Source organism: Bubalus kerabau, chromosome 1 (assembly GCF_029407905.1).
Source record: "Bubalus kerabau isolate K-KA32 ecotype Philippines breed swamp buffalo chromosome 1, PCC_UOA_SB_1v2, whole genome shotgun sequence".
Taxonomy (NCBI): domain Eukaryota; kingdom Metazoa; phylum Chordata; class Mammalia; order Artiodactyla; family Bovidae; genus Bubalus; species Bubalus kerabau.
This window is the reverse complement of record NC_073624.1, coordinates 63,284,416-63,405,634: the sequence shown is the minus strand read 5'-3', so window position 1 is coordinate 63,405,634 and position 121,219 is coordinate 63,284,416. Positions and strand designations below refer to the sequence as shown.

The 121,219-nt window shown below is 36.2% G+C and overlaps 3 protein-coding genes and 8 pseudogenes across 3 annotated transcripts; 3 read left to right on the top strand and 8 right to left on the bottom strand.

Moving 5' to 3' along the window:
- Nucleotides 1-17,803: 17,803 nt before the first annotated feature.
- On the top strand, nucleotides 17,804-18,772 carry LOC129641553 (olfactory receptor 6C3-like; annotated as a pseudogene).
- A 3,279-nt stretch (nucleotides 18,773-22,051) lies between these two features.
- Nucleotides 22,052-23,000, bottom strand: LOC129641552 (olfactory receptor 6C1-like; annotated as a pseudogene).
- A 6,441-nt stretch (nucleotides 23,001-29,441) lies between these two features.
- On the bottom strand, nucleotides 29,442-29,574 carry LOC129642425 (uncharacterized; annotated as a pseudogene).
- A 4,403-nt stretch (nucleotides 29,575-33,977) lies between these two features.
- Nucleotides 33,978-34,912, bottom strand: LOC129641551 (olfactory receptor 6C3-like; annotated as a pseudogene).
- Nucleotides 34,913-41,657: 6,745 nt separating this feature from the next.
- LOC129641550 (olfactory receptor 6C1-like) lies at nucleotides 41,658-42,428 on the bottom strand. The gene has a single exon (XM_055566234.1). It carries the CDS (start codon nucleotides 42,426-42,428, stop codon nucleotides 41,658-41,660), a length of 771 nt encoding a protein of 256 aa, XP_055422209.1.
- A 9,998-nt stretch (nucleotides 42,429-52,426) lies between these two features.
- Nucleotides 52,427-54,722, bottom strand: LOC129646090 (olfactory receptor 6C3-like; annotated as a pseudogene).
- An 11,931-nt stretch (nucleotides 54,723-66,653) lies between these two features.
- On the bottom strand, nucleotides 66,654-67,598 carry LOC129641549 (olfactory receptor 6C1-like; annotated as a pseudogene).
- A 9,841-nt stretch (nucleotides 67,599-77,439) lies between these two features.
- LOC129641548 (olfactory receptor 6C3-like) lies at nucleotides 77,440-78,288 on the bottom strand. The gene has a single exon (XM_055566233.1). The coding sequence runs from the start codon at nucleotides 78,286-78,288 to the stop codon at nucleotides 77,440-77,442; it is 849 nt and encodes a 282-aa protein (XP_055422208.1).
- Nucleotides 78,289-99,735: 21,447 nt separating this feature from the next.
- On the top strand, nucleotides 99,736-100,941 carry LOC129641547 (olfactory receptor 6C3-like; annotated as a pseudogene).
- Nucleotides 100,942-109,470: 8,529 nt separating this feature from the next.
- Nucleotides 109,471-115,773, bottom strand: LOC129646029 (olfactory receptor 6C1-like; annotated as a pseudogene).
- A 2,235-nt stretch (nucleotides 115,774-118,008) lies between these two features.
- Nucleotides 118,009-118,959, top strand: LOC129641546 (olfactory receptor 6C3-like). The gene has a single exon (XM_055566231.1). It carries the CDS (start codon nucleotides 118,009-118,011, stop codon nucleotides 118,957-118,959), a length of 951 nt encoding a protein of 316 aa, XP_055422206.1.
- The last annotated feature ends 2,260 nt before the right edge of the window (nucleotides 118,960-121,219 follow it).

Here is a 121,219-nt window from a genome sequence, read left to right as displayed (position 1 = left end):
TTAGTTTGTCACTGTTTCCACTGTTTCCCCATGTATTTGCCATGAAGTGATGGAACCGGATGCCATGATCTTTGTTTTTTAAATGCTGAGTTTCAAGCCAGCTTTTTCACTCTCTTCTTTCACTTTCAACAGGAGGCTCTTTAGTTCCTCTTCACTTTCTGCCCAAAGGATTGTGTCATCTGCTTATCTAAGTTATTGATATTTCTCTCAGCAATCTTGATTCCAGCTTGTCCTTCATCCAACCTGGAATTTCGAATGATATATGCTACATAGAAGTTAAATGAGCAGGGTGACAATATACAGCCTTAATGTACTCCTTTCCCAATTTGGTACCAGTTCATTGTTCCATGTCCGGTTCTAACTGCTGCTTCTGGAACTGCATACAGATTTCTCAGGATGTAGGTAAGGTGATCTGGTGTTTCCTTCTCTTTAAGAATTTTCAACAGTTTGTTGTGATCTACACAGTCAAAGGCTTTGACATAGTCAATAAAGCAGAAGTAGATGTTTTTCTGGAACTTTCTTAAATTTTCCATGGTCCAACGGATGTTGGCAATTTGATCTCTTGTTCCTCGACTTTTTCTAAATCCAGTTCTAACATCTGGAAATTCTCGGTTAACGTACTGTTGAAGCCTCACTCGGAGAATTTTTTTTTTTTTAATTTTATTATTATTATTATTTTTACTTTACAATATTGTATTGGTTTTGCCATACATCAACATGCATCCACCAAGGGTGTACACGTGTTCCCCATCCTGAACCCCCCTCCCACTACCCTTCCCATACCATCCCTCTGGGTCATCCCTGTGCACCAGCCCCAAGCTTCCTGTATCCTGCATCGAACCTGAACTGGTGATTCATTTCTTATATGATATTATACATGTTTTAATGCCATTCTGCCAAATCACCCCCCCGCCCTTCCTCTCCCACAGAGCCCAAAGGACTGTTCTATACACCTGTGTCTCTTTTGCTGTCTCGCATACAGGGTTGTTGTTAATTTGACCATTACTTTGCTAGAGTGTGAGATAAGTGCAATTGTGCGGTAGTTTGAACATTCTTCATGGTGGAGGGTTCTGACAAAGCATGGTCCACTGGAGAAGGGAATGGAAATCACCTCAGTACTCTTGTCTTGAGAATCGCAGGAACACTATGAAAATGCAAAAAGATATGACACTGAAAGATGAACTGCCCTGGTTGGTAGGTGCCCAATATGCTACTGGACAAGAGTGGAGAAATAACTACAGAAAGAATGAGGAAATGGAAGCAAAGTGAAAACAATGCCCAGTTTAGATGCGACTCGTGATGTAACTAAAGTCTGATGCTGTAAAGAACAATATTGCAAAGGAACCTGGAATGTTAGGTCCATGAATTAAGGTAAATCAGTTCAGTTCAGTTCAGTTCAGTTCAGTCGCTCAGTCATGTCCGACTCTTTGCGACCCTATGAAAAGGTAAATCAAAAGTGGTCAAATAGAAGATGGCAAGAGTGAACATCAACATTTTAGAATCAGGGGACTAAAATGGACTGGAATGGGTAAATTTAACTCAGAGGACTTTTATATCTACTACTGTGGGTAAGAAGTAGAAGAAATGGAGTAGCCCTCATAGTCAACAAAAGAGTCTGAAATGCAGTACTTGGGTGCAATCTCAAAAGCGACAGAATGAACTCTGTTTCCAAGGCAAACCATTCAATATCACAGTAATCCAAGTCTATGCCCCGACCAGTAATGCTGAAGAAGCTGAAGTTGAACGGCTCTATAAAGCCTACAAGACCTTCTAGAACTAACACCCAAAAAAGATGCCATTTTCATCACTGGGGACTGGAACACAAAAGTAGGAAGTCAAGAAATACCTGGAATAATAGGCAAATTTGGAATACAGAATGACGTAGGGTAAAGACTAATATAGTTTTGCCAAGAGAACACACTGGTCATAGCAAACAGCCTCTTCCAACAACACAAGAGAAGACTCTACACATGGACATCTCCAGATGGTCAATACTGAAATCAGGTTGATTATATTCTTTGCAGCTGAAGATGGGGAAGGGCTATGGAGTCAGCAAAAACAAGACTGGGAGCTGACTATGGCTCAAATCATGAGCTCCTTACTGCCAAATTTAGATTTAAATGAAGAAAGTAAGGGAAATCACTAGACCATTCAGGTATGACCTAAATCAAATCCTTTATGATTAGGCAGTGGGAGTGACAAATAGATTTAAGGGAATAGATCTGATAGAGTGCCTGAAGAACTATGGATGGAGGTTTGTGACATTCTACAGGAGGCAGTGACCAAGACCATCCTCAAGGAAAAGAAACGCAAAAAGACAAAATGGCTGTCTGAAGAGGTCTTAAAAATAGCTGAGAAAAGTAGAGAAGTGAAAGGCAAAGGAGAAAAGGAAAGATATATCCATTTGAATGTAGAGTTCCCAAGAATAGCAAGCAGAGGTAAGAAAGACTTCCTCAGTGAACAATGCTAGGAAATTGAGCAAAACAATAGAATGGGAAAGACTAGATATCTCTTCAAGAAAGTTAGAGACGCCAAGGGAACATTTCATGCAAAGATGGGAACAATAAAGTGCAGAAATGGTATGGACCTAATAGAAGCAGAAGATATTAAGAAGAGCTGTCAAGAATACACAAAAGAACTATATTAAAAAGATCTTAATGACCTAGATAACCCTGACGGTGTGATCATTCACCTAGAGCCAGACATCTTGAGTCTGAAGTCAGGTTAGCCTTAGGAAGCATCACTATGAACAAAACTAGTGGAGGTGATGGAAATCCAGTTGAATTCTTTCAATTCCAAAAAGATGATGCTGTTAAAATGCTGCACTCAATATGTCAGTTTTCATTCCCATCCCAAAGAAAGGCAATGCCAAAGAATGTTCAAACTACTGCAAAACTGTACTCATATTTGGTAAGATGCAGGAAATAAAAGTATGAGCACTGAAAAATACTTGCAGGGAGACTATGTGAAAATCAATAGACTTTGAAACCCTGGTTTTTATTTGATTGCTCATTGTTACACCTCTAATTTATAAAACAAGACTTTTATTTTTTCATTTCCTTGAGAAGAGAATAGTCTTCCTGGCCATGTCCATGAAGGCTCACTTGACTTTCAAATTCCTTAGGGTATATATAAAGGGGCTGAGCATGGGGATTACTGAGGTGTTTAGCACAGCCACTCCCTTGCCAAAGACTCCCTGTCCTTTGCTGATGGATTCATGTACATGAAAATGTAGCTGCCATAAGAGATGGAGATGACAATTTGTGGGAATAACACGTGGAAAAGGCCCTTGTTCTCTGAGTAGTGGAAGAGATCCTCAAAGTTGTTCTGATGATATATGGATAGGACAGAATTATTAATACCAAAGTGAACATTAGGTTAAACACAGCAGTGGGAAAGCCCATCATCTCTAGCAATTTGGTGTCTGAACAAGAAATGTGTGAAAGGGGAAATAATCACAAGTAAAATGATCAATAGCATAATCAAGTTGTCTGAACAGCATGAGTGATGAGAAAATGATTAAGGATGAAGTCAACCAAGAAGCCAAGACAAGTAGTGTGCAGAGTCTACTATTCATGATGCTCATGTAATGCAGCTATTTGCAGATGGCAATGTAATGGTCAGAAGACTTGGCAGCCAGTAGGCAAAACTCAATGACTCGTAAGAGAATGGAAAACAAACAAACAAACAAAAAAACAAAAACGAGTCATACAATCAGTAAAATAAAAGGTTTTCTCTCCTGTAGTAATGGTGATAAGGGATTCGGGTACAGTGACAGTTGTGGATGACACCTCTAATAAGGAGAAATTTCTGAGGAAGAAATACATGCGGGTCTGTAGGTGAACATACATCAGGGTTAGGGTGATTAATGGTCAGGTTTCCAGTGATACTGAGCATGTAGGTGGTGAGTAGAAAGACACAGCTCACAACGTGAAGTTGTGGGTCATCTGACAGTCCCAGAAGGATAAACTCTCTTATTTCTATGTAGTTTCTTCTTTTCATCTTCTTTTGAGTATCCTTCAGGGTAAAACACAAAGAGACTAAAAGAAAAGCAAACTATTCACACATAGCACTGGAATTTATTTCTGGAAGGGCTATGCCATACTAATTTAACTTTGGAGATCTTTGAAACAACTTATCTTTAAAGATTTTTTTTTGACATATGCCAGTGTGTGTTTTTCATAGAATATTTCTTTTATTCTTTTTTCATTTTTTCTTAATTTTATTTTTATTATTATTTTACTCTACAATATTGTATTGGTTTTGTCATACATCAACATGCATCCACCATGGGTGTACACGTATTCCCCATCCTGAACCCACCTCCCACCTCCCTCCCCATACCATCCCTCTGGGTCATCCCAGTGCACCAGGCCCAAGCTTCCTGTATCCTGCATCGAACCTAGACTGGCCATATGACCCAGCAATCCCACTGCTGGGCATACACACCGATGAAACTAGAATTGAAAGAGACACGTGTACCCCAATGTTCATCACAGCACTCTTTATAATATTCAGGACATGGAAGCAACCTAGATGTCCATCAGCAGATGAATGGATAAGAAAGCTGTGGTACATATACACAATGGAGTATTACTCAGCCATTAAAAAGAATATATTTGAATCAGTTCTAATGAGGTGGATGAAACTGGAGCCTATTATACAGAGTGAAGTAAGCCAGAAAGAAAAACACCAATACAGTATACTAACGTATATATATGGTATTTAGAAAGATGATAATGACAACCTTGTATGCGAGACAGCAAAAGAGACACAGAATATTTCTTTTAAAATAACCATTTCACTGATTGAAATGAGGTTAAAAATATGCTTAAAATTTTTATTCAAATCACATACTTTAAATGCAAAGAGCAGGAATTTTAACCTAGGCTTTTCTATGTATATGAAATACTGGAATAGAAAAGCTATCTATTGATCTTTTAAATCCTTTCCTAAAATATTTCTTTCCCAATGGGAAACTCCTCATCTTTTCTTCAAATTCAGTTAGATTGCATTATTTCCTAATCTTTTACCTGATTTCTTATATTATTATTTTGCTAGTTAATTTAGAAAATCCAAATATGTCAGGGAAAAGGTCACTCAAATGGGTCCGTCTCCCAAATGAAAGTCACTGGACCTAAACCTTCAACAATATGAAAGACTTCTAAGTTCTCACTCTGACTCACACCCACCTTCCTAACTTCTGACTCCTTATCTGAATCACACCTAATGGATTCACTATTGTGACCATCTCGAGTATTGGAGCCAGGGTTTATGAACTCTGAAATCTAATGCCTGATGATTTGATGTGACAAAGATGTAATAATAATAGAACTAAAGTGCACAATATGCAAAATGAGCTTGAACCATCCTGTAACTAGCCTCCACCCAGGTCCTTGGAAAAGTTGTCATCTGCTAAACTGATCCCTGGTACAAAAAGTTGGGGAACTTGTGTACAGACTCCAGAGTACAGAGGAGGCAGAGTGGATTTTTCATAGACTTCATCTGTGTCATTGGCTAAGGAAACTAAGTTGTATGAATATCTAAAATCAAACAAACATTATCTTTCAGAGAATATTTTTTTCTTCAAAATCTCTGCCATCTAAATATTATTATTCTCTCTCTATGTGTGTGTATATTCTTTTCTTTTCTTTTTTTAAAATTAAATTTATTTATTTTAATTAGAGGCTAATTACTTTACAATATTGTACTGGTTTTGCCATGCATCCACCATGGCTGTACACGTGTTCCCAATCCTGAACCCCCCTCACACCTCCCTCCTCATACCATCCCTCTGGGTCATCCCAGTGCACCAGCCCCAAGCTTCCTGTATCCTGTATTGAACCAGGACTGGCGATTCGTTTCTTATATGATATTATACATGTTTCAATGCATTCTCCCAAATCATCCCCCCCCCCAACAGAGTCCAAAAGACTGTTCTATACATCTGTGTCTCTTTTGCTGTCTCCCATACAGGATTATCGTTACCATCTTTCTAAATTCCATATATATGCGTTAGTATACTATATTGGTGTTTTTCTTTCTGGCTTACTTCACTCTGTATAATCGGCTCCAGTTTCATGTATATTCTGCTTTCTATCCTATGTTGTATTTTTATATTTTCCTTTTTTCTACATTGATATTCACTTAGTAAAATCTCTATTTTTTCAGTATATTGGTATAATTCTTAAATAGCAATGAAAGACTTTTACTTTGTCTTGCTGTTTAACAGTAACAAAAATAACAATGCATTTATTTTAAAAGGTCAATAAATTGACCCAGTTATTTTCAAGATCACTCATTCTGTGAATTCTCTTTGAATGGTAAAATTTACATTTCGATATCAGGAGAGAACTTTCTGCAATAAAATATTTAATTTCAAGATATAGGTTTATTGATTTGTTGTATGTGCATGCTTAGTTGTTCAGTTCTGTCCAGCTCTTTGTAAACCTATGGACTATATCCCATCAGGCTCCTCTATTCATGAGATTCTCCAGGCAAGAATACTGGAGTGAGTAGCCATTCCCTTCTCCAGGGGATCTTCCTGACCAAGGGATCTAACTGGGTCTCCTCCATTGCCAGAAGATTCTTTACCATTTGAGCCACCAGGGAAGCCTTTTTTTTTTTTTTTTTTTTTTTTAGTATGTAATGCATCATAATATTGTGAAAATTCTCAATGTTTTTTTTTTTTTTTTCTTCTACAAGCCTGAGCCTTTTCATTCACTTTACTGTATAAGAAAACTATAGCTACTCTCGATTTAGAGAAAATTCCAACTGAGATGAATGGTGGCCAATTCTACTGGGAAATCATGTGATGTTTAGGAGAAAATGAGTATATCCTTTTGCTAATCCTCAAAGATCAGAGGAAAACAATATCTTGAAACTGACAAAAACAGCAGGCTTTACGTTGTCTGTAGACAAATTCATGACAAATCAATATTTGATAAATATTCATTAATGCAAGTGTAAAAGTCATTGTTCTCAATTAACAACAATCTTCTCTAATTAACTGCTGTACATAACTCTGATCCTTAAACCATTTTGGAATGTGAAGTGTCAACCATTCTTGGGATGTTTTTGATAAAGCAATGAAGAATATACCCAAGTCTTTAAGACCTCATTTCAGACTTAACCTTCCTTAGGACTTATCCACACTTTTCCTGCTATTCCCATGAAATTTAGAATAACAAGCTTCATATTCCTTTCTCTCCCTTAAGATTTCTAATGTCTTATATATCTCATGTTGAATCAGGCTTGTGGTTCATCTAGGGTGAAAATTAACCTATCCAATAAACTACTGCTTGCCAGAGGAAGCGGGGGGTTGGGGGTGGTGTGTGATTGGTACTTGCATATATACATTGTTGATCATTATTCTTTCTTGTTCATCTCAGTCGCATCCAACTCTTTGTGTTCCTTTGGACTGTAGCCTGCTAAACTCTGTCCATGAGATTTTTCAGGCAAGAAATACCAGATTGGGTTGCCTTTTTCCTCCTCCAGGCAATCTTCCTGACCCATGGATTGAATCTGTGTCTCCTGCACTGCAGGCAGATTCTTTATCTACTGGGCCATTGGGGAAGCCATACACTATTGTTGAGTAATTATTATAAATTACTAACAAATCTAATTATTTTCACATAGTATCTCTAGAGTTGTTTTTCATTTCTCATACTTGTATTGCTAGCTCTTGCCAAGGATATTAGATACATTTTTTTCCACATTCCCATCCTTCTCTCATACACTTCCCTTCCTTCAGGCTAGTCCTTCCACTCTATAACTATGAACTGACCTCATAATTCTTCTTTGAAATGTTTTGTAATTCCACGTTTTTGGACAATATTTCTTAAAAAATTAAAGACAGAAGAGGCAGAGCAAGATCACTCAAGAGAGACCTGTGTTTTATGATTTCACCAGAAAACACTCTTTCTAGAATTTCAGGAAATATTAAATCATGCAAAGCACTATTTTTAATTTACTCTACAATGGCCATATGCATAATCTTTTCATCTCATTAGACTATTACATATACCCTCCTCTGCATATTGTGGCCTATCTAGTAGTTACGTGAAAACAATACAACTAAGAACATAATGTAATTATATTTTCTGAGAACTCAAAAACTTTTCTCTCTACTCAGCTTAAATCTTCTGTGCCATATAATTTATCAATATGAATATATACATTTAGCAAGACTGTGAAATAACCTCCTTTTTGGAAATATTTAACTAACATATATGCTGTAACAATTCTTAAAGAAAGGTTGAAGAATGAATATTACCAGATACCATATATGACTACATTTTTTTGTGGCCAGTTGTATATTTAAATAAATGATTGATGTTATGCTGATCTTTTCAATAATCAATAGCTAAGAGTTTCAGTAACTTTCTCATATTTGTGGCTATTTTGAGGTAATATCTTACAGATACAATTCATTCAATAATCTGCTTAAATGACAAACCTAATTAGTAGGGATAATGAAGCTCACATTGGCAAAGTTAACTGAAGCTAAAGAAAAATTGTGAGTCCACTGTATTTTAAGCACTAGAAAATTGCATTATTTTGGAAAATGTATTGATTAAAATGTATAAAACGTTCATACAAGATTATGCTATTCTGACACTGAAATTTTATTTTTTTATGTTTTCCCTGAAGTCAAAACTTGGAATAATAATGAGGGATACTCAACCTCATCCTACATTTTTAAAACATTTATCCAGAAAGAGTGTAATTGTAATTCATGGAGCCAAATTTGTCCTGATATTCATGTACTATTATCAATTGAGAGACAGAAGTCCAAAATTTACTGAAAAACAAATAAAACAACTTATTAAAAAATACTGAGGCGATTTTGACTTTGTAGGAAAGTTGTGGAATTACTATTTCCTCCCCTCATGCTGAAACATTTATGATTTCCTAGCTTAATTGGAAATATTTGAATATACTGAAGTTTAAACTTGATTGATGATTGTGAGTTCTTGATACCATAAATTGTAGTCTGGGAATTTAAAAAAGTGTAAATGAATTACAAAAGAGGAGCTTATGCTGATATTATCAGATAGTGGAGCTCTCCACATAACTCTTACAAACTCCTTAGTGGTTAATATAAATGTTTGCAATCTGCATGTAAACATTGATTATCAATATCAGAGGTAAACACAAGTTTTCTGTAAAAGGGCAATATATCAATAATTTAGAATTTGCAGACCATAGTGTCCCTGTTGAAACTATTCAACTCTCCATCTTTGTAATACGAATGCTGCTATAAGCATTGTGTGAATGGAAGGGCTCAGGCATGTCCAATAAAACTTTTTGTTTTTTCTTTGTAATGCTATGTTACATTATCCTTTTTTTTTTTTTTTTTACTTTACAATATTTTATTGGTTTTGACATACATTGACATGGATCCACCATAGGTGTACACGTGTTCCCCATCCTAAACCCCTCTCCCACCTTCCTCCCCACACCATCCCTCTGGGTCACCCCAGTGCACCAGCCCCGAGCACCCTGTATCATGCAATGAATCTGGACTGGCGATTTGTTTCACATATGATAATATACATGTTTCAATGCCATTCTCCCAAATCATCCCACCCTCTCCCTCTCCCTCAGAGTCCAAAAGACTGTTCTATACATTTGTGTTTCTTTTGCTGTCTCGTATACAGGGTTATCATTACCATCTTTCTAAATTCTATATATATGAGTTAGTATACTGTATTGGTGTTTTTCTTTCTGGCTTACTTCACTCTGTATAATAGGCTCCAGTTTCATTCACCTCATTAGAACTGATTCAAATGCATTCTTTTTAATGGCTGAGTAATATTCCATTGTGTATATGTACCACAGCTTTCTTTAACAAAAATAGGAACTGGGCCAAATTTGGTCCATAAACCTTAGTTCACTCACCCCTGCTTTAGACTTTTGCCATAAACATTAACCCATATGCTATTTTCTTTATTTAATATGGGCTAACTTGATTGAAATGTGAAAATTCAATAATAGATGTAAGTTTTCATTTTAACTCCAGCTCTTTTATTATGAAGGTAAATTAGCATAATCTTATAAATTATTTCCAGAGGAAAAAATGAGACAAGCATTTCTAACTCAGTTTTGGAGATTTTTATTCTTGATATCAAAATATAATGTAAGAAATTAAATATCATCAACAATTTGAACCCTAAATTAAAAGATAAAGTACTAAAAGTATCAAAACTAGCATTTCATGTTACATATGATTTTATCCCAAAGGTAATTTATCTGTAGAAAGCTTATTTGTGGAATCTGTTACATTAAAGGATTAAAGATGAAAATCAAAGTTGAAAAAAGAAAATCACATATCCTTGAATAAAATGCAATGACCAGTCATGATTCTTAACAGTCTCTTAGTAAAATACAACAGAATATTTTTTTCTTGGTAGCATAAATAACCTGATGAGATCATCACAACTAGATATGCTATATGTTCCTTGTTTAACTCAATTTGAACAAGTTAAGGCAAAATGATATTTTGGGACAACTGGGTACCTCTGAGTATTGCAAGATGATAACTAATACCAAAGACCTTTGGTTAATTTTACTAGCTTGAAAATTCCATCATTGTTAAGCAAAAATCAAACATGTATTTTAGGAATTCATACTGAAAATATACAGGGATGAAAAAGTACTCTATTTCAGTTCTGGTTTATTATATATTAATAAAATTCTTTAAAGTTTTAAAAAGAGAGTTAATGCAAATATTTTAAAAGCAAATATTTAAAATATATTTAAAAATATATAAATATTTAAAATATATTTAAAAAATAAATATTTAAAATAAATATTTATTGAGTCTGCTTGATCTGTAGGTGAAACTTATTTCTCCAGTTCTCTGTCTTAGTGTATATTTGATAATATGCATAAGTTAAGAATGATAGCTAACAATTTTAATGTTTTAAACAGTAACCAAGTCTTGATAAAATCGGTTATAAAATGAGAACTATCACCATAACTCCTTTCATTTAGTACTCTGTTGGAAGGTCTATCCATGGAACTATCATAAGAAAACTAAATATATATAAAAGTATTGGAAAGGAAGAAACAAATGTGTCATTCATTGCAAATAACACAATTTTCCTCCTAGGGCCTTAGTGTCTTACACTAAATATTTCTTTTAGTGGAAAGTCTCCTTTCCCAGATATTTGCATGGTTAGCACCCTCCACTCCTTTAGGTCTCTGTTCAAATGTCACCTCAATGACAAACATCCACCCCAATGACATTTTTTAATATTACAGTATCTCCCTACTTCCAAGATTTTTCAGTTTTCTCTTCTTTTACAAACTACTCATTAACATATGATATATCATATATATAGTTTACTAGTCAATTATGTTCAGGTTTATTGTCTGTATTCTCTTACATCCCTCACCCCATGAAAGCAGGGACCTTTATCTACTTTGTAGATGAACTGATGCACTCCTAGCAGTGGTGTGCTGGAGCTTGCCTGGACCACATCCTGGGAGCCAATGGTTGCAAGTCTGTTCTCACCTCTGAGTTCAGTAAGGGTACACTGATAGCTTGAAATCTGCCATGGTGAGAGACTTTACCTTTACTTGTGTATCCAACTAGTGATTCTTTTCATATTTTCTTTCTCAAATTCTTTACCAATAATACATGTTGCAATCAGTTGTTAAGGTTCTGTTGACTAACAGGGATTGACTCTGCACATAAATTATTTAAATATGTTTATTTATTCTACATTTATTGCATATCCACTGCATGGCTGACAGACGTTCTAAATGAGAAGGACTATAGATTTCTGGTAAATGTTTAAAAACTGCCTCTCTGGAGTTGTACAAATACGAATCTATTTGTAGAGACTCATTGTTTCTATGATCCAAACTCAAAATTCAAGGGATATAAGCACACTAACTCTCTTAAGGGTAAATCCAGAATTTCTGGGAGAAAATAGTATACTCCTTAAACATAATCATACAAGTGAAGTGAGTGAAGTGAAGTTGCTTAGTCGTGTCCAACTCTTTGGGACCCCATGGACTGTAGCCTACCAGGCTCCTCCCTCCATGGGATTCTCCAAGCAAGAATACTGGAGTGGGTTGGCATTTCCTTCTCCAGAGGATCTTCCCGACCCAGGGATCGAACCCCGGTCTCCTGCATTCCAGGCAAATGCTTTAACCTCTGAGCCACCAGGGAAGCCCCAATCATACAAGAGTCAAATCTAAATTAAATTTTCATGCACTCATATCCCATGCTGTTTCTGAAGTTGCCTCATGTATCTCAGTCATTTTGCCTTTTTACATTTTTGTATCCATATTTACAAAACTGACTCACATCTATCTTTTAATGATGCCTCATTGGCACTCTCTTTGCTTAGATTCCCCTGGGCTAACATGAGACAGATAAAATAAATCCAGTTCCATGTGTATGACATACAAAGAGAAGAACATTCCTATTTTCTGTTTTTCAAAGTAGAATTTGTAGAATATGTTAGGCTCTGAAGCCTAAGGAAAATGTTACTTAAATTGTATAGATAGATTATCATAGAATTATAAAATATTCATTTAAAATCTTTGCATTAGTACAAAGAAAATGCCTTAGTAAGTAGTGCTTCATATTATATGAAAAGGAGCAAGTGTACGAAGTACTTTATGAGTCTGCCCAGGTGTAATTAAGTTTTTACACAGAGCTTGGGAAACAGACAAAGAGCAACTATGCATTGCATTATAATGAAAATATTCCTCAAATTTTGCAGCAGCAGGAATGAAGGCTATTGTGGGTCAAATATTACCAGTCTAACCATAATGAGAACTATAAACCTTGAGAGCCATGACAAAGTTAAAACACCATACTTGATTTGAGAGTACAAAAGAAACCAAATAAGTTGCCAACTCAATTCACCACCTCTGAATTTATATAAATATGGAAGTAATCAGACTTTAAAATTTGAGACTAAATCATCAAGAAGAACCAGGGAGTAAGTATCTTTGTTATTTTCCAGTATAATAATATGATTCCTTCTCATTAAAATGTTTTAAAATAGTATTTGTTTATGGGTTTGTGAATTCAAAACCTTTCTGATATTAAAATGTGATTATTTACTAACAAGAAGACTATTCATAGAGTCCTAAAGAACCAGCACAGCAATAAGTCTAGGGTTTTTCATAAACTTTTCTTAAGTTAAATGGTTTTCTGCTACAGAAATGAAATGACATTCTCTATGTAAAGGAATCGGAGAAGGTAATGGCACCCCACTCCAGTACTCTTGCTTGGACAATCCCATGGACAGAGGAGCCTGTTAGGCTGCAATCCAAGGGGTCGCTAAGAGTCGGACACGACTGAGCACTTCACTTTTACTTTTCACTTTCATGCATTGGAGAAGGAAATGGCAACCCACTCCACTGTTCTTGCCTGGAGAATCCCAGGGATGGGGGAGCCTGGTGGGCTGCCGTCTATGGGGTCGCACAGAGTCAGACACGACTGAAGTGACTTAGCATAGCATAGCATGTAAAGGAATATCTGCTTCCCAGTAAAAGTTTTGACCATCTACTTGGTCACTTTCTAAAGCAATATTGTAAAAGAAAAGAAAACTGATGTGCTCATTGCATGAACTAAACTATTTTTAGACAATATTTATTTTAGTAGCAGAAGTTACACTCTCTTGTCCTTCCAGCCTTTTATCAGAAATAGAAAACAATGATGTGGGAAAGGGTTGCATCAACTAAACCCATAAGAAAGCAGAGAACACCAAAAAAATATTCCCATGGAAAACACATATTCTAAAGTGAGATATTTACTAGGTGCATGAGTCACTTAAACTTGTGAAAGTTTCCTAAACAAAGTGGGCCTCAGTTTTTCAAAATATAAATGTGGAAGAGGGCTAAATAGCCTCTGTAAGATTATAAACTCTGTATTTAGATTATCTACAAAGCATACTGGTTTTTATAATACTGAGGAAAGGAGAAGAATAAATTAAATATTATCATATTATCACCAAAGAAGCTAAATATTTTAAAGAATAATTTGAAATCTTAATAAAGAAAACAGAAGAAATATCCCAGTTTAAATGTTAACACATAAATTTTATTTCATCCATGGCCTGTGAGAGTGTATTTTTGAAGATGAGAGCTCAATATTTAACTTCAGATAATATTCATTACTTGAATGAAAGGTTGAAAGGAAACTGGAGAAGTTACTGTATGGGAAGAGAGGTTTTCTTTTTTTTTTTTTAATTTTATTTTATTTTTAAACTTTACATAACTGTATTAGTTTTGCCAAATATCAAAATGAATCCACCACAGGTATACATGTGTTCCCCATCCTGAACCCTCCTCCCTCCTCCCTCCACATTCCATCCTTCTGGGTCGTCCCAGTGCACCAGCCCCAAGCATCCAGTATCGTACATCGAACCTGGACTGGCAACTCGTTTCATACATGATATTTTACATGTTTCAATGCCATTCTCCCAAATCTTCCCACCCTCTCCCTCTCTCACAGAGTCCATAAGACTGTTCTATACATCAGTGTCTCTTTTGCTGTCTCGTACACAGGGTTATTGTTACCATCTTTCTAAATTCCATATATATGCATTAGTATACTGTATTGATGTTTTTCTTTCTGGCTTACTTCACTCTGTATAATAGGCTCCAGTTTCATCCACTTCATTAGAACTGATTCAAATGTATTCTTTTTAATGGCTGAGTAATACTCCATTGTGTATATGTACCACAGCTTTCTGATCCATTCATCTGCTGATGGACATCTAGGTTGCTTCCATGTCCTGGCTATTATAAACAGTGCTGCGATGAACATTGGGGTACACGTGTCTCTTTCAATTCTGGTTTCCTCAGTGTGTATGCCCATCAGAGGGATTGCTGGATCATAAGGCAGGTCTATTTCCAGTTTTTTAAGGAATCTCCACACTGTTCTCCATAGTGGCTGTACTAGTTTGCATTCCCACCAACAGTGTAAGAGCGTTCCCTTTTCTCCACACCCTCTCCAGCATTTATTACTTGTAGACTTTTGGATCACAGCCATTCTGACTGGTGTGAAATGGTACCTCATACTGGTTTTGATTTGCATTTCTCGGATAATGAGTGATGTTGAGCATCTTTTCATGTGTTTGTTAGCCATCTGTATGTCTTCTTTGGAGAAATGTCTATTTAGTTCTTTGGCCCATTTTTTGATTGGGTCATTTATTTTTCTGGAGTTGAGCTGTAGGAGTTGCTTGTATATTCTCAAGATTAGTTGTTTGTCAGTTGCTTCATTTGCTATTATCTTCTCCCATTCTGAAGGCTGTCTTTTCACCTTGCTAATAGTTTCCTTTGATGTGCAGAACCTTTTAAGGTTAATTAGGTCCCATTTGTTTATTTTTGCTTTTATTTCCAGTATTCTGGGAGGTGGGTCATAGAGGATCCTGCTGTGATATATGTCGGAGAGTGTTTTGCCTATGTTCTCCTCTAGGAGTTTTATAGTTTCTGGTCTTACGTTTAGATCTTTAATCCATTTTGAGTTTATTTTTGTGTATGGTGTTAGAAAGTGTTCTAGTTTCATTCTTTTACAAGTGGTTGACCAGATTTCCCAGCACCATGTGTTAAAGAGATTGTCTTTAATCCATTGTATATTCTTGCCTCCTTTGTCAAAGATAAGGTGTTCATATGTGCGTGGATTTATCTCTGGGCTTTCTATTTTGTTCCATTGATCTATATTTCTGTCTTTGTGCCAGTACCATACTGTCTTGATGACTGTGGCTTTGTAGGACAGCCTGAAGTCAGGCAGGTTGATTCCTCCAGTTCCATTCTTCTTTCTCAAGATCGCTTTGGCTATTTGAGGTTTTTTGTATTTCCATACAAATTGTGAAATTATTTGTTCTAGCTCTGTGAAGAATGCTGTTGGTAGCTTGATAGGGATTGCATTGAATCTATAGATTGCTTTGGGTAGTATACTCATTTTCACTATATTGATTCTTCCAATCCATGAACAAGGTATATTTCTCCATCTATTAGTGTCCTCTTTGATTTCTTTCACCAGTGTTTTATAGTTTTCTATATATAGGTCTTTAGTTTCTTTAGGTAGATATATTCCTAAGTATTTTATTCTTTCCGTTGCAATGGTGAATGGAATTGTTTCCTTGATTTCTCTTTCTGTTTTCTCATTAGTAGTGTATAGGAATGCAAGGGATTTCTGTGTGTTGATTTTATATCCTGCAACTTTACTATAGTCATTGATTAGTTCTAGTAATTTTCTGGTGGAGTCTTTAGGGTTTTCTATGTAGAGGATCATGTCATCTGCAAACAGTGAGAGCTTTACTTCTTCTTTTCCAATTTGGATTCCTTTTATTTCTTTTTCTGCTCTGATTGCTGTGGCCAAAACTTCCAAAACTATGTTGAATAGTAGTGGTGAGAGTGGGCACCCTTGTCTTGTTCCTGACTTTAGAGGAAATGCTTTCAATTTTTCACCATTGAGGATAATGTTTGCTGTGGGTTTGTCATATATAGCTTTTATTATGTTGAGGTATGTTCCTTCTATTCCTGCTTTCTGGAGAGTTTCTATCATAAATGGATGTTGAATTTTGTCAAAGGCTTTCTCTGCATCTATTGAGATAATCATATGGTTTTTGTTTTTCAATTTGTTAATGTGATGTATTACATTGATTGATTTGCGGATATTGAAGAATCCTTGCATCCCTGGGATAAAGCCCACTTGGTCATGGTGTATGATCTTTTTAATGTGTTGTTGGATTCTGATTGCTAGAATTTTGTTAAGGATTTTTGCATCTATGTTCATCAGTGATATTGGCCTGAAGTTTTCTTTTTTTTTTTTTTGTGGGATCTTTGTCAGGTTTTGGTATTAGGGTGATGGTGGCCTCATAGAATGAGTTTGGAAGTTTACCATCCTCTGCAATTTTCTGGAAGAGTTTGAGCAGGATAGGTGTTAGCTCTTCTCTAAATTTTTGGTAGAATTCAGCTGTGAAGCTCTGGACCTGGGCTTTTGTTTGCTGGAAGATTTTTTATTACAGTTTCAATCTCCGTGCTTGTGATGGGTCTGTTAAGATTTTCTATTTCTTCCTGGTCCAGTTTTGGAAAGTTGTACTTTTCTAAGAATTTGTCCATTTCTTCCTTGTTGTCCATTTTATTGGCATATAATTGTTGATAGTAGTCTCTTATGATCCTTTGTATTTCTGTGTTGTCTGTTGTGATCTCTCCATTTTCATTTCTAATTTTATAGATTTGATTTTTCTCCCATTGTTTCTTGATGAGTCTGGCTAATGAAAACACAACAACCCAAAACCTGTGGGACATGGTAAAAGCAGTCCTAAGGGGAAAGTTCATAGCAATACAGGCACACCTCAAGAAACAAGAAAAAAGTCAAATAAATAACCTAACTCTACACCTAAAGCAACTAGAAAAGGAAGAAATGAAGAACCCCAGGGTTAGTAGAAGGAAAGAAATCTTAAAAATTAGAGCAGAAATAAATGCAAAAGAAACAAAAGAGACAATAGCAAAAATCAACAAAACCAAAAGCTGGTTCTTTGAAAGGAAGAGAGGTTTTCAATGTCAAACACTACTTCATGATGGAAGCTTTAAAACTTTTGTATTCTATCCGCAAATATCTTTTAACGTTTTTTATGTCCTATAGGGAGAGCATATTGGAGAAGGAAATGTCAACCCACTCAAATACGCTTGCTTGGAAAATTTGATTGGACAGAGGAGCCTGGTAGGCTATAGTTCACAGGTTGCAAAGAGTCAGACATGACTGAGCAACTTCAGGGAAAGCATACATTTTCTGTTCTAATGAGGGAGAAAATAATCAGAAATGAAAAACCACACAAGACCCACAGAATTCATTCTTCTAGGGCTATCAGATAACCCAGAGCTTCCGATTGTGATTTTTCTCTTTTTAATCATCACATATATATTAAGTGTCACTGGAAATTTGACCATCATCATTCTCACCTTGGTGGACTCCCATCTACAGACACCTATGTATTTTTTCCTCAGGAACTTCTCTATATTAGAAATCTCCTTTACAACTGTCTGTATTCCTAGATTTCTGGGCACAATTATCACCAGGGACAAAGCAATTTCATACAACAATTGTACAACTCAGCTGTTTTTCTTCATTTTCTTGGGTATCACTGAATTTTATCTTCTAACTGCCATGTCCTATGATCGCTATGTAGCTATCTGCAAACCCCTGCATTACACAACCATCATGAACAACAGAGTCTGTGTATTGCTTGTCTTTTGTGCTTGGCTGGCAGGGTTCTTAAACATCTTCCCACCTGTTATTCTTTTTCTCCAGTTAGATTACTGTGGTTCTAATATCATTGATCACTTTGCTTGTGACTATTTCCCCCTATTGAAACTATCCTGCTCAGACACATGGCTCCTTGAAGTGATTGGTTTTTACTCTGCAATAGAGATTCTGCTTTTTACTTTGGCATTAATAATTCTATCCTACATGTTCATCATCAAGACAATTCTGAGACTGCTTTCTGCCAGTCAAGAAAAAAGGCTTTTTCTACATGCTCCTCTCACATGATTGTCATTTCCATCTCTTATGGAAGCTGTATATTTGTGTATATCAACCCTTCAGCAAAAAAAAAAAAAAAAAAAAAAAAAAAAAAAAAAAAAATCCTTGATAAAAGGAGTAGCAATTCTGGATACTTCTGTTGCTCCTATGATGAATCTGTTTATATGTACACTAAGGAACCAGCAAGTGAAGCAAGCCTTTAAGGATACCATCCAAAAGTTTATCTTTTTCTCCAATAAATGCAACTAACTGTAGCATTAAAAAATAAAGTTCTGGTCAATTATTTCTTCATTCATATTCTCTCAAAACTCTTTCACTACAGTTATAGAATTCCTTTTTATTTATTCCTGTTCTGAACTTCACCACACGTTGAACCAAATAAATTGAATAAAGCTGAATATTGCTTCAGAATTTTCTGTAAATTGTTTTTTATTCATTTGTATTTGATGAAGTGTAAAATGTTACAACATAAGCCATTTTTTTTTGAGAAAAAGAATCTCACGAATAATGTGGATTTCTGAAAATTTCAGTCTTCAGTTCAGTTCAGTAACTCAGTCGTGTCCGACTCTTTGCGATCCCATGAACTGCAGCATGCCAGGTTTCCCTGTCCATCACCAACTCCCGGAGTTCACTCAAACTCATGTCCATCGAGTTGGTGATGCCATCCAGCCATCTCATCCTCTGTCGTCCCCTTCTCCTCCCACCTTCCTTCTTTCCCAGCATCAGGGTTTCTTCAAATGAGTCAGTTCTTCACATTAGGTGGCCAAAGTATTGGAGTTTCAGCTTCAACATCAGTCCTTCCAATGAAGATTCAGGAATGATTTCCTTTAGGATGGACTATTTGGATCACTTTGCTGTCCAAGGAACTCTCAAGAGTCTTCTCCAACACAACATTTCAAAAGCATCAGTTCTTAAGCACTCAGCTTTCTTTATAGTCCAACTTTCACATCCATACATGACTACTGGAAAAATCATAACTTTGACTAGATGGACCTATTAGTCATACTACCTTATTTTGAATAAGAAATAATATATGGGCCAATGTTTAGTAAAATTCTAAGACAGGAGGTTGGTGGACAATCCATTGCTCACTGGGAAATTTGATCCACCACCTATTTTTGTTAAAAGTTTTATTGAACCATCCGGAGCCCTTTCATTTACATGTTGTTCATAGCTGCATCAAAAATAAAGACAGGAAGAACTGAGTAATTGAATCAGGGACACTATGCCTACAAACCCTAAATTATTAATGTATTACCCTTTTACAGAAAAAGTCTGTGTTGATCCCTGCTATTGATAATCAAAATGATTATACTGATAGCAAACATTTAAACTAAACACTAAAGAGTTTGTATAGAATGATGTAGAGTGCTGCATTATCTGAAAATATCAGCGTAGGCTCCTTCATAAATTTTGTAAAATTTTTACAGATTTTTTAATTCCCAGAACTAACCTATCTACTATTTATGGTATATTTTTATTGAGTGAATAAGAACTCACAACCCTCAATCAAGTCTAAACTTCAGTATTTTCACATGCTTCCAATCAAGCTTAGAAATTATAAATGTTTCAGCATGAGGGAAGGAGAAAGTAAGGGTATGACTTCCCTACAAAGTGGAAATCTCAGTATTATTTTTGTAAGTTGTTTTTCTTGTGTTTCATCGAATGATAGATCTAAGACTCTCAATTGAGTATGGTATGTGACTATCAGGAAAAACTGGCCTCTGAGTTATGGTTACAGTCTTTGCATAATAATGGTTTAAAATTGAGGGATGTGTTCCATATCCTGAACACATGTATACCTGTGGCGGATTCATGTTGATATATGGCAAAACCAATACAATATTGTAAAGTTAAAAAATAAAATAAAATAAAAGAACAAAAAAAAAATGAGGGATGAGTTTGAGTACCTTTCATCATTATATAAATTTTTGACTTCAGGTAAAACAGAAACGAAAAAAGTGTTCAGGGCCAGAATTGCATGATTTTGTATGATTATTCATATATATTCTAATCAGTACATTCTCCAATATGATAATGCTTAAATAAGCATTTTTAACAAAACCCTCAAGTTTATATATGGTAAAACTTTGCTCTTGTTGCCTTCTTTACTCCTATTGATTAGGCATATCACTTAAAGAGGCAATTAAATGAATCGTGTGTACAAACTATTATCTCAGAATAGTCACAAATATGAGAAAGTTATAACACCCCTTAGCTACTGATTATCAAAAGATCAGCTTAACATCAAGCTTTTATTTAAATATACAACTGACCACAGGAAATGCGGTCATCTTTGGTATCCAGTAATATTTATTTTGCCAGCTACAAATTGGCACTTGCCATGAGTGCTTGCCATCTGCCTCTACAATGGTTAAATCATGTGCTGTGCAGCTGCTGATGTTCAACACCGCCTGAAGGAGTTCAGTGTGGAGAGCAGGAGTGAGGCACTTTGTGCTCTGGGAAAACTGGCAGGACAGGCCTTCAGATAGTTAAACAGTCTCAGGAGCTGATTTTATGAGCCCAATTTTGTGTCTCCTCATATCAACAAAAACACTAAAATTCTTCACGGTGACGATTGTTTCTCATAACTAGCAGACTTTTCATGAGACGAGCAGAAACTTTCTACAAAAAGAAATGTGCTTGAATACATGTACTCCCTTTTTACCAAATCACATATATACTGTCCTTCCCCTATACCTCTTTAGATCTGTTTCTCACAGATATCTGAGGTCTGTCTCCCAGATTGCAATCCTCATATTGCCCCAATAAAATTTAACTTGCAACTCTCACGTTGTGTATTGTTTTTAATTGATAATTTCTCCAGGCATTTAAAAAGAATTGTTATGATACATATGTTAATTTTAGAGTTCCCCAAAAAGTGGAGGCTATTTCATAGTTTTCCCTAATAGCTTTCATAGTTTCCTTCATTATAATAGTCTTTGAGTTGATAAATTATACAGCACAGAAAATGTTAAACTCAGTAATGAGAAAAGTTATTTGATTTCTCAAGAAAGTGTAATTACATCATTCTTTTAAGTTGTACTGTTTTTCACATAGTTACTAAATTGGCCACAATATGAAAAGGAGAGTATATGCAATGTTCTAATGAGACTGTCAGATTATGTTTATTGTCCTTGTGTGGTAATAAAAAATAAGGTTAAACATGATACAATATTTACTCAATTATTGAAAAGAGTAATTCTGGTAAAATCACAAAATGCTATTTTCTCTTGCATTTTGAAATTTCACCAGAAGAAAAGTGCATGAGAGAAGGTTTGCAATCTGAATGGAAAAAAATGTGTACGTATATATATGTACACATATGAAGAGTTCAAATTTAAATGGCAAAAATAAAATACACATATGCAAATATCCTTAGTAAACTGCTGACAACAAAAATATAAATGATGAAAATGAATCTAGGGAGGCTGTGTGGATATTAATAAGTTTTGAAAAACCTGGATTTTAATTTAATTGCTCTTCACTCATATGCATCTAATTTATGAAACAGGGACTTTTATATTTTCATTTCCATGAGAAAAACATAGTCTTCTTTGCCATGTCCATGAAGGCTCTCTTGACTTGCTGATTCCTAAGAGTGTAGATAAAGGGGTTCAGCATGGGTGCTACTGAGATATTTAGCACAGCTATTCCCTTGCTCAAAGAGACCCTGTCTTTTGCAGATGGATTCACATACATGAAAATGCAGCTGCCATAAGAGATGGAGATGACAATCATGTGGGACGAACACGTGGAAAAGTTCTTTTTCCTCTGAGTGGTAGAAGGGATCCTCAAAATTGTTCTGATGACATATGTGTAGGACAGAATTATTAATGCTAAAGTGAACAACACAATAAACACAGCACAGGAAAACCCCAGTATCCATAGGAATTTGGTGTCTGAACAAGAAAGGTATAATAAAGGGAAATAATCACAAGTAAAATGGTTGATAACATTGGACTTACAGTAATCAAGCTGTATGCAGAACATGAGTAATGGGAATATAATTAATAATGAAGTCAGCCAAGAGGCCAAGACAAGCAGTGTGCAGACTCTGTGATTCATGATGGTCAAGTAATGCAGGGGTTTGCAGATGGCAATGTAGCGGTCATAGGACATGGCAACCAGAAGGTAAATCTCAGTGACTCCCAAGAAAATGAAAAAAAAAACAAAAAAAAAACTGAGTCATACAATCATTAAAAGAGATGGTTTTATCTCCTGTAATAATGGTGGCCAGGAACTTGGGAATAGTGACAGTTGTGAATGAAACTTCCAATATGGAGAAAATCCTGAGGAAGAAATATATGGGGGTCTGTAGGTGGATATCCAGCAGGGTCAGGGTGATAATGGTCAAGTTCCCAGTGATGCTGAGCATGTAGGTGATGAGCAGAAAGACAAAGATCACAACCTGAAGTTGTGGGTCGTCCGACAGTCTCAGGAGGATAAATTCTCTTATTTCTGTGTTGTTTCTCATTTTACTTCTTCTTTTAAGTAACCTTCAGGAGAAAACACAAAGGGAAGACACAGAAAAGGGGATTATCCATGTATAACAATGGGATTTGTCTCTGAAAGTAAACTTACTATGCCATGCTAACATAATTCAGGAGATTTTAAAAAACAAGTTAAAAAGAATAGGTAACTTACTTTAAAGTAAGTTTTTACCATATGCCAGTATGTGTGTTTCACATAGAATATTTCTTTATCAAATCCCTGTTTTACAGGTTGCAATCAGAGTAGAAATAATTTTTAAAAATCTTATCCAAATCACATACCTGAATTGAAAAAGGAGGGATTATCACCTAGATCTTTCTAAAACCTAGGAAATACAGAAAAATAAATGCTACCTGTTGACTTGTAAAATGCCCCATCCCCCACTCTTAGAGGATTCCCTCCTGTTGGGAAAGACTTCTTCTTTTTTCAAGCCCCATAAAATCACCCTATCCTAGTTTGTGTCAGCTGGTTCCTTGTATTGTTATTCTCTACTGTAATATAGAAAACCTAAATGTGTCAGGAAAAAGTCAACCAGTGAATATGTCTCCAAAATAAAAGTCATTGGAATGAAATCTTTAATAACATGACAGATTTCTAAGTTTTCACTCAGACTCATATTACCTTCCCAACCTCATACTCCTTTTCTGAGGCCCCAGATATCTGAGGAATGCAGATAATGGATTTGCTTCAGCAGTCTTTTCAGATATTAGACAGTCAAGAGAGGAGGCAGAGTGGACGTTTGGTAGATTGCATCTGTGTTATGAGTTAAGGAAACCAAAATGTGTTGTTCAGTCTCCAAATCGTGTCCGACTTGTTGTGACCCTGTGGATTGCAGCACGGCAGACTTCTCTGTCCCTCACTATCTCCCAGATTTGCTCAAGTTCATGTCTATTGCATCGGTGATGTCATCCATGCCATCATGCCATGGTGATGCCATTCCTCTGACGTCCTCTTCTTCTGTCCTCAATCTTTCCCAGCATCATAGTCTTTTCCAATGAGTCAGCTGTTGGCATCAACTGGCCAAATTATTGAAGCTTTCAGTAGATAGCAGAAACGGAGCTTCTCTGCTACATCAGTTAGCTCAGTTCAGTTCAGTTGCTCAGGCCAGTCCGACTCTTTGCGACCCCATGAATCGCAGCAGGCCAGGCCTCCCTGTCCATCACCAACTCCTGGAGTTCACACAAAATCATGTCCATCAAGTCGGTGATGCCATCCAGCCATCTCATCCTTTGTTGTCCCCTTCTCCTCCTGCCCCCTATCCCTCCCAGCATCAGAAAACCACAGCCTTGACTAGATGGAACTAGTGTCAATCAACTTTGTTGATTCCAATGCAGCTCTGCTACATACGAAATCCCAAACCAGAATTAGGTCATCTACGAATGGTTTGGCACCAGGTTCCCTACAAATGGGGGCGCCGTGATGGGTGAAGGAGTGACTACCTTTCTGGCTGCACCCAGTCCCAGGATGAAAGGCTCTCTGCACCTGACCCTGGTCCCAAAGAACAAGGTGGCGCTCCCTTAGGGACCCCAGGGAGTCCTGCCAGGAAGGATGTTGAGGGACCAGCTATCCAAGGCCAATCAAGGCTCCTGTGATGCTAACATATCATTCTGCATGGGCAGGACTCTCACTTAGAGGTATTCAGTCATAATCCCACAGATGGTTGCTTTGCTCCATTGGCTCTTCAGCTAAGCTCTCAACCAAAGTATATGAATATCTGAAAACAAACATTACCTTCCAGAGAATATTTTTTCTTCAAAATTTATGCCATCTAAATGTTACTAGTATTTTCTGTCCATTTCTGTTTCTCAGAAGTGTCCAACACTTTGCAGCCTCATTGACTGTAGCCCACCAGGCTCCTCTGCCCACAGAATTTTCCAGGCAAGAATACTGGAGTGCGGGTGCCATCTTCTACTTCAGGGGATCTTCTCCATCCAAGTATTGAACCCAAGTCTCTTGCAAATCTTGCATTGGCAAACAGATTATTTACCAACTGTGCCACCTGGGAAGCATCTACATTAATCTTCTCTTAATAGAATCTCTATTTTGTCAGTATATTAGTATAAACATGAAATAGCAATGAAAACCTTTATTTTTTCATTCAAATTAACAGTAATAATAATGAATTTATGTTAAAAGGAAGCTGAGTTCCCTCAATAAATTCAGGCAACCCAGAATTTGATACATATTTACAAATATAAAAGTCATTGTTCTCAGTTAACAAAACTCATCTGTAATTAACAACTGTGTCTAAGAGTCATACATGACTGAGCGACTGAACTGAACTGAACTGATGACTCTGATGTGTAAACCACTTCTGGAATGTGAGGTGTTAACTATTCCTGGGATGGTTTTGGTAAAGTAATGAAGAATATATCCAAATTTGTAAGACATCATTTCCGAGTTTTGTTTTTTTTTTTTTTTCCTTACAACTCATTCAAGCTTTTTTTCCCTTAGTCCCATGGAACTTAGGATAACAAGTTACATATTCCTTTCTGTCCCTTCCTTTGTAATGAATTCTAGTGTCTTGGATAAGGGCTTCCCAGGTGGCACTGGTGTTAAAGTACACGCCTGCCAATTCAGGAGACATAAGAGATGTGGGTTCCATCTTTAGGTTGGGAAGATGCCCTGGAGGAGGGCATGGCAATCCACTCCAGTATTCAGCCTGGAGAATCCCCATGTACAAAGGAGCCTGGCAGGCTACAGTCCATAGGGTCTCAAAGAGTCAGACACGACTGAAGTGACTTAGCAACAGTGTCTTGGATCTCATTGTCGAAACAGGCATGTGGCTCATTGAAAGTGAAAATTAACCTATATGATAAACAAATGCTGTCCATTGTGTTAAATAAGATAACTGGAAGTGATTTTCAGGACACACATGCTATTCCATAGTAAAGTGTAAGCATGGCTTCTTTGAGAAAAGATCACTAGCATTGCCCAAATTCACCAATTTAAAAAAGTGACAATATTTAAATGTCTATTAAAGATTACATTCCTTATTTTATATAAATTGTGAGACACGAGTGGGAAGCTCTCTAAATTCCACAATATAATTGGAAACAAATTAGCTTCTCACATTCTCTATGTGTACTGAATTTTCTCTTCATAACTTTAAGACTCCTAAGGAAATCATAAGTAATTCTATGAATACATATATCCTCAAGGCAGTTTGCACCCTTTGCATATGACATAGTATTCCACTTCTTTATCTTTTCCTTTCGCTTGAGGATCTTTTTCCTGGTGTTAGGTTTATAAGCTAGAATAACTTGTCACAGAAGGAAACAGAATATTTATTAAATTTGATATATTGGGTAATTTTTTATAGAATGATTCATTCCACTCCTGATTGTGTTTGCTGACATCTAATACCATGGAAAAACATCATCGTAACTGTAAGGGGAAAAAATAAAAACAACTCATAAGAGTCAATTTAGATTATTTTCAGATTATTACTTTATGACTGCCTTTGCTAGTCCTACAATTAGTTCAGAGTCCTGTTTCTCTCAGTCCTCTAATTAAAAAAAAAAAAAAAAAGTCCTTGATTCTTTCTTAATGGAAAAGGGAAATCAAATCAAAGCACCAATAAGTATGAATAGGAATAATGAGGGGAAAACTGTGAAGACCTAAGTCACTCTCAAAATCTGTATAATTTCCTAGAAATGTTGCTTCTCCCCTAATTGTCTCAGTTTTAACTATTATCTATGTCTGAAGATAATTTTTAACTTAAAAGGAAATAAATTCTTATAAAAATATGGCATCAGGACTTAACTTTAGTTAAAAACGTGTGAGACTATTAGGGATTTGTATTCCAAGAGAAATTATTAAAAATACAACTCTCTGAGTTAAAGGTTTCTTTTCCACTATGAACATGACTATAATATTTCAAGGAATTATTATGAGGGCTAATTTAATTAAAAGAAAAGTGAAATTATATAAAAATTTTAAAGCATGCATTCCCAGAGTAAATACTATTTTTATTATTATTCCTAAAAGTAAAATCAATTATTACCTTTGAGGAAGATGATCCCAATAAAAAAATTAATAACCATTTTTGAGGAAACTCATTGAGAGACAATGCTAAGATTTATGCAGTTATCGAACACCTCAGATATGCAGATGACACCACCCTTATGGCAGAAAGTGAAGAGGAACTAAAAAGCCTCTTGATGAAAGTGAAAATGGAGAGTGAAAAAGTTGGCTTAAAGCTCAACATTCAGAAAACAAAAATCATGGAATCCGGTCCCATCACGTCATGGGAAATAGATGGGGAAACAGTGGAAACAGTGTCAGACTATATTTTTCTGGGCTCCAAAATCACTGCAGATGGTGACTGCAGCCATGAAATTAAAAGACGCTTATTCCTTGGAAGAAAAGTTATGACCAACCTAGATAGCATATTCAAAAGCAGAGACATTACTTTGCCAACAAAGGCTATGGTTTTTCCTGTGGTCATGTATGGATGTGAGAGTTGGACTGTGAAGAAGGCTGAGCACCAAAGAATTGATGCTTTTGAACTGTGGTGTTGGAGAAGACTCTTGAGAGTCCCTTGGACTGCAAGGAGATCCAACCAGTCCATTCTGAAGGAGATCAGCCCTGGGATTTCTTTGGAAGGAATGATGCTAAAGCTGAAACTCCAGTACTTTGGCCACCTCATGTGAAGAGTTGACTCATTGGAAAAGACTCTGATTCTGGGAGGGATTGGGGGCAGGAAGGGAAGGGGACGACAGAGGATGAGATGGCTGGATGGCATCACTGACTCAATGGACGTGAGTCTGAGTGAACTCCAGGAGTTGGTGATGGACAGGTAGGCCTGGCGTGCTGCGATTCATGGGGTCACAAAGAGTCGGACACGACTGAGAGACTGATCTGATCTGATCTGATCTGAATAGACTCATTGCAATAGCTTTGTGTAATGTTTGAATAACCTAACAATGAGAGGCTAAATATTAAACAAAATCATATAGCTAGTAAGTGGTCAAATTGGTATTCTAAATTCTTTCTGCTTGAACCGAAGCATGTGTTATTTATCAAACATATATTCAATGAGGAGGACCAAACTCAAAGAGTAATTTTCTAACAATGAGTAAATAATTAATAAGACAAACAGAAAATATTAATGTGCTCATTCTTCATAACCCTTGATATTTACAGAAAGAAAGGCAACTCCTAATTATTCATCTCCATGTAATGAAAAGTTAAACTAAGAATGTATATATCAATGCTAATAAAAAGTTGTCATTGGCTTTTACTTTACAGTCTTACCTCTTTTTGTACAAATGCATCACTTCAGGTGACTGAAGCTATTTTAATAACTTGGTCACTATTTCAATTTTAGGATAAGATATCAAACATTTCTAAGAATGCTCTATCTCAACACATTTTGAATTACCTTATTTCTATGTATAAATTTCCCTGATACATGTTACATGGAAGCCCTGGGAGCAAACACAGTGAAGGGAAGCAAGATATGGAGTTACTGTGGTCCTTTCTGGATGTGATTTCTCTATGAATTTTAACCTGCATGAGGCAATTGCTTTACCCAGCATATGGCCAAGGCTCGTGGGAAATACTCCAGCGAATCAAATGTGACAACAGGGCCAAGAGGAAATACACTAAGGATTATAAACATATTATCAACATTTATATCACTACTGAAATAGAAAACTTTGCAGATAATATCCAAACAGATAGAAAAGCATGAGAACTAAGGCAGAAGCATATGGATTATTTTGCTTACTATCTATGTGAATATATCTAAATGTACGGGATTTTGGAAGGGATTTCCTGAATATCCCAAATCACCATTTCTCTGAAGAATAGACCTTTTCCCCCTTGCTGACCAAAATACTGTGATGAATGAATCTTATGAGTAAACATTACATTTTCCTTTATTATGTGATAAAATGTCTCTATAAAGTTGCTCTCTGTGCTACTAAATAAAAAAAATTAAAAATCAAATAGAGCACAATAAAAACAAGAATGAGAAAAAATATCATACTCAGTGAATTCCAATGAAATTTATGAGAAATTTTGGATTAAATACACTTTAAACTATTCAAACTCTTCAAAAAAACTTTTCAGGTTATTTTTCCATAATAGTGATACTAATCGTTGAGAAAGATCTACCAGAGGTCCTGTTTTCATCTGATTGATTGTCAGTGTTCCAGTAATTACTGAAAGCATAAAATCTATTTTATAAGAATTTACAACTCAAATTCCTTTTAATCTAATTTTAGAAAGGACAGAAAATTAAATAAGCCTCATCTATTGACTCAATCACTGTTATTCATTAAGCAAACATTTATTGAGATTCTTCTAGCTTTAGGTACTATAGGAGCACTAGGGACACTACAGGATCAAAATAGATATGACTCAAACTATAATCAGCTTACCAGGGAATCTCCAAACACAAATATAGAAGATACTGTCGTGGTCTGTGCACAGGTTGGAAAAGAATTTCCAGACATATAGAATAAGAGGGAAATAAAGTTTATTAGAGTGGGAGATGCTGATAAGAAGAGATACTACACTTGATCTTAGCCAAAAGGCTGAGAAGCAATAGACTTAGGGACATAGGGAGAGGGGAGGAGAGGGTTAGATGTATGGAAAGAGTAACATGGAAACTTACATTACCATATGTAAAATAGATAGTCAAGGGGAATTTGCTGTATGGCTCAGGAAATTCAAACAGGGGATCTGCATCAACAGGGGTGGGATTGGAAGGGAGTTGAGAGGGAGGTTCAAAAGGGAGGGGATATATGTATAGCTATGGCTGATTCATGTTGAGCTTTGACAGAAAACAGCAAAATTCTGTAAAGCAATTACCCTTCAATAAAAGAATAAATAATTTTTTTAAAAAAAGAAGGAAAAAAAGAATGAGAGATGCTGTTAGAACAGTGAGTCTGCTCAAGGGAGAACCAACGTTGAACAGTCCTTAGTCCACTTTTATACCCAGGGTACAAGTACAAGGAATGGGATAGGTGTCTTGCGGGTCACTTGCTGATTGAATGAGGCATGCATACTGGGTAGGGAAGAGTAAGGCAAATACCTTCCTTGTTTGGGGTAGGAGGGGAGACAGGTTATACTGCTCAGTAGGACCTGAAATCTGTTAATAGTTATGACATGGGTGAGGGAAGGACCATATGTGTCTGCTTTTTCCATTCCTGCATTCCAAGACCCTCCTTGGTTTTATCTGCTTTTTAGTCCCTGGGCCACCACATTCCTCCCTTCCTTTATTTTTAGGGCCAATTCTTTGGTCCCTGTTGATACCCTGTTCATGTCTAACTATCTACCAATTTCCCTTCTTAGGCATTTGGGAACTGAGTCTCAGGAGAAGAGGAACGATGACCACTCTGGCTTCTTCAGGCTGTACAGGGGTGTCATGGAACTCTGGGTTCCCTTTGCCTGCTTCTTTGTCAGGGTGCATTTATGGAGGGAGATGAGAGTCCATGGAATGATAAGGTGATTTGTTTCAGCATTGTCTTTGGGTTGGTCAGAGGATAGTCTTGTTGTACTACCACTTGGAGATTTGTTGTATTCTAGAAGAAACAAACTTAACAAAAAAGTTAAAGGTACATGGCCCAAAGATTAAAAGAAGTAGGAAAGCTGCTCAGGGGCTAGCCAGGAGAACCAGGGCCAGACATTGGTTCGTGACATTAGTGTTTCTCTAGGTACAAGAAGATGCAAGAATTTGGGCTCATAAAATCTTTACCTGAAAACATCTGACTATCTGAAGGCCAGTTCTTCTGGGCTTTTCCCAGGGCACAGAGTGCCTTATTTCTGATCTCCGTCCTGAGCTCCTTTTAAGGGGTGTTGAAGGTCAGCAGCTTGCAGTGGTCATGATATAATCTTTGTAGAGACAGCTGGCAAGTGCCAACTCCCAGTCCGCAGGGTCCACATATTTGACCATGCTTTGGGTGCATTTCATGCCCATTGTGCCCCGCAGTGCTGGGAAGGCTCATTCCAGGTCCGGTGAAGATTCCATTGATTGGCCACTCAGGGTGCTGTTATTGGACCAGGTCTTGTGAGCAGCAAAAGTCTCTGGACCATTCCTGTCTTACTAGCCTCTTGGTCCAGGAATATAGTCCCTCTTGTTGCTTCTTCCCATATCTAGAGTTACATTATTACAATCATTGATCTCATGGAAGTGCTTATCAGCATTTTATCACAGGCTCAGTCACACATTTATTAACATAAGAAACAATCTTCTGATACAAGAGACATAGAAGATAGTACATTTAACAGCTGTTAATGAAGTCACAAGCAAGAATTAAGTAAAGAACTTTCATTAGGTACAGCCCAGCATACCCTGGGTCATCTGACTTGGTTAAATGACTATAGACAGGTGTGACTCTCCTCGTTGTACATCAAAAGGTTGGCTATTGAGATAAGCTTAAGAAACAAACTTAGAGTGTCCTTTTTAATAACTTAATTAAACCTTTATCAATATAACATAACAGTAAGGAACTATCTCAGGAGTGAGTCATAGTAAACACAGACCTTAATTAACAAAACTAGAACTTAATATTAAGTGAAATACATTTTTTTTTTTTTTTTTTTTTTGTCATTGTGAGGGCATTAACCCTGTAGCCAGGGAAGGCTTTAACCCATCAAATAAAAATGAGGTTTGTCAGGGAGCATGAAAAATCCAAGCTGCCATCTTGGATTTCCTATAGCCCTGACTCTTTGATATACAGCTATTGTTAACCCATTTTTAATTGTCTGATTTAGGAGTAGACTATTGCCATGTTTTAAGGACATCAAATAGCAAAAGTCTAACAGTGAAGGGTTATTTCTTATAGAAGCAGAATGAGCTTTTACATGTACCATAATCTTTAATAATTCTTATTTACTTTACAAAAGTAACCAAAGATTTAAAAAACAAATAAAATATTTAAAGGCAAAGACATTTATAATCTGTTATTGAAAGCTTCATTCTAAGAAAACTTTGTTCTCTTAACATAGAGAATTGGCTAAATTCCAGCCTGTTACCAGTTTACCAGATAACAAACAAACAAAAGTTTTTATTGGTTAATCTTACAAAAGTCTTTCCATAAATCTTGAAATAGCTGTATTCTTGCAAAGGCATCACAGTGAAACCATAGAAGGCATGTTAAAAATCTGATTAAAATGCAATTGACAAAGTAGCCTGGCCATTGCTGTGATATGTAACACTAATATGATAACTAGAATTATAATTGAGCACATTTTTATCAGGGCATATCAGATCTATATGAATTCCACATTATTTTAGGATATATATATATATATATATATATAAATCAACCATATTGTATGACCTGAGAAGATTTATCATCCCTTCAACAATACTTCCCATGTAACCTAAATGTCTAATGAACCCAGGTGGTTTAATAGCTCTTTGGGTTGTCTCAGGGGCCCTCTGAAGCATCCCAAAGTCATGCTCATAAAATATGTGAGATGCCCCCAAATCTCTTGGTGGACTTGATCATGATGAAGTCCTGAATAAGTCCAACTCCAAAATACTGGAATGGCAGTTGAACCGCCACTTGGTGTAGGTAAAAACACCAAGTTACAAGGGAAAAGAAGAAACAGAAAATAACCCAATCAAATAAAATAAACCTCAAAAATTTTACCCTAAACAAATGGAGGTTTTTAAACATTTGACAAAGACCTCAAAATAACCGTCATAAATATTATCACTAAATTCAGGAAAGTGGCAGTGTTTTAGTTTTATTGAATTTATTCTGAATTATTTGAATGAATTTTTTTCCAAAATAATAGAGAACATGTGAATTATATACAAATTACATGATATCATGATCAATATTTACCTTCAAAACATGTATTGAATTTCACAAAATAAATATATTGACATTAAAAGTCTGATGCATGAGTACGTATCTCTTTGGACTGAATTTAGCGTATGCTGACTAAAAAAATATAGTCACAACCTGAAAGAAGAGAGCTATTTTATTTGATGGGAATGTTTAGGACTCTGAGCCCAGAAAACAGCATCTCAGTAGCTCTGAGAGAAAACTGCTTCAAGAAGACAGGAGAGGAAGTCAGACTATATACAAGTTTGCAACAAATAGAGCAGGCAGTCTGAACACCAAAGATCAGGTATCAAATTAAGGAATTTAACATTCTAGGTATGGGAAGACGCAAGCCTCTATGTCCACTGAATTAATTCCTTTCATAAACACCTCAGCTGCTACTGCTACTGCTAAGTTGATTCAGTCGTGTCCGACTCTGTGTGACCCCATAGATGGCAGTCCACCAGGCTCCCCCGTCCCTGGGATTCTCCAGGCAAGAACACTGGAGTGGGTTGCCATTTCCTTCTCAGCTATCTGGGGCCAAATCTGGTTCCCTTGTTCACCTTAGAGAGTTGCAAGTAGCTACTTCTTGCATCACCCCCAGGTACTCAGCAATCACCATGAGGGAATGAGACTCTACTGGATCTCAGTTTTGGGAGCTCACATTCACATTTGGAGACCAGAAATTGCTGATGGCTGTGACGTTTCTTGTTTGTTGATATAACAGAGATATTTTCATTTCACACATAATATCACACAGAATATATAGATTCTTTAAACCATAGGAAATATTAATGTTCATCTTGAAAATACACAGGAAATTACACACTTATTTTGAAACTCTATATTTGAAGTACAAAGTGGTATCATAGGATCTTTTCAGGGACTGATGAAGAGAATTAAAACCATCTTTCACATTGTGCTATGTCTTAAAGAAATACATTTCATTTTTACAAAAGTTCTGCATGAGAAATAACCTTATTATATTTTTAAATGTCAAAAAATAATACACTGGAGAAACAGGAATGGAGTAGAAGCAGCAGACTGGGAAAATAATATATTAACTGTCAGGTGGCATGTTAAGAGACTATAAAGACCAACCATAGTTATACAGACTTTAAGGGACTTCAGGAATTAACCAAACTGCCCTTTAAAGTTGACCAAAAAAATCATTTATTGGCAGAAAAGACTGCTTTATAGACCATGTCTTTGAAGGCTTGTTTTACTTGCTGGTTTCTCAGGGTGTAGATGAAGGGGTTCAGCATGGGGGCCACAGAGGTATTGAGAATAGCTACTCCTTTTGTCAATGATGCCTTTTCTTTGGCTGAGGGATTAGCATACATGAATATACAGCTTCCATATGAGATGGAGATAACAATCATGTGAGAGGAACAAGTGGAGAAGGCCTTTTTTCTCTGACTGGCTGATAAGATTCTCAGAATAGTCCTGATAACGTACATATATGACAAAATCACTAAGGCCAAAGTGAATAGCAAGGTAACCAAAGGAAAGTAAAAACCAATTATTTCTAGGAACCGTGTATCTGAACAAGACAATTGTAAAAGGGGGAAATAGTCACATGCAAAGTGATCAATGACTTTGGAAGCACAGTAATCCAGCTGGGGAGAAGCATAAGGGGTGGGAAAATGGTCAGAAACCCACCAAGCCAAGCACAGAGCATAAGCAGGCTGCAGAGTTTCCTGCTCATGATGGTTGTGTAATGCAGGGGCTTGGAGATGGCAACATAACGGTCATAGGACATGGCGGTTAGAATGTAAAATTCAGTCACCCCCATGAAAATAAAGAAAAATAGTTGGGCTGCACAATTGTTGTAAGAAATAGTCTTGTCTTTGGTAATAATTGCCCCCAGAAATCTAAGGATGCACACAGTAGTAAAGGAGATTTCTAAGAAAGAGAAGTTTCAGAGGAAGAAATACATTGGTGTCTGGAGATGGGAGTCCACCCAGGTTAGGGTGATGATGGTCAGGTTTCCAGTGACACTTAATACATATGTGATTAATAAAAAGAGAAAAATCACAAGCTAAAGCTCAGGATCATCAGAAAGGCCTAGAAGGACAAACTCTGTGATCACTGTGTGGTTCATTTCTTTCTCTTTTTCCCCTCATTTTTCTTCTTTTAAATATATTTAGATAGAAAGTGTATTAAAAGGAATAGATGAAAAATATAATTCATGATGACCAGCATCATCATCATTTCTAAAGCATTCTATCTAATTCATGCCCATATTGTTTTCGTTTAACACCTTATTTACAATTTTTCTTAAAACGTACTTGTGGGTCATGTTTTATATAATAGTTCTCTTATTCTAAATCTAATAGGAGAAGTTAGGAAATCTTTATACAAGTCATATTATTCAGAGATGATAAATGAATTTGATACTTTTTGCTTTGTCTAGTTTATGCAAGTCCTTGCAGTTTTGTTGGGATAATCCTATAAAACATACATCATTTTTTGTCGGGTATCAGAAAACACTGCCACCTAAAAGAGAAGTAGATGATCTTAATTCCATCATAAGATATAAATGAAACTTAAAAGAATAAAGTAACAACACCTTTTATGAAACAAGAAATCAAATCATGATTTTCTTAGCAAATAAAATAAACCTTAAAATATTTAATGATTAATAATTTAATTACCAGTTTTATTTTTATATTGGGGTTTATGAATGTAATTATCAACATGAATAGGCTATAAGTATTAGATATTATTTGCAAGAAAATATAATTATTTTATATATTAAATATCATTCACTTAATGGTTTATCTGATAATTCCTTTGAAATCATTAATGTTTGACATTCTCTAAGATTTTCTATGAATATATGTATAGAAACTTTATATATATACAAGACTGTGTATATTTTTGAGCTTAAAAAAATATGCAGTATTTATCAATTTTTTATTTTGCATTGGAGCACGAACTGAAAAATAACTACTTGCCTCAGATAGTAGCAGCTCTATTACCCAGACTTCAGCCCAGTACATTTTCCATTTGAACATCGTTGCTTCTCAGCTATTAAACTTTATGAACAACTGTTTTAGTCCCTTGGACTTCTACCCCACATTTATCTTTTACATGAGGTGACTAATCCAAAAGGATATTCCAGAAATGTAGAGGAAAACCTCTCCTATTAATCCAAAGCCATTCAGCTGATTCCCAGCTCCACTGGATGTATCTATCATTCTGTGTATCTGGCTTGCTAAAATCATAATAGCTCCCTTATCTTATTTTAGATATTCACATTTCTGCTGTGAATAATAGAAGATAAATCATTGCTACTCTGCCAGACACTAGTAAACATCACACGAATCAAATTTGATTATTTTTTCTCTATTTTATGATGATTCATGAAAAATAAAAATGGAATATCAAAAACTTAAGAAGATATGGAACTTCTATCATCCTCTTCAATAACGTTGGTCTAGAAGTTTAAAGGAGCAATATTTAAAGTGAGAACTGCAAGTGACATGGCAACGTGGGGTATTATGAGTGTAGAGTCTTAAACTAGGATCTGGCATTTAGTTGCACTAAATGCTCAAATATTCAAGTTTAGCTGTTGTGACCTATGAAGAGAGACCTGTGTTGATCTCCTGGGAACAAAGGCCAGGCGACAGCTGTGCTATGACGTGGAACATCGGGATTTCTGGAAGCTACCATTGGTGTTCTCAGAGCCGCCTGACTCTCTTCTATAGTGAATCTCTCTTGGGAATGTTTATGTTCATCCCACAGAAGAGTTCAATGAGGACTTCTACAAAATAATACTTTTTTCATTTATCCCAATTATTTACTATTTTTGAGTAATAAAATAGATGTGAAATCTTACAAAAATAGCACTCAGTCGACTTTAGTTTTAGTCATATTCTTGGCATATAAAAGTTTTCTACATATACATTTCATTACTTATCCTTAGACTTCATTATTGTTGGAGCTTCAAGGTTCTTTCATAATTCTAAGTTATATAAGAACTGTATTAAATATTAAGAGTAACAAGGGAAAAATATCATACAAGGGAACTTCCATCAGGTTATCCACTGACTTTTTAACAGAAACTCTACAAGCCAGAAGGGAATGGCATGATATATTTAAAGTGATGAAAAGAGAAGAACCTACAATCAAGAATACTCTACCCAGCAAGCCTCATTCAGATTTGACGGAGAAATCAAAAGCTTTTCAGATTAGCAAATTTGAAAGAATTCAGCACCACCAAACCAGTTTTACAACAAATGCTAAAGGAACTTCTCTAAGCAGGAAACAAGACAAGGAAAAGACCTACAAAAAATAAACCCAAAACAATTAAGAAAATGATAATAGGATGATACATATTGATTATCACCTTAAATGTAAATGAGTCAAATGCACCAACCAAAAGACATAGACCGACTGGGTGGATGAAAACCTGTGCATGTATGTACTTCCAAATACTATATCTCTCTGCTTAACCTCCCAAACTGTATGGAATCATTTTATATTATTAGGTTAATCATGTTCCCATTATAGCTTTCAATTGCACTGATCTTTAAATGCTCTCTGGCTAATGATTGTGAAAATTGAAAAACATCTTTTACTATTGCGATTATGTAACTATTACTCCTTAATATCACTGGATCATGATTGGTCTACAATAAAATTCTATATCATCAACACTAACATTTAATAGGAAAACCTATAATCACCTTTTAAAATAAAGATGCATATCTGAAATATCTTGGAATTTTTTGAAAAATACAAATGCCCAGGTATTGCTTTTTTCCTCCAAAGCTCCAGATACGTTTCTAAGGAGCAGCCATGTTTAAAAAGGACTGCACCATAGGATGATCTTTTACTTTTATCTAGTTGGTTTCACTTTTTCTATTTCATATTCAGTGTTCCCATCTCATTTAGCTTTTGTTTTCAGATTTCTCCATCTCTTCTACTTTTTTTTTTAATGTCTTTTCTCAAGCTTTTATCAAGCATAGTAGAACAGTTTTCATATACATATATATATATATAAATAGTATTTGTAGGGTGTGTGTATATATATATATATCTGTTAGAAAATTTATGAATTTTTTCCTAAATAAAAAATTTGACATTTTGACTCGACTTCATATTAATAAAATGCTATATTTCTAATTATAAAAATAGATATACAACAAGCAACAAAGTTTTATTATATAACATAGGGTACTATAAACAATATCATGTAATAACCTATAATGGAAAATAATTTGAAAAATAATATATGTGTATGTGTGTAACTGAATTACCTGGCTATGTACCTGAAACACTGTAAGTCAACTATACTTCAATAAAGTATATATGCTAAGAAATTTTAAAAAAGAAATGGAGCTTTATGGTACTCAAGGATGAGATTCTGCAAAGTATTTTAAGATCACTATAGAAAATTATTCTACACTATAAAGTCTTTTAAGCATGTAAAAGACTATGTAAATAATCAATAAAATGTCACAGACCATAACAACGTTTACTGAGCTTAAAAAAAGATTAGAAACTCATATATATATATATATATATAAATTCTTTACACTATTAATAGTACTTCTGATAATAATGAGGAGGAGAAAAAGAAAGTGGAGGGTAGAGATAATTTTTTTTCAGCAATGACTATAGTCTGGGATGACCCAGAGGGATGATATGGGGAGGGAGGTGGGAGAGGGGTTCAGGATTGGGAACACGTGTACACCCGTGGCGGATTCATGTTGATGTATGGCAAAACCAATACAATATTGTAAAGTAATTAGCCACTAATTAAAATCAAAAACAAAACAAAACAAAACAAAACTATAGTCCAGGCCTAAATCCCAGGGATGGGGGAGCCTGGCGGTCTGCCGTCTATGGGGTCGCACAGAGTCAGACACGACTGAAGCGACTTAGCAGCAGCCGCAGCAGCAGCAGACCTATTTTAATTATTTTCTTCATATTGCCTCTTCGAATCCTGCCAACAACTTTATGAGGTACCTGTAATTGTTATTCTCTTGCAGAAATATTTATCTTATCTTTTTCTCTGAAAATATTTTATAAGATTGTTGCCCAATTGGTCAAAGTTTATGGGAAATTTTAAGACAGCAAGTGGGTAGACTATCTATAGTCTATTGGGCAAATTTGGCTCATGAACTATTTTTATTAAAAGCTTTATTAGACATGCTTTAGCCCTTTCATTTACATGTTGTTCATAGCTGCATCCACACTACAGAGGGGGACAGTTAGTTACCTCAAGGACTTACGGTCTACAAATTCTAAATTATTAATATATGACCCCTTTATAGAAAAAGTATGTCTTGACTGGTGATATGGATAATCAAAATGCTCATAGAGATTACAAACATTTATAATAACCACTAAGGAATTTGCATAGTGTTATGTAGAGAGCTGTATTATCTGATAATATCAACATAAACTCTCTCATATCTTTTGCAATAATTTTACAGTTCTTTTAATTACCAGAACTACACCTATCTACAGTCTATGGTATATATATTTTTTGAGTTATTAAGAAGTCACAGTTATCAATCAAGTCTAACTTCAGTATTTTCATGTTTCCAATTAAGCTTAGAAATTATAAATGTCCAGCATGAGGGGAGGAAAAAGTAACTGCATGACTTCCGTACAGTGTGGAAATCGCCTCAGTATGGTTTATGTTATTTTCTGTGTGTTTCAGCAAATGATGTATCTAAGACTCTCAACTGAGTATTGTACAAGAATATCAAAACTTAATTCAATGAATTATGATTACAGTCGTTCTATAATAATGGTTTAAAAGTGTAGGATGAGTTTGAGCACTCTCCATTATTATTTCAGTTTTTGACTTCATGGAAAACAGAAAAAAAAATGTTCAGGGCTAGAATTGTATGATCTTGTACAATTGTTCATATAAATTCTAATCAGCACATTTTCCATATGATATCATACTCTAATGCTTAAAATAAGCATTTTTAACAAGACAATCTAAGTTTTGTGTATAGTAAAACTTTGATACTGTTAGTTTCTCTAATACTGATTAGGCATATCACTTAAAGAGACAATTAAAAGAATTGTATGTATAAGCTATTATCTCAAAATAGCCACAGATATGAGAAAGTTATTAAAAAAAAACTTAGTTATTGATTATCAAAAGACGAGCTTAACATCAAGCATTTATTTAAATATACAACTGACCATAGCAAATGTAGTCATATTTGGTATCCAGCAACTACAAATTGGCAGTTGGCATGGGTACTTGCCATATAACCTCTAAAAGGATTAAATCATGTGCTGCTGCAACTGCTGACCTTCAACACTCCCTGAAGGAGTGAGGGTAGAGAGAAGAAATGAGGTACCCTCTGCTCCAGGAAAACTGCCAAGACAGGTCTTCAGATAGTTAGATACACTCAGGAGCTGATTTTATGAGCCCAATTCTTGTATCTCCTCATATCTAGAAAAATACTAAATTCTTGATGGTGCAAATTGTTTCTCATGACTGGCAGAAGCTTCATAAGACCAGCAGAAATTCTAAAATAAATGTGTGCTTAATTGTATATCAAAATCACATATACACTATCTTTCCCCCGTACCTCTTTGGAACAGTTTCTCAGAGTTATTTGAGGCACTGTCTCCTGGGTTGCTCATATTGCCCACCTAAAAACTTAACACACAGCTCTCAAGTTTTTAAGTTGCCAGTTTCTTCAGGCTACTTAAAAGAATAGTTATTGTATATATGTTAATATTGGCATTTCCCCAAAGCAGGGTCTGCATCATAATTTTCCCTAAGCAACTATTCATTATAATAGTTTTTTGAATTGAAGAATAATATAGTGATGTTTGAATGGCATCATCGACTCAATGGACATGAGTTTGAACAAATTCCAGGAGATAGTAAGGAACAGGGAAACCTGGGTGCAGTCTGCAGTCCATGGGGTCGCAAAGAGTTGGGCATGACTGAGCGACTGAACAATAGCACAGAAAATGTTAAACTCCATAATGGGAAACTTTTTTTGATTTCTCAAGAAAATGTAATTACATTTTTCTTTTAGTTGTACTGTTTTTCACATAGTTACAAAGTAGGCCACAGTATGAAAAGGAGGGTGTGTGCAAGATTCTAATAAGACTGTCGGATTATGTTTATAGTCTCTGTGTAGTAAATTAAAAATAAGATTAAATATGATTTAATATGCATTTAATTTCTAGAAAACTTGATTTCTGGTGAGATTGTAAAACACTATTCTCTCTTGTGAGCAACTGTTCTGCCTCTTTCTGATTTTAATTTTCTAAAAATTAGTGTGAAATAATGAAATTAATTTATATTTAAAAAAGACCTAATTTCTCTATTACCATAAAAACAATGTTTCAAAGAAGGAAATAAAATCACTCCCATAGTTACCGACTAGAAAAACCAGCCCTAAAGGAAGAAAAGTACATGAGAGAAGGATTGCAAATTTAATGGAAAAAAACTGTATACTGTATAAGCATATATTTGTGTATATGATGTGTGTATATATATATATATATATATATGAAGAATTCAAGTTTGAATGGCAAAAAGAAAATATACATATGCAAATATCCTTGATAAACTGCTGGCAATAAAAATATGAATGATTAAAAATGAATCTGTAAATTTTAAAAATAAAATAAAATAAAAAAAATAAAGTCCCTCTAATGGTGAAAAAAAAAAATGTATCTAAGGAGGCTGTGTGGATATTAAGAGATTTTGAGATTCCTAGATTTTCATTTAATTGTTTTTCATTCATATGGGTGTAATTCATAAAACAGGACTTTTATTTTTCATTTACTTGAGAAAAATACAGTCTTCCTTGCTGTGTCCATGAAGGCTCGCTTGACTTGCTGATTCCTTAGGGTATAGATAAAGGGTTCAGCATGGTAGCTATGGAGGTGTTTAGCACAGCTACTCCCTTGCTCGAAGACACCCTGTCCTTTGCTGATGGATTCATATACATGAAAATGCAGCTGCCATAAGAGATGGAGATGACAATCATGGGGGAAGAACAGGTGGAAAAGGCCTTTGTCCTCTGAGTGGTAGAAGGGATCCTCAAAATTGTTCTGATGATATATGTGTAGGACAGAATTATTAATGCTAAAGTGAACAAGAGAATAAACACAGCACAGGAAAACCCTACTATCTCTAGAAATTTGGTGTCTGTACAAGAAAGGTATAATAAGGGGAAATAATCACAACTAAAATGGTCAATAACATTGGACTTACAGTAATCAAGCTGTAGGAAGAGCATTACTAATGGGAATATGATTAAGAATGAAGCCAGCCAAGAGGCCAAGACAAGCAGTGTGCAGACTTTGTGATTCATAATGGTCAAGTAATGCAGCGGTTTGCAGATGGCAATGTAACGGTCATAGGACATGGCAGCCAGAGGATAAAACTCAGTGACTCCCAAGAAAAGGAAAAAAAATAACTGAGCCATACAATCATTAAAAGGAATGGTTTTATCTCCTGTAATAATGGTGGCCAAGAACCTGGGTATACTGACAGTTGTGAATGAAACTTCTAATAGGGAGAAATTTCTGAGGAAGAAATACATGGGGGTTTGGAGGTGGGCATCCAGCAGGGTCAGGGTGATAATGGTCAAGTTCCCAGTGATGCTGAGCATGTACTTGATGAGCAGAAAGATAAAGCTCACAACCTGAAGTTGTGGGTCATCTGACAGTCCCAGCAGGATAAACTCTGTTATTTCTGTGTAGTTTCTAATTTTTTCTTCTTCTTCTTTTGAGTAACCTTCAGGAGAAAACACAAACAGAAGACACAGAAAAGGGGATTATCCATGTATAGCACTGGGATTTGGCTCTGAAAGGAAGCCTACTATGCCCTGCTAACATAATTCAGGAGATTGTTTAAAAGTTAATGAAATAGATAACTTGTTTTGAAGTAAGTTTCTACTACATGTCAGATTTGTGATTCACAAAGAATGTTACTTTATAAAATCCCTAGTTTACAAATTGGCATCAGGCTAAAAATATTTTAAAAAATCTTATACAAACAACATATCCTTCACATGAAAAGCAAGGATTATAATCTATGTTTTTCTCAAACCTGGGAAATACAGGAGGAGAAAAGCTACCTCTTGACTCTTTAAAAGTGTCTCCACAGGATCCCCTCCTATTGGAGTACTGTCTTTTCTTCAACCTCAGTAAATCATCCTATCCTAATGTCTGTCATCTAGTTTCTCATATAATGATTGTTTCCTAGTGTAATATAGAAAAGCCAAATGTGTCAGGAAAAAGGCCATTCAGTTCATATGCTTTCAAAAGGCAAATCATGGAAGATAAATCTTGAGCTTCATGCCAGATTTCTTAAGTTTTGAGTCAGACTCACACTCACCTTCTCAACCTCCTACTCATCTGAAGCCCCAGATAATGGAATAAAGGAATCCAGGTCATGTATCTGTTTTGGTGGTCTTCTCAGATATTAGATAGTCAAGAGTAGAAAGGAGGCAGAGTGGCCATTAAGTATATTGGATCTGTGTCATGAGCTAAGGAAACCAAAGTATGTCAATATTTAAAATAAAACATTACCTTCTGGAGAACATTTTTTTTTTCTTCCAACCTCTCTTTCTACATACTATTAGCATTCTCTCTCTATCTATATGTGTATATTCTGATTTTTACATTATATTTTTATTTTATATACATTAATATTCCCTTAATATAAGTTCTATTTTGTCAGGCTACTAGTATAGTCCATGAAAGAGCAATGAAGTCTTTATTTTGTCATCATAACTAACAGCAGAAATCACTTAACCAGTTAATTTCAATATCTGCCTCATTAACTACAGTACAGTCTTTGGCTGTGGAAAACTCTTAAAGAGATGGGAATACCAGACCACCTTACCTGTCTGCTGAGAGACCTGTATGCATGTCAAGAGGCAACAGTTAGAACCAGACATGGAACAATGGACTGGTTCCAAATTGGGAAAGGCTGTATTTTATCACCTTGCTTATTTCAGTTCTATGCAGAGTGAAGTGAAGTGAACTAGCTCAGTTGTGCCCGACTCTTTGCGACCCCATGGTCTGTAGCCTACCAGACTCCTCCCTCCATGGGATTCTCCAGGCAAGAATACTGGAGTGGGCTGGCATTTCCTTCTCCAGGGGATCTTCCTGACCCAGGGATCGAACCCAGGTCTCCCACATTGCAGGCAGACGCTTTAACCTCTGAGCCACCAGGGAAGCCCTAGAGTACATCATGTGAAATGCCAGGCTGGATGATGCACAAACTGGAATCAAGATTGCCTGGAAAAATATCAACAGCCTCAAATATGCAGATGATACCACTCTAATGGCAGAAAGTGAAGAGGAACTAAAGAGCCTCTGGGTGAGGGTGAAAGAAGAGAGTGAAAAAACTAGTTTAAAATTCAACATATAAGAAACTAAGATCATGGCATCCTGTCCCATCAGTTCATGGTAAATAGAAATGGAAAAAGTGGAAGCAGTGACATATTTTTCTTTCTTGGGCTCCAAAATCACTAAGGACAATGACTGCAGCCATGAAATAAAAAGATGCTTGCTCCTTGGAAGACTATAACAATCCTAGACAACATATTTAAAAGCAGAGATATAATTTTACCAAAAAGGTCCATATCGTCAAAGCTATAGGTTTTTCAGTAGTCATGTATGAATGTGGGGGTTGGACGATAATGAAGGCTGAATGCCCAGGAACTTATGCTTTCAAATGATGGTGCTGGAGAAGACTTCTGAGAGACCGTCGGACTGCAAAGAGATCAAACCAGTCAATCCTAAAGGAAATCAACCATGAATATTCAATGGAGGGACTGTTGGTGACTGAAGCAGCAATACTTTGGCCACCTAATGTGAAGAGCCAACTCACTGAAAAATACCCTGATGCTGGAAAAGATTGAAAGCAAAAGGAGAATGGGGTGGCAGAGGGTGATATGGTTAGTTAAATACAATCACTGACTCAATGCACATGAATCTGAGCAATCTCTAGGAAATAGTGAAGGACAGGGAAGCCTAACATGCTGCAGTCAATGGGGTGGCAAAATGCTGGACATGACTTAGTGACTGAATAACAACAACAATAACAAATTTCAATATCATTCATTTTGTGAATTCTCATTGACTTGTAGCTTTTACATTCTAGCGTCAGGAGAGACGTTTTTGCAATGGAATAATTAATTTCAAGGTGTGGTGCCAGGGTCCAGCCCCGGCTGATCCAGGGTCGAAGCGGGGATGGCGTCAGCGACCTACTTAATTATTTATTCATCAAAGATATAAAGATAACAGAATGAGGATAGCTCAGTAGGAAAATTCAGTGGAGAAAAGAGGCTGAGTAGCTTGGTTTACGTGGGGGACCAATAAAACTTCAAGACAAGAAGTTTGCACCACTTACGTAGGCCACAGGCATCCTTCCGTTCTCCCGAAGGAGAGGAGACACTGAGGCCTCCCCGGTCGGATCTTAGAAGCCCAGGCATAATTAGTAAGCATGGTGGGTTCCGCGCTCCAGATGGAGACTCATCCAGAGTGAGAGAGAGACATGGGGAGACCAGTCTTTCGAGGAACTGATCCCAATTCTTTATTTTCCATGGTCTACTTTTATACACTGAGATGTTATGCAAAAGTCACGCGGGGTCAGCAGTCCTGACTTATCAAAGTCAGGTGCTTCATACAAATGTATACAGAGGTCTTAGGGGTGTTACATCATCTTCTGGCCAGGGGGGCCTGCTGACAATTTATGACCCTCTCCTTGTGACAGCGGTCAGTCAACCAGAACACTTATTTCTCTAGGGGTGATTATTCTTAAAACACACCACCCAAATAAAGTTACATTCCTATAGGGTGAGGGTATAGTGGGTTTTAGTTAAGGAAAGAATTTACTTAGCCTAAGGTCTAACGTGATTTATATCAAAGGTTAATACTTATTTCTTCTATATATTCATTAATGTGTGTAAGGGCAGAGGATATGGAGACTTAGCAACAAACATTGGCTCAACAAATGAAAAAAACCCTTCACCAATACAATTTCGAATCAGCCCATTATACTTATACTAATAATTTTCTAACTTCTCTAAAGAACCTGCTTTTTTTTTTTTTTTTTTTTAGAAGGTTTAAAGCATCTCGTGCCTCTCATGGTTGGGAGGCTGTGAGCAATCACATGTGGCCGGACAAGCCTGTCAGGCAGGCTAGAGAACCTTCAGAGGAGTTTGTAGGTTGAAACACTCCTATCACGCCCAGGAATTATTATTAACTGGAGCTCTAGGTTAACTCCTTCTCTGAAAGAGGTGGTGGGGGACAGCCCCCCGTAAAGTCAGAGGTGTAGGTGAGAGCACAAAGTAGTAAAGTAGGCAGGCTCTGGTTATGGGGGTAGATGCTCGAGGATTTCCAGGGGGACTCCTGAGGCTCGATCCCGCCTTTGCGTATGTCGAGCCTCCTTCCTCATGACCTTTGCCATGGGCAGAGTGCCTCACACCGGCCCCCAACAGTGTGGATTTGTTGATTTGTAGCATGTAATTTATTGTAACGTTGTGAAAATTCTCACTTTTTTTTTGTTTGTTTGTTTTCTCTACAAACCTGAGCTTTTTCATTTACTCCTCTGTATAGCAGAAAGTGGAGCTGCTGCTGATTTAGGGAAAATTCCAACTGAGGTCAACGGTGGCCAGCGCACTGGGAAAAAATGTGATGTTCACATTAAAATGAACCTATCCTTTTGCTAATCCTCAATGACTAGAGAAAAACGTTTAAGAGCACTTATAAGAAAAGCAAGCCTTACAAGCATAATTCCTGTAGGCAAATTTATGGCAACTCAAGTATTTGATAGATATTTAAAATTTGAAAGTCATTGTTCTCAATGAACAATCCTCTGCAACTAACAGCTATTTATGACTCTAATCTGTAAACCATTTCTGAGATGTGAGGTGTCAACCATTCCTGGGATGTTTTTGGTAATGTAATAAAAAATATATCCAAGGCTCTAAGTCATCATTTCATACTTTCCTTACTAATGGCTCATTCACGTTTTTTCTAGTCCCAAGGATCTTAGGATAGCAAGCTTCATGTTCCTTTATGTCTCTTTCTTTTTAATGATTTCTAGTGTCTTGGATAGCTCAGTGTCAAATTAGGCTTGTGGATCTTTGAAAATGAAAATCAACCTATATAAAGCAAATATTTGCCATCGAGTTAAATATAATTTGGGGTTAAAAAAAATAGCTGGAAATGATTTTTAGGACACATCTGCTATTTCACAGTAAATTGTAAGAATGGCTTCTTTGAGAAAAGATCACCAGCATTCCCTAAATGCTACTATTTGAAAAAGCAACAATATGTAAATGTCTATTAAGGATTGAATGATTGTTTTCCTTATTTTATCTAAATTGTGAGACATGGGTGGGAAGCTCCATAAATTCTACAATATAACTGGAAACATAAATTAGCTTCTCACATTCTCTATATGTACTGATTTTACTATTCCTGACTTTAAGACTCCTAAGAAGTCATAAGTAATGCTATGAACAAATATAAACTCAAGAGGGTTTGCACCATCAGTATTAATAAAGGTGCATACGTGCTCAGTCATGTCCAACTCTTTGCAACCCTATGAACTGTAGCCCTCCAGGCCCCTCTGTCCATGGGATTTCCCAGGCAAGAATACTGGAATGAGTTGCCGTTTCCTCCTCCAGGGGACCTTTCCAACCCCAGGATCAAGAACCTGGGCCTCTTGAATCTTCTGCACTGGCAGGTTGATTCTTTATCACTGAGCTAAGTGGGAAGCTCTGACATTATTACGCAGAATTCCAATTATCTGTCTTTCCCTATTAATTAAGGATCTTTTTATTGGTGTTAGGTTTATAAGTTAGGATAATTTGTCATAGAAGAGAGCAGAATACTGGTTAAATTTTATATCTTGAGTAATAGTTTGGATTTATAACAACCCTAATTTTTTTTTTTTCTAGAATGATTTGTTTCACTGCTGACTGTGCTTGCTGACATCTAACCATGTAATGACTTCATTATAACTGTATTAAAAAATTCATGAGTCAATTTAGATTATTTTCAGATTATTACCTTAGGACTATTTTTGAATAGTCCTACAGTTAGTTCAGAATTCTGTTTCTCTGACTCCTCTGAAAAAAGGCAAGTTACTTTTTCTTAATGGAAAAGGGGAGTCAAATCAAATTAGTCAGATCAACACACAAACCCATATGATTAGGAATAATGAAGGAAAAAATGTAATCACCTATATCACTCTTAGGATCTGTGGGTTTCCATAGAGATATTCTGCTGCTGCTGCTAAGTGGCTTCAGTCATGTCCAACTCTGTGCGACCCTGCTGGGGTCCAGCCCCGGCTGATCCAGGGAGTTCGAAGCGGGGATGGTGTCGGCGAGGATCAGGATACAATAGCTTCAATTAGATATTAATTAGAGATATAAAGAGTGATAGAATGAGAATAGCTCAGCAGGAAAATTCAGTGGAGAAAAGAGGCTGAGTAGCTTGGTTTACGCGGGAAACCAATAAAACTTCAAGACAAGAAGCTTGCACCACTTATGTAGGCTGCAGGCTTCCTTCCATTCTCCCAAAGGAGAGGAGACACTGAGGCCTCCCCGGTCGTATCTTAGAAGCCCAGGCATAATTAGTAAGCATGGCAGGCTCTGCGCTCCAGATGGAGACTCAGCCAGAGTTTGAGAGAGAGAGAGACATGGGGAGACCAGTCTTTCAAGAAACTGATCCCAATTCTTTATTTTCCATGGTCTACTTTTATACACTGAGATGTTATCCAAAAGTCACGCTGGGTCAGCAGTCCTGACTTTTATCAAAGTCAGGTGCTTCATACAAATGTATACAGAGGTCTTAGGGGTGTTACATCATCTTCTGGCCAGGGGGCCTGCTAACAATTTATGACCCTCTCCTTGCAACAGCGGTCAGTCAACCAGGACACTTATTTCTCCAGGGGTGATTATTCTTAAAACACACCTCCCAAATAAAGTTATATTCGTATAGGGTGAGGGTATAGTGGGTTTTAGTTAAGGAAAGAATTTACTTAGCCTAAGGTCTAATGTGATTTATATCAAAGGTTAATACTTATTTCTTCTATATATTCATTAATGTGTATAAGGGCAGGGGATGTGGAGACTTAGCAACAAACATTGGCTCAACAAATGAAAAACCCTTCACCAATACATTTTCTAATCAGCCCACTATACTTATACTAATGGTTTTCTAACTTCTCTAAGGAACCTGTTTTTAGAAGGTTTAAAGCATCTCGTGCCTCTCACGGTTGGGAGGCTGTGAGCAATCACATGTGGCTGGACAAGCCTGTCAGGCAGGCTAGAGAACCTTCAGAGGAGTTTGTAGGTTGAAACACTCCTATCACGCCCAGGAATTATTATTAACTGGAGCTCTAAGTTAACTCCTTCTCCAAAAGAGGTGGTGGGGGACAGCCCCCCGTAAAGTCAGAGGTGTAGGTGAGAGCACAAAGTAGTAAAGTAGGCAGGCTCTGGTTATGGGGATAGGTGCTCGAGGATTTCCAGGGGGATTCCTGAGGCTCGATCCCGCCTTTGCATATGTCGAGCCTCCTTCCTCATGACCTTTGCCATGGGCGGAGTGCCTCCCGCCGGCTCTCCACACGACCCCATAGATGGCAGCCTACCAGGCTCCTCCATCCATGGGATTTTCCAGGCAAGAGTACTGGAGTGGGGTGCCATTGCCTTCTCCATGGAGATATTCTATTTCTCCCTAAATATCTGTTTGTTAACTAGTATCTATATTTGAAGATAATCTTTAACCTAAAAAGGAAAAGAAATTCTTATAAAATATAGCATTAGGTCTTAATTTAAATTATTTTGTGTGGAATTATTTGGGATTTGCATCCCAAGAGATCTGGATTAAAAATACAACTCTCTTTGAGTTATATGTTTTTTCCTTCCCCACTGTGAAAATGAGGATAATATTTCATAGAATTATTGTGATGGCTAATGATTAAAAGTAAAATTAAATTATATAAAATTTTAAAGTATGTATTCCCACACAGTAAATACTGTTCTCTTTATTATTCCTACAAATAAAATCAATTATTACATTTGAGGAAGATGGTCCCACTATAAAACAATAGCAACCATTTTGGAGGAAACTTATTTGAGAGACAGTGCTGTTTATGTACTTATCTCATCAATCTCATTGATTCATTGCAATAACCTTATGTTACCTTTGAAGAAACTAACAATGAGAGATTAATTATTGTAAACAAAAGCATACAGCTAGTTAAAGGTCAAATTGGAATTCTATACTATTTCCTCCTGAAACTGAAGCATGTGATACTTATCAGACATATATTCAATGAGCAGGACCAAACTCAGAGTAATTTTCTGAAAATTAATAAATTAGTATGACAAACAGAGTCATTCTTCAGAATCCTTGATATATACAGGAAGGAATGGCAACCCCAAATTATTCATTATTTATTTCACCTGATGAAATGCTTAGCTAAGGATTAATAAATCAGTGCTAAGGGAAGGAAAGTTTGCATTGGCTTTACTTTACAATCTTACCTCTATTTCTACAAATGCATCACATTAAGTGGCAGAAACTATTAAAAAATATTGGTAACTACTTCAAGTTTAGGTTAAGATATTTAGCATTTGTAAAAACACTCTATCTCAACACACTCGCAATTATCTTCTTTCTGTAGCTATTTTTCTTTGGTGCATTTTGCTTTGTAGCCATGCATGGGAGAAAAAAATGGTGAAGGGTAGCAAGATATCATTACTGTGGTTCTTTATGGACATGATTTTTATATGGATTTTTAACCTGCATGAGCCACATGCAGTTTTATAACAAGATATGCCCATAGCTCATGGAAGTACTCCAGTGAATCAAATGTGCCAACAGAGCCAAGAGGAAAATACTCTAAGGATTATACATATGTTATTAATATCTGTACCAATATTGAATTAGAAAACTTGGTGGACAATGTCCAAAGAGACAGAAGAGCATGAGAAGTAGGGCAGAAACATATGGAAGATGTGCAAAATTTTTGGAAGAGGTTTTCTGAATTTGGTACATCAGGATTTCCCTAAAGTATAAACATTTCTTGACCTTGCTGACTGAAATATTGGGATGAATGAATCTTATGTGTAAACACTACATTTCCTTTCTTGTGTGATAAAATGTCCCCATAAAGTGGCTCACTAAGCTATTAAGTATAAAATAAATTATTCAAAAGTTTAATAGAGAACAATGAAAGGAAGATTGAGATACAATATCATGCTCATGGAATTCCCATAGAAGGCATTAGAGAAGTTAGATTAAATAAATTTTAAAGTCTTAAATATGTTCCAAGAATTTTCACAGGTCATTTTCCCTTAATAATGGTGCTAATTATTGAGAAGTATCTACTATCCAGAGGCCTCTTTTCATTTGATTGGTGGGCTGGGTTCTGGTAATTAATGAAAGCATGAAGTGAAGTGAAGTCGCTCAGTTGTGTCTGACTCTTTGTGACCCGATGGACTGTAGCATAAAAACTAGGAAATCTGCAAAAATTTACAATTCAGATTCCTTTAATCTAATTTTAGAAATGACCAAAAAAACTCCACATCTGTTGACTCAATCATTGTTATTCATTCAACAAACATTGAGAATTTGCTGTCTTAGATACTATAGGACACTGTAGATACAATAGAATCAAAATAGATATGAACCCACCTTTACTCAGCTTGCTGAGGAATCTCCAAACACAAATCTGAGGATAGACATCCTCAGAAAAGTTTGGAGAGGCCCCCAGAGTCTCTAGGTGGACTGAGTAGTGATGGTTTTCCCTGAACAAATCCAGCTTTAAAAGACTGGGAGAAGTGGCTGTTTTAGCAAATGTGTACATAACAACATCAATTTACAAGGGACATAAAGAAGAGAAAATGATACAAATAAAATAAATCTCGAAAAACAGACCCTAAATAAATGTAGGTTTATGAACGCTTGACAAAGAATTCAAAGTAATTGTCATAGACATGAGTATTAAGTTCTGGAAAGTGGCAGTGGTTTAGTTATATTACATTTATTTTTAATTATTTGATTATAAATATAATTTACTATGTATTTTTATGGAATTCACATATAAATTCTATAAAAATACATAATATCATAATCAATATTTACCATATATATATATATATTGAATTTCACTAAATAAAACCTCTACTTTAAAAGTGCAATGCATGAGTACATATTATCTCTTTGGTTTTTTTTTATATTATCTCTTTGGACTGGATTTCTTGTATTATTACACAGAATATATAGCTTCTTTACACCATAGGAGTCTATCAGTGTTCACCTTGAAAATACATAGGAAATTACATACTCATTGGGAAACTTACAGTCTGGTACTTCATAGGATCCTTTCAGGGACTGATTAACAGAATTAAAATGATCTTTTCACAATGTGCTTTGTGTTAAAGAAATACATTTCAATCTACAAAAATTCTGTAGGAGGAATAACTTTATATATTTTGAAATGTTGATAAGCAATGCACTGGAAAAACTTAGCTTGGAAGTGAAAGTAACAGATTGGGAAATATATTAACTGTCATGTGGCAGATTAACAGGATATAAAGAGCAAAGGTAGTTATTAATGAATAGATGGTTAGGAATTTCAGGATTTAACCTGATTGTTCTTTAAAGTGTCCTTTATTTTTGACCAAAAAAAAATTGTATTGGCAGAAAAGACTGCTTTATAGACCATGTCTCTGAAGGCTTGTTTCACTTGCTGGTTTCTCAGGGTGTAGATGAAGGGGTTCAGCAAGGAGGCCACAGAAGTATTGAGAATAGCTACCCCTTTAGTCAATGATGTCTTTTCTTTGGGGAGGGATTAGCATACATGAATATGCAGCTTCCATCAGAGATGAAGATGACAATCAGGTGAGAAGAACAAGTAGAGAAGGCCTTTTTTCTATGACTGGCAGATGGAATTCTCAAAATATCCTGATAATGTATGTATAGGACAAAATCACTAATGCCAAGGTGAATAGCAAACTAACCAAAGCAAAGTAAAAACCCATTACTTCTAGAAGCCATGTATCTGAACAAGACAATTGTAAAAGGGGGAAATAGTCACACAAAAAGTGATCAATGACATTGGAAACACAGTAATCAAGCTGGAGGAGAAGCATAAGGGGTGAGAAAATGGTCAGAAACCTGCCCAGCCATGCACAGAACACAAGCAGGTGGCAGAGTTTCCTGCTCATGATGGTTGTGTAATGCAGGGGCTTGCAGATGGCAACATATGACAATGGCAGTTAAAATGTAAAATTCAGTCACCCCCCACCCCCGCCATGAAGATAAAGAAAAATAGTTGGGCTGCACAATTGTAAGAAATAGTCTTGCCCCCGGAAATCTAGGGTTGTACACAGTAGTAAAGGAGATTTCTGAGAAAGAAATTTCAGAGGAAGAAATACATGGGCATCTGGAGATGGGAGTCCACCCAGGTTAGGGTGGTGTAGTCAGGTTTCCAGTGACACTTAACAGATATGTGATAAATAAAAAAAGAAAATCACAATCTGAAAGTCAGGATCATCATAAAGGCCTAGGAGGACAAACTCTGTGTATGGTTCATTTTTCTCTCTCTCTCTTTTTTTTTTTTTTTTTTTTTTAATATACTCAGGTGGAAAGTACATCAAAGTGAATAGATGAAAGGTATAATTCATTGTGACCAAAATCATCATCATTAATGCAGTTCTAAAACTTTCTCTATAATTCATCTCAATGGCATTTTATTTTGATTATCTTATTTGTATTATTACTTAAGACATATTTGTGAATCTGCTTTACATACTAATTCTCTGATTTTAAATCTGGCAGATGATAGGAAATCTTCATGCGATAAGTTGCATTATAGACAGACAATAAGTGAAATAAATCAATGCTTTTTTGCTTTGTCCAATTAAATCATTGTAGTTTTGTTGGAATAATCCTATAAAATATACGTTTTTCTTTTTTTCTGTCATGTATGCATTAGAATATACTACCACCTAAAACAGAAATGGATGATCTCACTTCCTTCACAAGATCAAAATGAAACATAAAAAGCTAAAGCAACAACCCAATACTTTTATGATATAAGAAATTAATGATTTACTTAGCAAATAAAATAAATGTTTAAGGATGAAAGAATTTACTAATTTTTTTATTAGTATTTATGAATGTAATTATCAAGATAATATGAGAACATTGTATATATGTTACATATGTATTTACAATAAATGGAATAAAAAACCTAATTATTTTATTTAATAGGGCATATATTCACTTATTCAATGATTTGTCTTATAATTCCATTGAAATCATTAATATTTGGCATCTACTATGATTTGCTAGGAATGTACATATGGAAACAGTTTTATGTTTTAGCTCCAAACGATATGCAGTATTTACATACTTTTCATTTTGCAGTGAAGCACAAATTGAAAAGTAACTCCCTGCCTCAGATCTTAGCAGCTCTGTTACCCATATTGTAGCCCAGTGCATTTTCTGCTTGAATATCATTGTCTCTTAGCTATTAAGCTTTATGAAAAAAGATTTTACTCCCTTGTAGTTCTGCTCCACATTTTTCATGTGCATGAGATGACTGATTCAAAGGGATATTCCAGATATGTATAGCAAAGCCTCTCCTATGCATTCACACCTCTTTGGTTAATTCCCAGCTCTGCTGTATATGTCTTTCTGTGTATTTGGTTTGCTAAAAATTGTGAAAACTCCCTTCTCCTTATTTCATATATTCATACTTCTGCTATGAATAATAGAATGCAAAATCATTGCTTCTCTGCTAGACACTGTCAAATGTCACACTAATCAAATTGGATTTTTTTCTCTGTTTTACGATGGTTCATGAGAATAAAAATGTTCAGAAACCTTAAGAAGATGTAGAAATATACTATCCTCTTCAGTAACATCGGTCTAGTAGTTTAAGGGAGAAATATTTACAGAAAGAATTGCAAGGGATATGGCAACATTTAATTTTACAAGTATAGATTCTGGTGTCTCTAGGACTAGGATCCGGGGTCCCTCTGGTTGCACTGAAAGCCAAATACTCAAATCTAGTTGTTTTGACCTATGAAGAAAGACATGTGTTGATCTCCTAGGAACAAAGCAAAGTCCAGGCTACATCTGTGTTATGCTGTAGACCATGGGGGATTTCTGGAAGGCACCCTTGGTGTTCTCAGTAACCTCCTGACTCTCCTCTATAGCAATCTCCCTTGAGAATGGTTATGTTCATCCCACAGAAGACCTCAATGATAACATCTACAACACAATCACTTTCATTAATCACAATTATTAATTTCATGAGCAATAAAATAGATGTAAAATCTTACAAAATAACACTCTTAATCTACTTTATTTTTAATCTTGATATAAGAAAATGTTTTACATATACAATTTTTTGCTTATCCTTTGACTTTATTATTTTTGGAACTTCACAAAACAAGATTATTTCACATTTCTAGGTTGTATGATAACTATTACAATGCACATAATGTCCTCACAGTTTTTAAAATTGCTGTTACATGGATTAACTGAGTCCTCACTATTGATAGCAATATTTAATTGCAGTGTCAACTTTTTCCATATTATTGTTCATCTTGGCCTTTGCATGTCTTTATCATGTCTTTGACATACTAATGAGAAATATCACAAAATACAATCTTTTGTTTCTTTCAGGTTCTAGTCAGTGAATTATTGTTCCTTATTTCCTTTGTTGTCGGGAGCTGCATTAGGTATTACTGACAAAAGGGAGGCACGGCTCCCAATCCCTCTCCTCGTCCGGCAGGCACAGACGTGGGATGAAGGAGTTAGGCCTTGTGATTCTGACTTGTTCTTTCCTTTCTTCGGTTGAGTTGGCTGGAAAGAATGTTAAGGTGCTTGAGAGAAGCATGAGAAAGCACAAAGCCTTCTGCAGTTGTGCCCAGAAAATAATCTATAAAATAACCATTGACATTTGTTCAAGGATCTTTACAAAGAATGTCCCAGGATGAGCATGCAGGCTGCACCTTGAGGTCATGGAAAGGATTGTTTTCTGAGACCTGTTTGTGAGGGAAATATTTATGGCAAAAGAAGTTTGCTGAGTTTAGGCTTTAGGAATAATTAAGAATGGCTAGAAGCCTTTTATTCATTTTCTACAGAAAACAAAGATCATGGCATCTGGTCTGATCACTTCATGGGAAATAGATGGGGAAACAGTGGAAACAGTGTAAGACTTTATTTTTCTGGGCTCCAAAATCACTGCAGATGGTGACTGCAGCCATGAAATTAAAAGATGCTTATTCCTTGGAAGAAAAGTTATGACCAATCTAGATAGCATATTCAAAAGCAGAGACATTACTTTGCTAACAAGGTCTGTCTAGTCAAGGCTATGGTTTTTCCAGTAGTCATGTATGGATGTGAGAGTTGGACTGTGAAGAAAGCTGAGCACCAAAGAATTGATGCTTTTGAATTGTGGTGTTGGAGAAGACTCTTGAAAGTCCCTTGCTCTGCAAGGAGATCGAATCAGTCCATTCTGAAGGAGATCAGCCCTGGGATTTCTTTGGAAGGAATGATGCTGAAGCTGAAACTCCGGTACTTTGGCCACCTCATGCGAAGCGTTGAGTCATTGAAAAAGACTCTGATGCTGTGAGGGATTGGGGGCAGGAGGAGAAGGGGATGACAGAGGATGAGATGGCTGGATGGCATCACTGACTTGATGGACGTGAGTCTGAGTGAACTCCAGGAGTTGGTGATGGACAGGGAGGCCTGGTGTCCTGCAATTCATGGGGTCGCAAAGAGCGACTGAGCAACTGAACTGAGAAGCCTTTTTAGAAGATAGTGATCTTAAGATGCTAGGGGCAAACAGGATTTAGAAAGATTAGAAATAAACTGAGGAATGTGCATGAGTTACAATGTAATCACAAATTAAATATAGGCCACATAAGAGAAAGTAGATAATAGATAGTGGAGGGGATTCTGAGAGAATCCCTGAAGCAGGAACCCTGTTTGAAGGACAACAATGATTTCTGGAGATAGTAAATCTGGGTGGGGGAAACTGAAAATGTCAAACCTCTGACCTAATGCTTTTGTCAAGGTATAAAAGAGAACCTGAATCTTGAAATAAACATGTAGTTCCATACTATGAGTAAGAGACTACATCATCGTTCACGGACACTGCTCACCCATTCAGGCTGATTCCCTGGCTGCCGGAGCTGGACTCCGGAACTTTGTTGTTGTTTTTATTTTTCCCCAATACTTTGATAGTGAAAATTATATGTAATCAGCGAATAATATGCCATACATTGTTATATAATTATTAATATATAAGTAATACATATCATATAATAGCTACTTTATATTAAATACATTTATATATTTCAATGAAATAACTTTATTTAACATAAAGAATACAATAATGAATTCATATAATAAAATAATAATAGAGTCACTAATGCAGAACTAGATCACTGCTGGGGGGAAGTCTGCATGAGAATTATTTACTGGAAGAGAGGCATTAGGAAAGAGTACAAAGAAAAATAGAAGAAAATGGCAGCATAACTTGTATCTGTGACAGGACATGTGCTGTTTTTATTTAACTCAGTAAAGGAGAATTTTGGCAGATGTCTCTCTATATCACAAGGATTGATACCTTTGTCCACTTCATCTTTTTTTCAACACTATTGATATATAACATTGTGTAAGTTTAAAATGTACATGTTGATTTTATACATGTATATATTGTGAAATGATTACCACAGTGGGTTAGTAAACATATCTATCACTCACATAGTTCCTATTTACTTTTTTGGTGGTGAGAGCATTTAATATTACTCTCAGGAATTTTCAGTTATATAACAGTATTCTGATATCAGCTTTGTGGTGATAACAATATGATGAATGCGTTTACCCTAAGAGCCCTATTAACAAGCAACAAGGAACTCTATATTATTCATGAAGGACACATGCACAGTAGTGCTTCATTAGATTAAACCCTCATCCTCATGATAAAGGCTTAATCTAGGTTTAGATCTGGGGATTCTTTTTTTTCTTTTGTAGTGAAACTCCATAAATATGCTGAATTGATTTTTTTTTTTTTTCCATCCTTAGTATCCATTGTTGATCAGTGGCTGGAGTCCTTATTTTTTGTGGTACAAAATGGCTCTATTATTTTTAATCTGTATTCCAATAAGAATTTTGTGCCATAATATTGCTAATACTTTATACATTCTTTCTGTTTCTTGGCAGTCAGTGATGATAGTTTGAAGTTATCTGTCTTTATTGATTAATTTTAACACTATAAAATTAAGCAAACACAAGTTTTTGGTTTGTTGTGTCTTTTTCAAATCAGTCTCTTATATTGGCTATTACAGCTCACAACCTCATGCAAGTTACACAGCTTTTTTGAGCATCAATTTACGTACTTGTAAAAATAAGAAAATAATGTCTCATCTGCTAATTAGTTTTGAAGTTTAAATAATTATTTTTTAAATTTGTGAAAACAAATATTTAGACAATCACCATTACTCATACTACCTGGAGTTTTATAGGAATACTATAAATAATATATATTTCTTGTAGAGAGCATTTATAGTTTTAGTTCATATGCTCAACTAGGTAGGTCAATTTATCCCTGGAATGAAGAATTGTTCAATATATGAAAATCAATCAATGTGAGACACTACTTTAATAGAACAAAGGATAAAAATTACACAAGTATCTCAATATATGTAGAAAAAGCATTTCACAAAATTAAAAAACCTTTCAAGATAAAAGCTCTCAACAAATTAGTAATAGAAGTTATGTTTACACAATAAAGAGCATATATGAGAAGCCCACAGCTAATATTATTTTTTGTTGCTTTTCAGTTGCTAAGTTGTGTCCAACTCTATGTGACCCCATGGAATGTAGCATTCCAGGATCCTTTCCTTCACCATCTTCCAGAGTTCACTCTAATTTATGTCCATTGAGCTGGTGATGCTATCTGACTATCTCATTCCTTTGCTGCCTCCTTCTACTTTGGACTTCAAGCTTTCCCAGCATCAGGGTCTTTTCCAATGAGTCATCTCTTAGTATTAGGTGGCCAAAGTATTGGAGCTTCAGCTTCAGCATCAGTACTTCCAGTGAACATTGAGGGTTCATTTTCTTTAGGATTGACTGGTTTGATCTCCCTGTAGTACAAGGGACTCTTAAGAATCTTCTCCAGCATCACATTTCAAAAGCACCAATTTTCTGGTGATCAGTCTTTATGGTCTAACTCTCACATCCATACATGACTACTGGGAAGACCATAGCTTCGACTATACAGACCTTAGTTGGCAAAGTGATGTCTCTGCTTTTTAATACACTGAGTTTGTCATAGCTTTTCTTCCAAGGAACAGGTGTCTTTTATTTTCTTGGCTGCAGCCACCATACACAGCCAAAAATAATTTGGAGCCCAAGAAAATAAAATCTGTCACTGTTTCTACTTTTTTCCCCATCTATTTGCCATGAAGTGATGGTACTGGATGCCATGCTGTTAGCTTTTGGAATGTTGAGTTTTATACTAGCTTTTTCACTCTCCTTTTTCACCCTCATCAAAAAGATGAAACATTATACTCAAATTAAAAAAAATGAAAACTTTTTTTTTTTTCTAAAATTAGAAACAAGCAAGGGGGGGCCTTATACTCAATATAGTACAGAAAGTACTAGTCAGAATAATTGGACAAAATTGATCAATCAATAAACCAGTCATCTCTATTTGCAGGTGACTTGATTTATAATAGAAAACTCTACACACTTTGTAAAAAAAATTTAAAGTTGCAGAACATAGAATCAACATTAAGGCAACCCACTCCAGTATTCTTGTCTGGGAAATCCCATGGACAAAGGAGCCTTATGGGCTTTGGTCCATGGGATTGCAAAAAAAAAAAAAAAAAAAATGTAAGTTGCATTTTTATACTGTTAATAAACTTTCTGAAAAAGAAATTAGGTAAAAAATGAAAGTTGCAATAGTACCGAAAGGAATAAGACACTTAGGAATAAACTTAACTAAAGAGGTAGGAAATATATACACTGAAAAATGCAAAACTTTAATGAAACTAAAGACATAAACACATGGGAAAACATTCAGTACTCATGGATGAGGAAACTTAAGTATATGTCCTGCTCCCCAACAAAATCGACAGATTCAGTGCAGTCCTGTCAAATACCAATGGCAATATTTTTTTACAGAAACAGAAAAAAAATTCTAAAATTTATAAGGAATCACAAAAGACCATGAATAGCCAAATAAAGCTTGAGAATAAAAGCTAAAGCTGGCTTCCAAATTTCAAAATATATTGAAAGCTATGATAATTAAATTGATGGAGTAGTAGCATAATAATAGCCATCTTAATCATTACACAGCATGGGGAGCCCAGAAAATACTCAGGTACATACAGTCAAATGATCTTTGAAAAGGGCACCAAAAACCCATAGAGGGGAAAATATAGTCTTTTCAAAGAATAATTATGGAAAAACTGGGCATCTACATGCAAAAGAAGGAAATTCTACTCTTACTTTACACTGTACATAAAATCAACTCAAAACAGATTACAGCTTAAACATAAGACATACAGTTTTAAAACTCTTTAGAAGAAATTGTAATGGAAAAACTGCATGATATTGGACTGGGCAATGATTTAATGGATATGACCCCAGGAGCATAAGCAACAAAAGTAGATGGAACAGTGGGATTACATCAAAATAAAAAGCACTTTCACCACCAAAGAAAGAGTTGACAAACAGCAGAGTGAAGAGACAACCTATAGAATAGAAGGGAATATTACAAACACTGTCCGACAAGGGATTAATGTCTAAAATATGTATGAAAGTCTTACAACTCAGTAGAACAAAACCAGGACAAACCCCCAAAACCTAATAACTTAATTAATAAAAGGACTGAAGACTCAAGTATACATTTTCCCAAAGAAGATATACAAGTATAAGGAGATAAATGGCCAACAGATATATGCTAGATGCTTCATGTCACTAATGTTAAGAGAAAGGAAGATCAAAAGGACAATGTTAATTCACCTCACACCTGTCAGGATGGCTGTTATCAAGTTGATAAAAGACAAGTGTTGATGACCGTGTGAAGAATGTAGAATCCTGATAGATTGTCAGTGGGAATGCACGTTGTGCAGCCTCTATGAGAAACAGTACAGATTTCCTTCAAAAATTAAAAATAGAACTATGTTATCTAGCAACCCCATTTCCAGATATGCATCTGAAATAATTGAAATCAGAGTATCTAAGTGATAGCATTGTCATGTTCCCTGCTGCAGTATTCACAATTGTTAAGATATGGAAACAAACCCAAATGTCTGGGGGAGGATAAATGGATACAGAAAATACAGTGATGCATTTAGTGGGATAGTATTGGACTATTATTCAATCTTAAAAAGGTAACAATATCTCAATATATAGAACAGCATGGATGAAGTGTGAGGGCCTTATGCTAAGTATAATAAGCCAGTCATAAATGTTAAAAACTAAACGAATTCACTTAGGTGATAAACCTAAAATTCTCAAACTCATAGATTCAGATAGTGGAATGGTGGTTACTAGTGGGTAAAGGGAGAGGGAAATGTGGATATTGCTAATCAACGGACATAAAGTTTGTTAGAGTTAACAACACTGTATTGTGTCCTTAAATTTTTAGGTGGACAAATCTCATATTAAGAGTTCTTATCACCTCAAAAGTATAATCTGTATATATCTGTAGTGGTTAGATATGCAGGATAATGTTACTAAACATTATTATAATTTATTGATAGCTAATTATGTTATATGCTTTACAAATTCATTTTCATTCCTATCAGTTAAGTTCAGTTAACTCGCTCAGTCGTGTCCGACTCTTTGGGACCCCATGAATCGCAGCACGCCAGGCCTCCTTGTCCATCACCAACTCCCAGAGTTCACACAGACTCACGTCCATCGAGTCAGTGATGGCATCCAGCCATCTCATCTTCTGTCATCCCCTTCTCCTTCTGCCCCTAATCCCTCACAGCATCAGAGTCTTTTCCAATGAGTCAACTCTTCGCATGAGGTGGCCAAAGTACCCGAGTTTCAGCTTTAGCATCATTCCTTCCAAAGAAATCCCAGGGCTGATTTCGTTCAGAGTGGACTGGTTATATCTCCTTGCAGTCCAAGGGACTCTCAAGAGTTCTCCAGTACCACATTTCAAAAGCATCAATTCTTCGGCACTCAGCTTTCTTCACAGTCCAACTGTCACATGCATACATGATCACTGGAAAAACCATAGTCTTCACTAGATGGACCTTTGTTGTCAAAGTAATGCCTCTGTTTTTGAATATGCTATCTAGGTTGGTCATAACTTTTCTACCAAGGAGTCAGGCCTTTTAATTTCATGGCTGCATTTCTATAGGGCTCACCTGAACTTACACCTGACTTACTGATGGGGAAATATATGCTTAGAGGATATACAAACCTTAAGTTTGTCATATATTCACCTTATTTAATATACAAATTGTATTGGAGATAGGATAGAAAGAAATGGAGAACCCACTCTTAAATTCCCTTTAACATTTGAATCCCCTTCAATTTTTCATCACTCCCATCCTCACCCCTCCCTTTTTTAAAAAAGAAAACTTGTGGTATATCTCTCAAGTGTGATTATCTCGAATGATTATTAAGAATGTTGCACCACTAATTAGGTTTGTGTTTTCTATTACTAAAATGCTGAGTTTTCCACATTTGCTGGCATATTGAGTGCAGCACTTTCACTGCATCATCTTTCAGGATTTGGAATAGCTCAACTGGAATCCATCACCTCCCACTAGCTTTGTTCATAGTGGTGCTGTCTAAGGCCCACTTGATTTCACATTCCAGGATGTCTGGCTCTAGGTCAGTGATACACCATCATGATTATCTGGGTCGTAAAAATCTTTTTTGTACAGTTCTTCTGCGTATTCTTGCCATCTCTTCTTTATATCTTCTGCTTCTGTTAGGTCCATACCATTTCTGTACTTTATCAAGCCCATCTTTGCATGAAATGTTCCTTTGGTATCTCTGATTTTCATGAAGAGATCTCTAGTCTTTCCCATTCTGTTGTTTTCCTCTATTTCTTTGCGTTGATCACTGAAGAATGCTTTCTTGTCTCTTCTTGCTATTCTTTGGAACTCTGCATTCAGATGTTTGTATCTTTCCTTTTCTCCTTTGCTTTTCGCTTCTCTTCTTTTCACAGCTATTTGTAAGGCCTCCCCAGACTGCCATTTTGGTTTTTTTTTTTTGCATTTCTTTTCCATGGGGATGGTCTTGATCCCTGTCTCCTGTACAATGTCACGAACCTTATTCCATGAAAACTGGAAAAGGTCAGTTTTCATTGCAATCCCAAAGAAAGGCAATGCCAAAGAATGCTCAAAATACCACACAATTGCACTCATCTTGCATGCCAGTAAAGTAATGCTCAAAGTTCTCCAAGCCAGGCTTCAGCAATATGTGAACTGTGAACTTCCTGATGTTCAAGCTGGTTTCAGAAAAGGCAGAGGAACCAGAGATCAAATTGCCAACATCTGCTGGATCATGGAAAAAGCAAGGGAGTTCCAGAAAAACATTTATTTCTGCTTTATTGACTATGCCAAAGCCTTTGACTGTGTGGATCACAATAAACTGTGGAAAATTCTGAAAAAGATGGGAATACCAGACCACCTGATCTGCCTCTTGAGAAATTTCTATGCAGGTCAGGAAGCAACAGTTAGAACTGGACATGGAACAGCAGACTGGTTCCAAATAGGAAAAGGATTACATCAAGGCTGTATATTGTCACCCTGCTTATTTAACTTATATGCAGAGTACATCATGAGAAATGCTGGACTGGAAGAAACACAAGCTGGAATCAAGATTGCCGCGAGAAATATCAATAACTTCAGATATGCAGATGACACCACCCTTATGGCAGAAAGTGAAGAGGAACTAAAAAGCCTCTTGATGAAAGCGAAAGTGGAGAGTGAAAAAGCTGGCTTAAAGCTCAACATTCAGGAAACTAAGATCATGGCATCCGGTCCCATCACTTCATGGGAAATAGATGGGGAAACAGTGGAAACAGTGTCAGACTTTATTTTTCTGGGCTCCAAAATCACTGCAAATGGTGGCTGCAGCCATGAAATTAAAAGACTTTTACTCCTTGGAAGAAAAGTTATGACCAACCTAGACAGCATATTCAAAAGCAGAGACATTACTTTGCCAACAAAGGTTTGTCTAGTCAAGGCTATGGTTTTTTCTGTGGTCATGTATGGATGTGAGAGTTGGACTGTGAAGAAGGCTGAGCGCCGAAGAATTGATGCTTTTGAACTGTGATGTTGGAGAAGACTCTTGAGAGTCCCTTGGACTGCAAGGAGATCCAACCAGTCCATTCTGAAGGAGATCAGCCCTGGGATTTCTTTGGAAGGAATGATGCTAAAGCTGAAACTCCAGTGCTTTGGCCACCTCATGCAAAGACTTGACTCATTGGAAAGACTCTGATGTTGGGAGGGATTAGGGGAAGGAGGAGAAGGGGACGACAGAGAATGAGATGGCTTGATGGCATCACCGACTCGATGGACATGAGTCTGAGTGAACTCTGGGAGTTGGTGATGGACAAGGAGGCCTGGCATGCTGTGATTCATGGCAAAGAGTCGCAAAGAGTAGGACAGGACTGAGTGACTGATTTGATCTGATCTAATTACTAAAATGTGATTTATATAAATGAGGGGCTTTTTTTGGTATCTGTAATCACTTCACCTACACACATACACCCACCTTTCCAAAGACTTTAGACACCTATTAAGGCCTCAATAAGTGGAAGAGTATTTTAGTACGTGAAATCCTAATTTTCTATAAAAAGGGGATATTTTTCTTTGTTATCAAGATTTTAGCTTCTACAAAACAAGTGATTTTGTTATAAAAATAGTTTAAGGTATAAATAAACAAATAGATATTTTAGGGATTAAATAATTTAGATATATGCCCTGTTTCAAACTAGTCATGAACTTGGAAAGGAGCTCTGTATATATTTCAGCTAGATCAGAAAATGGAGCTTACTTTCTGTGAAATTGGAGAAAGTGAAGTTAATCCTACATATCTAAAATGGTTATTTCTTCACCATATTCTACTACATATATATGTGTCTACTGATGTCTATTGAGTTACTATGGGATTGGAATATAGTTATCTATCTAGCACTGTAGTTATAAAAGTAAATAATGTTAAAAGTCTATGGTTTTTAATTAATGAAGAAATTATTCTCTTCAGTTCAGTGCAGTCACTCAGTTGTGTCGGACCCCATGGACTGCAGCATGCCAGGCCTGGTCCACCACCAACTCCCGGAGATTACTCAAACTCATGTCCATTGATTCGATGGTGCCATCCAACCATTTCATCCTGTCATCCCCTTCTCCTCTCACCTTCGATCTTTCCCAGCATCAGGGATTTTCAAATGAGTCAGCTCTTCGCATCAGGTGGCCAAAGTATTGGAGTTTCAGTTTCAGCATCAGTCCTTTCAATGAACATTCAGGACTAATTTCTTTTAGGATGGACTAGCTGGATCTCCTTGCAGTCCAAGGAACTCTCAAGAGTCTTCTCCAACACCGCAGTTCAAAAGCATCAATTCTTCAGGCCTTAGCTTTCTTTTTGGTCCAACTCTCACATCCATACATGACTACTGGAAAAACCATAACTTTGACTAGACGGACCTTTTTTGGCAAAGTAATGTCTCTGCTTTTTCATATGCCATCTAGGTTGGTCATAACTTCTTCCAAGGAGGAAGTGTCTGTTAATTTCATGGCTGCAGTCATTATCCGCCGTGATTTTGGAGCCCCAAAAAATAAAGTCAGGCACTGTTTCCACTGTTTCTCCATCTATTTCCCATGAAGTGATGGGACCAGATGCCATGGTCTTTGTTTTATGAATGTTGAGATTTAAGCCAACTTTTTCACTCTTCTCTTTCACTTTTATCAAGAGGCTCTTTAGTTCTTCTTCACTTTCTACCATAAGGGTGGTGAAGATATCATTAGGACATACCTTATTAACGTGTGCCATAAATAATCTGTCTTTAAATGAAAATATTCACATTTTTCAATGAACTATACAGCATTTAAAAACATTTCCCAAGATAAATAGTGAAGGGACTTCCCTGAGGCTCTAGTGGCTAAGAATCCATCCACCAATCAGGAGACACAAGTACAATCCCTGGGACAGGAAGATCCCACATACCATGGAGCAGCTAGGTCCCTCTGCCACAACTAATGAGCCATTACACCAGAGCCTACCAGCTACAACTACTGATGCCATGCACCACAGTTATGGAAGTCTGCATGCACAGAGCCCTTGCTCCACAACAATGACACAACTGCAATAAGAAACCCTGCACTGCAACAAAGAGTAGCTCCATCTTGCCTCAATGAGACAAAGCCCACGAGTAGCAATGAAGATTCAGTGCAGTCAAAAAATAAATAATAAACAGATTAATTCTTTAAAAATTATAAAATGGTAAAAAGAGTTTCTGTCAAATATACTGTAAATGAAATTCATAAGATTATATTTCCTGTGTTGGGTAAACTAAATATCACATCCAAACTCAAAACAGTAATTTATATTAAACAATTTTTAATTTAAGAAGTTGCAACTAACAAAATGTTCATAAGAATGGGAGTCAGAAAGACATAAGAAAAGTTGTTTAAATTGAATGAGAAATATATAAACAAACATGATTTTAAACTCCTAGGAATAAAAAGAATAAACGCGGTTGACAGGAAAGCCATTGTGATTTGAATAAGTTATTAAAATTATTGATTATATATTTTTTAATGTTGCCCTGCAAAATGTCTCTAATTTATTATAGCACATCATTTCATTTGCTTCTGAAAAATAGTCTTCCTTGCCATGTCCTTGAAGGCTTGTTTGACTTGCTGATTCTGTAGGCTGTAAATGAAGGGGTTCAGCATGGGGGCTACTGAGGTGTTTAGCACAGTCACTCCCTTGCTCAAAGATACCCTATCCTGTGCTGAGGGCTTAAGGTACATAAAAATGCAGCTGCCATAGAGATGGAGATGACAATCATGTGGGAAGAACATGTGGAAAAAGGCCTTTGTCCTCTGACTAGTAGAATAAATTCTTAAAATTGTTCTGATGATGTATGTATAGGACAGAATTATCAATGCCAAAGTGAACATTAGAGTAAATACAGCACAGGAAAACCCCATCTTTTCGAGAAAGTTTGTCTCTGAACAAGACATTTGAAGCAAAGGAAAATAATCACAGGTAAAATGGTCAATAATATTAGACCTACAGTAATCAAGGTTTAAGAGCAACATGAGTGCAGGGAATATGATTAAGAATGAAACTAGCCAGGAAGAGAAGACAAGCAGTGTGCAGACTCTGTGATTCATGATGGTCATGTAATGCAGGGGATTGCAGATGGCAATGTAATGGTCGTAGGACATGGCAGACAGAAGGTAAAACTCAGTGACTCCCAAGAGAATGAGAAAAAATAACTGAGCAATGCAATCATTAAAAGAAATGGTTTTATCTCCTGTAACAATGATGGCCAGGAACTTGGGTATACTGAGACTTGGGTATAATGACACTTCTAAGATGGAGAAATTTCTGAGGAAGAAATACATGGGGGTTTGGAGGTGGGCATCCAGCAGGGTCAGGGTGATAATGGTCAGGTTCCCAGTGATGCTGAGCATGTAGGTGATGAACAGAAAGACAAAGCTCACAACCTGAAGTTGTGGGTCATCTGACAGTTGCAGGAGGATAAACTGTATTGTTTCTGTATGGTTTCTCATTCTTCAGTTGCTTGTTTGTTTTTCTCCTTCCAGGAGACCTACAAGAGAAAGCACAAGGAAAGCACTAGAAGAGAGGATTACCAAATATCTTAGTGTAGACCTAGAATTTGATGAAAATAGTATGTCATTTCACCTTCAGGGGAAATTTAAAGCAAATTGATAATGACATTGATACTTAAGTTTCCTCTGTTTAATAAGTAAAACACTCTTTGATTAAAGGAAGTTTAAAACTGTAAATATCACAAAGTTTATAGGGCATTTGATATAAGAATTTGTTCCTACACTTTTTCTGACACCAAATACTACTTATGAACTTTCAGAAACATACTCATCAGGTTTCATGAGAATTATCTTTGTGCTAATATTCCAATGCCTACACAGTTTTCCTCCTGTGTAACTTAAAAGCTTAATTATATTAAGAATCTTTAAAATGGGATCTAATTAAAATTAAAAGCTTCTGCACAACAAAAGAAACTATAAGCAAGGTGAAAAGACAGCCTTCAGAATGGGAGAAAATAATAGCCAATGAAGCAACTGACAAACAACTAATCTCGAAAATATACAAGCAACTCCTGCAGCTTAATTCCAGAAAAATAAATGACCCAATCAATAAAAGGGCCAAAGAATTAAATAGACATTTCTCCAAAGAAGACATACAGATGGCTAACAAACACATGAAAAGATGCTCAACATCACTCATTATCAGAGAAATGCAAATCAAAACCACAATGAAGTACCATTTCACGCCAGTCAGAAAGGCTGCGATCCAAAAGTCTACAAGCAATAAATGCTGGAGAGGGTGTGGAGAAAAGGGAACCCTCTTACACCGTTGGTGGGAATGCAAACTAGTACAGCCACTATGGAAAACAGTGTGGAGATTCCTTAAAAAACTGGAAATAGAACTGCCTTATGACCCAGCAATCCCACTGCTGGGCATACACACTGAGGAAACCAGAATTGAAAGAGACACGTGTACCCCAATGTTCATCGCAGCTCTGTTTATAATAGCCAGGACATGGAAGCAATTTAGATGTCCATCAGCAGATGAATGGATAAGAAACCTGTGGTACATATACTCAATGGAGTATTACTCAGCCATTAAAAAGAATACATTTGAATCAGTTCTAATGAGGTGGATGAAACTGGAGCCTATTATACAGAGTGAAGTAAGCCAGAAAGAAAAACACCAATACAGTATACTAACGCATATATATGAAGAAGGCAATGGCACCCCACTCCAGTACTCTTGCCTGGAAAATCTCATGGATGGAGGAGCCTGGTAGGCTGCAGTCCATGGGGTCGTTAAGAGTCGGACACAACTGAGCGACTTCACTTTCACTTTACACTTTCAGGCACTGGAGAAGGAAATGGCAATACACTCCAGTATTCTTGCCTGGAGAATCCCAGGGGCAGAGGAGCCTAGAGGGCTGCCGTCTGTGGGGTCGCACAGAGTCGGACACGACTGAAGCGACTTAGCAGCAGTAGCAGCAGCAACGCATATATATGGAATTTAGAAAGATGTTAATGACAACCCTGTATGTGAGACAGCAAAAGAAATACAGATGTATAGAACAGTCTTTTGAACTCTGTGGGAGAAGGAGGGGGGATTATTTGGGAGAATGGCATTAAAACATGTATAATATTATATAAGAAATGATCGCCAGTCCAGGTTCGATGTAGGATACAGGAAGCTTGGGGCTGGTGCACTGGGATGACCAGAGGGATGGTATGGGGAGGGAGGTGGGAGTGGGGTTCAGGATGGGGAACACATGTACACCCATGGCGGAGGCATGTTGCTGTATGGCAAAACCAATACAATATTGTAAAGTGAAAATAATAATAAATAAAAAATTAAAATAAAATAAAATGAAAAAGATATTGCAATTTTTAAATAACAAATGACTGTTTTGTCCTTGGCTTCTCTGGTGGCTCAGAGGTAAAGTATCTGCCTGTGATGATCAAACTTGCAGGTTTGATCCCTGGGTTGGAAAGATCCCTGGAGAAGGAAATGGCAATCCACTCCAGGATTCTTGCCTGGGAATGGACAGAGGAGCCTGGAATGCTCAGTCCACAGGGTTGCAAAGGAGTTGAACACAACTTAGTGACTAAACAACAACAAAACAGCAAATCAAGTTTTGTTAACACTCAGTTTTTTCCTTTTTTTAAGATTTTTATATGTGAATCATTTTTAAAATGTTTGTTTTAAAAGATTTTAAAATCTTTGAATTTGTTAGATTTTTTTTTTTCTGTTGAGGTTTTTTTTTGGCCGTGATGCATGTGGGATCCTAGATTCCTCATCAGGAATTCAACCAGCACCCCCTTAATTGGAAGGCAAAGTCTTAACCACTGGACCAGCAAAGAAGTCTTTCAGGTTTTTCAACTCTTACTACCTCCCTGGAAGTCAGAAATGCTAAAGCCACTGCCACTGGCAACTGCAGGTTTTAGAGATAAAGGGGAAAATGAGATAGACAATCATGTAAGCTTAAGGTCGATATCATCTTAATCCCTGGCAACAATTTACAATATTACAGCATAACTATGTGTCATCATTATGGACTTTATTCTCATACAACCTATTTCCCTTTATATTTAAAATATTACTTTTATGTTATTATTATGATGATGATTAATAAGTAAGACAGTTGTCCTTCAAGAAAGTAAATGTTAATAATATGTTTACTTGTATATGTTTTGGAAATAGTGAGCTTTAATTTTTCTTTTTTGGGGGGTAAAATTTAAATGATATTACAGAAGAGTGAGGATATGTAGGTTTTAATCCAATTCACTTACTAGGTCTGAAAGTCACTCAGACCCTTCATGCCCATCTATAAATACACACTAATACAAGTCTATCTCATAAAGTTATTTTGACCATTAAATGAGCAAATACATGTGAAGCATTTTGAAAAATGCTTATCAGTTAATAAAACCCCTATAAGGCTTTGTTCAATAGAGAAAACATTCCGTAACCACTGAGCTGAAAACATTCGGGATTTAGATGTTGTGTTACGTAAAAACTTACATCTAAGATAAGTAGTAGTGCATAGATTTAGCACCAAGAGAGTCACATAAGAACAATAGCAACAACAGCAATGAAAATATAGTAGAACCATGTGACTGTAGAGTACCCAACAGGCATTCTGGGAAAGGGAATCTTATCCTCATTCTTCCACTTTGGGTACATGATCACTTCTCCCAACACAGTGTATCTGCCTTCTCTACCCATCATTGCTCCCCTACTTTCCACAAACAATCCACTGTCTCATCTTCAGCTAGGATTTGATCACCACATTTGAGGGATGTTATATATTTGTCAAGACATCAACATTGCTACCAATAGCCACTTTATTTCTCTGCTCCTCATTAATATTAGTAAACTTTCTGAGAAAGACTGTGAAGCTAGTATTAAATAAAATATATGTATGTGACTAGCATAGAGGGTAGAATATTTGAATGATTTTCAAATCACCTTCTTCCTTATTCCTGAACAGATGTAATACTCATGGTATGAGTTCTGTAGGAATTTGTAGTAATCCTTTCAAACCCACCTCACATAGTACAGAATCTCCTATGAACTCCTCTCTAGTCTGTGTAGCTCAAAGTCTTACCTTCAAAGCTATGGCAACATGATCCAGTTCCTAGTACAGTGAGAGTAGATTTAAGATAAACACTTATCTATGTAAGTAATTAATTCTGAATTTTTTGTTGAATTTCATACTGCCAGTAAGTGCAATGCTCTTTTAAGCAATATTCTAGACTATATTTCATGTCAGTTCTATCTTCACTTATAAGGTATATTTTCCTACTTTACCTACTTTTCAGGATGCATTATCTGCTTAAATACCCTTTATTGAGTAAATTTATAACAAAGAATATGTAAAGGAAGCTAAATTTTTGATATATAATTTAACAAATTGTAAACTATTATTTCAAAATCAATGTCCTTAATTTCTTTACAATTCATTCTTTTAACGAACTCTACTCCTGCTCAGTAACATCACTCTTCCTTCATCAGGATTTGCCTTTCATTGAAAGCACTAGTTTTTCATAACACTTTGATCTCACAAAATACATTCTCATAAACTGACAAATTTTGATTTCAATCTCAAGATTGAAATTTCTGCAATAACCTACAGGCATTGGAGAGTCAGGTTTCCTTTTAATTATATTATTACTATTATATGATGAACTATGTGTCATTGCACTGTATTTTTAAGCCTATTTCAATTTCATTACATATTCATTTTCCTCTTCTGTTTCCTCATAATTTTAATTATTTGATGAATTATAATATCAGGATTTACACTTTTTGCTGCTGACTAAACTTGTGACAGAATGTATGAAGAGCTGTGAAGAAAGATATTAATAGACATTAGAAGAATTCATATGAACATTACTGGTAATGTCCATACTGTAATGGACACTAACATAGCCAGTCTTCTAGGGCCAGAGAAAACAGGCTGAAGCAAACTCTAGGAAGAGACGATTTAATATCAGAAAATTGGGAGTGGCATATGAAACTTTGTATGTAAAAAATTATGAAAATGCAATGGATTTTATTCATCTAACATCAAGGAAGCATGATAAAAAATTATTAGCATTCATTCCTTCATTCATCAACCTTTTGAAAGAAACACATTTCAGTGCTTAACAGGGTATATATGATTCCAAGAGATTTAAACCACCCCAAGGATGTATTCACACAGAATATGAAGAATATCTCCAAGCATTTAACTCATGTTTTCGGCTTTTATTTCTGAAAACAAGTCCATATTTCCCTCTGGAAGAATGCGGTTTAGGTACCTAAGCTTTGTATTTCCTTCCACTCATTTCATAAAAATCAATTCTTACTTGTTTTCTGAGAATCCTTGAGACAGATTCTTTGAGCTATTCAAAATTAAAATCAGCAATATTATTTCTAATTTGTTAATAAGATGACTGCAAATCATCTTCAAAATGTCATTCTGAAAACATTCCTATGTCCTGCCCTTCCTAAACCCCTATTATCATGTTAACATTGACAATGAAACTGTAGATAAATTTATGATTTCTTTGATACCCAAGTTGAAAAAGAGACCCCCATATTAATGAATACATTCTTTTTAAAGGAATAAAAGACATTCCTTTGAGAGACTGAGATAGGCATCTTTGATTGGTTCCATTTTATTTCTGGTGTGTTTTGCTGTTGTTGTTTTTAAAAATGTTTTTGTACACTGGGAGGAAAAATCTCTTAGTAATGCAATGACTTTGAAGGTATAGTTGGTACAACTTTTACTGCATCTACTAATTCTCTCTCCTTCAGTTAAACTTCATTGCAGGTCATTAGAAAACGTTGACAAATCATACCAGAAAAGCAATGTGCTTCATTCATTGCATCATTATTTCTTTGTACTTTGTGAGTTTAAAGGGTGTTTTCGGGTTTAGGTTAATGCAGTAAGAAAAGGGAAGTTGTTTAATTAAATGTCATATGTAACATTTAGTTTGGCTTCATATTATCTTGGACACTGCTCAATCATTCTGAACTTTGGGCCATGACACTAGGATCCTTTAAGAATTGTCACATCTTGAATGAAGCAAAGACTCCTCAGGAGAACCAGTCAAGTGGTTGGAAGGAGTGTTTCATTAGATACTTCTTTTTTTCACAATTATTTTAGAGGACTATCTCCATGAAGAAATCTGATTAATTTACATTTCTTTATTTCAATAGGGATAGGCAGGCTCAATTCTCAGCATACTTAACAGTGTTCACAGAGACAACACAAGGGGAAAAAAAGACAATATTCACATTTAATAAGAAGTCCAGAAATAGTAACATTTATATCTTTGAAGGTTTGTGGTGAATATCAATTCATAACCTCACACTTTCACTTCATTTGTTAGTGATCTGTAATTTAAACAATGAAGGGAAAGTAAATTAAAAAATTATTATTATTATAATTATTATGTTAACATTATTAACATGCTATTAATTCCTTCATTATAGCATTCTAGGGTAAATTATTATCACACAACATATATGGGCATTGAGGTAAGAAAAACATGAATTAAAAATACAAATGGGCCATTTATGGATGTATTACTCTGGATGAGCTATTTAATATTTTAAGCTTCAGTTTTCTGTGTTTAAAATGGAGTTGAAATTTCAAAAGTATTTCTTAGAAATAATTGCAATAACATAAAAGAAATTATTCTAAAATCATGTGGCACTTAATATATGTTAAGAAGACTAATTTTCTTTATTTTTATTTACTTTAATTTTCTTTTGATTGTAATTAATTCTCAACTCGGGGAGGGATAATCATAGCAATTGTGTTTTAGAAAAAGTATCACTTATTTCAGTGAAATAATAACTTTTGTATTTTTACTTCATTTAACTCTTATAACATACCTATGAAACTTTAATCTTTATTGCCAAATAAATAACTAGGCTAAGTTAGGTTCTGTCCTTCGATGTTTTATACAGCTAGCAAAGAATATACCAGAAATTAAAGTCTATTCTCTTAAACAAATTACTGCAAAGCCTATATTCAGTTAGAAACAAACAACAGAAATAATAATTACCTGCCTTTATTTAATAGCGAGGGCTTCTTTGGTGGCTCAGTGGTAAAACATCTGCCTGCCAATTCAGGAGAGACTGGTTTGATCCCTGGGTCTGGAAGATCCCTTGGAGAAGGAAATGGAAACCCACTCCAGTATTCTTGCCTGGGAATTCTATGGACAGAGGAGTGGGCTATATAGTCCTTAGGGCCACAAAGAGTTGGACACAACTGAGTGACTAACACTACCACTTCGACAGCACAGTGAATCAGTTATACACATGCATACATCCACTCTTTTTTAGATTCTTTTTCCATACAGGTATTACAGAGGATTGAGTACAGTCACCTGTGCTGCATAGCAAGCTCTTATCCTATTTAATTCATTCAGGCGATAAGTAATAAGTCACTGATAAAATCTGAGAGACTTTCACTGCTATCTATTTGCCAAACTTACCTCTGATTTTTGTACAAGTTCGCTAACATTCGAGTGGCTGCAATATAAACATATTAGCAACTACCATGGTTGTAATCCATTTGTGCAAAAATCATTTCTTCTCATTGCACAAATTTGCTCTCTATTGTCAATGTTTTTGTCTTAAATTTCTTTTTTATTCAGAGAGGATATGTTTATTTGACAATAGAAAAAGAGAAAAAGTAAATATATGCAAGATAAAAAAAAAAAATCAAGTGTTTAAAAACCCTCTGGAATCGTTTCTGCATAGATTTTAAGTAGCACAAGCTACTTAATGTTTTATCTATTCTCTCTCATACAGGCTCAAGGGAACTAATTCTGCGAGTCAAAATTGCCAGAACAGAAATGTGCACAAAACATAAAGGAATATAAAACATAAAACACGTTAGTATTGGGGTTAGAAAAGAAAGCTTGAGAACAGTATCCAATGAGACCAAAACAAACAAAAAAACAACACTAAGTGTGAAGCCTTTTCCCTTGACATCATTTTTAGACAGATATTAGCAACCAATTATCATAATTCCTAGTACAGATTTCTACAAAATATTCCATGTCTTTTTTTTTTTTAACTGGTAATCTACCACATTTAACTAACTACATTCATTAACTCCATTATTTTTAATCTGTCTTCCAGTAAAAACTTTTGTCACCATTATACTGCTATACATTAAAAGTATAATAGTTCATACTTTTTTCCTACTCCTTCTCTTGCTCAGCACAACAGAGATTGAAGAGTATCTTGTTTTGATTAAACCTTTAATCTGTATGCCAAGCATAACTTTAGGAGTTAGTATCTTGGATAAATAGACTATAATTATATTAATGTAAACATTCAGTCGGAGAAGGCAATGGCACCCCACTCCAGTACTTTTGCCTAGAAAATCTCATGGAAGGAGGAGCCTGGTAGGCTGCAGTCCATGGGGTCGCTAGAGTCGGACACGACTGAGCGACTTCACTTTCACTTTTCACTTTCATGCATTGGAGAAGGAAACGGCAACCCACTCCAGTGTTCTTGCCTGGAGAATCCCAGGGACGGGAAGCCTGGTGGGCTGCCGGCTACGGGGTTGCACAGAGTCGGACACGACTGAAGCGATGCAGCAGCAAACACACACAAATAATATGATGGGGGTGAAAGGTAATAGAATCATTCAGGTCCTTAGTAAACACTGTGCGAAATTTGTAGATCCTTACAGAGTTTCAAATAAGTATATAGTCACACATATAAACACTTTTTGTTTGCTTTTTTAAATTGAGCTATCATACTGGTTATATTGGAGAAGGCGAGAGCAACTCACTCCAGTATTCTTGCCTGGGAAACCGCATCGACAAGAGGAGCCTAGGAGGGCTATAGTCTACGGGGTCACAAAGAGTCAGACATGACTAAACAGCTGCAGCAGCATTGACTAATTAGGCAAATCACTCAGACAAATCACTCAAATTTTCTGAGCATCTATTTACATATTTGTGTATGAGATGCTGCTGCTGCTGCTGCTGCTAAGTCGCTTCAGTCGTGTCCAACTCTGTGCAACCCCATAGACCGCAACCCACCAGGCTCCCCCGTCCCTGGGATTCTCCAGGCAAGAACTGGAGTGGGTTGCCATTTCCTCCTCCAATGCATGAAAGTGAAAAGTGAAAGTGAAGCCGCCCAGTCGTGTCCGACTCTTAGCGACCCCATGGACTGCAGCCTAACAGGTTCCTCCGTCCATGAGATTTTCCAGGTAAGAGTACTGGAGTCGGGTGTCATTGCCTTCTCCGTGTATATGAAATAATCATGCCTAATTTGTCATATAGCATGTCCAAAGGCTCAATGGTAAAGAATCCGCCTGCCAGTGAGGAGATGCAGGAGACTCGAGTTCAATTCCTGGGTCAGGAAGGTCCCCTGGAGGAGGAAATGGCAACCCACTCCTGTATTATTGCCTGGGAAATCCCAGGGACAGAGGAGCCTGGTGGGCTACAGTCCATGGGTTGCAAAAAGTCAGACACTGAGCAAACGTGCAATTTGCCATTTACCTGTAAGATTACATAAGATACGAAACAGAACATACTTAATTCAACATACATAATGCAATAAACGCTCTCTATAGAAGGAATATTATTCAAGAAATTCCTGTTAAATTTTCAGGTGGCATTAGAGTCATGGTAGCTAGCTATTCCTTTTTAAGTATTTATACAAATAATGTAGATACATAAAGAGAGTATATAAAATAAACATAACACATGCCTTCAGCATAACTAAGAATTATGAGAACTTATGAACTTTTAGTTATCTGAAAGTAGGAAAATAAATATCCAAGTACATCAGATGAGTGGAAAGATCTGGACAGATACTGCAGACAGTGTGCAAAAAATATGGCTGTTGATTATTTATTTCATATTCCACAACTTTAAGAAATTGCTATATTAGCACCAAAAGATAAAATTTAAGAGTAAGCTGATTAAAACAATGTTTACTCCTTTAGAAATTACCATATTAAATATTTTTATTCAATATGAGATTTTTTATTATTCAGAATAATGGATAAAATAATTTATATTCTAAAGCTACTGGTTTTCTATTTGGAATTGTAAGTCCATGATTATATGGAAGCTATAGATAATTTGAAAGGAAGACACAGCATAGTCAATTTCATTAAAAAGGAAGTTTGAGCTAATGAGCTCAGCAGTGCAGATGATATCTGTGAGATGGAGCTAGGTGGACACTGTAGAAGTTAAATTGCATTCATTCATGTTAATACACACTTTCATTTATTTCTAGAAAGTATCACTTTATGAACCAAGTTTTTCAAAGCTTGTTTTACTTGCTCATTCCTCAAGGTATAAATAAAAGGATTTAACATGGGGCAATTGAAGTGTTGAGAATAGCTACTCCTTTGGTCAATGAAGCTCTTTCTTTTGCTGAAGGCTTGACATACATGAATATACAGCTTCCATAAGAAATGGAAATGACAATCATGTGAGAGGAACATGTGGAGAAAGCCTTTTTCCTCTGAGTAGCCGATGGTATTCTCAAAATGGTGCTAATAATGCACATGTAGGATAGAATCACTAATGCCAATGTGAAGAGCAGAGTCACAAAAGCAAAGTAAAAGCCAATCATCTCTAAAAGCCACGTATCTGAGCATGCGAGTTGCAAAATGGGGAAGTAATCACAGGAGAAGTGATCAATTATGTTGGAAGCACAGAAATCTAGCTGAAGGATAAGCATGAGTGGTGGAAAAATGGTAAGAAATCCCCCTAGCCATGAACTAAAGACCAGCAAAGTGCAGATTTTCTTGTTCATGATGGTGGTGTAATGGAGAGGCTTGCAGATGGCAACATATCGATCATAAGACATGGCAGTGAGAAGGAAAAACTCAGACACACCCATGAAGATGAAGAAAAATAACTGAGCCAAGCAATTGTTATAGGAAATAGTCTTGACTTTAGTAATGATTGCCCCCAAAAACCTGGGGATAGAAACACTGGTGAATGTAATCTCTAAGAAGGAGAAATTCCGGAGGAAATAATACATCGGAGTCTTTAGATGACAGTCTGTTAAAGTAAGAATGATGATGGTTAGGTTTCCAGCAACACTCAATACATAAGCCAGAAATAAAAAGGTAAAAATGACAACCTGAAGCTCTGGGTTGTCTGATATGCCCAAGAGGACGAATTCTGTAAGCATTGTGTGGTTTCTCATACTGATTTTATTGTCTTTAAGCCAAATCTGTTGGTATAAAACAAAACAAAGAGTAAGTGAATAGTAAATGAATTGAAGATTTAGATATTGGAATTATTAGCTCTCATTAAAGGAAGCACTGGACCTTTATCCCCATGAGAATTTTTGCAATATCCACTCACTCCTACTAAAGCAAAATACTTTACACATTGTCTATTAAAGAGAAAAAATGTATTTACAGGTCTATGTTTAAAGTCCCCACATTAGTGATTTGACATAAAATCTCTACATAGGACTAAATTTTCTATGTGAGCAAATATCTTTTAATTATATTTTCTAAAACTATATTTACTAGCCAAATCTGTAGTTTAGATATTAAGACATTAGTTTCTAGTTTCCAGGATGCCGTGCTTATAGGATTGAAATATCTAATTTTGCGTTATGGTTCGGATACTATGTACAAACTATATTGGCTTAGGAGGTTTCAGTGGCAACTTATGACCCAATGACAATTCCTGAGCTTAATAATAGCTATGATTTTTTCTTTCTTAGCATATATTTGTTCAATATGCCCGAAATAAATAAATGTGTTTACAATCACATATACATGGAAATAGAATTGCCTTGCTTATAAATAAGAACAAAGTTCTAATTTAAAAGAAAGAAATAAGAAATTAATGATATTGACTAATACCACATAGAGCTATATCAATATTGCATTTCTATGACATACTGGTCCTTTTATATCATTTTTACATCTCTTTAAATTTACAGTCATCTCATTTTTAAAACTTTGCTGTATTTATTCCTTTTACACTTATGTGTCTGAGGACAGGACAAAACACAAGAGGGAGCCTTCTGATGCCAAAATGTCCCATTAACTTCTTTCTAGGAGGCTAAGTCATTAGAATAAATACATTTCTGTTTAAGATTTACTGTCTTGTAACCAAAATCGTTCAAAAGTAATCTATATAATTTTTATTCATCTTAATCACTCTTTATTCTTAGCAACTAGAATTGTATCTCTGTGTAAGTTTTTATTAATATTTATTTTCTTTTATAGCATGAACTAGAACAGTCAATGGAGAAGGCAATGGCAACCCACTCCAGTACTGTTGCCTGGGAAATCCCATGGACAGAGGAGCCTGGTAGGCTGCAGTCCATGGGGTCCCTAAGAGTCGGACACGACTGAGCGACTTCACTTTCACTTTTCACTTTCATGCATTGGAGAAGGAAACGGCAACCCACTCCAGTGTTCTTGCCTGGAGAATCCCAGGGATGGCGGGGCCTGGTAGGTTCCAATCTATGGGGTCGCACAGAGTCGGACACGACTGAACCGACTTAGCAGCAGCAGCCCCAGCAGAACTGTCAACAGGTGGTAAGTATCAAAGCTTGTATAGTGCCTTCTTTTTTCTCTTTAAGTCCTTCCTAACAATCAGCATTTTCTTCCTTTAAGAATAAACATATTTTGTTATACATATTAGCAAAATTGGCAGATCAAAAGGCAGAGACTATTTCTGTGTTTTGAACAATGATTGAAATATTAAAATATAAAACAAGAAATAGTAAATATGTTAAAGTGATTTATTCTGACAAAATAAACTTTTGGATGGAAAAAAGGTGAAATATACATTTAAAAACTGAGAACGTTCTTACTTTATGATACATCTAATGATTCCAGTCAGAAATATAATCCCATATTTTCTTTATGTACTTAAAATATGAGATGTAATGCATTCATATTATACCTTAGGAGATTTTTTGGTCATTATCTCACCCTTGTCTCCATTATATAAAAGTATCTTACATAGAGAAAACACAGGCTTGATTTCATGGATATTTTCTATAAACTCTATAAAATATTTGTGTTTCATTTCTTTCATCCTTAAAGGTAAACATTGTCCTGACTGAAACTTTAAGGAATCACTCTTGTAATCCTGAGAGTTCTTGAAGGAAAAGTTCAAGAAACACTGCTTAATGACTGGAAGGTAAAACATTTCAAAGCTCCCTGGATAAGATGAAGATTGACTATTACCAAAAGATTAAATGATTTTACCTTCTTTAGTCACTGCTTAAATCTCTGAAACCAGAGGGATGATAGAAAGGGTATAAGAAGAGAGAATTCAAGAGATGTAGTGATGTCATGATATACACTCTTCCAGAAGCTAATGAATAGATCAGGATAAAAGCAAAAGTGTGCCAACCAGGTGGTTTCCTTTGGTTGGACTTAAATTTCTCTAATAAGCACATGGCACTCAGTCCACACTTGGGAGATAATTTATCCCCAGTTCCTTTGGGGTGGATTGAATACAGGGCTGAGCTACACCACAGTGGACCCTTCACTAAGGGTAGTACCTATGTTTCATTCATTTTCACATCTCCACCAACACAAAGTAGAATGAATGAATAAATAAAGCATTTTAATATCTTTAAAAATAAGAAGAGTACTTGAAACTTTAGTATTTTTCATTCTAATAGTTACATATGCTTAATGTTATGAGAATCAAGTATGAGAGAACCGGTATCAAATCAGCACATTGTGACTTATGGAATGACTCTTATGTTTCCAAATGAATTTTTGTTTGCCCTCAAAGCTTAAAATTATATAGTGTTATATTTTTGTACTGTGTTCTGCTACATATATTTCTAGATATTCAGCTATAAACATAGCCACATTCACACTCTCAGAGATACATTTTTTCCTTCTTACATTAATGCAAATTTATTACAGAAAATATTTGGCAATTTTCCTTTATTTTCAGTTAATAATAGGTAATGGATATTATTCATTGTCAAATTATCTAGATAGAACTCATTATATATGATTGCATAGAATACCAGAGGAGATGTATATAATTTGGTAATTTCATTGTTGATTGAGATTTAGGGAATTAGTCTGCTAGCAATTTCACATTATTGGTTACAGTGCTGTCTATTTTTATGCATTTTTTTGCATACATAGAAGTATTGATGTAACATATATACTAAATTTTGATAGATACTTCAAAATTTCTCTCCTACAGACAGGAATGAACTCTTTCAGTGCATCTTAATCAGTGCTAGATGCAGTCACAAATTTTATATAAGGATGAAAATGATGCCAAAATTAATTTAATAAAAATATCATAAAGACCACATCCTGGTGCCTAGGTGACTAGGTTTTGAGGTTAAAGAGAGCCAAGCCCTTTGTAAACTTTCCAACTTGATTTAACCTTTCTGAGGTTGCTCTACCCATAAAATGAGAATCCTAACAGTCCTCATTCATAGTATACTGCAAAGATTAAAGTGATAATGTATAAATTAGCAGAATAGTCCCAACTTAGGGATCAAACCCAGGTCTCCCACATTGCAGAGAGATTCTTTACCAGCTGAGACATCAGGGAAGCCCAAGAATACTGGAGTGGTAGCTTCCAGTGGTATTCAATGGATAGGATAGGGTAGCCTATCCATTTTCCAGCAGATCTTTCTGACCCAAGAATCAAACTGGGTTCTTCTGCATTGCAGGCAGATTCTTTACCAACTGAGCTACTAGGGAAGCTCTGCTGCTGCTGCTGCTGCTGCTGCTGCTGCTAAGTCGCTTTAGTCATGTCCGACTCTGTGAGACCCCATAGACGGCAGCCCACCAGGCTCCGGTCTCGGATTCTCCAGGCAAGAACACTGGAGTGGGTTGCCATTTCCTTCTCCAATGGATGAAAGTGACAAGTGAAAGTGAAGTTGCTCAGTCGTGTCAGACTCTTTGTGACCCCATGGACTGCAGCCCACCAGGCTCCTCCACCCATGGGATTTTCAAGGCAAGAGTACTGGAATGGGGTGCCATTGCCTTCCCCACCAATGAAGCTCTAGTGGTGTATAAACATTTAATATTACTTTAAATTTCATATTCTGCAATTAATAGATTGAACATTTTAATTTCTATTTCTAATTCATGAATGGTCTATTTTAACTTGTGTTCACTTTTCCTTGGCTTTGTTGTCTTTTATTAGTAGGATATATCTGCTATGAATAGTAACCCCCAGTCATATCTGTGGAAGGATGTTTTCAGAGACGATCCTTCCTTTTTAACTTTTAATGGAGTGGTTCAACTATGAAAGTTGTACAGTCTGTCATGAATTCTTGGCGACCTATTCTTATCGGTACATCCTTTCATGTATTTCAAAATTCTATAAATGTCTGCTTATATGCAACACTTCTATGACTTTGCTTTTTACATTTTTGTCTTTGGTCCATCCAGAATTTATTATTATATCAGATATGGATTTTTTTCTTTCTTTTTTTTTTTTTTTTTTGCTCTTTAAATGAATAACTAATTTCCCTGACATGAATGAGCTAGAGACAATATGAGAGTTTGGACAGTGAGTTGCTAACAGCATCAATGTCCTGTTATCCCATTAGCAGATTCTATCTCATTGTTCTCATTAACAAGATCTGTATGTCATCTTTCAGCTGAGAAAATAACTGACTCAGCTGAAATATTGCCTTGCCTTGAGAAACTCATAATTCTCATATTCCAGAAAACGGAGGTTCTTTGACTTCAGTATAAAGAGTCTAATTTTAACAGAGTCAAAGTCCTGTAAGATTGGATCCCCTCCTTCGATTCAGACCTACTGCCTTACATCCACCTTCACTTTTTCACTGGAGCGTACTTGTGTTTTTTGTTTATTTGTTTTAACAGTCTGATAATCTGCCTCTTGGAAGTGGTTTCTTTGGGACTTCAATTCTCTTCTAGTCATCCAATAAATCTACTTTATTCTTTATGCCAGTATTCCCTGAATCTTTGATTTTCCCAAACTCATTCATGTTTTCAAAATGCCTTGTACTTCATCTTTGCAGTAGTGATTATATTTTAATTCCTAACATGGTCTCATTCTCACTAGACCGTAAGTTTCACAGTATAAATGATAAGTCACATGTGCAGCTATTTAAATGAAAATATGAATTAGTTAAAAATACAAACTCAAATCCTCAGTTACATTAATTTCATTTCAAGTACTCCAAATCCAAATGTGGCTAATGGCTAATATATTGAAATGGAACAGATTACAGAGCATTCCCATTAATGCAGATAGTTGTATTGAACAATTATTTCTCTTTCTGTTACTCTTGAAATATTGCTTAAGTGCATGGCATCTTTCTTGAACCAAGGCCCTGTGTGACCTCTGCTCTGACCTTATCAAATTGTTCATCATTTCTTATACTTGTTAGGCATTCTCTGTCTTTCTCTCTCTCTCTCCCTCTCTCTCTCTCTCTCTCTTTCTCTCTCTCTCTCTCTCTCACACACACACACACACACAGACATACACACATACATGCACATATTTTTCTTTAAGGTTTTATCTAAATGTCATGTGTTCCTTGAAATCTTCCCTGGTTTGCAAAGCCAGGATTAGGTGCCCTCTGTTCTTTGCTTTCCTAAAACTTTGCACACTTATCTTACTCTGTTGCAATTACTCATACATATATCTTTTGGCATTATAATGCTACATAATGTGGAGTAAATGGCCTTTGTCTAATTCATCTTTATACATCTTAAGCCAATAAAAGAGATGCAACCAAACTTGATTTTTATAAATAAAAAAGTTAATATATATAAAAGTTTGGGTTATCCATATTATATATTTATATATATAATCAATATATTACTGTGTATATAATATATATTACAGTATATATTACTGTATTTTAACTACTAATCAAATTAGTATTTATATATATATTGCTGTACTTTGGCTACTAATATTTTTTTTCTTTTAATTTAATTTTATTTTTTAACTTTACAATATTGTATTGGTTTTGCCATATATCAACATGCATCCGCCACAGGTATACATGTGGCTACTAATCAAATTTTGTTAAGAACTCTTTCATCAATGTTTAATACAAATATTGAGCTGTAATTTCCTCTACAGGAAGGAATATATATATATATATATATATAAATGTATGTATTAATATGTATTACTGTACTGTATTATATACAGTACAGTAATATATATTATATATATTACTGTGTTTTAACTACTAATCAAATTTTGTTAAGAAATCTTTCATCAGTGTTTAAGACATATACTGAGTTGTAGTTTCCTCTCCTTACAATTTATTTTTCTGGTTTCAGATTAGGATAATGCTAATAAAAAGTTGGTAATTTTTTTTAAATTTTATTTTATTTTTAAACTTTACAATATAGTATTGGTTTTGCCAAATATCGAAATGAATCCGCCACAGGTATACATGTGTTCCCCATCCTGAACCCTCCTCCCTTCTCCCTCCCCATACCATCCCTCTAAAAAATAAAAAAACAAACAAAAAAAAAGTTGGTAATTTTTTTTTTTATGTGGGGAAGATTTTTAACACTACCTTAACACACTTGAATAGATGTAGGGCTAGTCATGCCTTCTTCAGTGAGTTTCTTAAGTTTGTGTCTTTCAAGAATAGGTTCATTTCATTTGTTATCATATTTATGATCATAATATTATTTGTAATTATTCCTTATTTCCTTTTAATGTCTGTGGGATCATGAATATACCTTTTTTTAAATTTTATTTTATTTGTAAACTTTACATAATTGTATTAATTTTGCCAAATATCAAAATGAATCCACCACAGGTATACATGTGTTCCCCATCCTGAACCCTCCTCCTTCCTCCCTCCCCATACCATTCCTCTGGGTCGTCCCAGTGCACTAGCCCCAAGCATCCAGTATCGTGCATCGAACCTGGACTGGCAACTCGTTTCATACATGATATTTTACATGTTTCAATGCTATTCTCCCAAATCTTCCCACCCTCTCCCTCTCCCACAGAGTCCATAAGACTGTTCTACACATCAGTGTCTCTTTTGCTGTCTCGTACACAGGGTTATTGTTACCATCTTTCTAAATTCCATATATATGCATTAGTATTCTGTATTGATGTTTTTCCTTCTGGCTTACTTCACTCTGTATAATAGGCTCCAGTTTCATCCATCTCATTAGAACTGATTCAAATGTATTCTTTTTAATGGCTGAGTAATACTCCATTGTGTATATGTACCACAGCTTTCTTATCCATTCATCTGCTGATGGACATCTAAATTGCTTCCATGTCCTGGCTATTATAAAAAGTGCTGCGATGAACATTGGGGTACACGTGTCTCTGTCCCTTCTGGTTTCCTCAGTGTGTATGCCCAGCAGTGGGATTGCTGGGTCATAAGGCAGTTCTATTTCCAGTTTTTTAAGGAATCTCCACACTGTTCTCCATAGTGGCTGTACTAGATTGCATTCCCAACAGTGTAAGAGGGTTCCCTTTTCTCTACACCCTCTCCAGCATTTATTATTTGTAGACTTTTGGATCGCAGCCATTCTGACTGGTGTGAAATGGTACCTCATAGTGGTTTTGATTTGCATTTCTCTGATAATGAGTGATGTTGAGCATCTTTTCATGTGTTTGTTAGCCATCTGTATGTCTTCTTTGGAGAAATGTCTATTTAGTTCTTTGGCCCATTTTTTGATTGGGTCATTTATTTTTCTGGAGTTGAGCTGTAGGAGTTGCTTGTATATTCTCGAGATTAGTTGTTTGTCAGTTGCTTCATTTGCTATTATCTTCTCCCATTCTGAAGGCTGTCTTTTCACCTTGCTAATAGTTTCCTTTGATGTGCAGAAGCTTTTAAGGTTAATTAGGTCCCATTTGTTTATTTTTGCTTTTATTTCCAATATTCTGGGAGGTGGGTCATAGAGGATCCTGCTGTGATGTATGTCGGAGAGTGTTTTGCCTATGTTCTCCTCTAGGAGTTTTATAGTTTCTGGTCTTATGTTTAGATCTTTAATCCATTTTGAGTTTATTTTTGTGTATGGTGTTAGAAAGTGTTCTAGTTTCATTCTTTTACAAGTGGTTGACCAGATTTCCCAGCACCACTTGTTAAAGAGATTGTCTTTAATCCATTGTATATTCTTGCCTCCTTTGTCAAAGATAAGGTGCCCATATGTGCGTGGATTTATCTCTGGGCTTTCTATTTCATTCCATTGATCTATATTTCTGTCTTTGTGCCAGTACCATACTGTCTTGATAACTGTGGCTTTGTAGTAGAGCTGGAAGTCAGGCAGGTTGATTCCTCCAGTTCCATTCTTCTTTCTCAAGATCGCTTTGGCTATTCGAGGTTTTTTGTATTTCCATACAAATTGTGAAATTATTTTTTCTAGCTCTGTGAAGAATACTGTTGTTAGCTTGATAGGGATTGCATTGAATCTATAAATTGCTTTGAGTAGTATACTCATTTTCACTATATTGATTCTTCCAACTATTAGCCAGACTCATCAAGAAACAAAGGGAGAAAAATCAAATCAATAAAATTAGAAACGAAAATGGAGAGATCACAACAGACAACACAGAAATACAAAGGATCATAAGAGACTACTATCAACCATTATATGCCAATAAAATGGACAACCTGGAAGAAATGGACAAATTTTTAGAAAAGTACAACTTTCCAAAACTTGAACAGGAAGAAATAGAAAATCTTAACAGACCCATCACAAGCATGGAAATTGAAACTGTAATCAAAAAACTTCCAGCAAACAAAAGCCCAGGTCCAGACGGCTTCACAGCTGAATTCTACCAAAAGCTTAGAGAAGAGCTAACACCTATCCTGCTCAAACTCTTCCAGAAAATTGCAGAGGAAGGTACACTTCCAAACTCATTTTATGAGGCCACCATCACCCTAATACCAAAACCTGATAAAGATCCCACAAAAAAAGAAAACTACAGGCCAATATCACTGATGAACATAGATGCAAAAATCCTTAACAAAATTCTAGCAATCAGAATCCAACAACACATTAAAAGGATCATACACCATGACCAAGTGGGCTTTATCCCAGGAATGCAAGGATTCTTCAATATTCGCAAATCAATCAATGCAATACACCACATTAACAAATTGAAAAATAAAAACCATATGATTATCTCAATAGATGCAGAGAAAGCCTTTGACAAAATTCAACATCCATTTATGATCAAAACTCTCCAGAAAGCAGGAATAGAAGGAACATACCTCAACATAATAAAAGCTATATATGACAAACCCACAGCAAACATTATCCTCAATGGTGAAAAATTGAAAGCATTTCCTCTAAAGTCAGGAACAAGACAAGGGTGCCAACTTTCACCATTACTATTCAACATAGTTTTGGAAGTTTTGGCCACAGCAATCAGAGCAGAAAAAGAAATAAAAGGAATCCAAATTGGAAAAGAAGAAGTAAAGCTCTCACTGTTTGCAGATGACATGATCCTCTACATAGAAAACCCTAAAGACTCCACCAGAAAATTACTAGAACTAATCAATGACTATAGTAAAGTTGCAGGATATAAAATCAACACACAGAAATCCCTTGCATTCCTATACACTAATAATGAGAAAACAGAAAGAGAAATCAAGGAAACAATTCCATTCACCATTGCAATGGAAAGAATAAAATACTTAGGAATATATCTACCTAAAGAAACTAAAGACTATATATAGAAAACTATAAAACACTGGTGAAAGAAATCAAAGAGGACACTAATAGATGGAGAAATATACCATGAATATACCTTTTACTTCATTATTGATATTAGTAGTTTGTGTCTTTTCTTTTTCCTTGGTTAGCCTTGGTAGATATTAATTGATTGAATTAATTTTTCAAAGAAAAAATAACTTCTGTTGCTGGTGCTATTAGTGTCCTATCCAAAAAAAAAATCATTGCCAAGAACAATGTCAAGGAACTTTCTCCTCTGTTGTCTCAGGTTTTCATAGCTCCAGGTCTTACATTTAGGCTTTCAATCAATTTTGAGTTAATTTTTGTTGAGTATTGTAAGATATCGGTCCACTTTCATTCTTTTAAATATTCAGTTTTCATAATTACATTTATTGAAGGTACATTTATACACGTTGAGTATCCTTGACTTCCTTATATAATATTATTTGACCACAGAGGCACTGGTTTATTTTGAAGTACTCAATTCCATTACATTAATCTAAATGCATGTTTTTATACCTGTAGCATACTGCTTTGATTCCTATAGCTTTGTAAAATAGTTTGACATTCAGTAATATAATGTCTCCAGCTTTGTTTAATCTCCGGATTGTTGTGGATATTTAGGGTCTTTTGTAAACTGTGGAAAATTCTGAAAGAGATGGGAATACCAGACCACCTGATCTGCCTCTTGAGAAATTTGTATGCAGGTCAGGAAGCAACAGTTAGAACTGGACATGGAACAACAGGCTGGTTCCAAATAGGAAAAGGAGTTCGTCAAGGCTGCATATTGTCACTCTGTTTATTTAACTTCTATGCAGAGTACATCATGAGAAACGCTGGACTGGAAGAAACACAAGCTGGAATCAAGATTGCTGGGAGAAATATCAGTAGCCTCAGATATGCAGATGACACCACCCTTATGCAGAAAGTGAAGAGGAACTAAAAAGCCTCTTGATGAAAGTGAAAGGGGAGAGTGAAAAAGCTGGCTTTAAGCTCAACATTCAGAAAATGAAGATCATGGCATCCGGTCCCACCACTTCATGGGAAATAGATGGGGAAACAGTGGAAACAGTGTCAGACTTTATTTTTGTGGGCTCCAAAATCACTGCAGATGGTGACTGCAGCCATGAAATTAAAAGACGCTTACTCCTTGGAAGGAAAGTTATGACCAACCTAGATAGTATATTCAAAAGCAGAGACATTACTTTGCCAACAAAGGCCGTCTAGTCAAGGCTATGGTTTTTCCTGTGGTCATGTATGGATGTGAGAGTTGGACTGTGAAGAAGGCTGAGCGTGGAAGAATTAATGCTTTTGAACTGTGGTGTTGGAGAAGACTCTTGAGAGTCTGTTGGACTGCAAGAAGATCCAACCAGTCCATCTGAAGGAGATCAGCCCTGGGATTTCTTTGGAAGGAATGATGCTAAAGCTGAAACTCCAGTACTTTGGCCACTTCATGCGAAGAGTTGACTCATTGGAAAAGACTCTGATGCTGGGAGGGATTGTGGGCAGGAGGAGAAGGGGACGACAGAGGATGAGATGGCTGGATGGCATCCCTGACTTGATGAAAGTGAGTCTCAGTGAACTCCGGGAGTTAGTGATGCACAGAGAGGCCTGGCGTGCTGCGATTCATGGGGTCGCAAGGAGTCGGACACGACTGAGCTACTGATCTGATCTGAGGAATTCTATTTCTAAAAAAATACCATTAGGATCTTAATAGAGATTTTATTTAATCTATATGTGGCTTCAGGTAGTATGGACACTTAAAATACTAACTTTTATAATCCATGAACAGTATACTTTTCCACATATCTGTGGCTTCTTCAAATTTTTTACAATGTCATATAATTTTAGGTATATAGATATTTCACCTTCTTGGTTAAATTTATTCTCAAGTATTTTATTGTTTCTGTGTTGTTATAAGTGGGATTTAAATGTTACCTCTTTTTCAGATAGTATGTTGTTATCATATACAAGCACAACTGATTTTTGTATGTATATTTTTTATCTTGCAATTTTGCTGAATTTGTTAACTCTTTAACAGTTTTCTTGGGTTTTCTATATATAATATCATATCATCTGCAAGCAGAAACATTTTTAATTCTTCTTTGATTTTGATGCCTTTTATTTATTTTTCTTTCTTGATTGTTCTGGCCAGGACTACCAGTGCTGTGGTGAATAGGACACCATTGTCTTGTTGCTAATCTTCAAGGAAAAGCTTTCAAACCTCCTCACTGAGTATGATGTTATGTAAATTGTCACAAATGGCCTTTTTATGTTGAGATACATTTTTTTTTTTCCTTTTTGAGGTATGTTCTTTTTGTATTCAGTTTGTCGAGATTTTGTCGTTTTTAAATTTTTCTTCATCTACTAGATGGAGGTGTAATCAACATATACAACATTATATGAATTTAAAGTGGTGGTGGTGGTGTTCAGTCACTCAGTCATGTCTGACTTTTTGCAACCCCATGGACTGCAGCATGCCAGTCTTCCCGGTCCTTCACCAATACCCAGAGTTTGCGCAAACTCTTGTCCATTGAGTTGGTGATGCCATCCAACCATCTCATCCTCTGTTGTCCCCTTCTCCTCCTACGTTCAATCTGTCCCAGCATCATGGTCTTTTCTAATGAGTTGGTTCTTCACATGAGGTGGCCAAAGTATTTGAGTTTCAGCTTCATCATCAGTCCTTCCAATGAATATTCAAGACTGATTTCCTTTAGGATTGGCTGGCTTGATCTCCCTGCAGCCCAAGGGATTCTCAAGATTCTTTTCCAGTACCACAGTTCATAAGCATCAGTTCTTCGGTGTTCAGCCTTCTTTATGGTCCAATTTGACTTACATACCTGAAAAGATTACCACAATAAATTTAATGAAAATCCATCATTTCATATCAATTCTAGATTGAAGAAAAATTATTTTTCTTTATGGTAAACATTCTTAGGATTTACTATCTAAATAACATTAATATGAAATATACAGCAGTGCTAAATATAGCATTCATGCTATACATTATACCATTAGTAATTATTTAGACTTATAACTGGAAGTTTGTACCTTTGATCATCTTGGTCATCATACAAAGATAATGCATTATTATGGCTTGTATTCCAACCATGTACATTTCATCTTCATGACTCATTTATTCTGTAGTGGAATTTTGTACCTCTTCACCTGTTTCACCCATCCCATAACCCCATTCCATCTTTTTTCTCTTTATCTATGACACTTATTTCTGTTGTGTTATGTTTGCTCATTTGTAGTTTTTTTTCTATATGTCACATGTAGTTCAAATAATATGTTACTTATTTTTCAGTGTCACATATATTTCATATATAACACTCTCTGGGTCCATTCACATTATCCCAAATGGCAAGATGTCATTGTTTTTTATGGATGAGTAATACTGTATTTATATTTTAATCTATTCATCTATTGATAGGATTTGGGGTTGCTTCCACATTTTGACTGTCGTGAGTAATGCTGCAATGTAAATAGGGGTACATGCATCTTTTCAAAATACTGTTTTGCTTTCTTTAGGAAAAATATAAGAAGTAAAATTGCTGGATCCTATGCAAGGTTTATTTTTAATCCTTTTAAGAAGCTCCAAAATGTTTTCCATAGCGGCTGAATCAATTTACATTCCCAGCAACAGTACAAAGAATTCCCTTTTCTCCTTATCCTCACCAACACTTATTTTTCTTATCTTATTAATGATCTTGACAGGTGTAGAAGATATCTAATTGAGGTTGTGATTTACATTTCCCCCATGATTAGTGATACAGAGCACATTTCATGTGCTATTGACCTTCTTGGAAAATGTCTACTCAGGTCCTATGTCCACTATTAATTGTTAGTTTCTTTTTATGTTGAGATGTAAGAGTTTTTATGTTGAGATGTAAGAGTCTTGTATACTTCTGGATATTAATCTTTTATGAGACTATTGTTTGCAAATAGCTTTTTCCATTCAGTAGGCAGTTTCTTCTTTTTGTTGATAGTTTTCTTCTCTGTTCAAAACGTTTTAGTTTGATGTGGTCCCATTTGTTTATTTTTGTTTTTGTTGCCCTTGCCTGAGAAGATATATCCTAAAAATTATTCCTAAGACCTATGTCAAAGACTGTACTGCCTAAGTTTTCTTCTAGTAGTATTAGGGTTTGGGGTCTTACATTCAAGTCCTCAGTTCATTTTGACTTTATTTTCGCAAAAAGTGTGGTAAAGTATTCCATTTGCATGTGGCCATCCAGTTTTCGCAACATCCATTCATTGCAGAGGCTGTCTTTTCCCCATTTTATAATCTTGCCTCTTTTGTAAATTAAATGACCATGTAAACATGGGTTTATTTCTGTGCTCTCCATTTTGTTACCTTGATTTTCTGTCTGTATCCTATGGTGCCAGACTGTACACTGGGGTAAATGAAAGAAAGAGGTATAATCTATAACTTCAATGATTTTATAGATTACTTAATTTAGTAGCAGTATAAATAAATATTTAGAATTTAAGTTTTATATATAGATGTATACATTCCTTAGGCCCAGGGGAAGGATTTATCCTCTGCCTGAGGGTGTTGTACCGGCTGACAATAGGAAAAACTACCAAAGTGATTACATAGAAGATTTTGTTCCTGATAAAATAATCACTTTTGAATATTTTTTTTTCAGCAAAAGCCTACAACTTAGTGTTTACATATATACAGTTTTTTTGTAAGGAATAATGTCATCACAGAGAAGAAATTGAGAACAGTCATGTAAAAGTTATCCTGAAACTCCTGTTAAATTTTTTCACAGTAACAACTCACAGTGTGTCAAGAAGATTATGGACTGCATTTGTGTTATATAGTTTCTTCATTTTATGTGTGCCTGAAGTATTCTTTATTGCTGTTATTATTTAGTTGCTAAGTTGTGTTCAACTCTTTTGCAACCCCATGCACTATAGCTCTCCAGGCTCCTCTGTCCAATGGGATTTCCCAGGCAAAAATACTAGATTGGGTTACCATTTCCTTCTCTAGGGGATTTTCCAGACCCAGGGATTGAACCTGTGTATCCTGCTTGGCAGGTGGATTCTTTAACCACTGAACCACCAGGAAGACCATGCACTGCATTCTTTCTTCAAAGAAATAAATCCAATTTGAAAACTTTTCATAAAGCTACAATCATCAAAAGAGTGTGATACTGGCATAACAGTCAACATACAGATCAAAGGAATAAAGCAAAGAACTCTAAGGTAGAACCCCACATTTATGGTCAATTGATTTTTAACAAGAGTGACAAGAGTATTCAAAGAAGTAACAGTTTTTGTAAGAAGCCATGTTGGGAAGCTAGACATGTACATGCAAAAGAAAACTTTAGGTCTATCTCACCCCATATATAAAGGCTATATATAGGGCTTCCCTGGTGGTCCACTGGTTAAAAGTCTGGCTTGCAATGTAGGGGACACAGGTCCCTGATCCAGGAGGATTTCATGTGCTGAGGGGCAACTAAGCCCATGCACCACAACTACTGAGGCTGTGCTTTAGAGCCAGCAGGCCACAACTACTGAGCCCAAGAGCTGTAAACACTGAAGCTCCTGTATCTAGAGCCTGTGCTCCACAACAACAGAAGCCACCACAATGAGAAGCCTGAGCACTCCAATGAAGAGTAGCCCCCACCCACTCAACTAGATAAAGACTGTATGCAGCAACAAAGATGCACTACAGACCAAAATAAATAAATAAGTAAATTTAAAAAAAAAAATAAATCTTTTTTTTTTTTTTTTAAGAAAAGACCATATATAAACTCAAAAGAAAAAAAAGATTATTATGGGCACTAAAGGTATATATTTCTTAGAAGAAACCATACATATAACTCCTTGTAACTTTGAATTAGGCAATGATTTCTTAAATATGACACCAAAAGCACAAACAGCAAAAGAAAAAATTAGCATGGCTTTGTCAGGCGAGTGTATCCTCCTTGGTTCTGTCTCGTCACAACAAAGATTTGGAGTGATGGACATTAAAGCCTCCAGCGTGTCACAGCTCTTGGGTCTTGGACAGACCGTGTTATAGCTCTCAGGTCTCGAAAAGACCGTGTTATAGCTCTTAGACAAATCAGTGTTACAGCTCCATGTTACAGCTCTGTTTTATTTAGATAATAGCAGGAAAACCCATCCTCGAGGTGTGAGGGCATGTCTACCCAGAAGACAGGAAGAGAAGAGTGCCCCACCTTGCAGGAGAGAGAGAGACACCACAGCCCTTTATCTCCTCTTTTTATATGTTTTTTCTCCCCCTAGGCCTGCCCTATGTAAAGTGGGCTAGCCAGGAGTGTTTGTTCTGCCTGAGGTCCTCACTCCGGTCCTCAGATCTTCCTTTGTTCTATTTTGTCAGGCTTTTCCCTTCCTTGTGTTTTAGCCACCGCCATTCTGGATTCCTGTTTCCTATTCTAACTACCTAACAGCTTCATCAGAATTAAAACTTTAGTGATCAAAGGGCACTGTGAAGAAACTGAAAATACAACCAAAGAAGGAAAAAAAAAAATATTCACAAATCATGTATATAAGGTTTTGGTGCTTTATTTAAGGGTCTTCTTGGTTGCTCAGATGGCAAAGAATCTGCCTGCAATGCAAGAGACCTGAGTTCAAACCTGTTTTTTGTTTGTTGTTTGTTTTTTTAAGACTTATTGAATGCAAACTCTCTGTCGAGGGAGGTTTTTAGGGCCTTGAAAACAATAAGTACTTACTCCCTTATTTTTCCATAGAAGAGCAGATGGATAATCAGTTAAGATCAGTAGCTCAGTCGTGTCCGACTCTTAGCGACCCCATGAATCACAGCACGACAGGCCTCGCTGTCCGTCACTAACTCCTGGAGTTCACTCAGACTCACGTCCTTTGAGTCAGTGATACCATCCAGCCATCTCATCCTCTGTCGTCCCCTTCTCCTCTTGACCCCAATCCTTCCCAGCATCAGAGTCTTTTCCAATGAGTCAACTCTTCGCATGAAGTGGCCAAAGTACTGGAGTTTCAGCCTTAGCATCATTCCTTCCAAAGAAATCCCAGGGCTGATCTCCTTCAGAATGGACTGTTTGGATCTCCTTGCAGTCCAAGGGACTCTCAAGAGTCTTCTCCAACACCACACTTCAAAAGCATCAATTCTTCAGCGCTCAGCCTTCTTCACAGTCCAACTCTCACATCCATACATGACCACTGGAAAAACCATAGCCTTGACTAGACAGACCTTTGTTGGCAAAGTATTGTCTCTGCTTTTGAATATGCTATCTAGGTTGGTCATAACTTTCCTTCCAAGGAGTAAGCGTCTTTTAATTTCATGGCTGCAGTCACCATCTGCAGTGATTTTGGACACAAAAATAAAGTCTGACACTGTTTCCACTGTTTCCCCATCTACTTCCCATGAAGTGATGGGACTGGATGCCATGATCTTCGTTTTCTGAATGTTGAGCTTTAAGCCAGCTTTTTCACTCTCCACTTTCACTTTCATCAAGAGGCTTTTTAGTTCCTCTTTACTTTCTGCCATAAGGGTGGTGTCATCTGCATATCTGAGGTTACTGATATTTCTCCCAGCAATCTTGATTCCAGCTTGTGTTTCTTCCAGTCCAGCGTTTCTCATGATGTACTCTGCACAGGGTGACAATATACAGCCTTGATGAACTCCTTTTCCTATTTGGAACCAGTCTGTTGTTCCATGTCCTGTTAACTGTTGCTTCCTGACCTGCATACAAATTTCTCAAGAGGCAGATCAGGTGGTCTGGTATTTCCATCTCTTTCAGAATTTTCCGCAGTTCATTGTGATCCGCACAGTCAAAGCGTAAGCACTTTCTCATTAATACTCACAAAACTGATTCACCTGTGTCTTTTAATAATGCCTCATCAGCCCTCTGTTTACTTAACAAATTACCCTGAGAAAACAGGAAAGACAAGATAAATCCAATTCCCTGTGTATGACATACATGGAGAAGAAATTTCTAAATCTCTTTTTCCCAAAGCAGCATTTGTCGGGAAATATAACAGTGTCTCGGAGAAGGCAATGGCACCCCACTCCAGTACTCTTGCCTGGAAAATCCCATGGATGGAGGAGACTGGTAGGCTGCAGTTCATGGGGTCTCTGGGAGTCGGACATGACTGAGCGACTTCACTTTCACTTTTCAATTTCATGCATTGGAGCAGGAAATGGCAACCCACTCATGTGTTCTTGCCTGCAGAATCCCAGGGATGGGAGAGCCTGGTGGGCTGCTGTCTATGGAGTCACACAGAGTCGGATACAACTGAAGTGACTTAGCATAGCATAGCATAGCATAACAGTCTCTGAAGCCTAAGGAAAATATTATTTAAATTGCATGGATAAATAATCAGAGAATTACAAAATTGTCATTTAAAATCTGTGCATTAATATAAATAAAATGTTTTAATAAGTAGTGCTTTTATTATGTGAAAAGGTGTAAAAAATATTTGACTAGTCCCCCCAAGTTCAACTGAGTTTGTACACAGAGCTTGGAAAAGAGACAAGAATCAATTATGAATCACAGTATAATGAAATATGCCCCAATTTTGCAATATCAGGAATGAAGGATATTGTGGGTCAAATATTACCAGTTGAACCACAATGAGAATATAATCCTTGAGAGCAGTGACACGGTTAAGTCACCATATTTGTTTTGAGAGTACAATTGAAACCTAATAAATTGCTAACTCAGCTCACCAACTCTGCAATTATATAATTATTGAAGTGATCAGACCATAAAATTTGAGACTAAATCATCAAGAAAAACCAGGAAGCAAGTACAATTTGTTATTATTCAGGTTAATGCATATTGTTACATCTCATTTATATGTTTTAAAGTAGCATTTCCATATGGGTTTGTGAATTTAGGAAATTTTTTTTATTAAAGAGTAAATGGTGATTTACTAACAAGAATGCTATTCATGGAGTCCTAAAGAAGCCACATAGCAATAAGTATTGAGTTGTTCATTAATTTTTCCTAAATTGAATGGTTTTCATTTATAGAAATAAAACTATAAAAATGACATTCTTTATTTAAAAGAATAGCTGCTTCCCAGTAAAGGTTTTGCCCATCTACTTATTCATTTGCTAAGGCAAATTGTAAAACAAAAGAAAATAAGTGTGCATTGTATGAACTAAACTGAATGTAGGCAATTATTTAATTTGGTAGCGGAAGTTACACTTTCTTGTGCTTTTGGTCTTTTATCAGAAAAGGAAGAAATTAAGGCATTGCATCAACCAAAACTTTATGGAAGTAAATTAGGAGAGAGTGCCACCAAAATATTCCCATGGGTATCTACCTATATTTTAAAGTGATATATTACTATGCTGTGGTGTTTTTGCACAGGTGGTTAGTTGTGTCTGACTTTTTCCAACCCCATGAACTGCAGCATGCCAGTCTTCCCTGTCGCTCACTATTTCCCGAAGTTTGCTCAAACTCACATCCACTGAATCTATGATGTCATGAAGGCATCTCATCTTCTTTCATCCCCTTCACCTCAGCCCTCAATCCTTCGCAGCATCAGGGTCTTTTCCAGTGAGTCAGCTCTTCCATTGAATATTCGAAACTGATTTCCTTTGGATTGACTGGTTCGATCTTCTTTCAGTCCAAGGGACTCTCAGGAGTCTTCTCCAACACCACAGTTCAAAAGCATCAATTTTTTGGCACTCAGCTTTCTTTATAGTCCACACATGACTCACATCCACACATGACTACTAGAAAAACCAAAGCTTTGATTAGATGGACTTTTGTTGGCAAAATAATGTTTCTGGTTTTTAAAATGCTGTCGAGGTTGGTCATAGCTTTTCTTCTAAGAAGCAAGCGTCTTTTCATTTCATGGCTACAGTCACCATCTGCAGTGATTTTCAGGTCAGATCAGATCAGATCAGTTTCTCAGTCGTGTCCGATTCTTTGCGATCCCATGAATCGCAGCACACCAGGCCTCCCTGTCCATCACCAACTCCCAGAGTTCACTCAGACTCACGTCCATCGAGTCGGTGATGCCATCTTGCCATCTCATCCTCTGTCGTCCCCTTCTCCTCCTGCCCACAATCCCTCCCAGCATCAGAGTCTTTTCCAATGAGTCAGCTCTTCACATGAGGTGGCCAAGTCTGTCACTGTTTCCACTGTTTCCCCATCTATTTGCCATGGAGTGATGGGACTGGTTGCCATGATCTTAGTTTTCTGAATGTTGATTTTCAGCCAACTTTTTCACTCTCCTCCTCTTTCACTTTATTCAAGAGGTTCTTTAGTTCTTCTTTGCTTTCTGCCATAAGGGTGGTGTCTTCTGCATATCTGAGGTGATTGATATTTCTGCCCACAATTGATTCCAGCTTGTGCTTCATCCAGCCCGGCATTTTGCATGATGTACTCAGCATATAAGTTAAATAAGCAGGGTGACAATATGCAGACTTGAGGTACTTTTTCCCTGATTTAGAACCATTCTTTTGTTCCATGTCCAGTTCTAACTGTTTCTTCTTGACCTGCATACAGAATTCTCAGGAAGCAGGTCAGGTGGTCTGGTATTCCCATCTCTTTAAGAATTTTCTACAGTTTGTTGTGATCCACATGGACTGTGACTACACTCCATGGGGTCATAAAAAGTCACACGACTGAGCAACTAATACACACACACAAACATGCAAGGTGATAATATACAGCCTTGAAGTACCCCTTTCCCATATTTCAAACAGACCATTGTTCCGGGTCCAGTCCTAACTGCTGCTTCTGTCCTGCATATAGGTTTCTCAGGAGTCAGGTTAAATTGTCTGTTATTCCCATCTCTTTAAGAATTTCCCACAGTTTAACTACGTTCACTAGTCGTTTAAACTAGTGAAAGTCACCTAAACAAAGTGGACCTCAGTTATGCAAATTATAAAGTATGGAAGTAGGCATACATAAACTCTGTATGCTTTCAAACTCTACTTAGGTTATCTACAAACTATACGGGTTTTTATAATAATGAGGAAAGGAGGAGAACCAATTTAAATATTTCTGTACTTTTTACAAAGGAAACTAAATTTTTTAAAGAATATCTTGAACCAATTAAAAATTATTAGAAAAAAGCCCTATTTAAGTGTGATCATAAGAGTTTTATTTTATCCATAGTCTATGATAGTGTATTTTGAAGAAGAAATAATGATTTTGAACTTCAGTTGATATTTCTTCAGTTCAGTTCAGTTCAGTCACTCAGTCGTGTCTGACTCTTTCCGACTCTTTGCCATGAGTCGCAACATGCCAGGCCTCCCTGTCCATCACCAACTCCCAGAGTTCACTCAGACTCATGTCCATTGAGTCAGTGATGCTATCCAGCCATCTCATCCTCTGTCCTCCCTTTCTCCTCCTGCCCCCAATCCCTCCCAGAATCAGAGTCTTTTCCAATGAGTCAACACTTCGCATGAGGTGGCCAAAGTACTGGAGTTTCAGCTTTAGCATCATTCCTTCCAAAGAAATCCCAGGGCTGATCTCCTTCAGAATGGACTGGTTGGATCTCGTTGCAGTCCAAGGGACTCTTAGGAGTCTTCTCCAAAGCCACAGTTCAAAAGCATCACTTCTTCAGTGCTCAGCCTTCTTCACAGTCCAAATGTAACATCCATACATGACCACAGGAAAAACCATAGCCTTGACTAGACGGACCTTTGTTGGCAAAGTAATGTCTCTGCTTTTCAATATGCTATCTAGGTTGATCATAACTTTCCTTCCAAGGAGTAAGCGTCTTTTTTTTTCATATTTTATTTTATTTTTTAACTTTACAATATTGTATTGGTATTGCCATATATCAACATGAATCTGCCACAGGTATACACGTGTTCTCCATCCAGTGAGTTTGGAAAGTTGAATGGAAATTGGAGAGAGTTCTGTAGGTGAATTTTGAATTTCATTCATTATCGTCATGAAGGATACCTTAAAAGTTTTGTATTCTATCCTCAAATGTATTTTCACCTTTTATTTCTTATAGGAAACACATCCATTTTCTCTTTGAATGGCGGGAAAGGATCAGGAATGAAAAAACACACAAGACCCATAGAATTCATTCTTACGGGGCTATCAGATGACCCAGAGCCTCAGATTGTGATTTTTATCTTTTTAATCATCACATATATATTAAGTGTCACTGGAAATTTGACCATCATCATTCTCACCTTGGTGAACTCCCATCAATAGACACCTATGTGTTTTTTCCTCAGGAATTTCTCTCTCTCTCTCTCTTTTTTTTTTTTTTTCCTTTTTTTAATTTTTTTTTTTACTTTATTTTTTAACTTTACAATATTGTATTGGTTTTGCCATATATCAACATGAATCTGCCACAGGTATACACGTGTTCCACATCCTGAACCGTCTTCCCTCCTCCCTCCCCATACCATCCCTCTGGGTCGTCCCAGTGCACCAGCCCCAAGTATCCAGTATTATGCATCAAACCTGGACTGGTGACTCGTTTCATATATGATATTACACATGTTTATATTAGAAATTTCCTTTACAACTGTCTGTATTCCTAGATTTCTGGGCACAATTATCACCAGGGATAAAACGATTTCATACAATGATTATACAGCTCAGTTGTTTTTCTTCATTTTCTTGGGTATCACTGAATTTTATCTCCTAACTGCCATGTCCTATGATCGCTATGTAGCTATCTGCAAACCCCTGCATTACACAACCATCATGAACAACAGAGTCTGTGTACTGCTTATCTTTTGTGCTTGGCTGTCAGGGTTCTGAAACATCTTCCCACCTGTTATTGTCTCTCCAGTTAGATTACTGTGGTTCTAATATCACTGATCACTTTGCTTGTGACTATTTCCCCCTCTTGCAACTATCCTGCTCAGACACGTGGCTCCTTGAAGTGATTGGTTTTTACTCTGCAATAGTGATTCTGCTTTTTACTTTGGCATTAATAATTCTATCTTACATGTTCATCATCAAGACAATTCTGAGACTGCCTTCTGCCAGTCAGAGAAAAAAGAGATTTTCTACATGCTCCTCTCACATCATTGTCATTTCCATCTCTTATGGAAGCTGTATAGTCATGTATGCCAACCCTTCAGCAAAAGAAAAGGCATCCTTGAACAAAGGAGCATCTATTCTAAATGCTTCTGTTCCTCCTATGATGAATCCATTTATATATTCACTGAGGAACCAGCAAGTGAAACAAGCCTTCAAGGAGACCATCCAAAAGGTTATCTTTACTCCAGGAAATGCAAGTGATTATATCATTAAAAAAGTAAAGTTCTTGTCATTGCTTTCTGTTACTCATAATCTGCCCAAACTCTTTCAGTACAGTTGTATGAGTCCTTTTCATCTGTTCCCATGTTAAAAAATTCCCCACACTGAACCTAATTAACTGTATAAAGTTGAATATTGCTTCAGAATTTTATATAAGTTTTTTATTGAAATATATTTGGATGAAGTAAAGAACACAGGTTGGTGTTACAATTTTATAGGCCATTTAGTTTGATGAAAAGAATATCAGACTTGATGTGGATTTCTGAAATTTTCATTCTACCAGGTAATAGAAATGACATTATTAGGAATTTTTATTCTATCTGGAATTTTCATGAAATCAAACAATGACAATCACTAGAGGGTTGGAAATAAAATATAAATACCTACTTAAATATTTTTAAAGTTTGGAAACTGAAGTATATTTGAACTCTTTATATTATTATAATACTTTTATAATAATGAGAAGAGAGAAGAAAGAGGAGGGTAGAGTTAATATTTTTTCAGCAATTACTGTATTCCAGGCCTATTCTAATTATTTTCTTCATATTGGCTAATTGAATCTTGTGAACAGGTTTATTTTATTTTCAGTCACTCATTAGTATCCAACTCTTTGTGCTCTCATGGACTGCAGCACACAAGGCTTCCCTGTCCTTCACTAGCTCCCTGAGTTTGCTCAAACTCATTTCCATGATCTAGTAATGCCTTCCAAGCATCTCATCCTCTGTTGCCCACTTCCCTTCCTGACCTCAATTTTTCCCAGCATCACGGTCTTTTCCAGTGAGTGTGCTCTTCACATAAGGTGGCGAAAATATTGGCACCTCAGCTTCAGCATCAGTCCTTCCAATGAATATTCAGAGTTGATTTCCTGTAGGTCTGAATGGGTTGATCTCACAGTCCAAAGGACTCTGCAGAGTTTTCTCTAGCAGCATAGTCTAAAAGCATCAATTCTTGCGTGCTCAGCATTCTTTATTGTCCAACTCTTACACCCTTACATGACTACTGAAAAACCCATAGCTTTGACTATACGGATCATTGTTGACAAAGTGATGTTTTTGCTTTTTAATCCACTGTCTAAGTTCATCAAAGCTTTTCTTTTTTTTTAATTTAATTAAATTTATTTTTTAACTTTACAATATTGTATTGGTTTAGGCATATATCAAAATGAATCTGCCACAGGTATACATGTGTTCCCCATCCTGAACCCTCCTCCCTCATCCCTCCCCATACCATCCCTCTGGGTCGTTCCAGTGCACCAGCCCCAAGCATCCAGTATCGTGAATCGAACCTGGACTGGCGACTTGTTTCATATATGATATTATACATGTTTCAATGCCATTCTCCCAAATCATCCCACGCTCTCCCTCTCCCACAGAGTCCAAAAGACTGTTCTATACATCAGTGTCTCTATTGCTGTCTTGTATACAGTGTTATTGTTACCATCTTTCTAAATTCCATATATATACCTATTTTACAGAGTGAAGTAAGCCAGAAAGAAACATCAAAGCTTTTCTTAAACAACTTTCTGAGGTAACTGTTATTGATTTTCTCTTGAAGATATTTTTACCTTATCTCTTCCTCTGGAAATGTTTCATATGATTGTTCTTACTTCACAGCCATGATGAAAAGGTAAAATTCGAGTTAATTTTAATTGGCAATAGAGACTCACAAGAAAGAAAAGGGATCCAGATTGGAAAAGAAGAAGTAAAACCTTCATTGGTGACAGCATAATACTATACAAAGAAAACCATACAAATACCATCAGAAATTGACTAGAATAATCAGTTAATTTAGTAAGGTTGCAGGATACAAAATCAATTCACAGAAATTCATTGAATTCCAATACACTAGTAACAAAAATCTGAAAGAGAAAATAAAGAATCAACTCCATTCACCAAGGCAACAACAATAAAATATCTAGGAATAAATGCTCAAAAGAGCTGTATACAGAAAACTATAAGACATTGATGAAAGAAGTCAAAGATGACATAAACAGATGGAGAGACATACCAATTCTTGAATTGGAAGCATCAATGTAACAAAATAGAAAGCCCAGAGATAAACCCAAGCACTTTCGTGCACCTTATCTTGGACAAAGGAGGCAAGAATATGCAACAGAGGAAAGATAGCCTCTTCAATAAGTGGTGCAGGGAAAACTGGACAGCTATGTGTAAAAGAATAAAATTAGAACACTTTTTAACACCATTCACAAAGATAAACTCAAAACGGATTACAGACTTCCACCTCCTTATGTTTTGGAAGTAAAAACAAGTAGGACCTTATTAAACTTAAAAGCTTTTGCACAGCAAAGGAAATCATAAACAAGATGACAAGACAACCCTCAGAATGGGAGAAAATATGTACAAATGAAGCAACTGACAAAGGATTAATCTCTAAAAAAGCAACTCATGTAGTTCAATAACAAAAGAACAAGTCATTGAGACAATGGGAAGAAGACTTAATAGAGGGCTATTTCTCCAAAGAATAGATAAAGATGGCTAATAAATACATGAAAAAATACTCAACTTCACTTGTCAAAACTACAATGAGGTAAAACCTCACATCGGTCAAGATGGCCGTCATCAAACAAATGCTGGAGAAGATGTGAAGAAATGGGAATTCTCTTGCACAGTTGGTGGGAATGTGAATTTATAGAGCCACTATGAAGAATAATATGGTGATTTCTTTAAAAAATAGGAATAAAACTTTCATATGACCCAGAAATCTCACTACTGGGCATATATTCAGAAAATCAGAATTCTAAGACACAGGTACCCCAGTGTTCACTGCAGCACTATTCACAATACCCAGGACATGGGAGCAACCTTGATGTCCATTGGCAGATGGAATGGATAAAGAAATTGTGGTAAGCACATGGACAGAGGAGGCTGTCAGGCTATAGTCCATAGCATCACAAAGAGTTGGCCATGACTGAGCACAAATGCACAATATAAGCTGGGTTATAAACTGGTTCATAACAAGCCTAGCATCCACATAAAGAAACAAACTGGAATCAAATATAGTGAGGTAGATAAACCTAGAGCCTGTTATAGAGTGAAGTAAATCAGAAAGAGAAAAACAAATATTATATATTAACACATATATATGGAATCTAGAAAAATGGTACTGATGAACCTACTTTCAGGGCAGCAATTAGAGACACAGACATAGAGAACAGACAGACCTGTGAACATAGTGGGGTGGCGGTTGGGAGAAGGTGGGGCAAATTGAGAGACTATAATTGAAACTCATGCATTAAAATATATAAACAGATAGTCAATGAGAAGTTGTGGTACAGCATGGTGAGATTAATCCCAGCCTCTATGACAACCTAGAGTGGCGGGCTGGGGTAGGAGGTGGGAGTGAAGTCAAAAAGGAGGAGACATATGTATACTTATGACACACTCATGCTAACGTATGGCAGAAACCTACAAAACATTGTAAAGCAATTATACAACAATTAAAAAACATTGAAAAATAGTATTCAGCATGATTGAATATTTCCTGAATTTCTAGAAAGAGTGTTTCCTGTCAAAATCAAAACACAGGTCTCTCTCAGGCATTGCTGCTCTGCCTTTTACTGTCTGTCCCTAATTTTGTAAGAAATATTTTGAAAACATGGAATTAAAAAAACATTTCTAAGAGGGAAATGAGGTTAGTTCCAAGGTTGAGTGGAATGATGAGCCCAAAGGAAGGGTAATACATGAGAGAATGATGAGAATTTGAATGGCAAAAAATGTATATACTATATTTGGTAGTTCAGTTCAGTCATTCACTCATGTTCAACCCTTTGTGACCATGGACTGCAACAGGCCAGGCTTCCCGGTCTATCCCCAACTCTTGGAGCTTGCTCAAACTCATGTGCATTGAGTCAGTGATGCCATCCAACCATCTCATCCTCTGTCATCCCCTTCTCTTCCTGCCTTCACTCTTTCTCAGCATCAGGGTCTTTTCCAGTTAGTCAGTTCTTTGCATCAAGTGGGCAAATATTGGAGCTTCAGCGTCAGCATTAGCCCTTCCAATGAATATTCAGGATTGATTTTCTTTGGGATTGACTGGTTTGATCTCATTGCAGCCCAGGGGACTCTCAAGAGTCTTTTCCAACACCACAGTTCAAAAGCATCAATTATTTGGCACTCAGTATTCTTTATGGTCCAAATCTCACATCCATACATGACTACTGAAAAAAACCATAGCTTTAACTAGATGCATCTTTGTTGACAATGTCTGCTTTTTAATATGCTGTTTAGTTTGGTCATAGCTTTTCTTCCAAGATGCAAGTGTCTTTTAATTTCATGCCTGCAGTCACCATCTGCAATGGTTTTGGAGCCCAAGAATTTAAAGTTTGTCACTCTATCCATTGTTTCCCCATGTATAGTCCATGAAGTGATGGCACGGGATGCCATGATCTTTGTGTTTTAAATGCTGAGTTTCAAGCCAGCTTTTTCACTCTCTTCTTTTACTTTCATCAAGAGGCTCTTTAGTTCCTCTTCACTTTCTGCCCAAAGGATTGTGTCATCTGCTTATCTAGGTTATTGATATTTCTCTCAGAAATCTTGATTCCAGCTTGTCTTTCATTCAGCCTAGCATTTCGCATGATGTATGCTGCGTATAAGTTAAATGAGGAGGGTGACAATGTACAGTCTTAGTGTTCTCCGTTTCCAATTTGGTACCAATCCGATGTTCCATGTCTGGTTCTAACTCCTGCTTCTGGAACGGCATACACATTTCTCAGGATGTAGGTAAGGTGATCTGGTATTCCCACCACTTTAAAATTTTCCACAGTTTGTTGTGATCCACACAGTCAAAGGCTTTGTCATAGTCAATAAAGCAGAAATAGATGTTTTTCTGGAACTTTGTTGAATTTTCTATGGTCAAACAGACGTTGGCAATTTGATCTCTGGTTCCTTGACCTTTTCTAAATCCAGTTCTAACATCAGGAAGTTTTCGGTTAACGTGCTGTTGAAGCCTCCCTCGGAGAATTTGACCATTACTGTGCTAGGAGTGTGAGATAAGTGCAATTGTGCAGTAGTTTGAAATTCTTCATGGTGGAGAGTTCTGACAAAGTGTGGTCCACTGGAGAAGGGAATGGAAACCACCTCAGTACTCTTGCCTTGAGAATCACAGGAACAGTATGAAAGTGCAAAAAGATATGACACTGAAAGTTGAACTCCTCTGGTCAGTAGGTGCCCAATATGCTACTGGACAAGAGTGGAGAAATAACTACAGAAAGAATGAAGAGATGGAGCCAAAGTGAAAACAATGCCCAGTTTCGATGTGACTGGTGATGTAACTGAAATATGATGCTGTGAAAGTGCTGCACTCAATATGCCAGCAAATTTGGAAAACTCAGCAGTGGCCACAGGACTGGAAAAGGTCAGTTTTCATTCCAATCCCAAAGAAAGACAATGCCAAAAAATGATCAAACTACCGCACAATTGCACTCATCTCACATGCTAGTAAAGTAATGCTCAAAATTCTCCAAGCCAGGCATCAGCAATACATGAACCGTGAACTTCCTGATGTTCAAGCTGGTTTTAGAAAAGGCAGAGGAACCAGAGATCAAGTTTCCAACATCCACTGGATCATGGAAAAAGCAAGAGAGTTTCAGAAAAACATCTATTTCTGCTTTATTGACTATGCCAAAGCCTTTGACTATGTGGATCACAAAAACTGTGAAAAATTCTGAAAGAGATGGGAGTACCGGACCACCTGACCTGCCTCTTGAGAAACGTATATACAGGTCAGGAAGCAACAGTTAGAACTGGACATGGAACAACAGATTGGTTCCAAATAGTAAAAGGAGTAGGTCAAGGCTGTATATTGTCACCCTGCTTATTTAACGTATATGCAGAGTACATCATGAGAAACGCTGGACTGGAAGAAACACAAGCTGGAATCAAGATTGCCGGGAGAAATATCAATAACCTCAGATATGCAGATGACACCACCCTTATGGCAGAAAGTGAAGAGGAAATAAAAAGCCTCTTGATGAAAGTGAAAGGGGAGAGTGAAAAAGTTGGCTTAAAGCTCAAAATTCAGAAAACGAAGATCATGGCATCCAGTCCCATCACTTCATGGGAAATAGAAGGGGAAACAGTGGAAACAGTGTCAGACTTTATTTTTGTGGGCTCCAAAATCACTGCAGATGGTAACTGCAGCCATGAAATTAAAAGACGCTTACTCCTTAGAAGGAAAGTTATGACCAATCTAGATAGCATATTCAAAAGCAGAGACATTACTTTGCCAACAAAGGTCCGTCTAGTCAAGGCTATGGTTTTTCCAGTGGTCATGTATGGATGCGAGAGTTGGACTGTGAAGAAAGATGAGCACCGAAGAATTGATGCTTTTGAACTGTGGTGTTGGAGAAGACTCTTGAGAGTCCCTTGGACTGCAAGGAGATCCAACCAGTCCATTCTGAAGGAGATCAGCCCTGGGATTTCTTTGGAAGTAATGATGCTAAAGCTGAAACTCCAGTACTTTGGCCACCTCATGCGAAGTGTTGACTCATTGGAAAAGACTGATGCTGGGAGGAATTGGGGGCAGAAGGAGAAGGGGACGACAGAGGATGAGATGGCTGGATGGCATCACTGACTCGATGGACGTGAGTCTGAGTGAACTCTGGGAGTTAGTGATGGACAGGGAGGCCTGGCGTGCTGCGATTCATGGGGTCGCAGAGTCGGACACGACTGAGCGACTGAACTGAACTGAACTGCTGAAGTAACTAAAGTCTGATGCTGTAAAGAACAGTATTGCATAGGAACCTGGAATGTCTGGTCCATGAATTAAGGTAATCAGTTCAGTTCAGTTCAGTCGCTCAGTCATGTCCAAGTCTGTGACCCCATGAAAAGGTAAATCAGAAGTGGTCAAATAGGAGATGGCAAGAGTGAACATCAACATTTTAGAATCAGGGAACTAAAATGGACTGGAATGGGCAAATTTAACTCAGATAACTTTTATATCTACTACACTGGGTAAGATGTAGAAGAAATGGAGTAGCCCTCATAGTCAACAAAGGGTTAGTCTGAAATGCAGTATTTGGGTGCAATCTAAAAAACGACAGAATGAACTCTGTTTGTTTCCAAGGCAAACTATTCAGTATCACAGTAATCCAAATCTATGCCCCGACCAGTAATGCTGAAGAACCTGAAGTTGAATGGCTCTATGAAGACCTACAAGACCTTCTAGAACTAACACCCCAAAAAGATGCCCTTTTCATCGTAGGGGACTGGAAAGCAAAAGTAGGAAGTCAAGAAATACCTGGAATAATAGGCAAATTTGGAATACAGAATGAAACAGGGCAAAGACTAATCGAGTTTTGCCAAGAGACCACACTGGTCATAGCAAACACCCTCTTCCAACAACACAAGAGAAAACTCTACACATGAACATTTCCAGATGGTCAATACTGAAATCAGATTGATTATATTCTTTGCAGCTGAAGGAGGGGAAGCTCTATGTAGTCAGCAAAAACAAGACTGGGAGCTAACTATGGCTCAGATCATGAGCTCCTTACTGCCAAATTCAGACTTAAATTGAAGAAAGTAGGGGAAATCACTAGACCATTCAGATATGACCTAAATCAAATCCTTTATGATTATGCAGTGGAAGTGACAAATAGATTCAAGGGAATAGATCAGAGAGTGCCTGAAGAACTATGGACAGAGGTTCTTGACATTCTACAGGACACAGTGACCAAGAACATCCTCAAGGAAAAGAAATGCAAAAAGGCAAAATGGCTGTCTGAGGAGGTCTTACAAATAGCTGAGAAAAGTAGAGAAGTGAAAGGCAAAGGAGAAAAGGAAACATATGTCCATTTGAATGCAGAGTTTCCAAGAATAGCAAGCAGAGGTAAGAAAGACTTCCTCAGTGAACAATGCAAAGAAATTGATGAAAACCATAGAATGGGAAAGACTAGACATCTCTTTAAGAAAATTAGAGATGCCAAGGGAACATTTCATGCAAAGATGGTCACAATAAAGTACAGAAATTGCATGAACGTATTAGAAGCAGAAGATATTAAGAAGAGCTGGCAAGAATACACAGAAGAACTGTACAACAAAGATCTTAATGACCCAGATAACCATGATGGTGTGATCACTCACCTAAAGCCAGACATCCTGGAGTCTGAAGTCAGGTTAGCCTTAGGAAGCATCATCATGTACAAAACTAGTGGAGGTGATGGAAATGCAGTTGAATTCTTTCAATTCCTAAAAGATGATGCTGTTAAAATGCTGCACTCAATATGTCAGTTTTCATTCCAATCTCAAAGAAAGGTAATGCCAAAGAATGTTCAAACTACTGCACAACTGCACTCATATTTGGTAAGGTGCTGGCAATAAAAGTATGAGCACTGGAAAATACTTGCAGGGAGACTATGTGAAAATTAATGTACTTTTAAAGCCTTGTTTTTTATTTGATTGCTCATTATTACACCTTTAATTTATAAAACAAGTCTTTTATTTTTTCATTTCCTGAGAAGAGTACAGTCTTCCTGGCCATGTCCATGAAGGTTCACTTGACTTTCAGATTCCTTAGGGTGTATATAAAGGGGTTCAGCATGGGTATTACTGAGGTGTTTAGCACAGACACTCCCTTGCTCAAAGACACCCTGTCCTTTGCTGATGGATTCATGTACATGAAAATGTAGCCGCCATAAGAGATGGAGATAACAATTTTTGGGAAGAACACGTGGAAAAGGCCCTTGTCTTCTGAGTGGTGGAAGAGATCCTCAAAGTTGTTCTGATGATATATGGATAGGACAGAATTATTAATACCAAAGTGAATATTAGGGTAAACACAGCAGTGGGAAAGCCCATCATCTCTAGCAATTTGGTGTCTGAACAAGAAATGTGTGAAAGGGGAAATAATCACAAGTAAATTGATCAATAGCATAATCAAGTTGTCTGAACAGCATGAGTGACAAGAAAACAATTAAGGATGAAGCCAACCAAGAAGCCAAGACAAGTAGTGTGCAGACTCTATGATTCATAATGCTCATGTAATGTAGCTGTTTGCAGATGGCAATGTCATGGTCAGAAGCCTTAGCAGCCAGTAGGCAAAACTCAGTGACTCCCAAGAGAATGAAAAACAAAAAGCAAACTGAACCATACAATCAGTAAAAGAAAAGGTTTTATCTCCTGTAATAATGGTGATAAGGAACTCGGGAATAGTGACAGTTGTGGATGAAACCTCTAATATGGAGAAATTTCTGAGGAAGAAATACATGAGGGTCTGTAGGTGAGCATCCAGCAGGATTAGGGTGATTAATGGTCAGGTTTCCAGTGATGCTGAGCATGCAGGTGGTGAGTAGAAAGACACAGCTCACAACATGAAGTTGTGGGTCATCTGACAGTCCCAGAAGGATAAACTCTGATTTCTCTGTAGTTTCTCCTTTTCTTCTTCTTTTGAGTATCCTTCAGGGTAAAACACAAAGAGACTTAAAGAAAAGGAAACTATTCACAGATAGCACTGGAATTTATTTCTGGAAGGGCTATGTCGTACTAATTTAACTTGGGAGATCTGTGAAACAACTTATCTTTAAAGACTTTTTTTTCTTTTTTCTTTTTTTTTTTTTTTTTACCATATGCCAGTGTGTGTTTTTCATAGAATATTTTTTTAAAAATAACACCCGTGGCGGATGCATGTTGATGTATGGCAAAACCAATACAATATTGTAATGTAATAATAATAAAATTAAAAATAAATAAATAAATAAAATAACTATTTCACTGATTGAAATGAGGTTAAAAATATGCTTAAAAATTTTATTCATATCACATACTCTAAATGCAAAGAGGAGGAATTTTAACCTATGCTTTTCTATGTATATAAAATACTGGAATAGAAAAGCTATCTATTGATCTTTTAAATCCTTTCCTAAAATATTTCTTTCCCAATGGGAAACTCCTCATCTTTTCTTCAAATTCAGTTAGATTGCATTATTTCCTAATCTTTTACCTGATTTCTTATATTATTATTTTGCTAGTTAATTTAGAAAATCCAAATATGTCAGGGAAAAGGTCACTCAAATGGATCTGTCTCCCAAATGAAAGTCCTTGGACTTAAATCTTCAACAATGTGAAAGACTTCTAAGTTCTCACTCTGACTCATGTCCACCTTCATAACTTCTGACTCCTTATCTGAATCACACCTGATGGATTCACTATTGTGACCATCTCGAGTACTGGAGACAGGGTTTCTGAACTCTGAAATCTAATGCCTGATGATTTGATGTGACAAAGATGTAATAATAATAGAAATGTGCACAATACACAAAATGAGCTTGAACAATCCCGTAACTAGCCTTCACCCAGGTCCTTGGAAAAGTTGTCATCTGCTAAACTGATCCCTGGTACAAAAAGGTGGGGAACTTGTGTACAGACTCCAAAGTACAGAGGAGGCAGAGTGGATTTTTCATAGATTGGATCTGTGTCATTGGCTAAGGAAACTAAATTGTATGAATATCTAACATCAAACATAAAACATTATCTTTCAGAGAACATTTTTTCTTCAAAATCTCTGCTATCTAAATATTATTATTCTCTCTATATATGTGTGTATATTCTGCTTTCTATCCTACATTGTATTTTTATATTTTTTTCTACATTGATATTCACTTAGTAAAATCTCTATTTTGTCAGTATATTGGTATAATTCTTAAATAGCAATGAAAGACTTGTACTTTGTCTTGCTGTTTAACAGTAACAATAATAACAATAAATAATAATATAATAACAATAAAAATAAATAATAAAATAATAATAACAATGCATAAATTGACCCAATTATTTTCAAGATCACTCATTCTGTGAATTCTCTTTCTTGTCTGGAGGATCCCAGGGATGGGGGAGCCTGGTGGGCTGCCGCCTCTAGGGTCGCACCGAGTCGGACATGACTGAAGTGACTTAGCATAGATAGCATCAGGAGAGAACTTTCTGCAATAGAATATTTAATTTCAAGATATAGGTTTATTGATTTGTTGTATGTGCATGCTTAGTTGCTCAGTTCTGTCCAGCTCTTTGCAAACCTATGGACTATATCCCATCAGGCTCCTCTATTCATGAGATTCTCCAGGCAAGAATACTGGAGTGAGTAGCCATTCCCTTCTCCAGGGGATCTTCCTGACCAAGGGATCTAGCTGGGTCTCCTGCATTGCCAGCAGATTCTTTACCATTTGAGCTACCAGGGAAGCCTTTTTTTTTAGTATGTAATGCATCATTATATTGTGAAAATTCTCAGTGTTTTTTTTCTTCTACAAGCCTGAGCCTTTTCATTCACTTTACTGTATAAGAAAACTATAGCTATTCTCGATTTAGGGAAAATTCCAAATGAGATGAATGGTGGCCAATTCTATTGGGAAATCATGTGATGTTTAGGAGAAAATGCGCATATCTTTTTGCTAATCCTTAAAGATCAGAGGAAAACAATATCTTGAAACTTACAAAAACAACAGGCTTTACATTGTCTGTAGACAAATGCATGGCAACTCAATACTTGATAAATATTTACTAATGCAAGTGTAAAAGTCATTGTTCTCAATTAACAATGTTCTCTAATTATCAGCTGTACATAACTCTGATCTTTAAACCATTTCGGAATGTGAAGTGTCAACCATTCCTGGGATGTTTTTGGTAAAGCAAGAAGAATATACCCAAGTCTTTAAGACCACATTTCAGACTTATCTTTCCTTAGGACTTATCCGTACTTTTCCTGATATTCCCATGAAATTTAGGATAACAAGCTTCATATTCCTTTCTCTCCCTTAAGAACTCTAATTAAAATAAATAAATTTAAATTAAAAAAAAGAATTCTAATGTCTTATATATCTCATGTTGAATCAGGCTTGTGGTTCATTTAGGGTGAAAATTAACCTATCCAATAAACTACTGCTTGCCAGAGGAAGGGGGGATGATTGGCACTGGCATATATACACTGTTGATCATTGTTCATTATTGCTCATCTCAGTCACATTCAACTCTTTGTGGTCTTTTGGACTGTAGCCTCCTAGGCTCTTCTGTCCATGAGATTTTTCTGGCAAGAAATACAGGAGTGGGTTGCCATTTCCTCCTCCAGGCATTCTTCCTGACTCAGCGATTGAATCTGTGTCTCCTGTGTCTCCTGCACTACAAGCAGATTGTTTATCTACAGGGCCATTGGGGAAGCCATACACTATTGTTGAGTAATTATTATAAATTACTGATAAATCTAATTATTTTCACATAGTATCTCTAGAGTTGTTTTTCATTTCTCATACTTTTATTGCCAATTCTTGCCAAGGATATTAGATACATTTTTTTCCCCATTCAAATTCCCATCTTTTTCTCATACACTTCCCTTTCTTCAGGCTAGTCCTTCCACTCTATAACCATGAACTGACCTCATAATTCTTCTTTGAAATGTTTTTAATTCCATGTTTTTGGACAATATTTCTTTAAAAATTAAAGACAAGAGGCAGAGCAAGGGCACACAAAAGAGACTTGTGTTTTATGATTTCACCAGAAAACACTCTTTCTAGAATTTCAGGAAATATTAAATCATGTAAAGCACTATTTTTAGTTTACTCTGCAATGGCCATATGCATAATCTGCTCATCTCATCAGACTATTACATATACCCTCCTCTGCATATGGTGCCCTACCTAGTAGTTACATAAAAACAATACAACTAAGAACATAATGCAGTTATGTTTTCTGAGAACTCAAAAACTTTTCTCTTTACTCAGCTTAAATCTTCTGTGCCATATAATTTATAAATATGAATATATACATTTAGCAAAACTGTGAAATACCCCCCTTTTGGAAATATTTAATTAACATATATGCTGTAACAATTCTTAAAGAAAGGTTGCAGAATGAATATTACCAGATACCATATATGACTACATTTTTTGTGGCCAGTTGTATATTTAAATAAATGATTGATGTTATGCTGATCTTTTCAATAATCAATAGCTAAGAGTTTCTGTAACTTTCTCATATTTGTGGCTATTTTGAGGTAATATCTTACAGATACAATTCATTCAATAATCTGCTTAAATGACAAACCTAATTAGTAGGGATAAAGAAGCTCACATTGGCAAAGTTAATTGAGGTTAAAAAAAATTGTGAGTCCACTGTATTTTAAGCACTAGAAAATTGCATTGCTTTGGAAAATGTATTGATTAAAATTTATAAAACATTCATACAAGATTATGCTATTCTGACACTGCAATTTTATTTTTTTTTAATTTTTTCCACTAAGTTAAAACTTGAAATAATAATGAGGGATACTCAAACTCATCCAGCGTTTTTAAAACATTTACCTAGAAAGAGTATAATTGTAAATCACTGAGCCAAATTCTTCCTGATATTCATGTGCTATTATCAACTGAGACACACAAATCCAAAATTTAATGAAAAACAAATAAAATATCTTATCACAAAGTACTGTGCAGATTTCAACTTTGTAAGAAAGTTGTGGAATTACTATTTCCTCCCCTCATGCTGAAACCTTTATGATTTCCTATCTTAATTGGAAACATTTGAAGATACTGAAGTTTAGACTTGATTGATGATTGTGAGTTCCTGATATCATAAACTGTAGTCTGTGAATTAAAAGAAGTGTAAATGAATTACAAAAGAGTTTATGCTGATATTATCAGATAATGGAGCTCTCCACATAACTCTGTACAAACTCCTTAGGGTTTAGTATAAATGTTTGCAATCTGCATGTAAACATTAATTATCAATTTCAGAGGTAAACACAAATTTTCTGTAAAAGGGCACTATATCAATAATATAGAATTTGCAGACCATAGTGTCCCTGTTGAAACTATTCAACTCTCCATCTTTGTAATACAAATGCTGCTATAAGTATTGTGTGATTGGAAGGGCTCAGGCATGTCCAATAAAACTTTTTGTTTTTTCTTTGTAATGCTTTGTTACATTATCTTTTTTTTTTTTTTTTTTTTTTTACTTTACAATATTGTATTGGTTTTGCCATACATTGACATGGATCTACCATGGGTGTACATGTGTTCCCCATCCTGAACCCCCCTCCCACCTCCCTCCCCATACCATCCCTCTGGGTCATCCCAGTGCACCAGCCCTGAGCACCCTGTATCTTGCATTGAACCTGGACTGGCGATTCATTTCACATATGATAATATACATGTTTCAATGCCATTCTCCCATACCATCCCACCCTCACCCTCTCCCACAGAGTCCAAAAGACTGTTCTATACATCTGTGTCTCTTTTGCTATCTTGCATACAGGGTTATGGTTACCATTTTTCTAAATTCCATATATATGTGTTAGTATGCTGTATTGGTATTTTCCTTTCTGGCTTACTTCACTCTGGATAATAGGCTCCAGTTTCATTCACCTCATTAGAATGGATTCAAATGTATTCTTTTTAATTGCTGAGTAATATTCCATTGTGTACATGTACCACAGCTGTCTTTATCAAAAATAAGAACTAGGCCAAATCCACCCCAATGACATTTTTTAATATTACAGTATCTCCCCACTTCCAAGATTTTTCAGTTTTCTCTTCTTTTACAAACTACTCATTAACATATGATATACCATATATATAGTTTACTAGTCAATTATGTTCAGGTTTATTGTCTGTATTCTCTTACATCCCTCACCCCATGAGAACAGGGACCTTTATCTACTTTGTAGATGAACTGATGCACTCCCAGCAGTGGTGTGCTGGAGCTTGCCTGGACCACATCCTGGGAGCCAATGGTTGCAAGTCCATTCTCACCTCTGAGCTCTGTAAGGGTACACTGATAGCTTGAAATCTGCCCTGGTGAAAGACTTCACCTTCATTTGTGTATCCAACTAGTGATTCTTTTCATTTTTTCTTTCTCAAATTCTTTAACAATAATACATGTTGCAATCAGTTGTTAAGGTTCCGTTGATTAACAGGAATTGACTCTGCACATAAATTATTTAAATATGTTTATTTATTTTAAAATATTTATTGAATATCCACTGCATGGCTGACAGATGTTCTAAATGAGAAGGATTAATGACTTCTGGTAAATGTTTAACAACTGCCTCTCTGGAGTTGTACAAATACAAATCTATTTGTAGAGATTCTCTGTTTCTATTATGTAAACTCAAAATTCAAGGGATATAAGCATACTAACTCTCTTAAGGGTAAATCCAGAATTTCTGGGAGAAAAAAGTAGATTCCTTAAACATAATCATACAAGAGTCAAATCTAAATTAAATTTTCACACACTCAATATCACATGCTGTTTCTGAAGTTGCCTCACATATCTCAGTCATTTTGCCTTTTTACATTTTTTTATCCATATTTACAAAACTGATTCACCTGTATCTTTTAATGATGCCTCATTGGCCCTCTCTTGATTTAGATTCCCTTGGGCTAACAGGAGACAGATAAAATAAATCCAGTTCCATGTGTATGACATACATAGAGAAGAACATTCCTATTTTCTGTTTTTCAAAGCTGAATTTGTAGAAAATGTTAGGCTCTGAAGCCTAAGAAAAATGTTACTTAAATTGTATAGATAATCATAGAATTACAAAATATTCATTTAAAATCTTTGCATTAATACAAAGAAAATGTCTTAGTAAGTAGTATTTCATATTATATGAAAAGGAGCAAGTGTACGAAGTACTTTATGAGTCTGCCCAGGTGTAATTAAGTTTATGCATAGAGCTTGGGTAACGGACAAAGAGCAACTATGCATTGCATTATAATGAAAATATTTCTCAAATTTTGCAGCAGCAGGAATGAAGGATATTGTGGGTCAAATATTACCAGTCTAACCATAATGAGAACTATAAACCTTGAGAGCCATGACAAAGTTAAATCACCATACTTGACTTGAGAGTACAAAAGAAACCAAATAAATTGCCAACTCAATTCACCACCTCTGAATTTATATAAGTATGGAAGGAATCAGATTTTAAAATTTGAGACTAAATCATCAAGAAGAACCAGGGAGTAAGTATCTTTGTTATTTTCCAGTATAATAATATGATTCCTTCTCATTAAAATGTTTTAAAATAGTATTTGTTTATGGGTTTGTGAATTCAAAACCTTTTTGATAGTAAAATGTGATTATTTACTAACAAGAAGACTATTCATAGAGTCCTAAAGAACCAGCACAGCATTAAGTCTTGGGTTTTTCATTAACTTTTCTTAAGTTAAATGGTTTTCTGTTACAGAATTAAAATAACATTCCCTGTGTAAAGGAATATCTGTTTCCCAGTAAAAGTTTTGACCATCTACTTGGTCACTTTCTAAAGCAATATTGTAAAACAAAAGAAAACTGATGTGCTCATTGCATGAACTAAACTTTTTCTAGGCAATATTTACTTTAGTAGCAGAAGTTACACTCTCTTGTCCTTCTGGCCTTTTATCAGAAAAAGAAAACAATGATGTGGGAAAGGGTTGCATCAACTAAACCCATAAGAAAGCAGAGAACACCAAAAAAAATATTCCCATGGATAAACACATATACTAAAGTGACATATTTACTATGTACACAAGTCATTTAAACTTGTGAAAGTTTCCTAAACAAAGTGGGCCTCAGTTTTTCAAAATATAAATGTGGAAGAGGGCTACATAGCCTCTGTAAGCTTATAAGCTCTGTATTTAGATTATCTACAAAGCATACTGTGTTTTATAATAGTGAGGAAAGGAGAAGGATAAATTATATATTATCATATTATTACCAAAGAAGCTAAATATTTTAAAGAATAATTTGAAGTCTTAATAAAGAAAACAGTAGAAGTGTCCCAGTTTAAATGTTAACAGGTAACTTTTAATTCATCCATGGCCTGTGAGAGTGTATTTTTGAAGATGAGAGCTCAATATTTAACTTCAGATAATATTCATTGAATGAAAGGTTGAATGGAAACTGGAGAAAGTTACTGTATGGAAACAGAGGTTTTAAATTTCAAACACTATCTTCATGATGGAAGCTTTAAAACTTTTGTATTCTATCCAAATATCTTTTAACATTTTTTATGTCCTATAGGGAGAGCATACATTTTTTGTTCTAATGAGGGAGAAAAGAATCAGAAATGAAAAACCACACAAGACCCACAGAATTCATTCTTCTGGGGCTATCAGATGACCCAGAGCTTCAGACTGTGACTTTTCTGTTTTTAATCATCACATATATATTAAGTGTCACTGGAAATTTGACCATCATCATTCTCACCTTGGTGGACTCTCATCTACAGACACCAATGTATTTTTTCCTCAGGAACTTCTCTATATTAGAAATCTCCTTTACAACTGTCTGTATTCCTAGATTTCTGGGCACAATTATCACCATGGACAAAGCAATTTCATACAACAATTGTACAGCTCAGTTGTTTTTCTTCATTTTCTTGGGTATCACTGAGTTTTATCTTCTAACTGCCATGTCCTATGATCGCTATGTAGCTATCTGCAAACCCCTGCATTACACAACCATCATGAACAACAGAGTCTGTGTATTGCTTGTCTTTTGTGCTTGGCTGGCAGGGTTCTTAAACATCTTCCCACCTGTTATTCTTTTTCTCCAGTTAGATTACTGTGGTTCTAATATCATTGATCACTTTGCTTGTGACTATTTCCCCCTCTTGCAACTATCCTGCTCAGACACATGGCTCCTTGAAGTGATTGGTTTTTACTCTGCAATAGTGATTCTGCTTTTTACTTTGGCATTAATAATTCTATCCTACATGTTCATCATCAAGACAATTCTGAGGCTGCCTTCTGCCAGTCAGAGAAAAAAAGCATTTTCTACATGCTCCTCTCACATCATTGTCATTTCCATCTCTTATGGAAGCTGTATATTCATGTATGCCAACCCATCAGCAAAAGAAAAGTCATCCTTGACGAAAGGAGTAGCAATTCTGAATACTTCTGTTGCTCCTATGATGAATCCGTTTATATATACACTGAGGAACCAGCAAGTGAAGCAAGCCTTTAAGGATACCATCCAAAAGGTTATCTTTTTCTCAAGTAAATGCAAGTATCTATAGCATTGAAAAATAAAGTTCTGATCAATGATTTCTTCATTCATATTCTCTCAAAACTATTTTACTATAGTTATATGATTCTTTTTTATTCATTCCTATTCTACACTTCCCCACATGTTGAACCAAATAAATTGGATAAAGCTGAATATTGCTTCAGAATTTTCTGTAAATTGTTTTTATACGGATGTATTTGATGAAGTATAAAATGTTACAACATAAGCCATTTTGTTTAAGAAAAAGAATCTCATTAGAACTGATTTAAATGTATTCTTTTTAATGGCTGAGTAATACTCCATTGTGTATATGTACCACAGCTTTCTTATCCATTCATCTGCTGATGGACATCTAGGTTGCTTCCATGTCCTGGCTATTATAAACAGTGCTGCGATGAACATTGGGGTACACTGATGGATAGAACAGTCTTATGGACTCTGTGGGAGAGGGAGAGGGTGGGAAGATTTGGGAGAATGGCATTGAAACATGTAAAATATCATGTATGAAACGAGTAGCCAGTCCAGGTTCGATGCACGATACTGGATGCTTGGGGCTGGTGCACTGGGACGATCCAGAGGGATGGAATGGGGAGGGAGGAGGGAGGAGGGTTCAGGATGGGGAACACATGTATACCTGTGGCGGATTCATTTTGATATTTGGCAAAACTAATACAATTATGTAAAATTTAAAAATAAAATAAAACTAAAATAAATAAATAAAAATAAATTCATATTAATTAAAATTAAATACAATTAAAAAAAAAGAAAAAGAATCTCACGAATAATGTGGATTTCTGAAATTTTCACTCTTACAAGATACCAAAACTGAATACTATTAGAAAAATTTGATTCTATTGGCATTTTCATGAAATCAAATAACCACATACACTAGCAGGTTGGAAATAAAATATAAATATCTACTTAAATATTATGGAAAGATTATAAACAAACATATTCAAATTCTTTTTACTACTACTAATTTTGATAATAATGAAGAGAAGGGCAAGAAAGAAGAGAGTAGAGATAATTTTATGTTTAGCAATTACTATATTCCAAACTTATTCTAGAGAATTATTTTCTAGAAGAAAGCAATTTCTTCTTATTGCCTCACTGAATCCTGCCAACAATACTCTGAGGTACCTGTAACTGTTATTCTTTTGCAGAAATATTATCTTATCTTTTCCTCTGGAAATATCTTATAAGATTATCATCATTCATATGCACATAAAAATGTTAGAATTAAATATTAAAATCTTACCTCTGTCAAGAATTTTCTCATTTTAGTCATAAATAGTTCAGTCACTCAGTCGTGTCCGACTCTTTGCAACACCATGGACTGCAGCAGGCCAGGCCTCCCTATCCATTACCAAGTCCTGGAGATTACTCAAACTCATGTCCTATGAGTCGGTGATGCCATCCAACCATCTCATCCTCTGTCGTCCCCTTCTCCTCCCACCTTTCTTCTTTCCCAGCATCAGGGTTTGTTCACATGAGTCAGTTCTTCACATCAGGTGGCCAAAGTATTGGAGTTTCAGCTTCAACATCAGTCCTTCCAATGAAGATTCAGGAATGATTTCCTTTAGGATGGACTGTTTGGATCTCTTTGCTGTCCAAGGAACTCTCAAGAGTCTTCTCCAACACAAAAGTTCAAAAACCAATACAATATTGTAAATAAAAACAAAATTAAAAAAAAATTAAAAAAAAAGCATCAATTCTTCAGCACTCAGCTTTCTTTATAGTCCAACTCTCACATCCATACATGACTACTGGAAAAAGCATAGCTTTGACTCGATGGACCTATTAGTCATACTACCTTATTTTAAATAAAAAATAATATATGGGTCAATGTTTAGGAAAATTTTAAGACAGGAAGTCGGTGGACGATCCATAGCCCACTGGGAAAATTTGGCCCACCACCTATTTTTGTTAAAAGTTTTATTGAACCATCCGGAGCCCTTTCATTTACATGTTGTTCATAGCTGCATCCAAAATAAAGACAGGAAGAACTGAGTAATTGCATCAGGGACACTGCCTGCAAATTCTAAATTATTAATATACTACCCTTTTACAGAAAAAGTGTGTGTTGACCCCTGGTATTGATAATCAAATGATTATAGTGATACCAAACATTTCAACTAACCACTGAAGAGTTTGTATAGAATGACGTAGAGAGCTGCATTATCCGATAATATCAGCATGCTGCTGCTGCTGCTGCTGCAGCTAAATCGCTTCAGTCGTGTCCAACTCTGTGCGACCCCAGAGATGGCAGC

Coding starts and splice junctions, on each gene's coding strand:
- LOC129641548 (XM_055566233.1), bottom strand. CDS start 78,288: ATGAGAAACCACACAATGCTTACAGAATTCGTCCTCTTGGGCATATCA.
- LOC129641550 (XM_055566234.1), bottom strand. CDS start 42,428: ATGCTCAGCATCACTGGGAACTTGACCATTATCACCCTGACCCTGCTG.
- LOC129641546 (XM_055566231.1), top strand. CDS start 118,009: ATGAAAAACCACACAAGACCCACAGAATTCATTCTTCTGGGGCTATCA.